Source organism: Odocoileus virginianus, chromosome 12, assembly GCF_023699985.2.
Source record: "Odocoileus virginianus isolate 20LAN1187 ecotype Illinois chromosome 12, Ovbor_1.2, whole genome shotgun sequence".
NCBI classification, from domain to species: domain Eukaryota; kingdom Metazoa; phylum Chordata; class Mammalia; order Artiodactyla; family Cervidae; genus Odocoileus; species Odocoileus virginianus.
In genome coordinates, this window is record NC_069685.1 from 49,344,951 (window position 1) to 49,489,129 (window position 144,179).

Consider the following 144,179-nt stretch of genomic DNA (forward strand, 5'->3'; position numbering starts at 1 on the left):
GAATATACATTGGGAGTACATATTCAAACGTTTTAACCGAAGGGCATGCCATAGAAAAGTTGGGGGATCACTAGCCTATTATATCTAGGGCACCAGCATTCAACAACTAAAAAGAACCCATTGGTTATCTTAAGCACATCTGTGTGCTTACTTGGCTACTCCCATCTGGACGGACGTGTTCACCCAAACTCTTTGGTCTTATTCTCTTATTTAAAGCTAACTCTGTCAAAAACTACCCAGGGGAGGGGGCCAATGTGCTTACATAAGCACAGCAAGTAGATTCCAAATCTCTGGGCCCCAAAAGAAACAGTACAAAGAAGACTGAATATCTTCCATCTTGTCAGACCAGCTTTTCCATCCTTAAGAAGGGCAAGCAGAGTGCCCCACTAATTAGATTCTTTACTGCAACTAGTCAAAGGAATGGCAATGAGCCACTTCATGCAAAGCTAGAGATAATGAAAGACTGTGCATGAGTCACGAAAATTAAAGTGTCTTTACTTATTTAGTTGTTGCTAAATTTCTCTTTTTGTTATGTGTAATGAGGTGCCTTCATGTGTGCATGTGACCATGAAACATTCAAGGAAGGAATTTTACCCTGAAAAATGGGCAGCCAAAATTTACTTATCTCATACAAACATATTAAAAGTCTCCTACATGAGGCACAGTTCTAAGGTTTGGGGACAAATTAATGAATAGTGAGATGATCAATAGAGAAAGCAACAAAGGTAACTTTTAATAGTTTTGGGAAGGAAGTAAATATGGTTATGGTCTAGCAAGTGACTGGGGAAGGGGAGAGGCTGGCCAGAGAAAAGGGGAGTGGGAACATCGAGGCTAGAAAGGCAGGTGGACTGGATCCATTTGTAAGTCATGGTGTATATGGGCAGGAAATACTGGGCTGCAACTGAGATCCAGTTTTTAAACACTGTGCTCTAAAAAATGTGACCCTGGACTTCCCTGGTGGTGCAGTGGCTAGGACTCTGGGGGGCCTGGGTTCCACCCCTGGTCAGGGAACTACATCGCTAAGAGTTCACATGCTGCAACTAAAGATGCTGCATGCCTCAACAAAGACCTGGTGCAGCCAAATTAAGAAAAAAGAATGTGACCCTCCACAGAGGAGTGCCTTTTCCTGGTAGATCTACTGAGAGAACTGTTTATTTTTTAAAAATTTTTGGCTGCATCAAGCAGCCTGCAGGATCTTAATTCCCTGACCAGGGATCAGACCCACACCCCCTGCAGTGGAAACACAGAGTCTTAACCATTGAACTGCCAGGGAAGTCTTAAAGGAGAACCTTTTTTTTTATAGAAAATCTTCCTAGAAAGTATTGATGAAAAAAATCAATAGTATAAGAAAGAAATGAAAACTTTTACCCCAACCATTCTAAGGATAGGTTGGGAGACGGTGACTCAGACAGCTCTGAGGGCTATTCCAAAGGGGTAAGGGGGAGGTTAGCATATATGTGATTTTCGTGAAGGGGGACATGAAATCTACCAGACATATTGGTAGAAGGTTGTGGTTTGTTACCAGGAACAGACACCATAGTGGGTTTAGTGCTTTTCCAAATACAGGAAGATGCAAGAAATTGGGTTTACAAAATTCTCTCCTGAAAATATCTAACAATCTGAGGGCCAGTTCTGCCAGTTTTCTCAGAGCACAAAGTGCCTCAGCTTGATCTTCGCCCTGAATTCCTTTCAGGGTGTATTATAGGTCAGTGATCACAGCAGTTAATGACTTGATTCTTGTAGAACTGGATGGTGGGCACCATTCTTTATTTTATAACTCCTTTCTTTCAGTCTTAATTGCAGTCAAGGTTTGGAGGTATTTTGTGACCAGTTTGTCCCACGACGCTAGGAATGTTCATTTCCAGGTCAGGTGCGGATTTCATTGATGGGCTTTTTTCTTTTTTAGGGAGTGGGGGGCTGTGTTATTACTGGACTTGGAAAAGGAAATGACAACCTGCTCCAATATTCTTGCCTGGAGAATTCCATGGACAGAGGAGCCTGGTGGGCTACAGTCCACGGGGTCACAAACAGTCAGACATGACTGAGCGTGCATACACACAAACACACACGTTACTGGACTAGGCCCTATTAACTATAACCAAAGGCTTCTGGACTACCTGTCTTACTGATCTGCTATGGTCTAGAAAATGGTTCTTTCCTGTTGCTTCTTTCCATATCTAAAGGTACACTATTACAATCATTGATCTTATAGAACAATATTATCCATCATCTCAAAGTCACCTAGTCGTCATTTAATTTATCTGAGAACCAGTCACACATTTGGCCATGCAAGAAACAATAATCTTGTGAATTAGGCAGAATACATGTAATATAGCTAGTAACATCAATAAGGTCATAAGTATTTAAGCTAAGAACTTCCATTAGGTGTGGCCCAGTATCTTCCCAGGTTGTCTGACCAGTCTGTACTGAACCAATCATTATTAAGGAAACCAATATTTTGGCATTTTACATAGCACTCACTAAAGGTACCTGCACAAACAATGTGAGTGATGGGTCATCACGCACTTTATAGGACTGAGAAGGGAATGGTATCTTCCAGTTACACGGCTAGTGCCAGAAGAAAAACTGGGTTTTATGGCTGAGCGGGTATTTCTGCCATAGGGGAGGTCTGGTTAATGCATAATGCAGACACACGGTGCATACTGCAGGGGAGGGAGGAGGCCAACACAAGCAGATAAAGTTTTGTTTCAATATTTTTTGTCTTAAAATGTAATTTTTGGGGTAGTACTACATGGGCATATGGGGATCTTAAGTCTCAGACCAGGGATCAAACCAGCACCCCCTACAGTGGAAGCATGCAGTCTTAATCACTGGACCACCAGGAAGTCCCAGAATATAAATTTTTAAAATTTCATCAAGATCTTTGTTGACATGCCTGGTGGTGCAGTGGATAAGTCTGCCTGCCAGTGTGGGGGACACGGGTTCGATCCTTGGTCTGGGAGAATCCACGTGCCTTGGAGCAATTAAGCCTGTATGCTACAACTACTGAGCCCATGAGCTCTCAGGCCCATGAGCCACACCTACTGAGCCTGAGTTTTTAGAATATGCTTAGGGAAGGGGATGGAGAATGGCTGTATGGAGACAAGTGGAAAATAAAAATGGTCATGGCTAATAAAAATACAATAAATATAATAACAAAAAAGATCCTAGCTAATTATGTATTTGAACTTAAATTCAAATATATTTATATAGCAAAAAACTACTTCATTGGTATATTAAAAGCTAACCTGTGGGCTCTGGTGGTCTAGTGGTTAAGAAACCGCCTGATGATTCAAGGGCCATGGGGGTTTGATACCTAGTCTTGGAAGATTCCACATGCAGAGGAGTAACTAAGCCCCTGCATCACAACTACTGAGCCTGTGTGCCTAGAGCCTGTGCTAGGCTAGGCTAGGTCTATTCTGCAAGAATAGACCCTGCTCGCCTCAACCAGAGAAAGCCCGACTGCAGCAACGAAGACCCACCACAGCTGAAAAAATAAAATAATCTTACCCCCCCAAAAAAGCTAACCTGCTACCTATCAGAACTTGTGTGCATGTCTATTCCATCTCCCACCAATTTATTTGATATGCTTCCTAATCTAAAATTATTTTATTGTATTGAGGGATAACTGACATGTAATACTAGTTTCAGGTGTACATAATTCAATATTTGTATATATGATGACATGATCACCACAATGAATCTAGCTAACATACAGAACTTTACTCTGAACAATGAAACCAGTGTTGAGATGGAGAAAGAAATCCTTTCTAGCCCAGCTTGAGTCCAGGAAGTGCAGGTGTCCCCAACCCCCTGGGCCATGGACCAGTACTGGTTGGTGCCCTGTTAAGAACTGGGCCACAGAGCAGGAGGTGAGCAGCAGGTGAGCAAGTGGAGCTTCATCTATATTTACTGCCACTCCCTATTGCTTGCATCACTGCTTGAGCTCAAGAAAACAAGCTCAGGGCTCCCACTGATTCTGCATTATAGTAAGCTATGTAATTATTTCATTATACATCACAATGTCATAATAATAAACTGCACAATAAATGTAATGTGCTTGAATCATCCCGAAACCACCCCCACCCCCTGACCCCCGTTTGTGGAAAAACTATCTTCCACAAAACCGGCCCCAAAAAGGTTGGGGACTGCTGATAAAGTGGAAACGGTCATTTCCATTTGCTACGTTCTAGTGCCACCACGTGACCCTTTTGTTCCTTGCACATTTATGCCCAAGAGTAAAAATCACAGGCTCTACTTGTGAGCTCAACCTTATAATTACAGTTTAAGGATTAATCACATAGATGCTAAATAAATACAAACGTAAATACCAAGAAACTATTTTCACTGATCAAATTAGCAAAAAGTTTTAAAAAGAAAAACTGCCCATCTTTTGGGAGGATGAAGTAAAGGTGACATTGTTTCTGGTAGGAATAGGGTTTCGTGAAGACTGTTGGAAATGCATGCAGTTTGGCAATTTGCATCTAGTCTTTACAATGTCCTGCGTTCCCTTTGATCTGGTAAATATGTTCCTGGGAATGTATAATAAGGAAGTAACTCCAAAAATATGAAAGAAGCTTTGTGAAACATACTGATGTAAAAAGTCCAGAAGATAGTAAGTGGTGGACCATCTAATAAACCTGCAGCCAAGAGGTACACAAATGAGGGGATTAAGGCTTTGGGACATTATATAACTCATCTAGGATCACACAGCTAGTAGGTGATGGAGCCAGGGGGGGTCAAACCCAGACTTGTTATTTATCCAAAACCCGTGTTTTTAATTATATTACATTGACTTTCCTATACAGAAATATTTTTCTCCACAAGCCAAACAAAGGCAAATGAATTCTAGTATTATCAGCTTCAGTTTATTCACAAGTAGAACCAAAAGAGGTGTGATTAACATTTCTGTGTGCTGGGTACTGCTGCAGGTTTTTAGCTTCACGCAGCCCTTCCAGCCAGCTTCCTTCCTGTCCTGCCAGGGGCTTACAGCCTGCAGCCTTCATCTCTCAGGCTCCTTGCCAGATGGCTTCTGTTTAGCTCTGTCATTTCTTGGCATAGGCACGGGAATTAGAAGGTTGCTGAAAGCAAAATGCTGCTTTTTTTGCCCCCCTATTGGAGGGGGCTTGGCAGTGAAGCACTAGTGGAGGATGACCAAGGGCTGCGTGGGCAGCAGTGCCAGGGGGAGGAGGCTCAGTCTCTGGAACAGCGGCACCCTGGCTCAGAGCCAAAGCAGCAGTTTTTTTTTTTTTTTTTTCCCCACTTTATGTGCTGCTGTGGGATCTTAGTTCCTGAACCAGGGATGGAAGCCAAGCCCCCTGCATGGGAAGCGTTGAGTCTTCACACTGGACTGCCAGGGAAGTCCCCAAAGGCACGTTCTGATATTAGGCTAATAGCCCATTCCCTTCGGCTTCTCCAGTGCCCCTTCTTCATCTCCCTTTTGCCTTCAGTCCACTTGACACCTCTGTAATCAGTTCCTGACACTCAATCCTTCTCTGCTTCAACTATCTAGAGTGGTTTCTGTACATCTGGCTGGCCACTGACGGATACACGCAGCAGCAAAGATTATAGACATATTTACTCGAATGACGTTAAAAAGACTGATATTCTGGGACTTCTCTGATGGTCCAGTGGTTAAGACTTCACCTTCCAATGCAGGCGACACAGGTTTGATCCCTGGTCGGGGAGCTAAGATCCCACATGCCTTGTGGCCAAGAAACCAAAACATAAAACAGAAACAATATTGTGACAAATTCAATAAAGACTTAAAAAAAAAAGAGAGAGACTGATATTCTTACCTACATAAGTGGAAGAGACAGGATGTAAGCAGCTGCTTTACTTATGGGGAGAGCAAAATACTTTTCTTCATACAGAGTACCAAAAAACTGATAGAGTCTCTACAAGTTATGCACGTAACTGGCAAGGAAAAGATTTATTAATTTGGGACATTTTGTTTATGAGGCAGTTCTGCTGTTATTAAGCATCTTAGTTATTACTTCTTGGGGAATATTTGACAATAGCTATTGCACACATATTGCACAATTTAAAAACTGTAATAAATAGTGTCAGTTATTAACAGATTCCAAACTTCTTGTTCTTCTTGAAAAAAGTTTGATCTATTAGGATCCATTAAACATCTAAATGGAAAGAAACACAAGCATTTTTATGAGTGTCAGTGTTTTAAATAGAAAATCATTTGACAAACTACAGGAAAGACTTAACTATACTGCTAAAAATCTATGTATGAGATTATTTTGCATTTTAGACAACTATGATCGGAGAAAAACAGATACATTTTAAGGGCCACAAACCTGTCTCCTGAATCAACACTCTCCCTTTTTGAAAAAAGTAATCTTATGCCATTGATCACAACAGACTGGAAATGAACAAAGGAAGTTACTAATGGATGTTAACAAGATGTAGGCTAAATATTTTAATATGCTTGATCTGGACTAAGGGAAGAAAAAACCACAATAACCTAATTATGTTTACCAAAACTAACAAAACACGATCAAAATGAAAAATTTTACTTTATACTTAAGTTCAGAACAAGAGTAAAAATTAGTTATGTGCTGTTTTCATACACAGAAGCATTTGGAAGAATGCATACCAACATGTTAACAAGGATCTTATCTCTGGTTACTGAAATTTCAAAGGATCAGTTTTTTTGTTATTATTATTTTTTCTCCTCCAGATTTTTGTTTTTCTATACTGGACATATGTATCTTAGCTAATTAAAGAAAAAGAAATAAAGGTGATGGAAACTCCAGCACAACATTAATCAATGTGCTTTGCAATTTAGTTTGGTGGTCCAGTGGTTAGGACTCTGCACTTGCACTGCCGTGGGCCCAGGTTCAGGCCCCTGGTGGGGAACTAAGATCCCACAAGCTTCAAGGTACAGCCAAATAAGTAAATACAATAAAACTTGGTTTGTCACCTGCCCCTGTATTAAAAACAAGACTCCACAAGGAGTTGTGATTCTTGAAAGCACCTGAGAGGCTGGGAGGGCCAGATCTGAAAACTGCACGCCACTCAGGTACAGCAACTGGCTTGAGGCCACACAGCTGCTGAGTCTGGGATTCTCTCATACACAAAGTGAAATGTAAAAACACATGCAGTTGCACATAAAAACTCATTTATCTCCAGAACCGGCTGGCTCAATATCAAGACCCTAGAAATAGAAATGGTGTCAGGTTAAAACCCAGTAACTTGGGCCAGATTTACCTTCAGAGTTTCACAGGGAGTGGTGCCTGGTGGTATGGGCTTCCCACAATGCTTGTAATATTCAGTTATAAAGACTGAAGCGTCATCTAAACTATGAAATAAGAAGAAGAAGGGCATGAGGAAAATGTGGGGGTGATGTGTAGGTCTGCCATCTCGACTGTGGCAATGGCTTCACAGGTGTACACAAGCTTTACCAAATGACATACCTAAAGTATGTGCAGCTTAGTATATGTATCAACGTTACCTCAAAAATATTACTGTTCATAAATGACAACCTGCAATTATGGCTGGATCACAAGTGGTAAACAAGCAGAAAGAAATCCATGGCATGGGACTTCCCTGGTGATCTAGTGGCTTAGACTCCATGCTCCCAATGCAGGGAACCAGGGTCTGATCCCTGGAAAGGGAATTAAGATCCCACAGGCTGATCCTGCATGCCACAGCTAAAGATCCCACATGCTGCAACTAAGACCTGGTGCAGCCAAATAAAAAAAAAAATAAAAATTTAAAAAAGAAAAGAAAAAGAAATCTATGGCGTGATACTGAGAAAGAGACACTTCCCAGGGATCAGCACAGTTAGACCAAACAAATGTAGGGATGGATCTGGAAATATTTCAGTCCCGATTGAGCTTTCTCTTTCTTCAGTGCCAACTCATTTTGCCCTTCGTTTTAATTTCCAAATCTGCACCCAACACCATCCCAAGGAATATTATTTCTAAACTTGTGGGTACTGGAAAATTAGATACGCTTAGAAAAAATGATGTTGTATACAGTTGTCGATGCCTCTAGTCAAACATCTAAGGAATAAAGTTGTAATGTGGGGTTTTAGAAGGACTGTGAGATGCCTATTTTGGGATTTCAGGCAGCTTGATTAATTGTCTGATTTCAAGTTCATGTTCCAAGAGAATGGGTTACAAAACAGCTGCTTCTGAGTATGTGTTAGCAGTATGGTATGCATAATGTAGTGATGCTACAGTTTAATATTCAGAGCCTTTAATTACAACCAAATAGCTTCACAATTATTTGGTATCTTCCTCCAAAGTAAAGATAAATTTTAGTATATTCTACATTAAGTTGTTTTTTTTACACTAAGTTGTTTTTTAAAAAAATTTATCAACTTACCTCAACTCATCTGCCAAATAGTTTACAAGTTCAGTGATGTTGTTGGTATTCATCATGTGTGATTTCAACACTGGGAAGTATTTTGTCTTTGCCAAAATCCCAAACTCTTTCTTATCTATGATATTTTTCAGCACCAGACTTCTAATCTATAGAATAACAGGTATCATAATCAAAATGTGTTAAATGCCACGTTGTCTCCTTCAATACCAAAGCATTTCTGACAATTAGATCTTAAATTATCACTGCATAGTGACTAAGCCTTCCTTGTGAGGGGGTGCGCTGGCGGGGGACTGCTTTGGCCCATTTCAGCATACAGTGAATAAATTAAAAGTTATTGTTGTTAAGCACTTCGGGATTTTTTTTGAGGAAAATCTGTTCATCATAGTGACAAGCATTGAAGGCTACAGATTTTCCACTGTGCACAGAAGTAAACAGGACACCCAGGGTTTTTGATTTTTAAAAATTTACTGAGGCTTTAATGAAAGCGACATTAATTGTATATATTAACAAACAGATGGAGATGGTGAGTTTTCAGCTTAATCTTGGTTTGGGGGAAATTGATTACCTCCTAATAACAAATTTTTCATAACAAAAGGGAGAGGAAACTGCCACTTACTTGATGTGAAAACGCTGCCAACTGGCCAGTATTCATATGCTCCTCTAACTGCTGTAAAATGATCTGAGGGTCACACGAGCCCAGAAAATTCTGGAGAAAAAAAAAAATCAAAACGTAATTAATAGAAAAGTATAATCACTACTAATTTCTGTCAAATCTGGAAGGTTTTCATATTTACATTTGAAATATCTTAAAGTGAATCTAGTACAGAAAAAAGACCGCCTCTATCAACAACAACAACAAAATTACTGAAGTAAGGAAAAAGCATTTTACAAATACCCATTTCAACAACAAAGAGCTGTTTAATAAACATTTTGTTATCCTAAGTGCCAGAAGGAATCTATTTAAATACTAAAACTCTGAAAAGCATCAACAGATGAGTTTAAGACTAGTCAAAAGAGAACAAAGTCAAGGACAGGCACATATGGCTTTGAAAAAAAAAATGAAACGAATAGAGCAAGTGATAAATAAAAAATACGTGTGTTCATTTATATAGATCTTTATGAACTGGCTTATCTGCCCATGGGGAAATCATTGTAAAACAGTTCAAAATGCTTTGTTCTATTTATTCTATAGTATAAAGGGGATGGGAGCTATTTTTAAAAGTTCTGTCCTCAGAATGCTCATGGTGCCTTTGTTAGACACCCACACACAACCTGACTTTTCTAGTTTCCACGACTAATCACCAAGTCAAGCTGCAAGCAAGCCATCTTCCTCTGGTTTGTTTTTGTTGCCACCACCCTCCTTTGGGCACTTACCCCCTCAAGCTTCCCTGGCCTAGTCACGAGGCTGTTGTACATGCATCGAGTGAGATGAATTTCTAACCAAATGCAAGAGCTTCCTAGAAGTTTTACTTCTTGCTCCCTCTCTCTCCTGATCAAGCCCAGGTGGATTACTTCCTTCTAAATACCGCCAGAGCATTTCACTTTGCACTTGCAGGAAAATTCACTGTTCTCTACTGATAGAGAATGAGGTCCAAACTCCTCTTAAGGCTTTCTAAGATGAGTCTTCATCTATCTCTCAGTCGTACCTCCCACTAGGCCCCGACACAAACTTTCTATCCTACCCATGCTTTACAGCTTTGATGAAAAGAAAGTGCAATCTTTGGCAGGGGACATGCAATGTGAGACCTTCCACCTCCTTGGCAGCCCCAGATGAGTAATTTGCCAGATACCTTTATTTCCTGGTGCCTTTTTTCTGAGTGGGGCATGAGCATTAGACACGCTAATGCAAAAGCCGGAAGCTCTAACTGGACATACTGTCTGGCCACTCTGATCATGTCGAGATCATCTGAAATTGGACATCTTCAAGAGAGCATGTTAATTAGTTAATAACCTGTCGGATTCAAGTCTATACATGTCAGGCGACAAATACTTAGAAGACTCAAAATCTATGACATAACTATATGGTTTACAGTAGTCACAAAAGGTACTCTATATTTACATTAAAACTAGGTACAAATTTTAGAGAATGTGTACTGAATATAAGTTCATTAGCTGCACTGCACAAAGAAAGTAGACACTGTAAAAATAATAGAGATATTTTATTTTCAATCTAGTGGTGTGCTTAACTTCTGAGGAAAAAGGCATTACTCATAAGGTACGTTTATTAGAAAGGAATTTTATAAGCAACGAATTTGATTTAGGGGGTAGGAAAAATATTTTACTTACTCTAGAACAGCAATGAGACTCTCACAACAATCTGACAGCTGACTGGGGCTTAAAGGACAAGAGGCTGAAAATAAAAAGCAACAATGTGTTTAGGAACTTCCCTGGTGGTCCACTGGTTAAGACTTTGCCTTCCAATGCAGGCGACACAGGTTTGAACCCTGGTTGGGGAGCTAAGATCCCACAGGCCTTGTGGCTAAAAAACCAAAATATAAAAAACAGAAGCAATATTGTAACAAATTCAAGAAAGACTTTAAAAATGGTCCACAATGAAAAAAAAAAAAAAACCACAAAAAAACACACAAAGAAACCAAAACAAACCCAATAACCTGTCTATATACAAAACTATAAAATGCAACTGTCAACATTTCAGGGCACAGAAAAATACCTGAAAGCAGCGGTATCTGAACCACACACTGCCAAGCTCTGCTGAAGTAGGGAACCTGTGGAAACACGAGTATTAAAGAACTCATGTCTTGGATCTTATGAACTCTGTTTTGCAGTCACAGAACTATATACATTTAGAGCTTATATTCTTGATGTTAAGACCAAAATCTTAAGTTGCTAGCTCCCTGTTCTAGATCATCAAGATTCCAGAATATTCCTCATACTATATATTTTAGGATATTAACACATAATCCTGGCTGATTTATTATTATTGTTTTTTGCTCTGCAAAATACCCTCATTTATATTTAAAAAAACTGAAATATAGTTGATTTACAATATTAGTTTTAGGTATGCAACATAGTGACTGAGTATTTTTACAGATTATTCTCCACTAAAGATTATAAGATAATGGTTATAATTCCCTATGCTATGTAATATGCCCATGCTGGTTATCTATTTTTATTTACTTATTTTGGCTGTACTGGGTCTTAGATGCATAATGAGAGATCTTTGATCTTCACTGTGCATGTGAACTCTTAGTTGTGGCATTTAGTTCCCTGACTGGGGATTGAACCAGGGCCCTCTGCATTGGAAGTGCAGTCTTAGCCACTAGATCACAAAGGAAGTCCTGCTTATCTGTTTTATACATAGTAGTTCTATCTCTTAATCCTATATCCTTAATTTGCCACTCCCCATTTCTCTCTGGTAATCACTTCTTTGTATTCTCTGTGAGTCTGTGAATATACTAAAAGCCACTTAATTGTATACTTTAAAAGGGTAAATTTTACGTGTGAATTATATCTCGATAAAAAAGATCTAAAAAAAAAAAAAAAAGAGAGATCTATATGTGTTGATAGGAAACAATCTCCAAGATACCATCGTTACATGGAAAAAAACATTTATATGTAATGTGATTTAATTTATATGTACAAAAATGAATACACACACAATATACACATGCATGTATACATACACCTGCTTATATGATAATAGGAAAACTCTAGAAGAGAACAAAGGAAACTGTCAACAGTAGTCACTCCTGGAGAGATTATGAAGGGAAGTGGTAAAGGAAAATTTTCATATTTTACTCAGCATATGTTCTAAGTTATTAAACTAAGAATAAAATATATATTTCTGGCGGGCTACAGTCCATAGTGTCACAAAGAGTCAGACATGACTGGACTGAAGTGACTCAGCACTCACATACTATATATGTATTACATATATGTATAGTGATTGTGCATGTGAACAACACGTGAAATTCAGAAAAGATGACTATGACAGGGTTTCTGACTTTAGGAATCTTCAAAGTCCAAGATGGGCAGTCACATGTGTGATTAAAATAATTTATACCAGGACTTCCCTGGTGTCTGGTAGTTAAGAATCCACTTTGCAATGCAAGGGACAGGGGTTCTATCTCTTATCAGGAAACTAAGATCCCACATGCTGAAGGGTAACTAAGCCCAAATGCCACAACTATTGAGCCCAAACGCCGCAATGAAGACCTGATGCAGTCAAATAAATAAGTAAATGAATGTTTTAAAAAAAATTATACCATGACAGGTGTTATAGCTGAGCCCATGTGTTTTAAGAGCATAAATGGAGATGTGATTCATGAGGCCTAGAGGGCTGGGGGAAGTGATGTCTTGGGGAAGGCAAAGTCCGAGCTGAGTATTCCGGGTCCAGGCACCATTTTAATGGAATAGCACCCTGCAGCTTCACTGAGGAACTGACTACTTAATCTAGGGTACCTGTGAGTCACAAGGTCAGTGAGTCTAAAGATTAAATTCTATAAAATTTATTTTAGAAAAAACTACATACCTGCCATAGAGGATAGATGCTAGAAATGGCTGTTAAAACCTTCCTTAGATAAGGAATCTGAAAAAATGAAACAGAAAATTTCTGAAGATTACCCAAATGGAAAATTTCAAAGTCCAATCTAGGAGTCTGAAACTTTCACAAAGAGTATCAGGAGACTGTATCTTCTCTGAGGATCACCAGAGAAGGTCACCTATAAATCCACAAACATCAAAAGACACCAGGGACTCTTCTGTTTGTTTCGAATGAAATTTATGTCAGTTTTGAGATTGCACTTTCTCTGGCCTCACGCCACATTCTTTAAGTTGGGCATGAACCCAATGAGAGTGAACATTTTCCACATACATCTGTTCAATAACAAGTATCAGTGCAAAATGTTTAGGAGATGCTGCACAAAATCTTTACAATACACTGCAGTCTAGGGCACTGAGTTTTACTTACCATATTGAAGCCAAGAAGCTTTTGCAAGAGTCCATTCCAAAGCTGCAGGTCATAGATTTTGTATTCTAAACAAAGTTCAGTCACCAACTTTACTGCCTGAAGCAGGGAAAAAAAAATCATACTGTTTCAAGACACCAGTAAATTCAACCATCTTTGGAAAAGGTAGGATAGCTGAAGACAAAATATGCTTTCAGCCAACCTGTGTCTACTGCCTAATTTCAATGAAGTCCCTCATCTGTCTAGGGAAAGAAAAAAAAATTATTTTTCTTTCTCGAAATTATGGACTCACAAACAGCATCTCAGGCTCCTCTTCCTCCTCCCCTCTTTGTTTCTTGTGTCCTAGAACAGTTTGCCTGTTGGCCCCATATCCTTCCTGCCCTGGGTTCCAGCTGCCTCAGAGACTGAACTCCCACTGGTAACTAGAAGGAAGAGGAACAAAACTTCCTGCACAAGGACAGTCTGTCTAGATGAGGACAGACAGGCTTGGGGAGGGATTAAAAAAGTGTTTCCCCCCCACCTTGCCCTGATAGGAAGGGATGGCTTCAGGCCTTAGGCTTTTGGGAGAGAGGTAAGGCGGCTTCCAAGTTGCCGTGTTACCTGCCAGGAGAGGAAAACAGGAAAGCTCTCAGAGCAGCAGACCTGTTCAGGAATCAAAGGTTTCTTTGGATCTGTCTTTCAGGGATCTGAGTGGTGGCAGGCAGCCAAGTGAGGGCAACAGCATCTGAGAGGATGGAGGCCGCCACCACAGCTAACTCAGTGTACATACCATGGATTCGTGGCTGTGGTTTTTCCAAAGACCCTTAATCATTCCTTCTTTAGGGCTGTTGCAAAATAATTCATACGTGATGGGGATATTCAGCGCCTCAAATGATGCCAGAAAAGTTATACATTTCAAGTAAGATCTGGAAAACAGAGGCAGGAAATAGGAATCTCCTCATTAGCCACATGTATGTTTAAAATGAAAAGCCAACACTTAGAAATACTGGACTGGTCTATTACATGTCTGTTTTAGGCTTCTAAGATATAGTCAAGAAATACTAGAAAGAAATCAACTGGAGGAAGATGAAAAAAACACTCAGTTTCTAAACGTCTCAAAGATTCGAGAGAAATAAGATGTTCTTCAGGGCCTGTCTCCTCTCTGCCAGAACAAGGACACTCAAGGCAAGAGCAACTTGTTGACACAGCCCTTCTAACGTAATCTTCCGAACTAAGAGGCTTAAAAGTTATGGTTCCAAAGAGTGACCTGTTTTCTATTAATATAATTTAAAAAACTCCACTTACTTCACTTCTTCGATGGATTTTTTGAAGAGAGATTCTATAGTTTCCTTGTCAGCCAAATAGAGGAGACACTGCAGGGCTCGAGTTCTGTGGGCGAACGTGAGCTGGTGCATCCTGAGCGTCTGTAAGACCAGAAGAGGTTTCAGAGCTGCACCCGTGGGTTTCAGTTGGGTAACTGAGTTTCAATCTAGGTGACATGAGCCATGTTGGTTTTTAAAAGATTAAAGCCAGGAATTCTCTGGAAGACTAGTGGTTAGGACTCTGTACTTTCACTGCCCAGGGCTCAGGTTTAATACTTTGTGGGGGAACTAAGATCCATCAAGCCATGTGCATGGCCAAATTAGAAAATAAAAAAAAAGAAAGATTTAAGTCTATGTTTGCCCTTGGGGGAGGGGGTTCAGTGGTTCTCAAACTGTGTTCCATGGGACCCTGCCTCGGGGCTGAAGGGTTCCTCAGTCTTTCAGAAAGAACAGGGTGAGAACCACTTTCATAATAACACCATGATGGACTCTACCATTTACACTTTGTTAATACTGGCTGACCAAAAAGTTCAGGTTAGGTTTTTCCATAAGATGTATGGGAAAACTCGAACAAACTTTTTGACCAACCCAAAATGTGCACTCATAGTGCAAAAGCAGTGGTGGGTAAACAGCAGGAACACCCAACTGCTGTGACAGCCACTGCATTCTTCACATTTTCAGCACTGAAAACAAGAGAGATGTTCACTTAAGAGGGTTCTTGATGAAGCAGTAAAAATTAATTTTATTAAACCTCAACCCCTGAATATATAACTGAGTTCACATTTGCATACACATTATTAATTAATCAAAATGTATTCATTAATGTCTACATGACACAACAGGAAGTACACATAAACACAAAGCGGTGCGATGATTTTCTCAGGGAAAAGCACTTGTATGACTGAGCTGGGAGCTGAACCTGGTCCGTTTCAAGGAACATAATTTTTATTTACTTGCTAGGATAACTATCAGATAAACTAAGATGCAAGAGAAAGAGGGATTTCCTTCCTGCTGCTTGTCATAAAGGACAAACAATCAGCATCTTAGCCTTTCCCTCTTTCTTCTTTCCATCCTTTGACCTACATCTTTCCTTTCCCTCAGCTCCAACTGCCTCAGAGAGCACTTTTTTTTTTTTTGGACCATGTCCTGTGGCTTGCGGGATCTCAACTCCCTGACCAGAGAGCAAACCTGAGCTTTCAGCACTGAGAGCGCAGAGCCCTAACCTCTGGGCTGCCAGGAAAGTTCCCCAGAGAGCATTTCTATATGGACAAGCCTGAAGGTCAGTCACATGCTTTGAGGGATGAGGGGAAGTTCTGACTAGTTAAGAGTTTAGTGGGGAGGGGTGCGACAGGTCAGGCAGGGCTTGGAGACCAGAGTGGAGCCTTCTCCCAGGCCTGCTGGTTGGGGGTCCCTGGTGTTAGGAATGTGACTGGGGGCCTCCCTGGTGGTTCAGACAGTAGAGAGTCTGCCTGCAATGCGGGAGACCCAGTTTCAATCCCTAGGTCAGGACGATCCCCTGGAAAATGAAATGGCAACCCATTCCAGTATTCTTCCCTGGGAAATCTCATGGACAGAGGAGCCTGGCGGGCTGTAGTCCATGGAATCACAAAGAATCGGACACTACTGAGTGACTTACACTGGGCCAGGGTGTTAGGACAGTAATCGTGGATAACCCATGGGAACTGTCAACAGTTGAACCACTCAGTTTGCAAAATAGGATGTTTCTGTAGGCAGCACTAAATGGAGCTCAGCAGATACTACAAACCTCATCTACAGAGTAAGACATAGTTCGAGTAAGTACAGAGAGAGCATTATCCTAGTCACCAGTCAACAGTAAATACGCAGAGGAAAAAATGTTAGGCTGAGATACAAAGATAAGTCTTGACCAAGTTTTTAGAGCTTACGGTTGTGGTTGATGTTGCAAAGATGAACAGCATTCTTGAACTATAATCAATTGGACGAGACAGAAGGAGATACAGGACTCTGAAAAAATATTTTTTTATTACCTTTAGATTTTAATTTAGTGACTGATTAGTAAAACAAGAGACTTGCTTTATTATCCATAAAAAAACAGCACCAGACAGCCCAAACAAAGGCCTGAAGGGCTATGGGTCAAGGCCACTGTTTACTTTCCCCTCTAAAGGATGCTTAATCTGTTCTTGGGTTCCTTCACAGCTAAAGAAGCTAATAAAGACACAAAAGACAGGCCTCACTCTTCTCATCTAGGAAATGGCTAAGCAACTGATCGTTTAAATCTCTCTGGTTAAGAAATCAATACAAACCATAGCTGCAAAGTACACTGAACACTACTATACATGGAAACTTGTGTTTTAATTCACAGGACCTTGTTAGTGGAACGTTTTAACCTTGGGACTCAGGGCAGACTGCCTGCCTTCCCCCCAGCCCCCAAGAGAAGGGCAAGATGGATCAGGCAAATTGGAGGAAGAAGGGATAGAGATTCCAGTGGGAAAAGGCAGGAAGTTATGAAATTGCCATGAATTACTCTCTGGGATTTCCATCTTGGGAGTTTTCTCTATTAACTATTCCCCCTAAGCCCTTCTGTGTTGGCTGCTTCAGTCAGATGCTCCAGGAGCTTCCTTTTGCTCAGACAAAGGTGTTCTTGCTCTTGAAGGACGAGCAAGGACGAGGGAGTGCCCAGAGGGAAGGAGAGCCTGGAGTGGGTACTAAACCAGTTCTGCCCAGATCAGGAGAAATTCTTTTCTGGGGTTTATCTTCCTATATCCTCTCTATCAGATCTCCAGGGCTGATGTAGGGTGGAGAGCTTCATGAGTAACCTGACCTATTGACACTTTTGGCCTACACCAAAATGGCAAGAAGCTGGCATGCATGCCACCATTCCCTCTCCCATGCCTAAGCCAAGCATCATTAATGGACTATTGTGTTTTCTGATTTGAGCACCGATAAGAGTCTGCTCAAGACAGCAAGCCATTACCAATCAGAGTTATAGTATGTGACACCGATGTGCCTTTCTGGGTCTCAGTCTTAGGTTAGAAGTGAAAAAGGAATCCTGGTGGCCCATATCTGAACCAGCCTAGCTTGACAGGGACAGAGAACACGTACAAGTCTGGGGTCAGAGTCCTCGCTACGTAAGAGTTTTCCTTTGCTCATGGTACATTCTCTGCTAAATGTACGAACTCACAGAGGATTCAGAAACTCTGGATCTTGGTTGTTTCTTATTCATTTGACTGGAGATACTTAAACACACTCATAGTCATGTGTCAATGAACTGATTCTTCTCAGAGGTTCTGATCCAAGTTATACTAAGAAAGCCTTTTTTAAAACCATTGGTTTTAAAATCATTAGTAAGATTCCTATTGGGCAACAGGGTCTAGACAAATGTAAGCAAAGGAAGAATACCTTCGTAGTGTTTCATCTTCTTGAAGTTCAAACAATTCTGATGGTGTCTTTGAAAAAGTGGATAAACAAGTTAAAAACAGAAGAAATTGACTGACTACATAAGCTTATAAAAGTCTATTAAATGAAAAAGTCCAACATGCAAAATTATATTTACAGGAGGGGGTACGGTGCAGTAGCAGAGTACATACTTAAGAGTGCACAAGGCCTGGGGTTCAACTCCTAGCACCTCCATGTTTGATGACAACAAAGGAAAAAAAGATTTATAAAAAAAGATTTGTAAAACAATTACATTTGCAGATAAGAAATTAGTGTAATTCATCACTTTATGAGAAGATTCTTGCTTTAAAAATGGGTTTACTCAAATTCATTCGGTCAACAAATACATACGGAGTGCTTACCATGCACCAGGTATAATTCTGAGCACATGGTTCCCTGAGTGAACAAAACAAATATTCCTGTCCTCCTGGAGTTTACATTCATTGTGTAATTTTTAAAAGGAAAGGACTCTGAATTGTATGAGTTGTCCATTAATTCAGTATGTATTTATGGGGAGTTACACAGAAATGCATTAGGTGCATTAGGTGTATAAACACAGTTTCTAGTCTCACAGGAATTTCAGTTTAGTGTTCCAGATTTATGCATGAGTTAAAACATGGGGCTTTGAGTGTCAACCATAGATTCTATGTGGCCTGGATATGCTTCTAACTCTTCTGTTTTCACTGATACATGGTCCTTGCTCTCGGTAAACACTTAAAAAATACTTGTTAAATTGAATTACAAGTGATATAAAAACCATGAGTTGAAAAGCTAATGTCACATCAGTTATACTATTTGTTTACAAATACATTTTTTTCCAAGGATACCTGCCTAGGTGAACAGAAGAATTACAGAATCTCCTTAATTAAGTACTGCCTGAAAACTCAAAAGAAACAATACAGAAAATTTTGCATTTGGATTGCTGAATCCCATCACAAATTTAGATGTTAATATTATTTCTAAAAAAACTGACATTATGTGTCTCCTTACATGATACACTGAAGAGAACATATCACCTATAGAATATTGTTGCTAAAAATCCATAACTTGAATCCAATCATGAGAAACCTCAGAAACATAAATCCAGAATGAGACATTTTGCAAACCAAAGAATCTGCACCCTCCAAAAAAGACAAAGTCTCAGCACAGATAAAAGAGTTAAGTAAGAATCATCAATAGAGACTAAGTCAGGGCTATGGGTGGTGCAGGCAGGAATTTAGAGAAGAGCAGGATATTACATTGTCTCAAAACACCTCCCTTAGTAATTACAAAAGGAAATATAGTAACTGTGTCTGAGAGATATAGACAACAGTGTAACCAAGTTATCTAAATTCACATCCTCTATTTGGGCAAAGAGGCATCATGTGCCTCTAAACCTCATACCCTGGGAAGGACACCCTATCACCCAGGTAACATACTGCCCAAAATGCAAAACTCCAGTATTATCATGAGGACACAGAAAAGCCCAAGAGGAGGGGCCACTGACAAAATAACGAGCCTGAACTGTTAAAAAATGCCAGTGTCATGAAAGACAGAAAAGTTATGGAACTGTTCTAGAGTGAAAGAAATTACAGACATGACAAATACAACACATAATCCCAGATTAGATCCTGGTCTCAGAGGAGAAAATTACTACAAAGAATATCATTGGCACAACTGGTTAAACTGTAACATGGACCATAAATTCAAGTATACAAACATAAACATATACGTATTTTATCAATACTGTATCAAAATTGTGTCTGATTTTTATAATTATACTGTGGTCCAATAAGAGAAAAATCTTTGTTCTTTGAATCACACACCTAATTATTAAGGGTAAAGGGGCATGACACATGGAATTTACTCTCAAAGGGTTTGGAAAAATGTTATGGGTAAACATATTACAGGGAGAATGATGAAGTAGATGTGGCAAAATGTTTAAAAACTGACAGATCTGGGTGGAGGATACACAGCTAATTCTTTTGTACTATTCTTGCAACTTTTCTGTACCTTTAAAATTATTTCGAAATAGAAAATAATCATATGAGCCTAAAGTCTAAGCATGGGCCACTTCTATTATATGACAGTTCATCTGAAATCATCAATTAAAAGGAAGACTGTATCAACTATATTTCAATAAAAAAAATACCAACAAGTGAAAAAAGAAAAGATAGACTAGCTGCAAAATAATATTTAAAGGAAAAGAAAAAGTAAACAACTTCATTAAAACTCATCAGATAACAGAAGGTATTAAAATGCTCAAATGTTCCTTCTTCTAAGATTCTGTGCTTCTAATGAGAAGTCATATCATGGCGAGACACATAACTACCCTCTTTTTTGAGAAGACGCCACTGGCTCATACTCAACAACAGACACCATCAAAGCAAGCACTTACTTCACCAGGTTTGGCGGACGGGCACAGCCATTTTTCCAACAACATGTCCCAGACTTTTTCCAAATTAATATCATTGACTTCAGCTATTTCTTTAGCAGCTGTGTGAATATCTAAGATATTCAAGATAAAGAATTAAAAAGAGAACCCCAAGTTTTCAACACAAGATACCAGGGAATCAAAAGGATAATTCTCCTTGGATGGAGAGATACAAAAAGAGTTTTGCCCTCACCAGGATAATCTTTCCCAGATGAATTCTGAATTCTTTGATTGATGCTGGGATGTTCGTACAGACTGACAATGAGATGTACTGGTTTTCCAATCACTCTTAAATACTCTGCAGTGTTCAGCTTGTGGGCTATGAGCACAGCTTCCGTGCCTGATCGCCGGTACTGAACATGAAGCTTCTTCAACAGAGCTTCAGCTTTTTCACGTGTCTCATCCTTTTAAAAAATTCCAAGCAAACAGAAAACTTGTTTTCTAAATCTTCAGGGAGACTAAAAATCCACCTTTATCGATCAAGGTCCCTTCCTGCCTTAGTTACAACCTTAGTACCTACACCAAGCCTCATCTTCTTTCTCCAGTTTAGGTCTCCAACCCTTGAAAACAATCTATCACCAGGGTGGGCTGAAAAGGGATGCTAGAGAGCACAACTTAAATTAAAAAGAAAGTGGACTCTGACAACCTAGAGAGGTGAGATGAGGGCAAGGGAGAGAGGTTCAAGGAGGGGATGTATGTACACTTATGGCTGACTCTCACTGTGGTACAGCAGAAACCAACACAATGTTGTAAAGCAAGTATCATCCAGTTAAAAATAAGTTTTAAACAATAAATAGAAATGTGAACCTTAAAAAAGCAGCAGAGCCTGCACCCTAATGCTTATAACAGCATTATTTATAATAGCAAAGATATAGAAGCAACCTAAGTGTCCACTGAGATAAATGGCTATAGAAGATATAGTGTGTGATGTGTGTGTATATATATATATAAAGGAATACTACTCAGCCATAAGAAAGAATGAAGCTTTGCCATTTGCAACAACATGGACAGACCTGTAGGGTATTATGCTTAGTGAAGTCAGTCAGACAGAGAAAGACAAATATTGTATGATATCATCACTTATCTGTGGAATCTAAAAAATACACGAGTACATATGCAAAACAGAAATAGACTCACAGATAGAGAAAACAAACTAGTGCTTACCAGTAGGGAGAGGAAAGCTGGAAGGGGTACAAGAATAAGAGGCATGAACTACTATGAATAAAGTAAATAAGCTGCAAGAATATACTGTACAGCACAGGGAATATAGCCCGATATTTTATAATAACTATAAACGGAGTATAACCTATGAAAATTTTGAATCCATATGTTGTACACCTGAAACTAATATAATCAGCTATACTTCAATTTAAGAAAGAGGAGCCTTCCATTTTACAGCTCAGACCCACCTGAGATGGGATATTCTGAAGCCACCTCTCGGCTAAATAGAGGCAGAATTTCAAACTGGACATCTTGAAGGAACCTAAACAGATAAAAAAAAGACTTAAAAGAAAATCACAATCCTTTCAAGAAAATGTATTTTAGCCAAATTAGCCAGTTTTAAAACGACAGAAAGGCATACTCATAGTAAAAAAAACAGTTTAAACAGGACAGAAGAAGACAAAGTAGGAAGCACAGTCCACAGATGGCCATCTCTTTAGCTTCTATTCCCATTCCCTAGACCTCTACATGCTGCCAGAAGTTCTCTGTGTGCAAGTGTGCACGCATGTGTACAAGCATTTTATTCCAAATGGGATAAGATCATATATGGAGCATAATCTGCTGTTCTCAGTTAATATATATCTCGGATATCTTTCCCAATCAGCTACACAGTACTCTATTCTATGAATATTCTTTATTTTTTTAAACTGGTTTTTGATAAATGAGCATTTAGAAAAATTACTTATTTTCAACTTTTGTTACAATCGAAAACATGGCAGTAAGTGTTTGTGTACCTGTCTGACCATGTGACAGTGTCTGAGGTTTCGTTACAGAAAGTACTTATGATTGGACATGAGAGGGTACGAGTTTATACTCAAGTTGGGTGGTGTCTCTGGCACTGAGCCCCAAGCAAGCAACACTGCATCTTGCTTAGTTCACTGGTGCCTCTTTTTTTTTTAATGTATTTATTTAGCTACTCCAAGTCTTAGCTGTGGCAGGCAGGATCTTTAGTCGTGGCGTTTGAACTCTTATTTGCAGCCTGTGGGCTCTTAGTTCCTTGACCAGGGATTGAACCCAGACCCCCTGCCACTGGGAACAGAGTCCTAGCCACTGGACCACCAGGGAAATCCCCTCACTGGTGCCTCTTTAACATATGACAGTGTTACAAGGGAGGACAGGGGGCAAGTATATTTCTTTACTTTTATAAAAAAAATTTTTAGCCATGCCACGCAACATGTGGGATCTTAACTCCCTGATCAGGGACCGAACTCCTCCCGCTGCATTGGAAGCATGGAGTCTTAACCACTGGACTGCCAGTGGAGTCCCATACATTTCTAAGCTATCATACTTCTTCTTAAAAGAAATGGAAGGAAATCAAAGGAGTATCATTTTTTTTTTTTTAACAAGTTACAAAAACCACATAGCCAACCATGTGAAGCCCAATTAATGAAAGAATCCATACCTTCTGGGACATCCTGGGCAAGACTGATGGCGATGGCTACGGCCCACTCTGGGTTAACTATGGACAACAGGTAGGATTCGATGGTTTGAGTGATCTTGGATATCTCCTTGTTAATCATTGTTGAGGATTTACCCTGTGTTAACTGCAGGAGCTTGGGCTTCAGCTTTTTTTCAAAAACGTGTTTGGCTGTAGACACATACAGAGTGTCCAGAGAGAACTTCAAAAAAGGGAAAAGTTATATGACTGACTTATATGCTCACTTTTACGGGCTTTACATAAATTTTTCTACAGAGCTGCTGAAAGAATTATAGAGCAAACATATGACTTTCATGAGTTTTAACCCATTACCTTCATTAATTTAGAAACTAAGAGCAAGGTTGGGAAGGATTCTTCACTGAGTTCTGTAGCTGGAAAGGAAACAAAGATAGCATGATTTACCTACGTAAAAGGTTTTGGCTATTCAGGACAATTCAAAAGAGGTTAATGAACATACAGAGAATTTTCCAGAAGCTCTGTGCTGTGCCAAAGAATATTAGGTGAAAAGGCAGTCTGGTTTGGGCAGCTGATGGCAAAGTTATGACGTGCTCCAACATATACTGATGTTCTAGGTCCACTGGGGGAGAAATTCTTCTGTATGACTTCAAGTGTTTCAGAAGACTTAGTGCCTGTATTAAAATTAAAAAGGTTTATTCCTGTGAGATTAAACTAATCGTTAAGCATTTTATGTCTAATTCTATACTATCACAGGATACCATTCCTGGGACAGTCTCTCCTCATGAAGATGATCAAAACCTTTCTGTAGTTTTACCTTTAAAACTATTACACTATTTTTCTAAACCATAACTTTTGTGATTACTAAAGAAATTACACTAATTTCCACTGGAAATTAAACCACCGCAACGCTGTTGCTGGTGGGATGTCATACTCCAGTGTTCGAAGTTCTCTATACTCTCTTCAAATAGTTTTAGATGTATCTTAAAAATACTCGATTTCACTTTAAGTACATGTGCAGTAGATCTAAAATGAATCCTCTATATCCTCTTTTAGGGCTTCCATAGCTTCCCAGGTGGCTCAGTGATAAGGAATATGCCTGGTAATGCAGGAGACATGGGTTTGATCCCTGGATCAGGAAAATTTGCTGGAGAAGGAAATGGTAAACCACTCTAGTATTCTTGCCTGAAAACTCCCACCAAGGACAGAGGAGCCTTGTGGGTTACGCTACATGGGGTCACAAAAAGTTGGACATGACTGAGTGTGCACACATGCATCCTCTTTTAAGTTTATATCTTATATTTTGGGGGCCTGTATAACTTTTTTTTTGGTTGTACCTAAAGGCTTGAAAGATCTTAGCTCCCCAACCAGGAATTGAACCCCAGCAGTGAAAGTGCTGCATCCTAACCACTGGAATGCCTGGGAAATCCTTGGGGCTTGTACTTTTTAAATCAACCCATTTTCTTTTGATTTTTAAAAGCTAATTTAAGAAAATATATAAGCTTCTATGACCAAAATTTGTAAAAGAATAGGAAGTTACTAAAAAAGTGTTAGTTGCTCAGTCGTGTCCCACTCTTTGAGACCCCATGAACTGTAGCTTTCGGACTCCTCTGTCCATGGGACTCTCCAGGCAAGAATACTGGAGTGGGTAGGCATTCCCTTCTCCGGGGAATCTTCCCGACTCAGGGACTGAACCGGGGTCTCCTGCATTGCGGGCAGATTCCTTACCATCTGAGCCACGAGGGAGGAAGCCCAGTAAGTTACCGCAAGTACTCAAACAGAACTGAGTCCAGGACCTACCTAATATAGAAAGCTAAGTCTGATTCTGGGTCTTACGTGCTTTGGGATTTTTTTGCCAGATGACAAATATTTTTGCCTTAATTCTTCTAAATCAGTCTTTTAGTGGCTTTGTACTTTTGGCAAGTTTTAAATTGCCCCAGTAGAGCAAAAACTGGATTAAGATAGAACATGAAGAGGGGACTTCTCTGGTGGTTAAGACTCTGTACTATACTCTGTACTTCCGATGCAACGGGTGCAGAGTCAATCCCTGGTTGGGGAACTAAGATCCTACATGCCACGAGGAGTGGCCAAAAAAGAAAATAAAATAAAATAAGATAAAACATGGAGAATAAAAAACTCTTTTTACTCTGTATCCCTTTAAAGAAAAAGAGTAAAAAAAAATGTACAGTTTCAAGGGAGCTCAGAGAACAGTTCAGAAAGACACCAAATGAAAGTAATTTAAAAAAATGATCCAAATTAAAAACATAATTTTAAAATCTATGATATATTTGTTATACCTGATTAATATTAATGTTGGTTATCTTCTCATCAGCTCTTTCTATGACTTTCAGGACGACTTCAATCATCTCATAGTCATAGGGATCCAACTGCATAAAAACAAAAATACATCAAAACTGAAGATGTTGCCAGGCTGGTTGATGTTACCGGTTATGTTCATCGGCACAGATTATAAATATAACACCTCAGTAAATTACCATATTAAATTAGATTATTCTTTTAAAAAATGAACTAACATTTTCTAATCTCTAAAGTCAACTCTTAGAATAAACACATGTGCTTTAAAACATTTTGAAAGCTCTTTTTTAAAAAAACCTGTATGAGGCAAAGTTGGTTGAATAAAGAAAAATGTTCTTAAGGGACTAAAAACCTAGAAAAACAAACATATCAAAATTTTACAATTTTATACGATTTTTAAATTAGAATTCTATTTCTGTCTTTTATGATGAGAAAATTAGAACAGGATAAAACTGACCTTTTCTTGGAAATGACATAATTAAGAGTATGGGCCCCCAAGTAAAACCTTTTCAAAGGACTTCATTCCAGCTATAATCACATACAAGCTACAAAATCTAGCTGGGTGGTATCTATATATGCTTAGAAAAAGAAAGGAAATATTTCCTTTGTTCTGTTTCTGCCCACATACCATTACTTTAAAAAAACAATTTAAATGCCAACTAAATTCACATGAATAATAACACTGAACAAAGTGAGAAGATGATTTCTATAGTACCTATAGATTTTGAGCTCGTCTATATTATTTTTGGTTGAATTACAGACAAAACTTTAACTGAAGTATTTCTTGTAGTCATATAATTTTATTTCCCCATTCATCCACCTTCATTCCCCCATCAAACTACCCCTTGATCTCAAAGTTCCAATTCTCAGATCTCCAAAAAAAAAAAAAAAAAAAAAAAACCAGACAAGAGCACAAATACACTTCACAAGTGTATGAAGATATTCCTTGAAATAACTTATAGGAATCAAAATTTGCAAACAATGTAAAAGTCCATTCATAAAAGCCTGGCTAAACACAGGATGTCTCATCCACCTAGTGGAATAATAAATACATATCTGCTAAAAATGGGAGAGATGTCTATTTACTGACATGTAAAATATGTTAAATGAAAAAAAGAGAGTAAAAGGATAGTCTATTTAGTCTTTAAGGGATTAGATCTGATAGAATGCCTGATGAACTATGGACAGAGGTTTGTGACATTGTACGTGAGACAGGGACCAAGACCATCCCCATGGAAAAGAAATGGGAAAAAGCAAAATGGCTGTCTGAGGAGGCCTTACAAATAGCTGTGAAAAGAAGAGAAGTGAAAAGCAAAGGAAAAAAGGAAAGATATTCCCATTTGAATGGAGAGTTCCAAAGAATAGCAAGGAGAGATAAGAAAGCCTTCCTCAGCGATCAATGCAAAGAAACACAGGAAAACAACAGAATGGGAAAGACTAGAGATGTCTTAAAGAAAATTAGAGATACCAAGGGAATATTTCATGCAAAGATGGGCTCCATAAAGGACAGAAATGGTAGGGATCTAACAGAAGCAGAAGATATTAAGAAGAGGTGGCAAGAATACACAAAACTGTACAAAAAAGACCTCCACGACCCAGATAATCACAATGGTGTGATCACTCACCTAGAGCCAGACACCCTAGAGTGTGAAGTCAAGTGGGCCTTAGAAAGCATCACTATGAACAAAGTTAGTGGAGGTGATGGAATTCCAGTTGAGCTATTTCAAATCCTGAAAGATAATGCTGTGAAAGTGCTGCACTCAATATGCCAGCAAATTTGGAAAACCCAGCAGTGGCCACAGGACTGGAAAAGGTCCATTTTCATTCCAATCCCAAAGAATGCTCAAACTACCGCACAACTGCACTCATCTCACACACCAGTAAAGTAATGCTCAAAATTCTCAAAGCCAGGCTTCAGCAATACGTGAACTGTGAACTTCCAGATATTCAAGTTGGTTTTAGAAAAGGCAGAGGAACCAGAGATCAAACTGCCAACATCTGCTGGATCATCGAAAAAGCAAGAGAGTTCCAAAAAAAACCATCTATTTCTGCTTTATTGACTATGCCAAAGCCTTTGACTGTGTGGATCACAATAAACTGTGGAAAATTCTGAAAGAGATGGGAATACCAGACCACATGACCTGCCTCCTGAGAAACCTATATGCAGGTCAGGAAGCAACAGTTAGAACTGAACATGGAACAACAGACTGGTTCCAAATAGAAAAAGGAGTATGTCAAGGCTGTATATTGTCACCCTGCTTATTAAACTTACATGCAGAGTACATCATGAGAAATGCTGGGCTGGAAGAAGCACAGGCTGGAATCAAGAATGCTGGGAGAAATATCAATAACTTCAGATATGCAGATGACACCACCCTTATGGCAGAAAGTGAAGAGGAACTAAAGAGCCTCTTGATGAAAGTGAAAGAGGAGAGTGAAAAAGTTGGCTTAAAGCTCAACATTCGGAAAACTATGATCATGGCATCTGGTCCCATCACTTCATGGGAAATAGATGAGGAAACATTGTAAACAGTGTCAGGCTTTATTTTTTTGGACTCCAAAATCACTGCAGATGGTGATTGCAGCCATGAAATTAAAAGACTCTTACTCCTTGGAAGGAAAGTTATGACCAACCTAGACAGCATATTAAAAAGCAGAGACATTACTTTGCCAACAAAGGTCCGTCTAGTCAAGGCTATGGTTTTTCCAGTGGTCATGTATGGATGTGAGAGTTGGACTGTAAAGAAAGCTGAGCGCCGAAGAATTGATGCTTTTGAACTATGGTGTTGGAAAAGACTCTTGAAGAGTCCAAACTGCAAGGAGATCCAACCAGTCCATCCTAAAGGAGATCAGTCCTGGGTGTTCATTGGAAGGACTGATGCTGAAGCTGAAACTCCAATACTTTGGCCATCTCATGTGAAGAGTTGACTCAATGGAAAAGACCCTGCTGCTGGGAGGGATTGGGGGCAGGAGGAGAAGGGAATGACAGAGGATGAGATGGTTGGATGGCATCACCGACTCAATGGACATGAGTTTGAGTAGACTCCGGGAGTTGGAGATGGACAGGGAGGCCTGGTGTGCTGCAATTCAGGGGGTCGCAAAGAGTCAGACACGACTGAGCGACTGAACTGAAGTGAACTGAACTGATATTTAGTCTAAGATCTACGTTATCTACCGAATTATTAACTTTTTATCTATAGGAGTAGGATTATAGGGAAATTTACTTTTTGATTTATACGTTTCTCTGTAGTTTGATCTTTTTCAAAGAATGTGTGCTATTTTTAAAAGTCTGGAAAAAAGGGCTATTTTTATTTTGGGGGGGAAAAAAAGACAGGAAAAGTGCTATATTAAACTATAATTAGGAATACAGAAATCTAAAATTTTCTGAAAATACTTTACAAAAAAATATAGGAGTTACTTTTCCAATTTGTTACCATATACCTGATCAGTTAAGGGTAGGAAGGATGTTAGAAATGACCCCGACGCATTCATTTCGCCATTCATCTACCTTATGCAGTATTCCACTAAGACTGATGACCAAATCTTTTGTGCTCGTCAGTAAAGGAACCATTTCGAGGGCTTTGGCCAGGAGTTTGGAACGCTGCTGCTTTGTGGGTCCTGTGCTCACGTCTCCCTGGCTCTGGCTGGAATTCGTGTTGTGGAGGAGTGTTTCAATGAACAGCTGAAGGGCCGCATCAGCATCCAGCTGAAACGTGCTGAAATGAGCATTCCGTTACACATGAATCTCCCAGAACGCGTGCCTTTCTAGACAGAGCTTCTCACAGAAAACTCAGGTTTACACATCACAATTTTAAAGTCATTTCCTGAAATTCTAAAGGTCATCTAAATTTATTCAGTGGGACTGCCTGAGGCAAAAGAGTCACTGACAACCAAAGAAAAATCACCAACACCATGTGAGCATAAAGATGGTGAAATGAGCCTGACAAAATTAGAGCTCTTTAAATTTCACAAAAGAGGTCAATACCAGAAAACAACAGGCAAAAATCTACCAGTTTAAATTAAAAAAGAAAAGGGAGTGTGTGTACCTCATTCTGGCTTTGCAGCAGTCCAAACTGAAGAATGGCAGAGTTTTGTTACATTGAAATACAGGTAAGTCAGAGCTACTTAGAGCTATGAGTAGCCTCCAGTTCCTGACTTGCAAGTCCAGGATGGTAACAGCCAGGGACAATACTCCCCACCATTCACAAAGACAACGAACTAGATCCCTGTCTGGTGAGGAAGGGCACTCAGCAGTCTCATTATCAAGAACTCAAGATTCTACTCATCTGTCACAAACTGGGTGAGGGTTACGGCATCCACGGTATTTTAGAAATGATCACTTATTATCTGATTTTGAGCAGGGCACCTGATGGGGTATGTTCACTCATATGTAAATTGGTGATAATATACAATAAAAATGAAATGAGGTGATGTGTGGAAAACCACTTTGAAACTAATAATGGACCAGCAGATTTAATACCTAAATTTATCAGGCAGATACAACTAAGATGTAAATTATAAATTGTTTGATTGTTCTCGCTACACTAAGCTGTATCTATAGATAACATTTAGTCTTAGATTTTTTTAAAAGTTATTTAAAAAAAAAATTCTCCCTAAATCATACTTTCCACCAATTTTAATTTAAGATTGCTTTGAGCCCCTAAGTTGATCTGATACAGAAGTTTACTTGTTTGGAAGAACATCCTGAGCTTCTCTGATCATGTAAATGGTCTGGATTCTGGAACAACCCAGATTCCTGGGCCTCAGCCCAGATCTGCCGAATCAGAACCAACAGTGGAAACCAGGAATCTGTATTTGTAACCAAGGGCCCTAGGTGATGCTTATCGTGAGGCAAGCTGGGAAAACACTTAACAGTGAGTTTAAAAGGTGATATAGAAGAGAATTTAATCTGGTTTGGATTTACTCAGTGTGGGGCTGAGCAAAAGAAAACACCAGAGGTCATGGGTCATATGTAATAATCATTGTTAATCACTGTGTTCTCTCATTAGGATTACCAGTTTGTTACGCTAACAGCAAAAATACTACTGAGATTTAAAGAATTACCTGCAATAATCCAGAATGACGCTTGTGTCCATATCTATATTCTTCACGAGAGCTTTGATGAGGTCTTTCTTGGTGAGAAAATGTTGCCTGAAAACTGGCTGGAAAGAAATCTAGAAATAAAAAGAGCAAAAGAAAAAACCTGCTAAACTGAAATGTATCAGAATAAGGGTACCATCATGTCATGCCCTTTCACTGTCCACTTTTATAGAGAAACATTTTTCTACAGCTCCTTCAACTTTTACATTACTCAAGCTGAACATCACTCTGAAATTTCAGGTCCAAAATCTCTCAGTCATACTAATCCCTGGCGCTTCATCACTAAAGTATGGCAGTTAGCAATGAATATTCTGGAATAGGAATGAGGCTTCAAAATACATATTCAAAATATATTCTACAGTGGTTCCATTCCTGATAAGTCAACTATTTGCAAATAAAATAAAATGCTTTCATTCACAGTAAAGAAAACAGGATTTTGCTCTCGTAAATTGAAAAACAAGGGCCACTTACTGCTCCCTGGGAGGAGTTGCTGAAGCTTAGTATACCTGTATTTACATTTACATATATTATCTTTAACCTACTAACACACAAAAAAGTATGAGGTTAAAGGGCAGGCCTGGAATAGCTTTAAATGTCAATTAATACTAGATACATTCCTAATGAGAAGGCTTAGTGGATGAAATATCAAGCTTCTAATTTACTTAAAAATAGAGCAAAACGAAAATGAGGCAAAAGGTCCTTATTTCTTTGAGATTGAAAATGTGGGTACTTCATATACCTAAAACTTCTGTGCCACAGTTTATATTTACATATAACTCTCCAAAGGGCTTCCCTGGTGGCTCACTGGTAAAAAATTTGCCTGCAAAGCAGGAGATCTGGGCTCAATCCCCTGGAGGAGGGCAGGGCAACCCACTCCAGTATTCTTGCTGGGAAAATCCCATGGACAGAGGAGAGGAGTCTGGTGGGCTACAGTCCATGGGGTTGCGAAAGATGTGGACACGACTGAAGTCACTGAGCATGAGCATGAGCAACCTCTCCAAAAGGAAAGGACAATGAGCCCTTTGTTTTACATTTTTCAACTGGGTAATTATCAGAATAGATGAAACTTCACAGCACTTGAAGAATACTCACACCAAGTTTACTAAGGCGAATACCCCACCAGGCATCAGTACTGAGTTCACAGAACTTAAACTTCGTTTCTATTTCCTGACAGAGACTGGCCAGCTGAGAGCCCACCAGAGATATTGCCTAAAAAGTTAAAATAGAATTAAAATTAGGTTGCAAATAGAGACTGTTTTAATACTTTTTATGCAAAACTCAACAATAAAAACCATAATTTTCAGTCTTTCCTTATGGTGACAGTTGGAATGTTTCATGTTGCTTTGTAAACCATCATTACTTACACTTAGGTAATAATTACTTTGGTAATTTGGCTTTTAGTGTGATGCCATAAATTTAGTCTGGGTTTCTTTCATAAGAAAAGGCCCAATTTGAGCTATCCTACAAGTAAAATCCCCACAAAGGGAAAATTTTAAAACAAACATTAAAGACAAGTTCTGCATCCATTAAACTTGTCCTATGAAAAAGAACTGGCCCGTGAATCTAAGGTTTCAAATACACTAGAGTAAGTATAGGCAGTGAGGTTCTGTGGCTGCATACAGATTTAAGAAATAAAAAAATACAGTTCCCTGGGTTGAGCAATGCTTAGAACCTGCATTTGCAATCTCTGGAGTGTCGCTCATTAAGGAAAAGCTGGGAGAAACCATGTGAGTTAGCTTGATGATGCTTCTGCTAAATCTTGAAAAACTGGTGGCAAGGCCAGTTTTATTTCTTTCGCTAAATCTTTAATTCTTCAGGAACCGAAGGTGTGCCTCCTTAGGTCATACCAATATTTTGTCGTAATTCTGCCATGCTTTATCTGTGAGTTTCCAGAGATTCTCAAAGACTTCTTTTTGTGGTAAGAGAGTGCAGTACCCCAATGCCAAGTCGAGATCCACCAGGCGACAATTAAATACCTGTAGGGAGAAAGCACCTGGAGAAGCAAGTTCCTCACAATTAAAACAGAACTCGGTCTCTAAAGGCTGATTTGCCACTAAATTTAATTTTAGACTCTAAGAAAGAACAAGCGTTGCACAAGAAGTTATTTATAGTAAAATAGTTCCAACTTGCTGCTTAGGTTTCATGTCTTTTATCACTATTACAAATTTAAGGAAAGCAACTCTAACAAGTTCTATGTGATAGAGCACCCTTACCTTCAAAAGCAACCAGGGTGAGGACAGTGGAGAGGGAGAAGAGCTCGGCACAAATACTCACTTTGTACAAGAGCGTGGTGGCATTTCCCCTGATAAACATAACAGCTTTCTCTTTCAATTCCATAACAACATGCCTGGATTTAACTAATGGGGCGTCTTCAAACAACTTCTAAAAAAAAGAAAAGAATCCTCAGGTCTATTTCTATGAGCACTTTGAAAACTCTTCTTAAATATTAAGGGAACTTCGAAAATTCACCATGATATGCAAACAGCACTGTCATTTAATCTATAATGACAGAAATTATAGATGTGAAGGGGATGTGAAGGGGAATTAACTGGGAAAGAACAAAAATAGAGCCTTTTAAAATACTCTGTACCTTGATTATAGTGTTGGCGGCAAGGTGAAAATACATTGGTTGACATACTTAAAATATGTGCATTTTAATTTTGAAAGCTATACTTCAATAAAGTTGTTTTTTCAAAAAAAGAAAAACTGGCATTTAGTAAATATCAATAGAGTAGTAGAAATAAATGCAGTTCCTTCTGAGACCAGCTTCATAAGCAAGATATCAATAGATAGCTTGTCTTCTAGAGTCTTTTCATAATGTTCTCAGGTAATAATTATAATAGTTTGGGCCACAGTAAAAACAAAGAGCAGATGGACAATTTCCGATAAAATGTAAGCATTTTTGTAGATGTTCAACAGATGTTTCCTAAACCTGGCAAATAATCCATTTCCTTACTACAAAGCCAAATGGGGAAACGTGGGCCCCCAATTCCTGTAACAGTGCTTTTGTATCTATATTCTTGCAAACTGAAAGTATTTGTTCTTAAAATAATACCTTTTCGCTCAAACTGGCATTCATGAAGCTTGACATAGAGTGCTGAAGGCAGGTACCAAAGGAACCAACCACAAATTTTAGGGCCAGTTCCCACTGGCTAGATTCCTGAAGGTTCTGAAGCAAGGCAGAGATGGAATCGATAACAGGTACCATCAAGCTGTCTCCTGTGAAATGATGAAAAACAATTTTACTTGAATAAAAATATTTTAATCTTTAGAATTTTTTTTAAATAAACAAAGATCATATTTGGAAACTGTTTTCAGGGGCAGTCTACTTCTTCAATGCACACAATAGTCATAGAATTGGTTCTCAAAGTTAGTAAATGAGAGTTAACAAGAGGCCTGATTGAAACCGGAAAATAGCTAAGTACATGGTGATGGACGTACTTTGATTTTAACTTGCTTATTCTGAGATGCGCTAAGTCATGAGTTGAAGAAAACCACTTCTCCACTTGGAAGACCAAAATGTAGAACAGATTCATAAAAGTTAACACTAGATAAGCCAAATGACCCACTCTCCTGACTGTTTGGAAGAGTAACAGTGTAACAGTAGTAACAAAGAAACTACACTAAGGACATTGTATCAGGTTCATATTCAGGATTTCAAGAACTTTCTGTACTGGCAAATTTACAAAATTGAAACACAGTGGTTATACGTGTCTGATGCCAAATACCTTCACTGGTGAAGCAGTATGGTAAGCTTGTAGAATCCAAGGGATATCTCTTGCTTTCTAGAAAAGAGAATAAACCCAATAACTCTTTTATAGAACACAAAGTCCCAAGGATACTTTAATATTGTGCCCTTATCCAATAACGTTCTAAAGCAATCTGCTACTTAAAAAACGCAAGTATACATACAGACAAATACACAGAAAACTGTACATCCAGACCAAGAAACAGAACACTATGAGCTCCCAGAAGTCACCCCCTTGTCTCCTTCTGGTCAACCCCCCAAGAGTAACCACTATCCTCATTTCCAACAGCATGGCCTCCTTATAGCTTGTTTTTTATGTAAATGAAATCATACAATATGTATTTTTATTCCTTGCTTCATTTGCTCAGCAGTATGCCTACAATATGGAGAAGGGCATGGCAACCCACTCCACCATTCTTGCTTGGAGAATCCCATGGACAGAGGAGGCTGGCAGGCTATTGTCCATAGAGTCACATAGAGTCGGATACAACTGAAACAACTTAGCATACATGCACTCATGCCTACAATTGATTCATCCATGTTACTGTGTGTAGCTCCAGTTCCAAACCCAGAAATACACAGGAAAAAGATATTACACAGATGAGATTTACCAGCCAGAGGTACAAGTGATGAAATCAATTCATAGATGACAGGGAGCACCATCTGTGACTCGAGAACTATTCCATCTTCACTGAAGAAGTCACAGTAAGACCACTCCTCATATGGATCCTTATGAGTTCCGAAAGAAGTCTAAATATCAAAGAGTACAGAAAACACATAGATAAGGACACTGTGGGACACAGATACCCTCTTCACTGAGTAGAATCCAGAATCAGATCTATTAGAGCCAAATGTAATTTCAGCCAGACTATAAAGTTTGTTTCTTCTGGTCAAGGGCTTAAAATAATGCTGCTTTAAGTTGAATTGTTGCTCAGGGAATTTCCTGGCAGTCCAGTGGTCAGGATTAGGTGTGTTCACTGTGGGGGGTCCGGGTACCATTCCTGGTCAGGGGTGATCCCACAAACTGTGAGGCCAAAAAAAAAAATTGTTACTCTGGACAATGTCCAGAGATGCCATGTTTGAGACCCCCTGTTTCAAAAGAGTGCAAATTAAAGCCAAAAAATGTGTGACTAGAAAAGAGAAGTGGTCTCATGATCTTAAGTAGTTCTGTGGTGCAGAGTAAGAAAATACAAGAGGTAGATTCAGTATTTTTCTAAACTATGCAAATAATTTAAGAGTGGTGTATAATGGATTGGGCTGGGGTTCTGTTTAAGGAAAAGATATTCAAAGTAATTTACTTTCATGAGAATTCCACAATCATCCATTTGACACTGTCTGGAAAGCTCTACTGCCATCAAAGTATATTTACAGAGTTCTAAGGCATCCAGCAAAAAATCTGAAAGTGGAGAAAAATCATTAAAAATTATTTCATGTGTTTAGAATAACAACAACAAATCTTTTTAATAATTACCATTCAAATTCTAAGACAGGCCACAAAGTAGAGAGAAAGGTTTTCACATAGCTCTGACTACCCTAAATAATACAGGTCACTATTTTCCTTAAGCCTGACTGGAAAGTAAGATCAGATCACCATCCCCTGAAAGTGAGTATTGCCAACAGTCAGAAATGATATTGTTGGGACTTCCCTGGTGGTCCAGAGGCTAAGCCTCTGCACTCCCAATTCAAGGGGCCTGGGTTCGATCCCTGGTCAGAGAACTAGATCTCACATGCTGCAACTAAAGACCCCGCATGCTACAACTAAGACCTGGCACAGCCAAATAGATAAATAAATATTAAAAAAAAAAAAAAAGACACTGCTAACTTTGGAAATATTTTAAAATAGTAATCCCCACAGAGATTCAATTATAAGTGTCCCTTTGTGAAAGGGGGTAATGATCTCTCCATATCTCCACATGTCCAATTGTAAGGGGATAGCATTAGCTAGATAAAAATGGAATGAAGCAGAGAACATAGAACTATGTAGATTATAAATCTTGTCACCTGGACTGCAGATGGTGGCAGCCTGGCATGCAAGGTTGTGTATCTCAGAGGGAAGATTCAGACCCACAGGTACTGTCATTGGAACGCCACTGGCCAACATGTGACACAGCTTCTGACACATCAGGAACAAGAATTGCCCAGTGTCAGCGTTGCAGTGATATTTAAACAAGTCCCTTTGGAAGAAAGCAAGTATCAGAAGTTAGAATACTCACATGGAAAGCAGATGTGTTTGCCTTACTTAGACTAATATATAATCACTAACAACATGTACAAGGTCTTTAAATGTTTTCACAGTATACAGTGAAAACTTGCTTGGGGTACTGCTGTAGTGCAAGAGGATCTACACTCAATGGCTCAGTTATCTGAACCATTCAGATACTTAGGGGACGGTCAGTTACTAGACCGTTCTATGCCCCCTTTTTCTGACCCAGGTAACCAAGACAGGCTCTCAGGGTAAGAAACCAAGAATCATTTCTGTGGAAGTGAAAGGGTCACCAGCCCTACCTATCTTTTTAAATTTTTTTATTGCTTGTTGAAAATAAGGCTTATAGTTTAAAAAAAAAATGCTGACTAAATTATAGCTGCTTTACAATGTTGTGTTACTTTGTTGTGCAGCAAAGTGAATCAACTACACGTATATACATACATATGTGTATATATATCCTCTTTTTGCTTTTTGGGATTTCCCTCCTATTTAGGTCACCACAGAGCAGAGTTCCCTGTGCTAGACAGTAGGTTCCCATTAGCTATCTAGTTCATACATAGCATCAATAGTATATATGTGTCATGTCAATCTCCCAATTCACTCCCTCTCCCCTAATCCCCTTGGTGTCCATATGTTTGTTCTCTACGTCTGTGTCTCTAGTTTTGCTTTGTAAATAAGATCACCTATAACAATTTTTTTCAGATTCCACATATATGTGTTAATATACGGTATTTGTTTTTCTCTTTCTGACTTACCACCAGCCCCATCCTTATCACCAAAGAAATAAAAGAAGTCGGTGTTCCTTTCTGATGAGCTGTGTGATCTGGGGACCAAGAACTCACCTGCATCTTCTCAATGCAGCTTCCACGTCCCCATCACTCAAGGCCCTCAAGGTCAGTTCGGCTTCCAGCTCTCGCCTGGACACCTGCAGGGTCAGAGCCTGTCGGTGCAGCTTGGACTCGGCGCTCGGTCTCTGCTCCTCGGCGGCCCGGGGCTCTGCTGGCCTCCGGGGTTTCTGTTTAGCCTGTGCAACTTGGTGAGCTTTAATGTGCTGCTCCCGGAGCTCTGCTACCAGGGAACTATTGCTGTAATCTTCAAATGAAAGAAAGACCTCAAAGTTCTCCTGCAGCAAGGCAAGCAAGACAAAGCCCCATGTCTATTCAGTTCATCCATGGTTGAACATCACTGGTGTGTCATGAACCTCTCTTTTCTCCCTTGTAAATTAAGAATTTAAGTATCTATATTTCAAAAGTAACTTATATAAAGGTTGAGACAGGGGAAAATATCACTTTAACCCAGGGTTTTTCTAACTTCAGCACTGCTGAGTGTATTTGGCTCAGTAATTCTGTTGCAATTCTAAACCTACTGTAATTCTAAACCTAACCCTGAACAGAAGGAGAAAGGGGTTAAGTTTGTGCAATTCCAACCTGGAGGCTTGAAGAAGCCAGCTTTGCTCTTTTCTGTAATAACTCTTGGTTGACTTCTAACTCCAGAACTAGGATTTATTTTCCGACCCAATAAAAATAGTCCTCCTGAAGCCCAAGGAAGGGCACCAAGAGGCAGTGGCAGTGAGGGAACGTTTTTCTTTGACACTACACTTTAGAGCAGGGTTTCTCTATCTGCCAGGTAATTGTTTCCTGCAGAGGCTGTCTGGGTACAAGAGGTCGTTTAGCAGCATCCCTGGCCTCTCCCCACTACACCTGGCACAAGGAATGTTCCACAAATAGTAGCATAACTAAACACGACTTTGCTTAGATCAAAACTGTTGCTTTAAAACATCTGCAATTTTCAAATTTAAGAAGAATGTGGAGAAGTTAAGTCCTGGGTTAACTCCTGGAGAAGCTGACTCCAGGGTGCTTTAAATGAAGACATCTATTGTTTAAAATGAAAGGTCTCAAACTTTAGGGGTGCAGCACCTCTATATACTCTTTTAAAAATTATTGAGGGGGGCTTCCCTGGTGTCTCAGTGGTAAAGAATTTGCCTGCCAGTGCAGGTGACAGGTTCGATCCCTGGTTTGGGAAGATCCCATAGGCCGAGGAGCTGCAACTACTGATGTCTGCATGCCCAAGAGCCCAACAATAGAAGCCACCACCATGAAAAGCCTGAGCACTGCAACTAGAGCGTACCCCCTGCTCTCTGAAACTAGAGAAAAGTCTGCACAGCAACAAAGACCCAGCATAACCAAAAAACAAAATAATTTTAAAAATTATTGAGGGCCCTCCCCCAAATTTTAATGAGATATCTATCAATATTTACTGTATTGGAAATTAAACAGAAAAATTTAAAATACATGAGCAAATAAAATGCACATTCTATCAGCCTTTAGAGTGATGATGTTATCACGGCATGAAGCCTCTGAAAACCCCACTACTCTCATGACAGAATATGGATGGAAAGAACAAATCACTTCTTATTGTTTCTATAAATATAGTTTTAATATCAAGGACTCCCTGAGAGGGTCTCAGAGACCCTTGGGATTCCATGGACTATTCTTTGAGAAACTGCGATACAATAAATTGTGATAAATTATTTCTTCTTCCCACACTTCAAGATAAAACAGTTGAGAGTTAAATTTGCCAGTGTATTTACTTTAAGTTTTCACAAAGAGATCCTTGTATGTACTCCATTTCCTACTTATCAGTGAGCCCTGATAGCCTTTCTATTTACAAAGTCTTTTCACATTAGAAAGGACCTGGTGCCAAAATAAAGTTAATTTCAAATGTCACATCTGAAGACACTTAATCTGTTTAAAGTGAACAGAAATTAATTTTCAAAAAAAAGCAAATTGCCTAGGATGAAACTATATAGAAAAAAAGTAAAGACATTATGAAGTAGATAGTCATCTTTCGGACCAGTTTCTACATAAAATGTGCTGTCTTTCACAATATCTTGAGATGCTGTGGTTTCTGTTTCCTCCTCTGTAAAGGAGAATGGTAATAGTAACCTCTAGGGGGAGCTACTGTGACAATTAGCACTTGAGAAGCCCCTGGAATGATGCTCTAGTACATGGTAAGAGCTGAATAAGTGATGGCTACTGTTAGCCATCATTCAGGGACTGGAATTAAATAATCTATACAAATACTTTAAATCAAAATGGTTTTTAAAAAGGCATAAACAATTGATAGAATATAGTTTAAAAAGAGAGTTGTTATTTAGTCACTAAGTAGTGTCCAACTCTGCAACCCCATGGACTGCAGCACACCAGGCCTCTCTGTCCTTCACTCTCTTGCAGTTTACTCAAGTTCGTGTCCATTAAGTCAGTGATGTTATCTCATCCTCTGCCCTCTTCTCCTTTTGCCTTCAATTTTTCCCAGCATCGGGGTCTTTTCCAATGAGTCAGCTCTTGATATCAGGTGGCCAAAGTAATGGAGCTTCAGCAATCAGTCCTTCCATTGAATATTCAGGGTTAATTTTGTTTAGGATTGACTGGTTTGATCTCCTTGCAGTCCAAGGGACTCTCAAGAGTCTTCTCTAGCATCACAATTTGAAAGCATCAATTCTTTGTCACTCAGCGTTCTTTATGGTCCAGCTCTCACATCTCTACACGACTACTGGAAAAACCTTAGCATTGACCATATGAAGCTTTGTCAGGAAAGTGATGTCTCTGCTTTTTAATATGCTGTCGAGGTTTCCAAGGAGCAACTGTCTTCTAATTTCATGGCCACAGTCACCATCCACAGTGATTTTGGAGCCCAAGAAAAGAAAATCTTTCACTGCTTCTGCTTTTTCCCCTTCTATCTACCATGAAGTGATGGGACCGGATGCCATGGTCTTAGTTTTTTTTAATGCTGAATTTTAAATCAGCTTTTTCACTGTCCTCTTTCACCTTCATCAAGAGACTCTTTAGTTCCTGTTTGCTTATATGCTGGTATTCGGGTCAAGAATCAACAGAACCTTACATGGAACAACTGACTAGTTCAAAAAAGAGAGAACATTTCTTAAAAAGTTAAAACAACACAGAATTGCCATATGACTCAGCAATTCCTCTCCTGAGTATATACCCAAAGGAACTGAAAACAGGAACTTAACGGATATTTGTACATCCATGTGCAATGCAGCATTATTCACAACAGCCCCAATGTGAAAACAAACTAAGTGGCCATCAAGAAATAAACAAAAATGTGATAGAGCTGTACAGTGGAATATTATTCAGAGGAAGGAAGGAAGTTCTATACATCCTACATAAATGAACCTTGAAAACATTATACTAAGCAAAAAATGTCAGGCACAAAAAGACAAATATTATATGATTCCACTTATGTGAAATTTCTAGAACAGGCAAATTCACAGAGATAAAAAGTTGATTAGAGGTTACCAGGCACTGCGGGAAGAGCAGAATGGGGAGTTATATTGCTGAACAGATGCAAAGCTTCTGCTTGAGGTGATAAAAAGCAGACACCAGTGACAGTTGTACAACACTGTGAATGGAGTCAACACCACTGAATTGTATATTGAAAAATGGTTAAAATGGCCAATTTTACATTGTAGTACTTTACCATGATTTAAACAATCAGTAATGCAGTACACTGAAAAAGTTACTGAATTATACATACACTTCAAATGGATGAGAAGTATGGTACATGAATTATATCGCATTAAAGTTGCTTCCAAAAAAAAGAGACAGTGGTAAAGAATCTACCTGCCCAATGCAGGAGACACAGGTTCAATCCCTGATTCGGGAAGATCCCACAAGTGGCGGAGCAACTAATCCTGGGCACCACAACTATTGAGCCTATAATTTATACGCCGGGAACCACAACTATTGAACCTTTGCACCACAATTACTGAAGCTTATGCGCCGCTAACAAGAGAAGGCCCCACAATGAGAAGCCCAAGCACTGCAACTGGAGAGTAGAGAACAACCCTGCACAGCAAGGAAGACTCAGCATAGCCATAAGCAAATGAATAAATAAAATTACTTTTTTCAAAAAGAGAGAAGGAAAACCAGTATATCCAAAGTTCCTGAAGGCTAGTGCAGAAAATTTTGAGGAACTGATCATTTATGTTAAATGCACTGATTAGTCAGGTAATAATGTTCAACATGGCTTAACTTACCTGTAAGCTAGCAACAGTTTTAAATTGTTTCAAGGTTTCTTCCCATTCATCCTTCTTCTGCAGATTGTCTGTAATTCAATTTTTTAAAGTTATAGAAGACATCCAAATACTGATACTATCAGAATTTTTAGAAGCTGAAATTTTAATTCACTTTGGTTTTCTCAAATCTTTAGTAGTTCTTTTCAAATTCTGATAGAAGACAATTTAAGTAAACACAAAAAGAAACCTAGGGAGGCAGGTTCAAGAGGGAGGGGACATAAGTTAACCTATGGCTGATTCATGGTGATGTATGGCAGAAACCATACAATATTGTAAAGCAATTGTCCTCCAATTAAAAAAAAAAAGAGAAATCTAAGTATTCTCTTTGAAAGTAGAAAAGAGAAGTTTTTTGGTTACATGAGAAATGGCAATTTTTCTGAAATAAATTCTAGATTTTTTTTCCCCCAAGAGAGTTACTTTGGTAATTATTTGTCTGTTCTAGCTTTTCTTGTTGGAAATAGTACATTTATTTTTTCAAAAACTTTGGCCACACCTCAAGGCATATAAAACCTTAGTTCCCTGACTGGAGATCAAACTCGAGCCGTCTCTTCACGGAAAGTAGAGTCTTAACCACTGGATTGCTGGGAAAGTCCCGTGCTAACTGTTTTAAGTTCAAGGTTAAATGGTTTTTTCCTCAGTCATAATCAAATGATAAGTGAGCAATGTGAGTAAACAGTGCAAGGCACCAGAGAAACCTAGCCTGGCATTAAACAGTCACTGAAGTATATACAAATGATGAGCTACTCTTAGATGCTTCTGCTCTTACACTGCTAACCAAAAGAATAAGGCAAGCAAGGCTTTCTCTGAAGAAAAATGTGTGGGATCAAACAAGACAATCAGGGGATTTCATTGGTGGTCCAGTGGCTAAGATTCCACACTCCCAATGCAGGGAGCCTGGATTCAGTCCCTAGTCAGGAAACTAGATCCCACATGCTGCAAAAAGAGCTGGTGCAGTCAAATAAATAAATATTACAAACAAACAAACAAACAAACAAAAACATACAGTCAGAGCCAAACAAACGAACAGACACAATCAGAGCCTGTGCATCAGTATGGCAAATGTCACTGATACCTGCTCCTGAAAAGGATTGGTTTTAGAACTAAACCAAAGTGAGGGAACAGAAATGGAAACTACCTTTCTGAATGTTGCAAAGTATTTTAAGAATGTCTACTGATGTCTTCGCTACAGACAGTCTCCAGGCCTTGTCCTAAAAAGAGAAATGCAAAATGAAGTCCATTTCTTGTATCTGCCATTGTACAGGTAGTGCATATATAGACAAATACATACAAAGCACAGAATCAGAATAAATAATAGAAATGGCTGAACAGTTGAAAGGTCAGTGTTATAGGGAGTTGGGCAGTCAAGGAAAGGATGATAAATGAATACTATATAAGCTAAATATGAAAAATAACAAATGGAGTCTTGGATGTATGGATACCACAGAATATGCAAATCTCCCACATCACCTTTCAGTCACACTATAATTAACAAGCATTTGGATTTTGTTTGTTTTAATAGCATATACTTATTATTTGAGAAAACATCTGGAAAAAGATCTCTGGAAAAGTTAAAAAGAACTGAACTTGTTTAGTATAGAAATCAGAAGTCTAAGAAATAAGACTCCTCAAGACCAAAAAAGAAAAAAAAACCTTTTTTTAAGACAAGAAAGACCACCAACAGGGAAAAGCTTTAATTTAAAGAGATGATATATGTTAAAGGCTTAGTAAGGGTCGGGTTCACATGAAATACTCAAACATTTCGATCATGAGTTGTAGTTAAAGCTGGTGATTGAGAATACAGACAGATGATGATCAGAGTTTGAAATGAGGCACTGCCACTTTTCAAATACCCTTGGGAAAGCCTCTAATTTTAAAATTTTAGTTTCTAAACTCAGCAAGGAGCTAACAACAGGGCCTCCTTCATAATTATGTTCACTGCTTTACTGTGAGGAAGAAATGGATAATCCATTTAAAGTACTTTAATACTTTGTGAACAATAAGAGGATAATAAATTTTAGGTGTTTAAAAAATTCATTTCTCTAAAGGTAAAAAATGACTGAAGTGGAGACTCCCTGGTGGTGGAGAGGCTAAGACGCTATGCTCCCAATGCAGGGGGCTTGGGTTTGATCCCTGGTCAGGGAACTAAATCCCACATACCGCAGCTAAGACTAAGAGCAGCCCTCACCTCTAAAGAAAAATGGCTGCAATGGGAGAAAAAAAAGAAAAAAACTCAAGTGAACCACTGAGAGAGACTGGGGAGTAAGTATCTCCAAAGGTTTAAAAAACTCAACTCCCCTGGATAAATTAGGTTTTCGGTCCATTATCTGTCTATCGCAAATTGGCTTTCTGGTAACTGCTTCTAAATTTCAAGGTTCTGTTCTCAGATTAGTTATACATTATTTCTGTGGCTGACATTACTTGAGAGTAATGACTATGCCCCATGTAATGTAAAACACTGTTTACACTTGAAGGTGTTAGGGAAAACTCTATGTCCAACAGGTGCTTCAATTACCCCTTCTGATCTGCAGATCCTAGATTACTTAGTGTGGGGGCAGAGGCACTGCTCCGAGGCAGCCATATTTGTTTTCTCTTTCTATATGATAAGTTTTCGACATAGTAAACAGGAATTTTCATATTATGCCACTGTAGCAGTGAGAAGGACAAACACGCTTACTGTGAGTCTGTCTTTTCTAGCCTATTGATAAATAGCCATAAAAACTAGATTTATCTTCATTTTATGTAGTAGAAATCTTACCTCATTAGAAGTATCTGGTTCTTCCTGTAATGCCAGTCGTGCCCATATGATTACTCTTTCTGCAGTTTTCTTAGCTTCAGCAGGAGGCAAAGACTTCAACAGAAGGACACAGTCTTCACCCTACAATCAGAGTTTGAAAGGAAGAAAAAGCAGCTGGTACTGGCAAGGAATGATTTGGATTTACCTATTAACTTTATTATTTAAAGATGAAATGACATCATTTTGAAAAACAGATTATGATTCCATGGTTTAAAAATCTGAAAATTCTGTTTCAGATGACAAAAACAAAAAGATTAAATTAAAATACTACCCTCTGTACTTTGTAATTCTTGGGTATACCTAATAGTTTTAGAATTATATAAAGACACTTAAAAATACAAAAATAAAACCTACGTCCTATTCTGGGAACAAAGGGTCCTATAGCATATATAAAAACATAAGCTAAATTTTGTTAACTACCAAAGACTATGAAAGCTCTTTAGGTACTCACAAAATACTTTAAAGAAAAAAAAAACCTATAGATAGAGGCCAATCTAATGCCTAATGCTAGTATAACTTTATTTTATGCTTGTCTATTTGTATAATTTGATAGTTAAATCTTTAAAAACTCAAAACAAAGAAACCATATAGGGATAAAAGTAAGAATGATATAAAACTTTTACCTGTTCTCTATCAATCAGGTCAATAATTCTTAGACTGTAGATTTCATCTTTAGGCAACATATATGCTTCAGCTACCTTCAAAGCATCTTCTAAAGAAGATGGGACATCTTGTTTGAGAATGTATCTGACCACCCTCTGAAATAGAGACGATTCATATTTCTTTGTTATGAAATCTCACAGAGAAGCCAGAAATCATGTTTATGCAATTAAAACAATGTAGCAAAAACTAAACTGTACGAAGAATTAAAACACAATTTATATTTTGAATTTAATGACAATCCTTTCACCTTTGTTCCCCTTAGCTTTATTGAGGTTTAATTGATAAGTAAAAATTATATATATTTAAGGTACACACTGGAGAAGGAAATGGCAACCCACTCCAGTACTCTTGCCTGGAGAATCCCATGGAGGGAAGAGCCTGGTAGGCTACAGTCCATGGGTAGTAGAGTCGGACACGACTGAGCGACTTCACAAGGTACACAACATTATGATGTAATTTGCTTCTTTAGTTCCTTAATTTATTATCTGTTGTCTTTACTATTTTAATAACCAATCAAACACTCTATTAACATACTATCTAACAAAAGTAAAGTAGTGAAGAACCTAGGTATATGAATCGTTAAGAATGTAAAACCCGGTCACATTTCCCATGTTGTTCTAGAAGTGGAACAAAGGTGTTAAAAGATTCAATTATTGGACTTACCATTATTTCCTTGTTTAAGAGATTCACCTCCCTTATTCCATAGCCTCGTAAAAGTTTTTTCATCTCCATTAGTTTGTAACTTTCCTGTAATAGCTTGACCCTAAAAGTAAATTTGTTGATATTAACACAGACTGTCTTTGTTATGAAATACTAAGAGACACAGTAAAGGATAGAAAAACATGTTAATTTCAACTCAAAACATAGTTTATCCAACACCAAAAACTGGATCCGGAGACTGTAATCTTACTTGGGATGGTCCATCTCTAAGTGCTGTTTCACCAGCTGCTCCACAGCTGCACTCCAGGGGACCACTGCGGCATACATTATCTTGAGCACAGCATCAAATATGAGCTACAAAGACACACACACACCAACAGTGAATAGCCCTCGGACTACGTCTCATGCAAATTAATGATGCTGCCCAATCTATAGCAGGGGCCTTGCCATCTACTGTATGGAAACAAGAATATTTCATCTTCTGACAGCAAAACCATGTATTTCTTCCAATATTCACACATATTAAGTCATATAGCTCTATTATTTTCTATAGTCTGTGTTTAAAAATGTTTTTATGATTTTATTCACATTTTACAATAATGACTAAAAACAGTGTGAAGTCAAAATAAAGGTATATGATAAATATGTTAAAAACTGTATGTTTGTAAGACCATAGAAACACTGGAAATACATGCATTCAAATGTCCATGTGGTATTTCTGCAGGTGGGAATGAGAAGACTTTTCATGAGAAAAAAGAATCATGGGTGATTGTGATTTTATTTTCTCTTTATTCTTTTTTCATATTATACAAATTCTTCCTAACAAATATGTATTGCTTTTTCTTGATTTTGCTTTTTAATATTTATTTTTTTCAAACTTTAAACTTTTTATTTTGTACTAGGGAATACAGCCAATTAACAGTGTTGTGGCAGTTTAAGGTGAACAGCAAAAAATATCTGCTGCTTTTGTGACCAGGAAAAAAATTTTTAAGAAAGGATGCAATACTCAAAAGAAAAACCTATATGATCACTATTTACTTACATCTGTGTCAGATAAACATCCTATTACTGCCATGGCTTTTGCTTCCCAGGCTGTATCAAAGAGTGAGGTGACCTTTGAACTACATCTCTTCAGTAAATCCTAAAAGGAGACAAACATTTTGTTTAAATTTAAAACTCACTAGAAAACAAAGAAACAAAAACCAACCCCCCCACACACAAATAAATACAAGTAAATAGCTTTTATGGGTATGTAAAAAACCAAAAACTTCTACTTAGCCATGAATGATGAACAATGGTCAACAGTGCAAAATTGCCAAAACCTTGGTCTTCGGTTTTACATGGCACAGAAAACTTTGTTCATACTTCTATTATTTCACAACAACCATTTGGAGAAAGTCCTAATATTATCCCATTGTGTCAAGGTTACCACTCAGTTAGCAGCAGAGTTAACTCACATTCTTTTTTTTTTTTCCATTTATTTTTATTAGTTGGAGGCTAATTACTTTACATCATTACAGTAGTTTTTGTTATACATTGAAATGAATTAGCCATGGATTTACATGTACTCCCCATCCCAGTCCCCCCTCCCACCTCCCTCTCCACCCGATCCCTCTGGGTCTTCCCAGTGCACCAGGCCCGAGCACTTGTTTAACTCACATTCTTAACAACACAATATGCTGCACAGATCCTAATGGTAGGTATCCACATTCCTCAGAGTTAAACATTCAATACGACGACACACTGCACAGATCCAGGAAAAAAAGAAGTTACCTCTATGTACAAAAGGAGAAGTTCCTCCTCCTGTAAGTCATGTTCATGCATGTAAACTCTTATAAATTTCTGGAAGATGGAAGGAATAAGCTCGGGGGCCAGCACTTTATCGAACATTCGGAATACAATGGTGGTTGTATCCTCCTGGATGTCAAAATAAAGATGGCATAAATGCAAACTCTAGCCATGTTGATTGTGGTAAAATAATTCTGGTAAATCTAGACTTTTACCTACCTTCTCAAAATCAGAGAGGGCCAATTTGCAGTTGTATTTCCTATGTAGTGTGATTAATTCTCGAAGGTTATTTACCAAAGTCCTTAACTGACATACTTCCTCCATGTTCTGATTATCCTTATAAAACGAAAGTGTTAAAAAAAAAAAAAAAAAAAAAAAAAAAAAAAACGAAAGTGTTGAAGTTGTTAATGGATATGAAACAAAAGCATGAGGGAAATACAAATAAGAGGAAACCTGTAACTTATGCCTTTAAATTTTGTATAAGTTTAACTAAAATTAACTAGTACAAATTAACAGACCAGAATCTAATAGAAATCTGAAATTTTTCTTTCCTAAAAAATAGAAAAAACTATTAATACAGTGTAAATTTTTTCAGAACCCCAAATATACTTAGGTACACAATCATCATTTAGATGGTCCTCAATGTTCCAACCATATAGATATAAAGCTATACATTAAAATCAGATATAAAGCTATGATATTTCCTAAAGCTATATGCAAGAAACAGAATTTTCAATTGGTAAAAGGCAATTAGGGAAAAGAGGAAGAGGAAAAGCTCTCTTGTGGAAAAACATATATAATAATCAATATACTTTATACATTATAACATATAAAGATTATGTGATGTCAATATACTGCTTGTAACCTATAGAAAAAATTCTTATTTTATTCTTAATAGTATATAATCACTAAATGTAAATAATAATAAGAAACTGTTATATCAGAAAGTAGGAGGAAATTTATTGATATTATCTATTTGGGGGCTCCAGAAACTTAAGGAATAAGTGTAATTTCATAATGCACATATGTTCCAAAAAGTCATACCTTCTGGTCCTTAAGTACTTTATATATTGAGATGTCTCAATGTTAGCTTATAAACTAAATTACGGTACCCCAACAAACATTTTTTAAAATATAGGAATGTACTTTTTTAAAAATATAATCAATGCTTTCTAGTTTTCAGAAATATGAAGGAGAAAATAAATAAACTTAAGAAATTTAGAAGCCAAATAATAAATTTAGTTCATTAACCTCAAACTAACACTATATGTGACATCAATATTCCTGCTCTTAGTTCTCTTTCTAGCATCACTATTTTTTTTTGGTCAGTCAGAAGTTCGAGACTTTTTTCAACTTGATCTTTTAAAAAAGTATTTGATTCTTAAGCCATTATGACTGTTGGAATGTCTAAGAAAGGCATTCAAAACTAGAAGCAGTTTACCAGTTTAAGTAAAAATAAACCTGATTGATAGCGCCTTTAAAAACTAATCCTAATGAATTATTAAGTTTTGCCCTTTTAGAGGGCTATGAAATGCTACTAATGCATAAAACCTCAATTAGACTACTTAGGAGTATGTTTATATATTGCTTCCCTTTGGTTCAATAAAAGAAAACAGTGCATTAGGACAGGCTGAAGTTGTGACAGAAACATCATGAAGAAATAAAGCTAATTTTCCTTTTAGTGGATTGTCAAAGTACACAACAAAGAACACACAGAAAGAAAACTTAAGAGGCAGATATGTCTAAATACAGAGACAAACTCTTTAATATAAATTAAATATTTTTAAATTGGGCTTCCCTGGTGGCTCAGACAGTAAAGAACCAAATGTTTTATTACTAAAAATTTTTTTCATATCATACCAAGGAACTCCAACTCCAAGAGGATGTCAATCCCAACTCATCTGGTTTTTCTGCTGTAAAAAATACCTCTGCCAGTTGAAGCCCATTTTCTGGCCAGTTTGCCTTTAAAAAAATATTAGAGACCGTTAAAAGTAATGTTTTTATTTTTAAAATAAAATGGGGAGTATTTGAAATGTCTCTTTAGTCCTAATTAAACTGGTATTACCTTATCAGTTAATTCAAGGTTCCTGGCTGCTTGCTCCAACCATTTTGCAAGAATTTTCTGAAATAGATACATCATATAAAGTACAAATAGATAATCACTGAAATCATTCAAAACCTGCATGATAATCTTTCAAAAGAGATACTAAAATGAACTACCTGGTGTTAGCATGACTTAATCTTTAACAATATAAAGTAAAAAATAAAACTGAATCATCCAGAGTGGAAACACTGACAGCAACTTACCTGTCCTTTAGGTACGGTCTTTCTCACAAATGGGACCACATCATTTTTAAGCCATGGACAAAGTTTTTGCAGACAGACTGGTGTAGAAATTGAGTTGAGCAAGTTCTCAAGCATTTTCACATCAAATTTGCTTTCAAAGTTTGCCTAAATCATACAGAGTGAGAAACTAAGATTTATCTGATAAATTTAAACAGAGCCTCCCAAGAGGGAAAGACATTAGGAAGTCATTTCAAGAAATATTCTACTGATTTAATAATGACCCTTAAAGCAAATGATTTGAGTTGGTAGCTAAATTCCATGAAACCTCATGGCAGCAAGAACAAGTTAATAAATCAAGGCAGAGGAACTGGCAGAGATGCCATTCTAACGAAAACTTAACTGAAGATGAGAGTATAAACCCTAACAACGTGTGTCTTTAACAGCGTCACACCCAGATCCTGCTCTTCGGACCTAATATCCTATATCACTATTCAGGTGATTCAGAACAGCAACTGTAAGAGACAATACTTTACCACCATCTGAGCTGCAATAGGACTACCCTCTCCACCATTAACACAGAAGGTGTGAATAAACTGTGTCAATAAACTGTTTAATAGAATGTTACCTCTTGAGCTAAGTTTAGGTGCTAACTAGGCTCTGAATTGGGCTCCCCTGGTGGCTCAGAAGTTAAAGCGTCTGCCTGCAATGTGGGAGACCTGGGTTCAATCCCTGGGTCGGGAAGATCCCCTGGAGAAGGAAATGGCAACCCACTCCAGTATTCTTGCCTGGAGAATCCCATGGACAGAAGAGCCTGGTGGGCTACAGTCCATGGGATCACAAAGAGTCGGACAAGACTGAGCAACTTCACTTCACTTCACTTCTTCAGGTTCTGAATGATGAAACAACATAAGTTCCTATTTTATCGTCATAATATTTCCTGAGTTAATATTAATATCATCAGAGGACAGTTCTCTCTATTTTATCAAACAGTCTGAAAATGCCCCATTGCCCAGTCACTCCTGCCACCTCATTTGTTCCCAACACTGATTAAATCACATCTCTGCTGCTGCTGCTAAGTCACTTCAGTTGTGTCCGACTCTGTGCAGCCCCATAGATGGTAGCCCACCAGGCTCCCCTGTCCCTGGGATTTTCCAGGCAAGAACACTGGAGTGGGTTGCCATTTCCTTCTCCAATGCATGAAAGTGAAAAATGAAAGTGAAGTCACTCAGTCGTGTCCGACTCTTTGCGACCCAATGGACTGCAGCCCACCAGGCTCCTACGTTCATGGGATTTTCCAGGCAAGAATACTGGAGTGGGGTGCCATTGCCTTCTTCGAATCACATCTCTAGGGATCTATAAAGCCATTCAGAAAAAAATGCAAAAGAAATTACCCGATGTCTCAGCCAGAGGTACTGTGCACAAAAAAGGTTTCCTTCTCTTAGCTGTAAAAAAATATCCTTAAGGTCATCTTCATTATTCAGAAATTCAATCCAAGAACTACCACTGCAAAGTCAAAGAGAGGAAGGAAGCTAATAGTTTAAAAATATATATTAAGGTTATACAAGTGAATATCATTATGCATTTTAACTAGTTTTTTTCTCAAAGAGTTAAAAAAAAATACCAAAGATTGTACAGTTAGTCTCCTTCTTATCCAGACCTATAAAACTCCTGTATTCCCCTCCTCCAGAAGGCATAGCTCTTCTTATAGGGCCTTTCTGAAATAATCACTACATATTCAAGCAACCATTTTTAATTTTAAATGAATGATTTCAATGAATTTTTACTACATACTGTTTATACTTGAAAATATTCACTTTATATTATCTTGGTACTTGTACCAAATGAGCACATATAGTTATTATTCTTTTTAAGGACTACATATGATTCCATGGCATGGATTTACTATAATCTAACTAGCACCCCCACAGGTGAACTTTAGGGTTATTTCCAGTCTTTTGCTATAATCAGTAATGCTGTAGTGACTACCCAGTCCCAACTAAAGCTCAGAAATACAAGATAAACACTTCCTTAAAATGACAAAAAGACAAAACTCTACAAGCCTGTGTTATGATTAAATAAGACAAAATAAGCATTTTCACTAACATCAGGAATAACACTAGGATGTCTGTTTACAACCATTATTTAACAATGTTCTACAAGTATCAGTCAATGAAACTGGGCAAGAAATGAGGAAAAAAATGAAGCAAAATTATCATTATTTGCATATATAATAATATACTTGGAAAAAGCAAGATTAACTGAAATATTACTATAAGCAAAAAAAAAGGAGTTCAATAAAGTAACTGATTAAAAAGTAATTTTAAAAAATCAATAGCTTCTATATTCTTTTGAAATATGATAAAGTTCCATTTATAATAGTAGGAAAAAAGAACAAAATTAACATAAAGTATACACAATCTGTATGAAGACAACTGAGTAGCTATCACTTAGGAATATAAGAAAGGAATAGAATGAGTAGGAAGACACCCGCGTGTGGGCTCAGTTGCTAAATTGTGTCTGACTCTGTGAGCCCATGGACTGTAGCCCACCAGGCTCCTCTGTCCCTGGGATTTCCCAGGGAAGAATACTGGAATGGGTTGCCATTTCCTCCTCCAAAGAAGACACATACTGTCATTAAATATGAAGATTTGATATTATAAAGATACTGGTTCTCCCCAAATTGATCTTAGGTTCAGCACAGTCCCATTTTTAAAAAATAATAATAAATCCAATAAAAATAAGATTTTAAAAAAACTGAACAAGCTGATTCTGACTCTTTCATACAGAAAAGAGTAATCCCCCAAATTCTGAAAATTAGCATAGTGGGACTAGTCTATCAGTTAATGAGACACTTGAAAGCTTCATTAATTAAAATTATTAGATACTGGTGAATGAATAGAGATGAGATCAAGTGAACACAATTATATTCCAGAAAATTAAATACACATGAGAATTTTAACATATAATTAAGGTAACATTTTCAATCAGCACTGAAAAGGTGGAATGCTTAATGATCGTATTGGGATAACTGAAGAGTCACAAGGGAAAAAATAAAGCTTCCTTTGTTGTTTATCACAGTATATAAAATTATCTTTGAAGTAGCTATAGTGCATATTTATAAATGCTATTCTTGGTGCACATGTTAGTAGATCTAATAGAATTAATTTCCAGAAGTGAATTGCTAAGGCCAAAGGTATGTGCCTTTAAATCTGCCTTCCAAAAAAAATCTGCCTTCCAAACGTTTCAATACCAATGGAAGATGTCAGTTCAGTCACTCAGTCATGTCCAACTCTTTGCGACCCCATGGACTGCAGCATGTCAGGCATCCCTGTCCATCACCAACTCGTGAAGCTTGCTCAAACTCATGTCCATCGAGTCAGTGATGCCATCCAACTGTCTCAACCTCAGTCATCCCCTTCTCCTGCCTTCAGTCTTTCCCAGCATCAGGGTCTTTTCCAATGAATCAGTTCTTCACATCAGGTGGCCAAAGTACTGGAGTTTCAGCTTCAGCATCAGTCCTTCCAATGAATATTCAGGACTGACTTCCTTCAGGATGGATTAGTTGGATCTCCTTGCAGTCCAAGGGACTCTCAAGAGTCTTCTCCATCACCACAGTTCAAAAGCATCAATTCCTCGGCGCTCAGCTTTCTTTACAGTCCAACTCTCCCATCCATACTGACTATTGGGAAAACCATAGCCTTGACTAAATGGAACTTTGTTGGCAAAGTAATGTCTCTGGTTTTTAATATGCTGTCTAGGTTGGTCATAACTTTTCTTCCAAGGAGCAAGCATCTTTTAATTTCATGGCTGCAGTCACAATCTGTAGTGATTTGGGAGCCCCCCAGTATAGTCTCTGTTACCATTGTTTCCCCATCTATTTGCCATGAAGTGATGGGACTGGATGCCATGATCTTAGTTTTCTGAATGTTGAGTTTTAGGCCAATTTTTTCACTCTCCTCTTTCACTTTCATCAAGAGGCTCTTTAGTTCTTCGCTTTCTACCATAAGGATGGTGTCATTTGCATATCTGAGGTAATTGATATTTCTCCCGGCAATTTTGATTCCAGCTTGTGCTTCATCCAGCCCAGCATTTCGCATGATGTACTCTGTATACAAATTAACCAGCCCAGCATTTCGCATGATGTACTCTGCATATAAATTAAATAAGCAGGGTAACAATATACAGCCTTGAGGACTCCTTTCCCAATTTGAAACCAGTCTGTTCCATGACTGGTTCTAACTGTTGCTTCTTGACCTGCATACAGATTTCTCAGGAGGCGGGTAAGGTGGTCTGCCTTACCTGGATGATGTAGGAAGTGCCTAAAGTTTATCAGGAAAGATAACGTTTTCCATCATTCACTCCCTAGAAATATAAATTCATTCAAAGCAATGCTGTATCTTTTATGACAGTCCAAACTTAAATTAAAAATGGGGAATGTACACACCTGAATTTTTCTGGTCCAAATGCTCCATAAAAAGTAGTCAATTTTGCATGAGCCCTTAGTACCTAAAGAGAAACAACCCGACAGTCTGAATATTGTGTGCAGTAACATTAAAATAAAAAACACCCAAAATTAGGCATTGTTTTAGAAATCTTGCACATATTCTCCTTTTATCCTGTATTATAGGTCAATACCCATAAATATGGCTGCCTTTATTCAGCACAAAACATAAAACTTGGACTGATGGAAACATTTCCAATCACAGTCATTGCATTGCAATAAAACAGCAAAGAAGAGGAAGGTATTTGTATATAAACTGCGACTTTAAATCTGTCTTCCAAATGTTTCAATCCCAATGGATGATGTAGGAAATGCCTAAAGCTTAGCAGGAAAAGTGTCTTTCAAAATCAATTAGTTTTCCCACTGATTTATAAATATGACCTTCTGGTAAAACCTAACTGGATTATACCAAACATTTACTTTGAGATAAGAGTTAAAAATTATAGATGGTCCCTGGCATGCAATGGTTCAACTTAAGATTTTCTGATGTTATGATGGTGGAAAATCAATATGCATTCAATAGAAATCACACTTTAAGTTTTGATCTCTTCCTGCGTTAATAATATACAAGACAATACTTTCTTGTGATGCTGGCAAGAATTAGGAAGCTGTAGCTCCCCTTAGCCACATAATCCCAAACAACTGATGCCCTTTCCACCATTATGTGTTTTCACTTTCAGTACAGTATTCAATAAATTATATGAGCTATTTGACACTTTATTATAAAGTAGGCCTTGAGTCACATGATTTTGCCCAACTCTCACTAATGTAAGTCTATGAGCACATTTAACATAAGCGAGGCCAAACTATGATGTTCAGTTGGTTGGGTGCATTATATGTACTTTTTATTATCTGCATGTAGCCTGCAGGATCTTAGTTCCCCCACCAGGGATGGAAGCTGTGCCCCCTGCATTGGGAGCATGGAGTCTTAACCACTGGACTGCCAGGAAAATCCGTTAAATGTATTTTTGACTTATGATATTTTCAGCTTAATAATGGGTTGGTCAGGACATACCCCATCATAAATCTAGGAAGATCTGTATGTACATGTACACACATATATATTTTTGACACTATCATAACTATCATCATAATTTATAATTATTTCAGGTAGCAATCACTATGCAAAAATACTTGGAGGAAATATTTCATTTGATTTCAAAATAACCCTTAAGTACTATTATTACTCCCATTTTGCAATAAGGAAAAATGTATTAAAGTAACTTGCTCTTGAAAAAGTACAGATCTATCTTGAATTCAAAAGCATATTCTATTAGTACACTCATCCCCGAATTAACCTATAAATCTAATGTAATTACCTCTTTTAAGCCATCAGAATAGACAAGAACAGTTTTATCTTCTTTCTTCAAAAGCTAAGATGAATAAGAAACATGGTTAGAATATTGGCTATATCAGGTTCTCCATTCTGTGAATTAAAGTAAAAAATCATTTTTAAAAAGTAAATTGCACTGAACTCTGAGATGAATAAAAAAATTATATATCTTGTAAAATGCATTGTTTTTAAGAAACAGCTCACATTTTGCCCATCTGTTATACCTTGATTTTAAGGAATATAACTAGCAACAGTATTCATTCAAAGATCAGTGAGAAAAACAATGTATAGCAAAAAATGCACTTTTTAAATGCACTTTAAAAAGATCACTGATGGAAAAACAATTCAGCTTTTTGGAAATTATTTCTTTTGCTTAAGACAAACTAACATGGACAAAAATTAGAAAAACTTACCCTGGTTTTGGCATAATTTAGCATTTCCTGGGTGGTTTCATAGGTTATCCACTGAGCCTCCAAGCAGTAATTCATCACAAACTCATCATCCTATTGCATAAATGCCAGACATGGTAAGGCGACGCAATGCTGATCATTCCATTATTCTGAATATTCTACTATACAACAGGGAAAACCTACCTGGATTTTATGTAGATTTTCCTTAGCTTCATTTACAAGTTTTTGCCATTCAGTTTGCTCACTGGTGTCCAGAGAACTCAAAGCTAGTTTCTCCAATATATCATTTGATTTTACTTTGTAAACAAGCTGTAATATAAACATGCCACATCAAGAAACCTGAAGCAAAGTAATACTTGTTGATGAAACCTTATGCTGTATGCTAAAAAAAGAAAAAAGTGAATATTCATGCAGTTCAAGAATAAGCACTGGGACTTTCCTGGTGGTCCAGTGGGTAAGACTCCATGCTCCTAATGCAGGGGGCCTGGGTTCAATCCCTGGTCAGGGAACTAGATCGCACAAACTGCAACTAAAGATCTCGAATGCCTAAACTAAGACCTGGTGTAGCCAAATAAATAAATAAAAATAAATATTAAAAAAAAAAAGCATTAAAGAAGGCAACACTTAGATAAGTGAAAGGTAATCCAGATTGCAAAGTTATGTAAATCATTTCTACTGCGTCCTCACTAGACGTGACCAGTAGTGTACTAAGAGCTTTATGTGAATTATCTCAGTTAATTCTCATAAAAACCTAAGTAAGCATTGGAACCTCATCATAACTCTATGGGTAAATACTAAGATCCCTATTCTATGGCTAAGAAAACTTAAACTTTGGACTTCCCAAGTGCTCTGGTGGCTAAGAATTCACCTTCCATTGCAGGGGACGCAAGTTCAATGCCTGGATAGGGAACTAAGATCCCTATGCCATGAGGCAACTAAGCCTGCATGGCACAACTAGAGAAGCCCATGAGCCACAACTACTGAGCCTGCATACTCTAGAGCCTGTGTTCTGCAAGAAGCCCCCATGTGCTGCAAGTAGAGAAAGCCAGCATGTTGCAATGAAGACCCAGCACACCCAAAAATAAATAAACAAATAAACAAAATAAAAATTTCAAAACTCCCTCCAAAAAACCTGAAACTCAAGAGAGGGTCTGAAATTATGTTGTTCAAAAATTAATAGAGGGACTTCCCTGGTGATCTAGCGGCTAAGATTCAGTGCTGACAATGAAGGGTGCCGAGGTTTGGTCCTGGTCAGAGATCTAGATCCCACATGCCACAACTAAGACTTCGCACACTGCAACCAAAGATCCCACATACTGCAACTAAAGACTGAAGACCCTGTGTGCTGTGACTACGATCCAGTGCAGTCAAATTGATTAACTTTAATTTTTTTTTTAAATAAATGGAGCTGGTTTTTAGAAGATGACCACACAATTATGTTTCATGTCTAGTTTTCCATCAAAGGTTCTTTAGCAGCTAGAAACAACTTGAATATAGATAAAGTCAGAATTTCAGGTTTCTTTTTCCTTTTAATTTTATTTAATTATCTTTTGGCCATGTGGCATGTGGTATCTCTTCCTGACCAGGGATCAAACTACAGCCTCCTGGCTTTGAAAGCATGGAGTCTTAATCACCGGACCGCCAGGGAAGTACTTCAGGTTCCTTTCTTATAAACAAAATACCAATTTTAACATGGGCTTTCTGGTTCCGAAAGCTAAAAAGGATATGTACACATGATGTACACATGAACACATGTACACCCATTTTTTTTAACTAAAAGAGAAAATTTTTTTTAAAATTATATGAAAGAGTAGTTTCTATAGTTCTGTGTCTCCAGTGCCTGAAAACACCTTTCACTGGTTTTGATTTTTTGCTCTATTCACCTTTTTAAAAATTAGAAACTCAGATGTTTAAAAAGATAATAATATAACAAATACTTGTATATTTATCACTCAAATTAAAAAAAAATAGAGCACATTACTTACAGGGGTTAACAGTCAGCCACCTGTTGCTCTGGCTAAGCCATGAGAAAATCGCCATGGGAAAAGAATAAAAGCAAAATATAGCAACACAACACAACCCAAATAAAAGTACATCGGGTTGATCAGTTGGGGTTGTCATGCCCTGCTAAGCTAAGGAAAAACAGTGTGGACCTTGGAGCGCCGGGTCAGTGCAAGTTCAGAACACTGCTTGTGCACACACTAAGATGTTTTCCCAAGGCATATGCGGGTCTATGACCTCCGGCTTGATGATAGCCCTTGTACAAGAAAATAACGAAGATAGTTTAAAGTAATCAATAAAATGGGAGACGTGACTGGGAACACAGGAGGCTGACTTCATCGTAACACAAGATACTTTCTGCTTGCCAAAACACTAAATAAAAGTGATGTGGCTCCAAGAAACAGGGCTCTTGACCCAAAAGGTCTTGAGTTCCCTGGTCCCATCTTTAAAACTTTAATTCTGTCTCTAGTTTCTTTTTCCCAAACTGCGTCGACCACTTTCAATCCCTACTTGCTGTGCTGGCCACAGAAATCACTAATATAGTTTAAGATCTCTCTCTTCTTCTAAATACATCATCCTCCTTCCCTAAACTAGAAATATCTGTTATCTTAATTTTGGTGGTTGTTATCCCACTAATTTACTTACTTCTTTACTCATAAACACTTTTAAACAATATATGGAATTCTTTTCTGTGTTTTAAAATGTTATGTTTAAAAACTTTTTATTTAATATTGGAGTATAGTTGATTAACAATGTGATAATTTCAGGTGTACGACAAAATGATTCAGTTATACATATGCACTGCATCTACTTTTTCAAGCTCTCTTTCCATTTAGGCTGTTACATAAAATGCTACATTTTTTCACTCCTTTTTTTTTTTTTTTAATTTGATTATGCCAGGTCTTTGTGGCACATAAGATCTTTAGCTACAGCATGCAAGCTCTCAGTTGCAGTATGTGGGGATTTAGTTCCCTAACCACAATCAAACCTGGGCCCCCTTCATTGGGATTACTGGAGTCTTAGTCACTGAATCAGTGGGGAAGTCCCCAAAATGCTACATATTTTAAACAACAAACAGGTGGATACTCACCATCCGCAAAGGAAATACTAGTTAGTTCTTCACTACCACTAGGCTTCCTCCTTCATTACTTACCACGACTTTTCAGGGGATATCAATGAATTCCTAATTACCAAATTCAACAACTTTCAGTTTTTATGCTTGATTTTATCAGTAATATTTGCAACTGCTGATCACTCCCCACTCAACTTTTTGTCTTTTGGCCACGTCTCATGGCTTATAGGACCACAATTCCCCCATCAAGGACTGAACCTAGGCCCTCAGCAGTGAAAGCAAAAAGCCCTAACCACTGGACTGCCAGGGATTCTCCTCCGTAAACTTCAGTTTCTTCTTCTTTGGCTTCTTCAATTGCACATTTGTGTAGGTTTCTTCCCAAATGTGTTCATCGCCTTTCTTCCTCTATGTCCCATGTGCTGGTGCCCTGTATCTCATACTCAGATCTCTTCTGACTCTCCACATTCTCCTTGAGAGGTCTGAGTCATTCCCCCGTGTTATCCACCTCCAGATTCAGCTCAGATCACTCTCTAGGTTCCTATCAGAGAGCCTCATTTTGTAAGATCCCTTACATGCAATGTTTTTTTTTAAACATATAATTTTATTTATTTAATTTCTGGGCTATGCTGGGTCTTTGTTGCTGTGAGGGCTTTTCTCTAGTTGCAGTGAGTGGGGGCTACTCTCTGCATGGACCTTTCATTGTAGTGGCTTCTCTTGTTGGGGAGTATGGGCCTTAGGGCACACAAGGCTTCAGCTCCCCAGTTCCAGAGCACAGGCTCCGTAGTTGCAGTGCACGGGCTTAGGTGCTCCCTGGCATGTGGGATCTTCCCGGATCAGGGATTGAACCTCTGTCTCCTGCACTGGCAGCAGATTCTTTACTGCTGAGCCACTAGGGAAGTCACACATGCAATGTTCATAAGGCAGAACCCCTTATATGCTATCCCTAACTCTTTCACGACACTCTTCATTTTTAAGTCATATCATCACATTCCAACGAGTGTGCTGAGCAGAGACCTGCAAGTCCCTTCCCGACATTATCACCCCCTGTTTGATCACTGAGCCCCACTGCTTCTACCTTCCACACACCTCTCTTGGCCTTCCTTCCTGTGTGTCTCTACCTTGCTGCACTGGTTCAGTCTTCCAACTGAGATACGGGTTCAATCCCATTATCAATTTCCCCTTTTTATACAGTGAAATTCTTAGGAGCTCCCCATCACCTGCAGAACAAAACCTAAATCCTCTGCAGTGCACACAAAGCCCTCCAGACTCTGACCTTCTTCTCCATCATCACCTTTTCTTTCAATGCACATTGAACCTACATGCTAGTCCTGACTAATTACTAGGAGTTCCTGGAAACCATAAGACTCCCTTACTTACTTTCTTTTTAACATCTATGTGAATTTCTTTTTAATAAGGGATGAATTTTTCTTTTTTAAGTTTTCACTGAATTTGTTACAGTGTTGTTTCTGTTCCATGCTTTGGTTTTACAGCCTCCAGGCAAGCGGGATCCTAGCTCCCTGACCAGCAATCAAACCTGCAACCCCATCCCTGTTTTGGTTGGCGAAGCCCCAACCACTGGTTTGCCAGGAAAGTTCCATCCCTCACTTTCTTCATGTGTCCTAATACTTAGAATTCCCTTCCTCTCCCAGGACTATCAGGAATATCTTCAAGATCTGACATAAAATTACCTCCTCCAGGAAGTCTTCCCACCCTACTTAAAAGTTCAGTACCTCCTTTGAATCCCTTACTCTACTTTGGTCATATCTTAATTACAGGTCTGATCACACTGAATTTCAATCATGTTTTACCTGTTTGTCTCCTCAGCCTCTAGTACATGAAGAAATGCTTTCAATGCATGAATCAATACATGAATAATTACCTCAACATCTAGTCCAAACTGAATGGCAAAGCTCTCAGCTTCAACAAATCTGTGTTTGTGAAGTAACCGACTCAATCTGAAAAATTGAAAAGAAATTTCAGTAAAATTTTTAATCAGGGAATTCAAGTCTTCCATTAAGGGGTAAGGCTCAGAAGAAAAGGAGAAGTTACCTGTTTTCTGGTAAAGCTTCTGTAAGACATCTGAGTGCTAAAACGGAGACTGAGTCTTCAGACAGACTGAAAAAAATGTTTTAATATTGACATTTGTCATTTAATATTAGTAAGTAAATTTTAACTGTGCGGTTATTTAATGATGTATCTGATAAACAAAATATGACCTACCTTGGATCATTTTTGCAAATTCCTTCCAGAAGGTAAATGGTATCCTACAAGAGCAAAAACATGCTTAAAATTGAGAAACAGAAAAAAAAAAAAAAAAACAGAAAAAAAAAAAAAAAATTGAGAAACAGAAATAATCCACTTTATAGTTACTAGAGTAACAGCTGGTTTAGGCAGAAATTATCCATCAATGGATTCTAAAATTACTGAGAAAAACTGTTGAGGAAAAGAATATATTCCCATAGTCTCTAAACAGTACCACAGAAATTACTTACTAATTACCAGGGGGAACGTGTACTTTTACAAGGAAGAAATCTGGCAGATCTGCTTTAACCAAGTGATCAAATTTAATAGCACCAATAACAAGATGAGTAAACTTGAGTCCCTTAACATGATTCAGTCAGGACACAATATCACCTATGCAGGATCCTGGCCAGAAAAGCTGAGCACAAATCTAATCACGATGAGGCTGACAGATCCAAATGGAGGAACATTCAACCATTCTACTAGTACTCAAGAAAATGTGTCAGAAAAGACCAAGATAAGACTAAGGAAGTTTAGAGATTAAAGTAAACCACCATGTGACCACAACAAAATTCAATTTCTGATGCTTGACTGAATCCTAGGTCAGGGGGAAAAAAAAGTTCTCAAGTAATTGGCACTATTGGTAAAATTTGAATTTGGATGGCATATTTCACAATAATATTGCATTACTGTTAAATGTTGTGAGTGTGATGACTATGTTTTAGAAGAATGGCTTGACTCTTTAGGAGATACCTGGTAAAACTAGAGATGAGAAGTTATGATGTCTGCAAGTAATTTCCAAATGGTTTGGAAAAAATGCAGGGCGTGTATATAAAAGAGATGAAACACAGTAAAAAAATTTTTTTAGGATAAAATCTTTAGTTAAAAAATAAATTATTTTTTGTTAAAATTATTTAAATTTATCTTATTTTATTATTAGTTAAATTTATTATTATTTAGTTAATATTTTTAGTTAGAAAGTTAAGTAAAAAGTGATAACCTCTCCCAAATTAACAATCATTTATATTCCCTGTGAACAGACAAGAAAATTGAATATGCAATTGACTGACGTCTTAGTCAATTAATTATCTTGTCTTTTTAAATGAAAACTGACCTCCTACAAATAAATGTATTTCAGGACCTCTGATAACAATAAATATGGTTAGAAACCTGAGATTTATCCAGGTATTCCACTAGGTTCCACTCATTCTTGACTCAGTTATTCTTAATTGTTTTTGTTGTTGTTGCTATAAAGTAGTTCAAAATACATGTCACCTTACCGTGCTAATTCCTGTTTGGACCAGAGAAGAAATACTAGATACTTCCAAAGAATACAGTATTTCCATTGCAGGTAATGAATAGACCACGAGGTTTTTCATCTAAAAAAAAATAGGACAGCAATGAATTTCTTAGGTCAATATAAACCTATAAGCACAAGATAGCACTTCACAATCCAGGACATAGATGAAAACATTTGATACAATGTTAAATGAAAAAAAAAATAAGTAAATTTGTTACTGTATCATTTAAAGGTTACATATAAAATTACATTCTATCCCATCTTCTAAATCTGCTACCTGGAGTCCATTTAATTCGGAAGGCAAATGTAAATGTAAGGCAAATGTAACTAAAGCAAATGTAATTCCTCAGTGTCAGAACCAAGAAGTATCACTATAATACGCATTTTCTTGTGGAAATGCTCCAATTAAAGTATGGAACAGAGATTTATACCATTTTCTCATTTAGATGAGAAAAAAGACCTCTCCACAGGGTTATTTCTGATCTGTCAAGTACATGTGTGAAATAAGAGCTAATATATTGTGAGCACTACTTAACAACCAGTTTTGTATTAATGCTATTTCTAACACATAATATGGACAAATGTGAAATAAATTCTCCCAAACCTTCTTATTAGTAGTAGTTGTCAGAGCCACTAATTTGAGATTTGTAATCCCTTGCCTGAAAGAGAAAAGAAGGTTTAAGTGAATCACATAAGCCAGTTGCTAGACATAAGCTAAGTCAAAGTGATATCCTTATATAAAAATTTATTCACACAGAAAATAATGAATTTGGCTTCTCAACGTTTATGGCCTAGACTGACACTCTTTCTAACACATTCACTTGGAGTTTTTTGTGTTACCTATTTGTTCTTAATGGCTAACAATGAAATGGTCTTTACCCTGTCAGTCTGTTCACAGTGTTATTTGGAATGTAATGGGGCTTCCCTGGTGGCTCATCTGGTAAAGAATCTGCCTGAAATGCAGGAGACCTAGGTTCGACCCCTGAGTTGAGTAGATTTCCTGGAGCAGGGAAGGCTACCCACTCCAGTATTCTTGTCTGGAGAATTCCATAGACTGTAGAGACCACGGGGTAGCAAAGATCTGATCAGAACCAGGCAAGAAACCTAATTCTAACAGAAGGGAAATCAATGTGAGTGTCATAATGTACCAGGTGACTGATGAAGGCGACTCCGCTTCTGTGGTGAGAAGAAACTCTTCTACATGAAGGACAGGCCAGTTCCATATGAGAGTTAGGGTGTAAGCATCCCATAAGCTCAACACGTTCTGCAAAAGAGACATTTCACTGATACATCCTCTTAATGACTAAAAATTTACACTTGGGAATCTATCTTTTGATATGTAACTGAAATAAAGTACAATACACAAGACAGTAATTCACCCCAGCTAAAGTCCTTGTCTTGGTTAAGTCTGACAACACTTCCACTGTTAAATATAATACCAAGTGAAAATACTTAAGGCAAAGTATCAGAAACATACCTCGGTATCAAGAACAAAAAGCAGGTTGTCTATAAGCTGGAACTTCTTTGCACCTACAAAAGAAAAAGCAAGGTGTGTAAGGACTATGTTTCTGGGTTACATATTGCCATATTTAAGACAGTAAATAACATACTTATGAAAAGGCAGAACTACACTTAAACAAGAAGTTTCCATTCCCATGTATTCCCTCCCCTCTACTTTTCTGGATGACTACTAAAACAAAAAACCTTCCAAAATGAAGAGTAACAAGTGCAACACTCCCATAAGTCAAATATGCAGACAATCATAGACTAATAAGCTGGCTTGTCTGCAAGAGTTATTTGGTAAAATGGCCCACATGCTAGACTTAGCATATTGACATGAAAATAACAACTCATTTTCAATTACCAAAAGTAGTTTCATTAACTTGTTTTTACCTTTGATAATCTCTGAATCAATAACACTCTTAACTGTCATCCCTTTCCTCGAAGAATCTGGCTCCCATTTTGAGAATGCACAACTGCCAGTTCCCTACAGAAGTGAAATGTCAATTACAAACTTGGTTTTAGACCCAAGTTCTCTTCCAAGTAGAAACATCAAAGTTGTACATGACTGATTTCAAAATATATTTATATATATTCAAGCTCAGCTAGCTGTATCATCCAGTTCCTCTCCTAGTTTTCAAGAAAACAGAATTGAAAGAACAGTGAACTCCTACCACATTTAACAAGGAGCAGGCATGTTCAGGCAACTTAGAGACACCAGATAAGCTTTAAGACGTCCTCTAGAATTATGAGATAAATACAGTGCTTGATGAAGTATTGTCATTAAAATAACTACTATTTAAAAAAAACTCATAAATATTCATTTCAAATTATTTGAAGCCCGATGAAATACTGAACAGGATACACTAGATGGGGAAAAATGCCCGCTTAATATATAAATTTGGCAAGCAAAAATGTTCTAAATGCTGTAATAATATAATTCAATATAGAATTTTTGCCTACTCCTTGAATATGACATTAGATATTTTGTTTGCTGCTGTTGTACTCATAGCTGAAGTGAAAAGTGAAAGTGTTGGTTGCTCAACTCTTTGCAACCCCATGGACTACAGCCCATCAGACTCCTCTCCATGGAATTCTCCAGGCAAGAATATTGGAAGTCATTTCCTTCTTCAGTGGATCTTCCGGACCCAGGGATCGAATCCAGGTCTCCTGTATTACAGGCAGATTCTTTACCATCTGAGCAACCAGGGAAGCCCTAACTGAAAGACTTGCTAAATGTCAGGTAGAGATTTGTGAAAATAAAGATGCAATAGTTTTTCCAATGTAGAAACTTAGTTAACTTATTGAGTTAATTTCATGACCTTTATTCTCTAATTTCCCTATTTCTGCTATACACTACAAATTCATAATTTTTTACCAAAACTATGTTTTAATGAAACATTTCAGAAAAATAAATTTGAAATTTTATAAAAAAAGAATTACCCCAATTATCACAGGGATTTCGCTTGCTAAATCACCAGCCACAAGATTGAGACAACCAAGAGTATGATAATTCTCAGTAGAAATAAAGCTGGACTGGATTTGTCCTTGTAACTGGAAGATTAAAAAAAATAAGAATGTTATATATATGCTCCATAGTCCAAACTCCTTGGAAAGATTGATAAAAATCAGTTAAATCAACAGTTACAAATGTACCTTGTTAATAGGAATGTCATTAAAATGTTTCATCATGCTAATTCCCCAAAGTCAACCATTAGACAATTATGCAGAAATACTTTCTTAAACTGGCATTGAAGTTTTAACAAGACAGTGTGGTTTTGTCTTACCTTCTTAGCTGTATTGACGTCTGCCTTTTCAATCGCTGCATGAAAAAGAGAAAGTAGGCTAAATTTATACTATGACATAAAATACATAGGAGTCTCCTGTGTCAAGATGAAATTATATACAATCTAGTGAGAAGAACAACTGGTCAGAAATTAATAAAGTGCTAGTGACTTTTCAATTTTGCCCTTGACCAAAGAAATAAACTGTGATGACATGTTGTACTCAGGGCACCCGCCAGCATGTTTTACAATCCTTACAGTGCCTCTCCACACGTTCGCTCACCAAGGTTCTTCCTACTCAGAGTCTTCTCCCTGCCCCAACTCTCCTAGTCAAGCTCTGAAGGGCTACCTGTGATGTCTTCATCACTTTGCACTCCCTTTTGGAAGAGTTGTTTCACTTGTCCAGCTCCTTCATCAACCTTTAGAGAACCATGTATCTTAAATCTCCTCGTATCCCCAGGATCTGGCACATTCTTAGCACATGTATGCATGTGTGCTAAATCGCTTCAGTTGGGTCCTACTCTTTATGACCTTTGTGATCCTATGGACTGTAGCCCACCAGGCTCCTCTGTCCATGGGATTCTCCAGGCTAACATACTGGAGTGGGTTGTCATGCCCTCCTCCAGGGGATCTTCCCAACCCAGGGATCAAACTATTATCTCCTACGTCTCCCGCACTGGCAGGCGGGTTCTTTATCACTAGCGTCACCTGAGAAGCCCTCTTAGCACACAGTAGATCTAAAAAAAAAATTGTTGAATACATACCTGGAATCAATTCCTCAATCTCGGCTAGTTCAGAGGGATATAAGATCCACACGATTCACTAACACACTCTAGATTACTGCTCTGTATTATTAACACACAACCATTTCAGTTTACAGGTTCATTCATTCCAGCAAAAAGCATTTATTACTATGCTAGCATATGCTCGCCCATCTCTCTGACTAAGTTGTAAAGTCGTCGAAGGCTATAAATAAATATTTCTTCAGATTCTGTTGCAGCCCTAACTTGGAGAATACGTACATTACAAATACTCAAAGTATACCCAGTATCAAAGAATGTAGGTACACTAAAATATTCTCAAAGAGAGTATATTAAAATTACTTGGAAAACTCATAAGAAATATTGCTGTGCGGCTTCCCTGGTGACGCAGTGGTAAAGAATATGCCTGCCAATCCAGGAGACGCAGGTTCAATCCCTGGTTTAGGAAGACCGCGCACACCGAGAAGCCACGAAGCCAGTGCACCGCAGCTGCTGAGCCTGCGCTCTACAGCTCGGGAACCGCGACTACTGAAGCCCATGCGCCCTTACAGCCCGTGTTCCACAGGAAAAGAAGCCACAACAATGAACAGCCTGCACATCACAACTGGAGAGCAGAACTCCTGAGCTCTGTACGTAGAGAAAGCACATGCTCAGCAATGAAGACACAATAAACCAACAGTGTAACAGTGCCAACAAAAAATAAATAAAATTATTGATTTACCATGGCTAATTCATTTCAATGTATAACAAAAACTACTGTAATGATGTAAAGTAATTAGCCTCCAACTAATAAAAATAAATGGGAAAAAATAAAATAAAATAAAGCCAGTGGCAGAGACCTCAACTCAAAAAAAAAAAAAAATTATTGATTTAAAAAAAGAGCCCTTTGCTCAAAAAAAATTTGCTTCAAATCAGTAATAAGAAAATATTACATTACTTACCTTGTTGAATTTTTACAAGCTGAAGGTTCGTAATACAAAAAAGTCCATTGTTTGTAAGAAGCAGCATATAATAGGTATCTATTAAAATAAAATCAAGCCAGCTTTTTTAAAAGGCACATCAATATAAAATTTAAACCAGAGTCTGGATCTAGCTTAAAAATATGTCCATTTGCTCACTTAAAGTCTAATAACCAAATAATATAGTAGCAATACAGATAAAAGTTATTTATAAAGAGTTGGTAAATTATCTGCAAAAACAAAACTACTTCTTTGAAACTTATAAACCAAACTTCATTTACCAGAAAATAATAATCTCAGCTACATCAAAATAAAGTCCAGTTAACATGTGTTAAAAAGAAGTATAATAAATACACTAAAATCCATAAGAACATTTTTAAAGAATATTATGTATCCTTTTATCTATAGAACTCTTAAAACTGTAAAAAGTTTAGGATATATTATTTAAGAAGAGTTAACATTTAAGCCTCTGAAAAGATCTAAAATAAACTTATTTTTTAAAACAATATTAATTGCACCCCAAAAGTTTAACTTCGTGTAAGTGTTAGTCACTCAGTCATGTCCGACTCTTTGTGACCTCATGGACTGTAGCCCGCAAGGCTCCTCTGTCCATGGGGATTCTCCAGGCAAGAATACTGCAGTGGGCTGCCATTTCCTCCTCCAGGGGATCTTCCCAACCCAGGGATCAAACCCAGGTCTCCTGCACTGCAGGTGGGTTCTTTACCAACTGAGCCACCTAGCACAAATTAATTTACCTAATATATTAAGTACAAATCTGATTTTTTGACTGAACATTATTAAGAAGATATTAAAAAAGAAATTTAAAAACTTACCCTCATTTGAACTATCTTTCTCAATAACAAGATTCCGGTAAGTACACTGATTTTCATCGTTAGCTTTCTGAACAAAAGCCTAATTACAAATTAATATCAAGTGATAAGATTAAACCCAGAAAAATACAATCAAAGATTATTTTCTTTAAACTTGAGGGTCATCAATTATCATTAGCAATAATTCTGCCTATATCCCAAACATTTTAGTCTTGAAATAGAAAACTATTATGGACAAGTATACAGTCTTCAAACTGTAATTTTTCAGCTTTGCACTTATGTCATATGTTTTGTGGATTAAAAAATGTTGCCTGCCATTTCAGCAAAGGATGCTGTGGCCACATCCAGCCATGAAGGAACTCAGGATGGATATGAACAGGCTGCCCACTGGCCAGCCCTCAGCCACGGCAGCTACTCCCAAGTGTACACCAAGGGGACTCTGGATGGGGAAGCACCTGACTCTGGCCCTGGATAGTAAAGGTGCATATATCAAAGGAATGATTTGAGTGAGCCCACTCGTGCATCTTCCCATACACAGAAAACATCAAATTCATTAACCTGAGATACCTGACTTTCTTTAGTTAACAGCACTCTTTTGATGTTCCGACTATATGGTCTGTCTTGCAAAACTCCTATATATCCTAGCTCCTCCCTTACTTCTTCAGAGCAGTCCCTCAGAGCTATCTTGAGAGACTGCCTCCCGGGCTTGAAGTTCTCAGAAAGTCCACCCAATAAAACATAATTCTCAACTTTTAGGTTATGCATTTTTTCAGTTTCTAAGCTATGATTCTTAAATTCAACGTTAAGAAACATTACTCTTTTAATTTAAAACACAAATCAAGCAATGCTTTGCTAGAGTTTTTAGCTAAGAGATAATTTAGAATTTAGATAATGGAGATGAAAAAGGTAACAAGGTAACAAGGTCTTACATTGGTGAGTAATGTTAGCTTTGATGTTACATGAATAAGATGTAAGTTGCCACTTCTCTCCCCAACCAAAAGAAACTTTCCTCCTTGACACAGGCCAACGACGTCCACTTCAGTATCTGAAAATTTCAAATCCAAGTTATGCCAAGCTTCCTCCAAAAATGTTTATTTTCAATACAAAGAATTGCAAATTTTGTTATTTAAAGTCAACTATTTGAGAAGCTTCTTTTAAATATTTCAGGAAAGTAGTGATTAATGTCAAAAGGAATGCTACTGACTCTTAGTCAATAAATATTTGCTGAGCACAGAATATAGGCTAAGCATTGTTCAAGGCCTTTTGTATATATCTGAGAATATTACCAAGAGTCCCAACTTCATGGAACTCAAATGCTAAGGCAGAAATAGATGATAAACAGTCAGCATAACATTCTAATTATATGACACAAACAAAGGTTATACAGAGGGAAACAGAGCTCGGAAGAGCCATGTGGTATTAATTGGCGTGCTCAGGACAGCTCCCTTTGTTAAGGTTAGATCTGAACAAAAATTTGAAGGAGGTGAGAAAGCTTTTGTCTGCACAACAGAAAGAAGGCCAGTGGGAAGTGAAGACTGCAAGGGGAAGACTAAGACAAAAGGCAGTAGAACATAAATCATTTATAACTAAAATTAGTCACTAGCAATATCTGTACACAGAGTACTATATGTAGACAGTCTCACTTTCCATCGGTGAAACTGAATCCTGTGGCCCCATCAGGGCAGATATGCTAAGATTCCACAAAATATGGATTTTCCTCCTACATGTTGAGATCAAGATTTTGTTCTCACGTGCATACCTTCTGATTCCTTTCCAGCTAAGTTCTGTTTTAAAATTAATCATTAATTTTCAGCTGTTCTCAAACACTTCAATTTCTCTCAAAATTTCAGAAAAAGTTTCACAATATTTTCACCTATTTTCCAACAAAACCACTGACTTGTTTGCCCCTTAGTTTACTGTTAAGTCCATATTTGCATATACATACTTAAAGCTCTTTAATGCAATAGGAATTCATTCATAAGCACTTTTTAAACATTTATAGTGCTAGAAGTATTCAAATATGTCCTGATGGTATTAAAATTATGCACAAGATCCAGGAACTTGAACATGTGTGTGTGCTAAGTTGCTTTAGTCGTGTCTGAGTCTGTGACCTCATGGACTGTAGCCCGCCAGGCTTCTCTGTCCATGGGATTCTCCAGGCAGTACTGGAGTGGGTTGCCATGCCCTACTCCAGGGGATCTTCCTGACCCAGGGATCAAAACCAAGTCTCCTGCATTACAGGCGGATTCTTTACTGCTAAGCCACCAGGGAAGCCCAGTTTTCTACTAACACAAAAACCATGCAAATCAACTGTTGCTCTCCTAGTATGCTTTTCCCTAGACTTATTGACAGAAAGGATCATCTCAGTATCCTTTCCACCTGATACTCAGCACACGGTACTCAAGATTCATTTCTTAAAATCAGTTTAATTTCAAGTCTTCTAAATAATGGAGTAAAGAAAAGGCAATGCTGTAGAAATTGGTAGCCAGATATAGTTGACTTCCAATTTGTTTACTGCATTACATTAGACTTACCAAATATAAGATGTAACTGAAGAGATCGACAAATACTGTCCAACAGTATCACCGATTGATCTGCCACAATAATAAACCCATCACTTAAGCTGAATGCTTGTATTTTTGGATTTAATGAGGCCTGGGGGAGGGAAAAATAAGACTAAAATAAAGCATTTTTATACACGTTTAACAATAGTTATCAACAATGTCATCACAGTCCTAAGCACCCAAATTTAACACTTCACTTGACAGGCCTCTTTTCTTGAGCCCATATAACTGCTTAGTCAAGCTTTCCTTTTTTTTTTTTTTTTAATGTTTATTTATTTATTTGGCTGCACCATGTCTTAGTTGTGGCACACAGGATCCTAGATCTTTTTGTGGCATGCAGGGTCTTTAGTTGTAGAATGCAAACTCTGAGTTGCAGCATATAGGATTTAGTTCCCTGACCAAGGATTGAACTGCATTGGGAACGTAGAGTCTCAGCCACTGGACCATCAGGGAAGCCCCAAGCTTTTCTTTCTATGATATCTTGAATCCCATCAGAACCTGAAACAGGGAAATAGTCCAGGGTTGCTTCTGTTGTTGTTGCTCAGTCTTAAAGTCATGTCCAGGTCTTTGTGACCCTGTGGGCTGCAGCACGCCAGGCTCCTCTGTCTTCCGTAGCACAGGGCAAACGATTCCCAAGTACAAGCCTTTGTTTCCTAAGGGTCGACCTTACACTTGGAGAAACCAACAGGTGTTAACACAAATGAATGAACCAATATTGGCATAAAGTCTCAGTGTCTGGGCTACAACAGGGAGGGGGGCTGTGGTGTATTGTGAAATGAAGGACACAAGGCCCTACAGAAACTAGAGTCAGCAAAATGAAAGCCCCATGGAAATGTGACCCTGGCATGGCCACAGCTTCCAATTTACCAAGAAAATCTGCATCTTTATGTGAAATATTCTAAATTTTAAATATTGGCAGCTCAGTCAACATTTTTTTTTCTTTTTTTTTTTCAGTCAACATTTTAAAAAACACTGCAAGCCAAATATGAGTCTCCAGGTTGCAGCTTCTGTTGATTAGAGGTTCCCACATATATGAACCTTAAAGCAGTTGGACAGCTCAGTGGTTGAGAATGCTGTCACTTACTAGCTAAGTCATCTCAGGCAAATGCCTCAACTCTCTAGTAAACCAGAAACAATAATAATAATGCCTACAACACTGGCTGGTTTGGAGAATCATGAATTAATTCATATAAAGGGCTTAGATCCTGATGCTGGGAAAGATCAAGGAGAGGAGAAGCAGGTGACAGAGGATGAAATGGTTGGATGGCATCACTGACTCAATGGACACGAGTTTGAGCAAACTCGGGGAGACAGTGAAGGACAGGGAAGCCTGGCATGCTGCAGTCCATGGGGCTGCAAAGTGTCGGAGACGAGTGAGCCGCTGCACAACAGCACAGGGCTTGGAAGGGAACCTAGCCTGTAGCATATGCTCGTTAAATCGGTTCATATTATATCTGTTTCAGTGGCCACCTCCTGCAGGTGTAATTCTTGAAAACTACATTCTGATTCCTCTTATACTCTTAACCTCTTCAAACTGAAAAGTTATACCAAAGAAGAAACTGTGCTACACCTCCCAGGGTTCTAACCCAGGCTGTTTTCTCTGTCTGGATTGCGAACCTTGAGACATTTTTTTTTTTTTTTGCCACACCATGCAACAGGATTTTAATTCCTCACCAGGGATCGAACCTGTGCCCACTGCATTGGGAGCGTTAAAGTCTTAACCACTGGACCACAAGGAAAGTCCATTTTCTTTTTGTAGTTTCCTAACTGAAAACTTAAGATTATTGACTTTAGATTTTTCTTCTTTTCTAATATATGCATGCAGTTTCCCTCTAAGAACTGATTTGGCTGCATTCCACATATTTTGGTTAAGTTGTGATTTCATTTCCCCTTCTTTTTCTGAAGGCCCAAATCAGATGCTAGTTTATGAAATGCTCCTTAGATTGTCCCAACCCACAGTGAGCTCTCCATTCTCTGAACTCCTACTACATGTCCTGTCTGTACCATTCATTTGGTATTTGGCACACACTGACTTGCACAGCTAGGTATCTTTTATTTCTGTGTCCTATCTGTCTAACTTTAAGGAAAAATCCTAAGAAGAGTTACCAAATGCAAGCACGGGTTGTGAACACAGCATTTGCTACAAGTAATGCCCCAAGCTAACAACTGATGAAATTTCAGTTCTTAACTGAACTCAAAGCTCAATACATACTATCCTTCTTCAACAGTAGCCCTCAAAGATCAAGAGGGGCCTGGGCCACTTCCATCTTTTAAGGCTGCTGGTAATAATAAAAAATAAAGAAATACCATTTTCTCATTATAGAACCTACAGTAATTTTTACACTCTTGCCTTTTAGAAATAAATACCAAGGACTAAAATTTATTTGTATTATTCATAATATTTATAAATTCCATATAAATTTGTGATTTACAAATGCCATAAAGCAGGACAGGCTGACAAGAGGACACAAGTTGCATAAAGAATGATTTTTTGAAAACCTCTATCAGTTTAATGCTCCTTTGAAGAAAAAGTCAAAAGCCTACATTTTGAAACCTTTGATGAACAATGTTGCCAAAGACTCAGGCCCTCCCTTTCTAGCTCTAAAAACTACAAATCTTGTCTGGTCTTTCCTCCTTTTAAAACTTTTTTCCTTAATCAGCTAATTAAAACATTACATTAACTTACTATGAGAAGCAGAGGAATCCTGGGCTATAATACTGGGACAGAAGATCATTTGTACTTTCTCTAAAAGAAACCTTTGTTTACCACGATCACCAAAATTTTATCAAAAGCAAATTACTGAGAAAGAAAATCAAAGATAAAAAACGAACAGCAATACTTTCCATAGAAGGCAGAGAATAAGGTTTCAAGCCTGGTGTGAGAATGGTGGAGTAGTCATTAAAAGAAGAAAGTTAAAATATAGAGAGAAATTCATGGAAAGGATTGGACAATCTCAACCTCAGTGGTAGGAGTATGAGAAGAGCTTGGGATCAGGGAGGGACGCCAGGGGCTTGCTTCAATTCTAGGTAATGTTTTACTTCCTAAGCTGGTGGTAGATATTCTTTGTATCATTTCTGCATACATCTGTATTTCTAAAATGCCAAGAGGAGCTATGAAAAGTTTAGGTTTGGAATATTGACCTTAAAATGACGTATGGGGAATTCAGATGGAAATTTCCAGTAATTTGACACTAAACTTGGAATCCCTGAGAAAGGACTATACTCATTTATAAAACAACCACCACATGGCTACTAGTCTTACTAAACACAGTAAAAATTTTGTGAATGAAAACAGCGACATAACCATTACCTTTTCAGAGGAGATCTTTGCTAGTAAATCTACTTGATATAAAGCAGTTCCGTGTTCTTTTCTTGAACCAACACTTAGGTACCCACTGCCTGTATCATCATTTGTTAGCAGTTCAATATCATTCCACATGTTTCTGAGATTGTTTTCCTGTTCAGGAATCACTGCCTTCCCTATGACAACTGTAAAATCAGACCAAATTACATTGTTGCATAGACTCCAGCTCCTTGGGAAATAAAAAGGCTTTATTAAATACATATATATATATATGTATATATATACACACACACATACACATCAATAAACAGAGACTTCTCTGTGTTATTTCTGCAGTCACTAGGCACTTTGGATCAATAAGATAAATGGAACTAGAACTATGACCATCACTAGAGAAGAACATACTGGTTTAGGGTCACAGGCAAACAATTTCAATCTTACCAACGTGTCCTAGAGTTTCTAGTATTTTGTATACCTAGGTGAAATTATAACAAGCTTTCATTTGGAAAAAAAAAAAAACTTTAACCAGAATAGCAAAAAACAGTGAAATTTCTGAATGCGTATCGTCTGGGATACCTTAGGTTGGTTAAGGTTCTGGACGAACCTAAAAAACCATGTCCATTCATGTTTCCAGGACTGTTACACCATAAATGAAAATGTTAAGGAGAGGTGGAAAAAAAACGATCAGGCTTCTGACTGGACCAAAGAGTGTGTCTGTAACCTTAGGAGTCACTTAACTATTTCATCAGCAATGACTTAAATAACTCATTTCACTGGGTCTCCTGGGCATAGAATACTAAAATGAAAAGCAATGCTTGAATCAATACTGGAGGGGAAAATAACCAAATAGTTTCAGTTCTTTTGCTAACTGCTCAGAGATATTTTTTTAAATCTTTGACGGTAATAGTACAGGAAAGAAATTATTTTTGACTTAGGGCTATTTTAAATTAACCTGTTGTGGTCAAGAAAGTAATTTAACCTTTCTGTTCCTCAATTCTCTTCTATAAAATAGGAATACAGTTGTACATAGCCAGAAACGTCACTACCAGTTTCAAAGGTTCATGAATCAATGCTTGGTTTCATGGCAAGCGCTCCCTTTTAAGTGCAGCTAATCCACTACTGCATTGGTGGAAGAAGGTAACATTTGAGCAAGTATTTAAGGTTACAGGTGCTTTTTAAATATTGGAAGAGCTCTTACTAGGAGTGTAAGCAAGGGCCCGAAAACAAGGCATGTTAGAATAGACAATAATTCTAGTGGCTGTGTTTGGGCAGGAATTGGGAGGAGATTAAGACAGGCTGAAGTAAATACTTTTATTGAGTTTCAGAGTCCCACATCTGTAAGAACAGAGAAATATTATCAGCCTCCCAGGTATGGCACATTCATTTGACAAACGTTTACTGAATGCCTACTATGTGTCAGGCACTGTTCTAGGAGCTGGGAATACATCTGTGAAGAGGACAGAAAAGGTCTTTGTCATTATGAAATTCATATCCCATAGGAAAGACAGACAAAAATAAATGCGGTATTGACTAGGCAAGATAGTTTGAATGTATTACTCATTTAATATGCACAACAGCCTATTTTACAGCTGAGAAGCATGAGTCAGGGACTAAGTAAATGGCCACGGTCACCTAAAATGAGTTAACGATGTCGCTAGACAAGATTCAAATTCATGCCAGTTATTAACTGTTATACTGCTTCCCTACGAAAAAATAAGTAAATGCACAACTACAAATAATGCTCAAGTGAATGGGGGGGGGGGGGGTTGGGGGTGGCGCCTAAGAAAAATCTGGGAGGGGAAAGAGATGACAACTGAACTGAGATCCAAATAACAAGACAAGGCAACTATACAAGGCTCAGGGGGGACAAAGATGCAGGCCGAATATCAAAGATGAAGAGGGTGGAATGAGTTTGGGGCTGCTGTGGGGCCATATGAAGAATGGGAAACTGCGGGGGCTAAACCAACCGGTGGAACCAATGAATCCTTGATTACAAGACTGGCTTTCATCCTCAGTGCTAGGGTGGAAAAAATACTAAGTAGGCCAATGACGTGATCTGATTAAGTTTGAGATTACTCTGGGTGCTAAGTGAACACATAAACGAATTAAACGAAAGTTTCAAATAGGCCTCCTTGCTTAAGTGCTCTCAGCTAGACACGGACCAGAAAGAAACAACTCCAACCACTCTCCCACCGGCGTCTCAAGGGGAAAACACCCCAAACTGAGCTAAGGTTTCTCCTGTTTCGACCTAAAGCCACCCTCCCCGCCCCCCCAGCTCCTACAGTAGCGTGGCTCCCCCTCCTCACCTGCAACTGAAGAAATTAAAGAACACTCAAATTTACCTCCCCCGAATCCGGGCTCCCACAACCGCTCCTAAGGTCTTTAGGGTCTTTGCCACAGGTTTAAATTGGCGGGAGAACACCAAGCCCAACCCCTTCTACGGCGACTAGGGGAGGCCAAGACTGCTCTAGAAGCGAAATAGGAAGTCGCCCCACCCTAAATTCCACCAGTTCTGATATCCATGCTGAGCATTCTGTGGTACGTCCTTGGCCCCGCCCTCTCCCAGCCTTACGCGCTCCTTCAAAAGAACAACCAATCACCATCTAACCGCGTTGCTACAGAAACTCTTATCCCCACCCCCTTTCCTCCCAGCAAGCTGTGCTGTGCGCCGGGCCTTTTCCCCTTTGTGCCATCCGGGTCTCTGGCGCGAGCTATTCAGTCTGTGGCGAAGCGTTGAAGCGGCCAGTACTGTGGGAAGCGGCAAGTGGAAGCGCCGCCGTTGCGGCCAAGACTCTGGACTATGGCGGTGGGTGCCAAATTTGAGTTTAAAATCATGGATATTTTTCTGTTACTCTCCAAAGAAGGGATGAGCGGCTTCCAGGGCTGTTGTCCGCGCTTGTGTGTGGACAAAATGGCGCCTTGGCCTTCTTCTGCGCCCGCCATCATGGCTGGCTGCTGTAGGGAGGGGGAAATAAGGCGCTGTTGTTGGGGGTGGGGAGCAGCAGGGAGTGTCTTTTTTTTTTTTTCCAGAACTTTCCTGTCTCTTTCCCAGTTTTTTGTTCCTTTTGGCCCACAGGACTGACTGCAGTTTAGCTTACTCACTAGTTAGTGGGTTATATTGAATTTTCGTTGAGGCTTGGGCATTTATGTTCGCAGTGGAGAGGGCTGGGGAAAAGAGAAAAGGGATCAGGGGTCGTCTCTGAAAAAGTATTGGGTCAGAAAGGCGGTGCCTGTAAGGGATCGAACGCGAAAAGAGGGCAGTCTAGGAGCGATCATTTTGCCTGCGCTCAATGAGACAATTCTAATCGCAAATTTTCAATTAGTGTTGCGTCTGCGCAAACCTTAGTTTATTCCTTAGTAAGCAGCTAGGGAACGAGTTTCTGGAAGGGAGTAGAAATTCGTTTTAATTAGGAGACTTTGAAACTGCGAATTCGGACTGATGATGCTCCGTTTTGAGGTCTTTGAGAAACATAATCAAGCACTATCATTGGCGTTATTTTAAATTTGAGTCCTTCATTGGCCCGTTTAATTTTAAATGAAAATGCAATTTTTCAATTAACCTCTAATGTAAAATAAGCCTACTTTGGATATAAGATACCCAATCCAGATGGATCGCATTATTGTGGGAATATTTCGTTTTGCTCTACCCGGTTAAAAGAAAAATGCAAACATTTTGTATCCTTTTCCACTGATTAAAAAGTTTTCTCGCTTTCGAAAATAAATAGGATTATTAAACATATTGAAAAACTGGTAGTTTACTCAGCCTAATCTTTGGAGTATCTGGCTTTAGAAATCGTTAATCTGCCCCTCCCTGTTGCCCCTTTCCTAGTCGATTTGATTTAGAACTGGATTTTTTGGTAATTGGTTTAGAACCACTTTCAAACAGTCAGCAGGCTATTTGGTATTTGTGCAAAGAATCGATTTAGTGTTTTGTTGAAATAGTGACTTGGAAGAATATTGTTTTACCTGAGCTCAGATATTTAAAAAACATTTGTTTCTTCAGTGCCTTGTTCCATAGAAAGACACGATCCCCTGGAGATGTAGCCTAGTATTAAGTCCAGTGTGTTTCTCTTGGCACTGGGAAAAGAGTCCTATATTGTGTCTTGAGCGTCATTGAGGTTTTAAAGATGTAAATTTTTAAAAACCATGATGTTTTTCTAAAAGAGCAAATGCTAGAGTCAAGGGCATTTTTGCAGTTAGCATATGGAGATTTACATACAGGTACTTACTAAATTGAAATCTTAACCACTGTAAAATATCCTAAAGGACATAAAAGCTTAGGGTGGTCTAAGTGGCCACTTATTATTCATCTGTTTAGTGATGGGATGGTTTTTGTTGGCGTCTTGTATATATTTTACAGATGAAAATGGCTGTTTGATATGTTATTACTCCATGTTACAGAGTGCCTTCCTTTAAGTCAAGGACATTTGGCTTCCCTATTGCTGGACTTCCTTAATATTAAGCATGTAGTTAAATAAACCATTGACTGAAAACTTAGGACCTGGGCTAGATGCTGGCATTTCCATGGAAAGATTTTTAACTAGTCATGATAACTGTAGAAGTGAGTGAGATGTGCCAGTGGTTTCAGGTATGCTGTCTCAGTTGGACAGAAAAGTGGTGTGCACTGAGAGAAGAGATAGCAGTGCCTTAAGTTTTTCTGTTGCTTTATTTTATATTCAGTGTAACTTGACCAGCACATCGCACATCATAAACCTGTTAGAAACAATCCTTAAGAATAGTGATGAGGACAAGAAGAAAAGAAAATAACCAGTGTTGGTGTGACTATCAGAATCCTCTTTTGTTTGATAAGAGTATCATATATTAATAGTAGACAGGAGATAGAGTACCTTCTTTGGTGAGTCAGCTAATATTGCTGAATCCCATCTGTGGATTGAAAGTTGAGTCTGATTCTAAGGGATGAGAGCCTTTCTGCACAAAAGTTTTCTGACTCCAGATACGACCCATACATAAAGAAACAAGTATGCTCGAATGAGCCTCCCCAGTAGTTATATGCTTCCACTTGTTTCTTGTTTTTTGATAATATTGTTAGACGCTTAAAACATAATATGTCTTTCATCCTAACCCAGTCTGTAAATCCCTCCCTTTAAATTTATTAGTTTATTCCCGAAGTGTCTGGCATTGAGTGAGTTGGGTGCATTTTTGACCCTCAGAAAATAGTTGGTGAAATAATGCAGCCTCTCAAACTTCACTTGTTAAATTACTGTCCATTTAGTTTACTTGCTGTTTGTTTTCTGGACTAATTTTCCTAAGAGAAGTAGTTCATTATCATGTGATTATTCCTTCTGCTAAAAATGTATAGTAATTCACCATTTATCCAATCCAAATTTGTTTCTGTAAAGAGCAAGTTGATAAATGTTTTAGGCATTGTGGATCAGATACAACATACAGTCTCTTGTCACATTTCTTGCTTGCTTGTTTTAACAGCCCTTTTAAAAATGTAAAAGTCATTCTTAGGGGCCATACTTTGCAGTTCATACCCTAAATAATTAGCTTCTCAGGCATATTAGCGTATTGACTCTTTCCTATTCCTTCTCTGGGCAGATGGGTCACCACCTTCCACATATACTGAAACTGTTTTCCCTGCCTTTTATCAGTATCTGACTTGAGAACATTAAGGTTCTAGTTTCTCCTGTGACTTACTTAATTTCTTACAGAAATACATTTTTTTAATGGAAAACTAGTAACTGGAATTCGTTTCTTCATTTATTGGTTGATTTCTGTGCTGAGGACTATGTCATGATCTAGGCACAGGAAGTTTCCTTTTTTTAAAAAAAAAAAGTTCCCTTTTGTAAACGGGAAAACAGAGCTGATAGGTAAATGAAGGACCCTACTCTCTCAGGTAAATCAGGCCTTTCAGAGACAGTGTACACTTGACTGTTCCTTTCAATTTTTAAAGTTTTTATTGTGTAACTTATAAAATGCTTTAAAGCAGAAACAATGTTTCCATAGCCCAGAGCATATGTGAGGAGAGGCAGACTTGGAGAAGCACTGTGCCAAGGTGCTTAGTGAAATTAAGATTGGGTTCTCAGATAGGTAAGTTAATTTTCTGTTTTTTTTTTTTTCTTGTATAATATTCTAGAAGCATCCTGCTTTTTGAGATTTCACAGTCCTCAGTCTTTCTAACCTTTCACAGCTCATTTAAAATGACTTTTTAAGGTATGCCCATGTAGTTAAGGCAACTAAATGAACTCAGAGATCTAAAATAGACTCTTTTCTCTGCTTAAATATTAATTGGAAATAGTTGGACCCTTCTTTTCCCCTTCCTCATTGTTTTGAAAGATGTAAAAATGATTTAAAAAATTCACCAAGTTACATACGTCTGTTTGGTATTGGGTTAGTCATTTCAGTTTACTCAGACTTACCAAGTACAAAACATATTTAGCCACTTGGACATCAGCTGTTCTGTTACTTGATTTTCTTTTTTCAGTTGTGTAAAACCCAAGGATAAGTGTCTTTCCTCCCCCTCTCTTTTAAGAAATTGAAAACATTTAAAAGCAATTAAGAATTTACGAAGATTTTTCTTTGAACTTGTAGGCTAGTGACGCAGAACGAGATGGACTAGCCCCAGAAAAAACATCCCCAGATACAGATAAGAAAAAAGAGCAGTCTGATGTATCTGTTTCTCCTAGAGCCTCAAAACATCATTATTCAAGATCACGGTCAAGGTCAAGAGAAAGAAAACGAAAGTCAGGTAAGAATTGCTAGAAACGATACCACTACCAGCATTTGTATAATCCATGTGAAAATGTAAAAGATTTTAGTTTACTGATACTGTTAATATGTGTTGTTCGAATTGAGAAATGAATAGTGAAAAGTGCATTGGTAATTTGGTAGAGAATTTTTCAGTTATGAGAACTACAAATGTCCTAATGCATACAGAAGTTTCATAATTTGTCAAACTATGCTTAAACTTGTGTCACAGAAATAATGGCCCTAGAGGTTTAAGTTTTGTCCTTTTAACACAGGCAAAACAATATTTTGAAAGATGTAGTCTGGGCAGTTGTGTATTCTGAATTTATTTAGCATCTTTGACACAAGTTACAAGAACACTTTTAACCTTGATTTTCTTTTTTAACTTAATGTTAGAATATTTCTGAAAGCAAGAGTTGTGTTTTGAAATGCTCTTTGTTAACTTTAAAAAAAAAAAAACGAGAGTGATGTGGCATAGAAAGCATCCTGTATTGCTAATGAGTGAATACTTAATGAGGTACTTAAATGAGAAGTAGAGTAGAAATGAGTTTAATGAAAGTTTTAATACCCAAGGTCTAGTTATTTATCTTTTGTACCCACAGATAATCATCTACAAAATGGTTTAAGTGTGATTTTTATCTATATATTAGAAACTGCAGTATCATCACTACTTTTTAAAGGAATTTTTCTGAACTGTAGCATCCTTTTGACTTCTTTATAAGTTTGCTGCGTAATAGGAAACAAGATGGACTGGACAGAATGTTTTGTAAAATACTAAGAATCTGTGGCCACCTAAAAGTTTGTTTGGTCGTGTGTCATAGAACATGGACTTTTTGTGGAACTTATTTTGCTTACTTACTTGATTATATTCTGGTTTACTCAGATTGCTTGATTTGTTTCAAATATATGATGTAGGATAATCCCACCCCTGTCATAAAAAATAGACTTCAGAGGCTTTACTTGACTAGTAAATATTTAATAAATTCTTGAGTTAGGCAAGTGGACAGAAACGCTCTTTGTGTGAGTTTTGGAATTTATGTTTGAGGTGTCTTTATATGTTTGTTTATAGTGACTTTTTGTGTGTTCACAGATAATGAAGGAAGAAAACACAGGAGCCGGAGCAGAAGCAAAGAGGTAATTAACACTTTGTAGTGAATAGGCACTTTAAAATACTTGTAAAGTATTTGGTAGAAATGTTTGTGTGAATATATGATATTGTCAAGGTAAGTACCAAAACTTGAAATTTAAAAGGTTTAATTGAGTTATAAAATAAGCATGATTTGGATTCATCATTTTTTCAAGAAGATAGTTGTTTATATGAAAAGTTCATTCAGAAACTATTAATATGTTATGTTGTGAAAATATTCACCATAAAAATTTCATATGAAGAATATAATTGGTTTTTTAGGCCTGTTGCACAGAGCTTCCATTAATCTGAGGTCCCGAGTCTCCTTATGCCTTATGACTGCTCAGGATTTTAAAATAGCAATCATTCTTAAGTAGCAGTGCTCTAAATATCTATGGGCTACTTTTTCTTTGTGGAAGGTAACAAGAGTCCTTTTCATTAGTAAACTAGTTCCCTAATAATACTGAATTTTGAAATAAAAGCTTCAGTGAGGGACAGCTGGAAAGGTGGCAGTGACAGCAAAACTTGAGGATTAAGACAGCAGCTGTATTGCAGAAGAGTTAACTTGCCCACCTGAGAAGACAAGGAATGAGCCAACAAAGGAAGAGCGGAAGTAGAAGCCAAAAGGGAGGCGAGTCTCATGGGGGCTGGGCAAGGGACTCCTTAAACAAACGTGGGCAGGGACTTCACCTCTTCCCCTAATGGAAGCTCTGTTAAATTTTTAATTTAGGAGAGTTTTTGTGAAAATGACTATTTTGTTTAGCTCACATGATAACATTTCTATAATAAATCATACTCAGCGTGCTAATGCGCGAAGAGACTGAACTGAAGACGCTGCAGACTCAGATAGCAAAATAATAAGCCTACTTCATGATAAGGTAACTATTAGTCATTCAAACTCCTATTTCCCTTAAGTATATCTTAAATCAGTTAAGGGTTTTAAATGGTTTTTTTCTTTTTAAAAATAATAGTAATGTTATGTTTGGAAAACTGGTTTAAAATAAACTCTAAAACTTTTGCAAGCTTAGCCACTTAAAGCTTTTCCACTTTGCTGCCATATGGCAAAATCAAGAAAATAGTGTTTTATAAGCTCATACAGAGAACTGGCATTGAAACTAAACTTTAGCTGTGTCTCCAGGTCTCTTTATTTTTCTGCAAAATAGTGAATTTTATGCTATCACCCTTTTCAGATGTATCATCATGCATGTTCCAAAATGTTTGACCAAGTTTTTTGTTTTTAAGAAAAGTTAATCTTGGAGGAACTATGCTAAGGTCTAGTTTGGAAACTATGAGCTAACTGTCCTCTTGTAGTCTGGGCATCAAATATGGGGTCTGGTTTCAACTCTCCTAATACGTAGCTTTGTGACTTCAGGTCTTAGTCGTATGTAATGGGAATTAGAGAATCTGAGTTTCCTTCTAGCTTTAAAATTGTGATTCTGAAATGTCCAGGATTGTAAGCTTTAGCTATAGGATGGATCTGACAAATCCTAATGTGGGGAAATCTAACATTTAACACTTTGTAATTCAGTGAGTGTAGGATGGAGACTTGATCATACAATTGAGTTAGCTCAGTCTCTGAATGCATATGTTGTGAAAGCAAAAGCCTCAGTTTTTACAATTCTTCAGAATATGGGGGAAGTCTGTATTATATAATGGTATAGGGATTGATTGTGTTATACCTAGTTTGATTTCATAAAAATTAAAAGATATGGTTGCCATTTTCTACCCTAGGTACATGAAATGTAATAGAACTCCAAGCCTGTTGGGATATTGCAAGATGAAAAGTGATTGCTTCACAGTGTAGACATTGGGAGAAAAATCAAGAGCCGTCTTTAAGAAAGGATGTGGCAGTATAGCTATATAAAAAGGACACTTAACTCTGCGTAAAGTAATTTGAAATTGCAGAAAATATTAATACTTAGATTAATTTAACTTAATTACCTAATTGGAAATGCATTTTCTGCTGCATTTCTGTGTCCTTATCTTCATTATTGTTAACTTATGTACTCTGGATTTAGAAGTTGTGTTGTGTGTATATATATATATGGTCTGTTTCTCTAAAAGGTTTGTTGGAAATTTGAAAAAATTTTGATACATGTGTACTTCCCTTTTAGATAAAAGAAACAACAGGGATTTCTGTTTTTCTGAAATAATGGTTTATATTATTTTAACATTGAAAGTCATTGTTTTAAATGTGATACTGAAAATATTTTGGGGTAGAAACTGCATTTGGGGGGTGTATAAGGAAAAGGTAAAATTAGTAGTATATATTTACAACATTTGGGTGATGTGAAACTAGATCTTTTTTAAAAATTTGCCACACACTCCTAAGGTTACTAATGTTGCATCACAACATTTTTGCTTCTGATACCCATACTAACTCTCTTTGTTGCACTATTTTCCTGAAAGAACCAACTTCTTCTTAAAACAGGCAAGAAGACATGAATCCAAAGATAAGTCATCTAAGAAACACAAGTCTGAGGAACATAATGACAAAGAACATTCTTCTGATAAAGGAAGAGAGCGGCTAAATTCATCTGAAAATGGTGAGGACAGACACAAACGCAAAGAAAGAAAATCATCAAGAGGCAGAAGTCACTCAAGGTCTAGGTCTCGTGAAAGGTAAGTAGTTTTTCCTAAGTTAATGCCTTCTACAAAATTTCTGAATTACAGAAAAAGTCTGCATTAACAGAGCAACACAACAAAAAATTGGTTAGAAAATTTGGAATTTTTAACTCTTTGATTTGTCTGTCTTTTACAGTGAAAAAAAAAAATATTGCTGAAAACTATATAGTTTGCCCATATAACAGTCCTCTTACATTGCTGGTGTAGGATTTGTTTGCTGCTAACTACTAAACTAAATTTTAAATTGGGGTAGGAAACATTCCATTTTTTACATTATCACGTTATTCTCTAGGAAGCATCATCAAATAAGAACAAAGGTCTGTTTTTTGTGTAATTCCTTTCATTAAAAAACTTCAGTTATACAACACAAGAGTATTGGCTGCATATGCTGCAGATAATTCATAATGTCTATAATTGAACACAGAACTCTTAAATAACTGAAATTTTGTGTGCTTTAATTTCAGGCGTCATCGTAGTAGAAGCAGAGAGCGGAAGAAGTCAAGGTCCAGGAGTAGGGACAGGAAGAAGTCGAGATCCAGAAGCAGGGAGAGGAAGAAATCACGGTCCAGAAGCAGGGAAAGAAAGCGTCGGATCCGATCTCGTTCCCGCTCAAGATCAAGACACAGGCATAGGAGTAGAAGCAGGAGTAGGACACGGAGTAGAAGTCGGTAGGTGCTCATTATCTTGAATAACTCAGATCCGAACAGGGTCTGATAGGTCAGGCTTAGAGAGGTTAAGTAGTTTGCCCAAGAAGTTCAGTATCATACTGTTCTTAAATGGTAAAGCTAGGACTGGTCCCAGATGTATCTGAAGGCAAACTCACTACATGGACTCAATCCACCATACTGTTTTCTTTTCTCAGATATTCAGAAGATGAGCTTATTAGTTCAAACTTGTCTTGATTGGAAGGAGGCTTTAATTTGTTGAAACTGGATGTTCAATAAAGATCATTTCATTATAAATATTCAAACAATAGGTTTATTCTCTACAAAGCAATTATTAATAGTGTTCAATTCAGCCACTCAGTTGTATTTGACTCTTTTCGATCCCATGAACTAATAGTGTATTATATCTATATTCACAGGTGCTGGTATAAAATTAGTGGGAAAGCTTCTTTACTGATTTATTGCTCCTTAAGTCAAACAGCCTATAAAAGGCTGAAATATGGGTATAAGTGCACTTAAACTTATTATAAAAATTTGGGTTTGTCATTTTTATGATCAGTTAACCTATTGATGCCACTACTAGAAATTTATTCTACATACTGACCTTGTTTAGTGGCTAAGTTGTGTCCCACTGTTTTGCTACCCCATGGACTATAGCCTGCCAAGATCTTCTGTCCATGGGATTTTGGCAGGCAAGAGTACTGGAGTGGGTTGCCGTTTCCTTCTCCAGGGGATCTTCCTGACGCAGGGCTCAAACCTGTGTCTCAGACATTGGCAGGCCGATTCTTGACTGCGGTGCCGCCAGGGAAGCACACATGTTGACCTACACAAGCGTAAAATTACTAACCTACATGTCTTTTAACTTTTGCAACATTGGGCATAATAGCAAGAAATTGGAAACAACCTAAACGTCATCTGAAAAAGGAGTGCTTACGTGAAATTATGGAAAACTAGTCTTTAATCACTATGTAACCATGATTTTGACTCAGTGAAGTATTACTTGGCCATACTGACATGTAAAATATGACTTGTTAAAGAGATAGGAAGAAGAGAATTGAAAAACCAAGAAGATTTAGCAGAAGTTTAAGCCGAACTCCTAGTCCACCTCCCTTTAGAGGCAGAAACACAGCAATGGATGCACAAGAAGCTTTAGCTCGGAGGTGTGTATATTTTTGTTTGATGCCTTTTTTTCCCCCTCCTTTTCATCTTGAAATGGATACTCAATTGTGTAGGGCAAATGAATGCTTTCAGTCAGAGAAGAATTCGAACAACTAAAGATAGCCATGACTACTTGTGGCACCTTTGTGATACAGAGCTCTGTAAGTGGTTTGTTAATTCTGGAAACGGTACTTCTGCAGCAGTTCCTCTTTTTCTCTTCCATGATTAATTCATTTTTCTCCAATCTAGACTTATAAATATTTTCAGTTTGCAATTGGAAACGTTTTTAAAAATCCTAAATCTGATCTAAGAACTCTCTTCATTTTGTCTCTAAAACTGCTTTGTCATTACTTTCTTTGTTCCTAAGAAAACATCTCTAAGAAAACAGTCTCTGAAACAATAAATAGAATTGTCAATAATTTTCTTATTTTGAAAGTGGCAACTAATAAACCAGTTTATTTGATCTTAAAATTTTTACTGCTAATATCATAGATCACTGTATTAAATTTTCTGATGTTTCAAAGATGGGTTACTGTGGGACCACACAACAACAGGGCTATCTAACTAAATCTGCAAAACCATTGACTGAACTACCTAATAGAGGCAAGAAGTAAAATACAAGCCCTTGTTTGCAGGTTTTCCCATATTCTGAAAACTAAAATCTTTTGATTTTGATTTTTTTTCTCTATGAAATTGAGTTTGTATTTTTTTTTTCCATTACAAAAATACAGTTATCTCAATGTAACCTGATGGGCTGCTGCCCTGCGAACCCAGCCTGGCAGAAACTCCAGCTGAACAGCAGCAGCAAAGGTGTGAGCTCACCCCTTCCTCATTCCATTCACCTTCGTGAATGGTGTTGATTCCAAACCTGCAATGGCCGTTTAAAATATGCAAACAAAAAGTTGTCAATCACTTTCTTCCTGAAACTAAAATCAACGGAGTTAGGAAATAATTTTCCACAATATCTGAACTAATTTATGAAGAATAGTCCAGTAACTTTGATCATGAATTTTTTTGTGTTTTATTTTTTTATTTTATTAAAGTTGAGTCTGTGAATAGCCTCTAAAACTGACTTAGTCTCCTGAGTGATTTTCAGATGACAGTACAAATTTCAGAATACCAAATTATTCTTTGGCTACCTTGAAATCCGAAGGATGGTCGTTTGTTGTTAAACTACAGTATGTAGACCTTTTTTGGTTCCTTTTTTGTTTTTAAATAACAATTTTAAAACTACGTTTGAAATATTTTTAAGTATTTATAAATCGACATTTTAACATTAATTCTAATCAGAAACTTTTGTTTCCAAGGACAAGTTCAAGGCTTTACTACATGCCTTTCTTTTATGTGTGCAAGATTACTATATTCCTTTTATGTAAATTTCAGCAATTGTTAAAGGGAATGCCAGTTTTCTACCACTGTATTTTACCCATAGTGCCCGCTGCTCCCCCCCTCAAAAAACTTTTCCCCAATCCTTGCCTCTTTGTACCATGTTAAAAGGAGGGAGGGGGCAGTGTTTAACTTACGATTGGTAAATCAAGGAGTCTTCAGAGAAGAAAAGGGATTTCTCTTTCAGGAACTCATTATGAAGATAACATTACTTAAGATTTGTGATATAGCAGGCACTGACTTGACAGCACATTTTGTTTAGTATGTGTATTCATTAGTAAATTTAGTGTGAACCAGAATTTGTTTTTATTTTGTTTGGTGATGAGTTTGTGTTTCATGTTTCCAATTCCTTTACTGATTTCTTCATCTCCTAAAAATAATTTTCTAATAGTTTTTCCCCTGCTTTATTAGATTATAGGTAGGGTCTGCTTGCCCTTTTAGAAATTTTTGGCTTTTTAATTTCCAGTAATTTAGAGACCAGTAAAGTCTGTTTAAATATAAATATCATCTGCATGTTTTGATTGGCCTTACTCCCAATCAGCCTCACTTAAGAAGCTTTTAGGTAATTCTATAAATTATTGAACATACCCTAAAATTTACTCAGGTATATTTTTTCAGTGTCTCACATTTACAAGGTTTAATTTTATCCTTCTCCTGTAACCAGCACTGATGAAGACTGAATGATTTTTATCTCTTAACCATTTTAACCATTCTCCGGGAACTGCATATAAAAGTAATTAGAGTTGTTGGCTATTCAGTGAATTTAAAAATGTTTAAAACCAGTATGAAATACCATTGGATTGTGACTGATGCCATCTTCAGTTTGGGGAAAATACTAAATTTATTTAAAATTCTGTGTAGTGTTTTGTGCCTACACATGTATACATATAGAGATAAATGTTGACTTTATGTTGTTATTTTTTATTAAATTGTCTTTGACAGGTTGGAAAGGGCAAAGAAATTACAAGAACAGAGAGAAAAGGAAATGGTTGAAAAACAAAAACAACAGGAAATAGCTGCAGGTAACTTTTCTTTATTATGGATGTATGGCATTTTAAAAATCATTATTGATGTGTGAACATGTTATTTTTGTTGTGTGTGTGTGTGTGTGTGTGTGTTGTTTTTTTTTTTTTAATCATTTTTGGTTGCTCTGGGTCTTCATTGCTGCACACAGGCTTTCTCTAGTTGCGGTGCTCAGGCTTCCTATTGTGGTGGCTTCTCTGGTTACAGAGTTCATGCTCCAGGTGCACAGTCTTTATTAGTTGCAGCACACAGGCTCACTAGTTGTGGTACATGAGCTTTAGTTGCTCCATGGCATGTGGAATCTCCTTAGACCAGAAATTGAACCCATTTCCCCTGCATTAGCAGGCAGGTTTCTATTCTCTGTAATACCAGGAAGTCCTGACCATGTTATTTATTTGGTGAAAATATTCTGCCTTTTTGCAGCTTAGTAGCTCTTGCTTATAAATAATATGTTACTGTAAATTAAGATGCTTGTTTTCATTAAAATCCATACTTACTTCCTCATCAGCAGCTGCCGCTACTGGAGGTTCTGTTCTCAATGTTGCTGCCCTCTTGGCGTCAGGAACACAAGTAACTCCTCAGATAGCTATGGCAGCTCAGATGGCAGCCTTGCAGGCAAAAGCTTTGGCAGAGACCGGAATAGCTGTACCTAGCTATTACAACCCAGCAGCTGTGAATCCAATGAAATTTGCTGAACAAGAGAAAAAAAGGAAAATGCTATGGCAAGGCAAGAAAGAAGGAGTAAGTTTTCTTATTCCACTCTTTTGTTGTTGATTTCTAAGTTAGAAAAATTCATTTGGATTGGAATAATTTAGTTTGGGTTTCTCTTTCTTGCTACAGTTATTAATGCTGGGAAAAAATGCATGATTTAAGTCAGACTTTCAGAGAAAACCAGTGTGCCCATACATTTATTAAAGGGGAAGAGTTCCTTAGTTTATATGTTTTCATATTAAGACAATTACCAACTCCACTGATAGAATGTCATAAATGGTTTTTTTTACTTAGGCAGTATTATGGAAAATTTTAGTATCCTAATAAAAGATATTTAAATTTTACATACCCTAAAAGTTCATTGTTTCTTAACAGGACAAATCCCAGTCTGCTGAAATATGGGAGAAATTGAATTTTGGAAACAAGGACCAAAACGTCAAATTTAGGAAATTAATGGGTATTAAGGTGAGTTACACACTGTATTAAAACTCATGTTAATTTATATCTTTAGGGTAACATTGGTTCTCAAATGTTATTTTAGTGATATGCCATCTCTGGATACTTTCTAGTACTTTTTTTTTTTTAAAACTTTATTTTATATTGTAGTATGGTTGAATGTTGTGATAGTTTCAGATGAGCAGCAAAGGAACTCAGCCATACATGCACATGTGTTCATTCTTCCCTTCCCACTAGACTGCCGCATAGCATTAAGCATAGTTCCCTTTGCTCTACATCTAGTGTGTTCTCATTTATGTTTTCTAGGTTAATTTTGAGAGTAGAGAGAACATAAATTAAAATGCACTAGACCAATACATTATCACTAACTGACAATAGAGATTGTTAAATTTGATTAAATATTTGTTGATAGAGTGTGTGTTAAGGTCTAACTGTCATCAGACCTCCTTTATTTTTTTCAAGAAAGATTTTTTTTTTTTTTTAATATTATTTTTGGCTGCATCATGTCTTAGTTGTGACATGCAGGGTCTTTTTTATGGACTTAATTGCCCATGGCATGTGGGATCTTAGTTTCCTGACAAGGAATGGAACCTGCGTCCACTGTTGGAAGGCAGCTTCCCAACCAGTGGACCGTCTCCTTTAAAGGAGATGTAGAAGGTTGTGTTTTTTTGTTGAATAATGTATATATAGACAAATACAGTATTAGGTTTTGTACAGTAACCTGATAATGTCCACAAATGTTCAAATATTGGTCATTACTAAGGGAGTTGGTTTTTCATTGAAAAAATATTTGACTTAAACTTTATCCCCATTTTCTACTTAACTTCTCTTCTAGACATTTATTCACATAGTTTGGCATGTTCTACATGTTCTTTCTCATTCCCACTGAATGAAGTTGATATTTGTTAACATCTTCTATCCCAGTACCAAGAATGAACATTGCCTTGAATGACGAATTGAAGCTAAGTGAAGTCAAATATATACTGCAAAAATATGATCTACCAGGACTTTGAAGTGAGAGAAGTACTTTCTAGTCTAGGTGAATTCATCTTAATAGTATATTTTTGAATCTGTTGTTTAGAGTGAAGATGAAGCTGGATGTAGCTCTGTTGATGAAGAAAGTTACAAGACACTGAAACAGCAGGAAGAAGTGTTTAGAAATCTAGATGCTCAGTATGAAATGGCAAGATCACAAACCCACACACAGAGAGGAATGGGTTTGGGTTTCACATCATCAATGCGAGGAATGGATGCAGTTTGAAGAAGATCACACTTTATATTTGGGACTTTTATAGACTTCTGGTTCTGATGTCAGGTCCTTGTTCACCGAACAGCTAGCATTCTAGCTTGCATGGGTGTTGCATTGACTTTAATTTATTGAAAAATATGATTTTTTTGTAAATATCAGATCAGTGATACTGGTGTTAGTGTTGTAATCAGGTTAAACCCACTTCCATTAAACTTGACAGGACTATAGAAGGACAATATTTTTTAGTTCATGAATTCTACTTTTCAAATATATAAAAACTGCAGGTGGGATAAATATCTCATACATGAATTTTTGGTGTCCGCTGTCTTGTGTACTTTTTGTACTTAACCTTGTACAGTTATTTTCATCTCTTGAAACATGAAAGAAATGTTATGTAGATGTTCTTTAGAAGATCTGGCCATTTGGTACATAATCCAGCACAAATAAGCTGGGTGGTAATGATAATAAAATTGGTTTTCTCAAGACTGGTGTTAATTTAAGTTACCTGGAATTCTTATTTGAATTTGTTTTGTGGTTTCTATGGCATTTTGCAATTTCTGTTAGAAGACACTGGCTGGAAATTCCTTTCTTTTTTTCTTTCTTTCTTTTTTTTTTTTTTTTTTGAGAACAACTATGCTATAGGCAATACCATGGTGAACAAAAATGTAAAAGGAAGTTGGGAGCAGTGAAAAAACTTACTAAAATACTGTTTTCCTACTATTAAAAGGGACAGAATTGGTGTACAGTATTTGTTAAATATTCCATATGTTATTCAGGAAATAGATTAATACATTAAAGGGATGTAAGCACTTTTATTTTAATAAAGTGCCTTATAACAAGTTCTTTGTATGCCCTTTCCTCATTATCCATTTAGAATTCTTCTCTAGCATAGACTAAAGTGCTAAAAGAGAAAACCACTTTGTCACTAAATTGAATAAATTTAGGGCATAGATTTGTGGAAGGAGGGGACTACAGAACTTGTACTTCATTTACTTCTATTAAAACAAATTCATAATTTTTAGCTTTCCCTGGAAAAGTCCTTTGAAAAACCTCTCCACAATGTAGCAGCACAGTAGAACGAGGGAAGACTACTTAATGTGTTCTGATAAATGTTTAGTTTTCCCAGAGCACAGTAATTTTAGGGAGAGATGCCTCAGTGACAAAGTTAAGTTTCTGAGAAAATAGCACCATGGATTTTCATTTTGGAAGTCATCCCAAATTCACATTTTGCTGTTGAGCTGTACCTTCTGAAATCAGTTTTGTTAATGTCTGAGGGCTTGTAATGCAATGTGGTTATGGAGAATGCACATTAAACTTCCTGTATTTTTCTGTGGTATTTTAGGTGCTAGACAAATTATGAATAACAGTCCACTCTTAAGAATTTTTGTAGCCAGTTTTAAACAGGGAACTGATTTTGATTCATTTAATGTCTAAATAATTGAATAGGTAACACGTACTTTTAATTGAGGTTTCAATTTGTTATTTTCATGTTTATTTTTGAAATCCAGTGGATATTTTGTATTTTAACCCAGTTGGGCCTAGCCACATTTAAAGAAGAGGGGCTTCCCTGGTGGTCTAGAGTTGAAGAACCCATCTTTGGGCTTCCCTTGTAGCCTAAATGGTAAAGAGCCTGCCTGCAATGTAGTTTTTATGTGCTTAAACTTTGTTTCCCCCTTTTCCTGGCTACTACTGTGCTTTCTTTTCCAAAGCCTGGTATTTTCTGATGGATGTTGGCTTTACTTTTGTATGCAACAGGAACGTAAGTTGTCCAATAGGTTCTGTAAAGACATGGTAGCTAGGCAGGCAGGAAGATAAGACCACACTATTTGAGGCAAGGTCTAATAAACTATGTAAAGGCAGTTGACTTGGAGAGTAAGTAAATTTAAAGATGAGGGTTCCAATTTGGGTGATTATTGTGATTTAAATTAGAAATAATGTAAATATTCCCAGGTTGTTTTTTTTTTTAATGTAAATTCCATTTTAAGTAGTAGGTTGGTAGAGGTAGAAACAAATTGTGTGATTTATCATTTCAGGTTACATTTCATAGGCCAAAAGATTTTTTTTTTTTTTCCAAAAGATGGTTTTAAGAGTAAGCACTTAATCTGGAGCCCTCTCCAAGTTCTCCCATTGGCCATTCATCAATTTCTGCAGTTGTCACATCCTTCTCAATCCCAGCCCTCTAGGACTCAGTCCCAGACTTCCCATTCTACATTATGCAGTCTCATTCTCCTATCCTTGTATTGACTTTGCATAAAAATTTGATCCAGTCAAATGCTAATCTTTAGTTCAGACCTCTTTCTGGAGTTTAGTCCCAAATACCTGACTAATACATACCTCTTCCCTGGGGCCTAAATTTCCACCTTCAATATACTAATACACCAGTGCTTCAAGAATTTCTTCCACTCATACTTATCTCTAAGGATAAAATTGCCTCAAGTTACCACGCAGTGAAAATGGAACTCGCCCTTTACTCCCAAACATAGTCAACATCAGTTTTTCTCAAGCAATCGTTCAGCCAGTTAAGTCAGAATCTGGGCAAATAATTCATTCTTCTCTCATTCCCCATTTACAACCCTTCAATTATCTCTGTTACTTTATCTTATAAATATCCTCTGCTGCTGCTGCTTAGTCATTTCAGCCTCTGTGACCCTAAGGACTGCAGTCTGCCAGTCTTCTCTGGCCATGGGATTCTCTAGGCAAGAGTACCAGAATGGGTTGCCATGCCCTCTTCCAGGGGATCTTCCTGACCCAGGGATTGAACCCGGTCTCCTGGCATTGCAGGCAGATTCTTTACCACTGAGCCACCAGGGAAGCCGCTTAAATATCCTCTATTTGAATATCAACTCTACGTTACTGTTGACACTACCCTAATCCAAGTGAACATTTGTTGATTTCATTACAAAATAGTGATCTGTCTGCTACAATCAGAATGTTACTCAGCTCCATGCCTATCCTTTTCCAAACATGGGATCAGGATCATCTTATCACAGTGAAAATTGGTGGGTCATGGACACACCACTTGTTTAAAATGTTGAAATGACTTCCCAATTCTAGGACTGGAAAGAATATCCCTAGTGTGATCTGTGAGCACTTGCCTAATGTTCCAGCCACATTTTGTTCCACTCTGCCTAAGACTCCACTTCTTCATTTATCTATTTATTTTTGGTTGCACTGTGCCTTCATTGCTGTGCAAGCTTCTCTAGTTGCAGAGTGGGGGCTACTCTCAATTGCGGTGCACGGGTTTCTCGTGGCGGCTTCTCATTGTGGAGACAAGCTCTAGGGTGAGCAGGCTTCAGTAGTTGTGGCTTAAGGACTCCAGAGCCAGCTCAGTAGTTGGGGCACACGGACTCAGTTGCTCTGAGGCATATGAAACCTTTCTAGACCAGGGCTCAAACCTGTGTCCCCTACACTGGCAGGCAGATTCTTTTCCACTGTACCACCAGGGAAGTCCCAGTCTAAGACTCTTAATACCATCCCCCATGCTCACCACCAACTTTGCTCTCTTTAACATTTCATAATTCAGCTCAAAACTCAACTCCTCAATTCAGACTCCCACCGAAATTTCAAATTTGTTATATATCAATAATTTCCTGTGTTTTTTATGCATATTTATCTTTTAATAAGATGAATTCCCATCAATATCCATTTTGACCCAAGATCAGAAACGTTTACGTTTATTTTTTTTGTTTCTTTTGGGCTTCCGAAAAGGAACCAGAGGAACAGATCAAATTGCCAACAACCACTGTATCATCGAAAAAGCAAGAGAGTTCCAGAAAAACATCTATTTCTGTTTTATTGACTACGCCAAAGCCTTTGACAGTGTGGATCACCACAAACTGTGGAAAATTCTTCAAGAGATGGGAATACCAGACCACCTGACCTGCCTCTTGAGAAATCTGAATGCAGGTCAGGAAGCAACAGTTAGAACTGGACATGGAACAGACTGGTTCCAAACAGGGAAAGGAGTAGGTCAAGGCTGTATATTGTCACCCTACTTATTTAACTTCTATGCAGAGTACATCATGTGAAATGCTAGGCTGGATGAAGCACAAGCTGGAATCAAGATTGACCAGGAGAAATATCAATAACCTCAGATATGCAGATGACACCACCCTTATGGCAGAAAGTGAAGAACTAAAAAGCCTTTTGATAAGATTGAAAGAGGAGAGTGAAAAAGTTGGCTTAAAACTCAACATTCAGAAAATGAAGATCATGGCATCTGGTCCCATCACTTCATGCCAAATAGATGGGGAAACAGTGGAAACAGTGACAGACTTTATTTTTGGGGCTCCAAAATCACTGCAGATGGTGACTGCAGCCATGAAATTAAAGATGCTTGCTCCTTGGAAGAAAAGTTATGACCAACCTAGACAGCATATTAAAAACCAGAGACATTACTTTGTCAACAAAGTTCCGTTTAGTCAAGGCTATGGTTTTTTCAGTAGTTATGTATGGATGTGAGAGTTGGACTATAAAGAAAGCTGAGCCCTGAAGAATAAATGCTCTTGAACTGTGGTGTTGGAGAAGACTCTTGAGAGTCCCCTGGTAAACAAGAAGTCCAACCAGTCCATCCTAAAGGGAATCAGTCCTGACTATTCATTGTAAGGACTGCTGTTAAAGCTGAAACTCCAATACTTTGGCCACCTGATGCGAAGAGCTGGCTCATTGGAAAAGACCCTAATGCTGGGAAAGATTGAAGGCAGGAGGAGAAGGGGACGACAGAGGATGAGATGGTTGGATGGCATCACCGACTCAATCAGCATGAGTTTGAGTAAACTCCGGAAGCTGGTGATGCACAGGGAGGCCTGGTGTGCTGCAGTCCATGGGGTTGCAAAGAGTCAGAAACGACTGAGCGACTGAACTGAACTGAACTGAACTGAACTTGGGCTTCCATGGTAGCTCAGCTGGTAAAGAATCCGCCTGCAATGCAGGAGACCCCAGTTCGATTCCTGGGTCCAGAGAATTCCCCTGGAGGAAGGACAGGCTACCCACTCTAGTATTCTTGGGCTTCCCTTGTGACTCAGTTGGTAAAGGCTTGGCTCGAAATGCGAGAGACCTGGGTTCAATCCCTGGGTTGGGAGATCCCCTGGAGAAGGGAATGCTACCCACTTCAGTATTCTGGCCCAGAGAATTCCATCGACAGAGGAGCCTGGCAGGCTATACAGTCCATAGGGTCCCAGAGTTGAACACTACTTGGTGACTTTCACTTTTCTTTTGTTTCTTTTGCTAGGCTGCACCCTCTATGAAAGCAGGACCAGGCCGTCTCTATTTCGCTCACTCTAGCATCCTCAGCTCCTAGAACAGTGCCTAGCACACAGAACTCGGTAAATAAATGTTGAATGAACGAGTGATTGAAGGAACTGCTGCTGCTGCTGCCGCTCGATTCAGTCGTGTCCGGCTCTGTGCGACCCCATAGACAGGAGCCCACCAAGCTCCCCCGTCCTTGGGATTCTCCAGGCAAGAACACTGTAGTTGGTTGCCATTTCCTTCTCCAATGCATGAAAGTGAAAAGGGAAAGTGAAGCCGCTCAGTCATGTCTGACTCTTGGTGACCCCATGGACTGCAGCCTACCAGGCTCCTCCGTCCATGGGATTTTCCAGGCAAGAGTACTGGAGTGGGTTGATTGAAGGAGAGATACCACCAGAAGCTTCTAGGGACAAATCTAAAATAATCTAAAATCAAGCTAGCTTTTTATGAAAAAGTGAAACAAGTCCAATCAACTGAAGTAGCTTCTCCAAGAACAAAAAAGGTAGTCTGTGGCAAAACTGGAGTTCCTTATTGCTGTTTGGCATGAACACCAGAATCTGTGACAAGCCATGCATCGTGCTTTGATTTTTTTTTTTTTTTTTTTCTACTTTTGAGGCAAAACGGGGACAACTCGCATTGTAACACTTTCTGATCTGGTTCGGCTTTCTTCACGTTAAAAACAACCAATCCCAGTATGCAATGCAAACAATGAGTTAACAGTCGCTTAGAAACCACATATCCCAGAATGCCATGATCCCGAGCAATCTCGGAAGTGGGTAGAGGAGACGCCACTGCATTCTGGGAGTTGTAGTCTCAGGACTGGCCCGCCCCTTGTGCTACTTCGGCGGCCTACGTTTGGAGGATACCCTACTTGGGTGGCTTAGCGCGGTGGGGGCCCTAGAGAGCGGTTCCGCCCAACAAAATCTTCGCCTCCGGCCCGGTGGCCAGCTCCGCCTCTTCTCGTATCTTTCCCACAGCCCAAAATGGCGGCGGAGGTGGATTTTGGCGATTTAGAGCTGTTCGAGGCGTTTGACCACCCAGAGGACTCGACTCCGAAGCCTGTTCACACCCGCTTCAAGGACGACGACGGCGACGAGGAGGACGAGAATGGGATTGGCGACGCGGAGCTGCGGGAACGGCTTCGGCAGTGCGAGGAAACCATCGAGCAGCTCCGCGCCGAGAATATCCTTCCCGCTCGCTGGGCCCTGTCACCGGGGCGTGTGGTGGGGCCCGTGCCGGTAGGGCGCGGGCGGAAATTCCACAAGGGCCAGAATTCAGCCTTAGAATCTAGGGTTCGGGTTGCATAAGCTGTGCTCGAGGCCTCGGCACAGACCTCTCCCCTTGTGGGATTCGTCTCGTAGACCTGATTCGCTTCTCCCGTCCGCGAGTCTGAGGCGGGATTTTAGCGGTATTACTGACTGTTTAAACTGTTCAGTTGTAGACTGTTCACTACGTCTCTTCCCGTCCTTTGAGTCATTATCCGGTCTCCTTTTTTGGAACCAGTGTAAAGTTGATGCAGTCACGCTCTGTGGTGTATTAGGAGATACCGGCTACTTTGACCTGGGCGCAGATGTGTCTTTAAGGCGGGGCCAGTTAGTGGTCCTATTCTGTGGAGTTGGGGTCCCTACGGAGTCGAGGCATGCACAGAGAAATGGTTCATTGACTGATGACCATTGGGGATTCATTTGAAAGTTCTTCCACTTTGAAACAGCTTCCGTGTGGAATGTGCATTGCAGAGCTCCAGGGAAAACGCTCCCAATAAGTTTCCGTTAGACTTTAGTTACATGTCCACGGCCTTTCTAGCAAAATGTGTTAATATGTTTATATGTTTTTAGAGGGTGTTTGCTGGTGGGGGTTAACTTATTTTTAAAATTTTTGTTTATTTTTACTGAGCTTACAATTTTGGTTCAGAAACTTTTTTCTAGTGTAAGGTTTTCGAAGCCTTTTTTTTCATAATGCCTTTTTCCTGGACATTTTATTGTGGAAAATTTCTAAAGACAGAAAAGTTGAAAGGATTTGGCGGTGAACATTCATAGATTCCGTCTTAGATTGTTCAGTTCTTAACGGTTTGTTATGCTGCATTTACCTTACTGAGTTATCATGATGCTTTTGACCTGGAACGTTTTAAGTGGCTGTTTAACTTCTGACTGTACACTCTTGTCCGAATAGCATTTTTGGTTTCAGTCTCTTAGTCTCTTTTGAATTACATGACCCTATCTTAGAAATACCGTGTTGGAAGGGTATGTACTTCAGCTTTTTAGATCCAGGTACTAGTCCTGCAACAGAAAAGGTCAGTAAGTGTGTCATCCTCAAAATATTTGTCTTTTAACTTTTGTAACATATTTATAACATGTTCATAACACTGACATCAAAAATGAGGTTAGTGGTTGAATTTTATGATCTTATTTCTGTTTAATGAGGGCTATACTCCTTAACAAGTAATAACATCAAGAACTTAAAAGAAAATTGAATATTTTGACTCGACCAAGGTATGAGATCTTGAATTTGCACTATAATGTACTTTTTATTTTGTCCTGATATTAATATTTAATCGAAGGTTTTGGGTTTTTTTTTTTTTTAAGTATTTGGGATTTTTGTATTGCTTGTATGTGTTCCGTATACTCTGAAGAAATCAGAGTAATGATCCTTTATTTTTAATTTATGAGGGTAAAATTTGAATTCTCATAACTGCATTAAACTTTGAAACTGACTGGGTGAAAATACGTGTGAAACACAAACCAGAAATTTTTTCTTAATCTTCAGAATAAGTTATCTTCAGGCAAGTTATCAACCTATTCACGTTTCTATTCAGTGAACATTTCTGGAAAGTTAGAATTCAAATTACAGTATTGATATAGCTGAAGATTTATTTACACAATTAAAGGGTGTCTGTAAATAGAAACAATGCAAGATATATTTTAGAAGAAGAGAAAGGAGTTGCTTTTGAAAAAAGTAAAGTGAGTAAATTTGCTTTCAGGCATCTAATTTTAATAGATAATTACATGTTGATATTTCCTTTTTTATGTAATTTTATTTGTTGGCTAGCTGGATCTTCATTGCTGCACAAGCTTTGGCTCTAGTTGCAGCTGCTGCTAAGTTGCTTCAGTCGTGTCCGACTCTGTGTGACCCCATAGACAGCAGCCCACCAGGCTCCCCCGTCCCTGGGATTCTCCAGGCAAGAACGCTGGAGTGGGTTGCCATTTCCTTCTCCAATGCAAGAAAGTGAAAAGTGAAAGCGAAGTCTCTCAGTCGTATCCGACTCTTAGCGACCCCATGGACCGCAGCCTACCAGGCTCGTCTGCCCATGGGATTTACCAGGCAAGAGTACCGGAGTGGGTTGCCATTGCCTTCTCCCTAGTTGCAGGGAGAAGGGACTACTCTCTAGTTGCAGTATGCAGGCTTCTCGTTGCCATGGCTTCTCTGGCAGAGCACAGCTCGGTAGCTGTGGCAGCTGGGCTCTGTAGTTAACAGTTCCCGGACTCTAGGGTGCAGGCTCAGTAGTTGTATCGCACAGGCTTAGTTGCTCCACAGCAAGTGGGATCTTCCCGAACGAGGGAGCGAACCCTGTCTCCTGCATTGGTAGGTGGATTCTTTACCATTGAGCCACCAAGAAGGCCCCAATTATTTCTTGGTTTGTGTTTATTTAGTAGCCACTAAATCTAAAATATTTATTAAAACATTTATTATACAGAGTGGTATGCTAAGGCTTTCAGACTTTGGGGTGCCATGATGCAGTTTCACATGGAATTTTTTATCCCTGGTACCAGCTGAAGTAACCTGCTGCATTGGTGACTAAAATTTTAGAATTTAGACATATTTCAGAATATGTCTAAAGAATAATTTCTCTATGCCCTACCTTCCTATCTATGTGAGCACACTCTGTGGATCTACACTTGTTTTTGGTTAGGTAGTAAATGTATTGAATGTGAGTAGGATTCCTAAAAAAATAAATCATAATTTTTATATGTGTAGAGATATTTTATTTAGACAAGCACATGCTTTGTAATAGAGTCAATCATTTGAACATTAAATATTTATAAGTGGGTTAACAGTCACCTGAGTTTAAACAATTATAGCATTATAGGCTTTGCCAATTTATAAGGAAGCATTAGTACCCTGAAAAAGGAATAAACTATATATTTATTTATTTAGAATTAAAGTTCTCCACATTGTGAGACTGACAGAACTTTCTATAGAAAACCAAGGAAGAAAAAAATTTAGATAAAATTTGTACCCCATTTGTCTTGATTTAACCCTCATTTTTGGAACTTACATATCACAGTGTCTCCCAGTAAACATTGTGAGTTGGTTTTTGTTGTTGTTTCTTTATATGATAAAAATTTTAAATGTACAGAAAATGGAAAGAATAGTATAATTAATACTCATTTTTATCACTTAGATTTCACAATATTTTGACATATTACCTTCCTTCTAATTCCATATACATACTTTACCCCAAATATTTCAGCATGTATTCTTTTTTCTAAAAACTTTCATGTATTACCACAATGCCATGATCGCACCTAATAACTGGCATGATTTCCTTAATAACATTCTCAACCATATTCAGATTTCCCCAGCTGAATGCCTTTATCACTGATTGCTCAAACTGAACGCCAGTCAAGAGTCACACAGTTGCATGTGGTTTTTAAAAGCATGGTGTTTTGTTTTGTTGGATCGTTGTATTTATTTATTTACTTTTGGCTGTGCTGGGTCTTCGTTGCTGTGTGGGCTGCTCTAGTTGTGGTGTGTGGGCTTCTCGTCGCGGTGGCTCCTCTTGTGGAGCACGGGTTCTCAGGCGCTCGGCCTTCAGTAGCTGTGGCACAAGGGCTCAGGAGTTGCAGTTCCTGTAGCGCGCAGGCTCAGTAGTTGTGGTGCGTGGGATTAGCTGCTCCATGGTATGTAGGATCTTCCTGGACCAGGGATTGAACCCGTGCCTCCCGCATTAGCAGGCGGATTCTTTACCACTGAGCCACCAGGGAAGCCCACAGTGTATTTTTTTTTTTTTAAACTGCAGTTTTTGCAGATTGAAACAAGTTTCTGGATGTCTTCATATTTTAATTTTATTTCTCTACTTGATGTGAGCAGTTCCACGTACAGATTGATTGATTTCACATGCTGTACAGGTACAAGGATTTGAGGAACGTGTGGAGAAATCAGATACAGCTGCTCCCAGGTTACCAAAGGAATATATAGCAGATTTCAAGGCTGCAGTCTAGTTCTATTTTTTCCAGTATTTGAAAGTCACATCCAGGAATAGTGTAATTTTACATCTTTACTTTAAAATTTTGGATCCGGGATGTTTAGTGCAGTGTTCTCTGCCCTCCAAAAAGTCTACCCATTTATTTATAAAGTGTTTCCATTTCCTACGTATTTCCAAGCCAAATTCACTATGATTCTTTCAGAATTATATTCTTTGTAACCTGCTGGTTTACTCAGTTCCTCCCTCTCCTCAATTTGTAAACAAACAGCCATTAGGTAAAGAAACTTTCTGGTTGAAAACTGAAAGATTGACTGCAGCTTTTAATTTTTTATGAAATATTTAAAATATATATGTAAAGTAAAAGATAATCTTTATAAAATTATTCAAGTATGTAAAATTGGTGAAAACTGGAGTTCCTGGTGGTTCTTGATCTTGTAAGGTTCAGTGTTTATATATACATATGCAAGTTTTATTTTAATGTCTTCTAAGAATATGTTTTAACTTCTGTTTTAGTGGAATATTGGTGAACAATACTAAGTTAGATGGACCTTTATTACAGATTCTATTTATGAACAATGTTATTTCAAAGTAAGTAATTTTTTCTTTCCTAAATATTATGAGCTAATGTGTTTATGATACAGTGTTTGTATAAATATGCTGTTTTCATCTGTATTTATACCATCTGTATTCTTTTACTAAAAATTTATGGAATCATGATAAGAGCCAGGACTTTGCAGTCATATCAACCTGAATTTGAATCTGGCTACCTCTGCTTTCTAGTAGATATGTGAACCTGGAGAGGTCACTGACCCTCTCTGCATATCAGTTTCCTTACTGGAAAACAGGACCCTAATAGTAACTACCTTTTAGGTAACTAAATGAGCACCTGTAAGAGCCCAGTGTTGTTATTGTTTAGTTTCTAAATGGTGTCTGACTCTTTGCAACCCCATTGACTGTAGCCCACTACATTCCTCAGTCCATGGGATTTCCCAGGCAAGAATACTGGAGTGGGTTGCCATTTCCTTCTCCAGGGGATCTTCCCTACCCAGGGATTGAACCTGCCTCTCCTGCAGCCTCTGCATTAGCAGGTGGATTCTTTATCACTGAGTCACCAGGGAAACCCAAATAGCCCAAATAGCTGTCTAGCTGCTAATAAAAGTCACTGCTACCACCATTTCGCTACCAGAACAGGGAGCTGAGTCTTCCCTGTTGGCTGTGTTCAAAACTTACCACGTGATTTTTTTTTTTTTTTTTAATAGCAAAACTAGACCTTGCTAGTTTTCAGTATTCTTGGGTCTAGGATGTCTCAGTGCTTTCCTACGATGCTTGCTAGAATGTTCTGAACTGGTTTGAGGCCTTGACCCATATCTTGCTTGAAGCATGGTCATAGACATTTCAGATGGTTGCTTGCCCCCTCCCGCGTCACATGTTGTCATGTCTTAGACACTGTGCAAGGTAAAGGGAGCATACTTAGGTGTTACCTGCGTGGCTGATCCATTGGCTACTTTATCTCACAGAAGTGGAACCTGAAGCTGTGTGGGGTGGTACAGCCAGTGGCACGGTGCTGGGCATGTGGGACTCCAGGGCCACTGTCACCATCAGAGGCAGCCTCTTACTCAAGCTCCTGGCAGACCTTTTTTTTTTTTCTCAATTCAAAAAAAATTTTTTTTGGCCACACTGCATGGCATGTATCTCAGTTCCCTGAACAGGAATCGAACGTACACCCCCTGCGTTGGGAGTGCTGAGTCTCAATCACTGGACCACCAGGAAATTCCCTCCTGACAGTCTTAATGTCTGCACCACTCACCTGAGGTTGTGCCTGCAGAAATCTTAGAATGTCAGGGCTAAAGAGACCTAACAGATCATCAAGTCCACGAAGAGGAATTTGGCTCTATGGCCCCTTCTAAACTGAGCACTGAAGAGTATTTGATGAACATGGTTCTTGACCTGGAGAGCTAGAGAGCATAGACCTCGGTCATTTTTCTTGCATTGCATTTTGGTCTTTTTTTTTTCCTCCAGTGTCATATTTACATAGGTGTTGCCTTGGGTGTGCAAAAAGAGTCTGTGGAAAGAGGCTGTGGAAGAGCTGAATGCATTGATTGTGTGTGTGTTGCAGAAATAAGTGGCTGTGAAACAGGGTAGGAAGGGGGCTTTTTGTTATGTAACTATTTTACTTCTTTTGAATTTTGAACCATTTCCATGTGTTATATATTTACAAATTAAATTTGTAAAATTTATAAATCCATGTAGTCTTTGTGTAAGTATCTGCCAGCTCTTACATGCTAGGCACTATGTTAGATTGTCATCATTGTATTGTTAACTTGGCAAAAATGGTTTGTTTTTTTTTCCCTAAAGAATAGATTAGACTGTTACATACAGTCAGTGATTTGATATAAACTCTGAAAAACAAAATAACAATATTTACACATGCCATCTTCTAAAAATGCATGACTTCAGTCAAGTCAGTGTTTTACTCTGTCTGGGTTCTGACCATTTTGTCCTCTTATGCAGGCAATATCATCAAGAAATAGAGGAATTTGTATCAAATTTAGTAAAAAGATTTGAGGAACAGCAGAAAAATGATGTGGAAAAGACTTCCTTTAATCTTTTGCCCCAGGTATTTCAAACTTAAGAGACTTTAAGATTAGTAGGTTATGCATTTTACTGCCAATTATTAGGCGACTCCGGGGATCCTCTTGAATCAAAACCAGAATGGTTGTTGAGGTTGTCTGTTCACCTTCCATCCTGCAACCTGGCTTCCTCTCCACAATCTGACCAATGCAGCCATGGGGCTTTCTTTCGGATTGTGATTGCTCTTCTTAGGGAATAATATTCACACCTGGCTACACTCAAAGCCTTTCCCCCTGCACCATTTCCTAACTTGGACCCATGGTTTGGGGCAGAAAATTAATTTTAGGCCAGGGAAAAACATCTCTTTTTCTGGGGACTATAAAAAAATGGATTTTCTTTCTTTCTTTTTCTTTTTTTTTTTTACTAAAATGAACAAGTTCATGTATCATCCTTTTTTCCCCTCTACTTGTTTTAAAAATCAGTAGCATGCCCAAAGAAATCTGAGAGATTACACTGTGTGAATATTAAGGCATAAATTTATCTCAAGAAAATCAAGATTATGATTTCTGGGCTTTTTTTTTTTAATTAAAAGTTAAGGTAAGTAGAGGCTCTCAAATAAGGATCTCTAGCTGTTTATCCTCAGAGGTTGGAGAATGGAATATACTAGTTTACTAAATTTTTGTCACCTTTAGTTTTCATCTATTATATATAATTTTTTTAAAGATTCAAGGAACAGAATACATTTAACAATAAAAACCATACTGAATGTTATTTAATTTTTGATTCAAGAAACACTTCAGAATTTTGTGCCTTGAGTATCAGCATTGACCAGCAATGACAAGTTTATATTTTTAATTTTTTTATTATCTGATTTGAAGATAAAGCCTGTCTTGTCAGTTTAAATGTTGAAAGTTCCATAATTAATATTTATTAACATAAAAGTCAGAGTGTAAGCTAATGTTTCAGAAGATACTATCTTTTATATCTTTTTTTAACTTTCCCACTTGGGAAATAGCTTTCATAAACTTTCCTATCTAGCTTAACTTCTCACTCCCCCTAATTATCACAGCAATGAATTCAAACTTTTATATACCTTAATGATATGTATTAGAAAATAAAGTGAATGTGTTCAGATTCAATTATGAAATTTAAAGTTGTTAAAAATTGTTTAGCTTTTGTAACTTGTGTTTTTCTTTGTGTTAGCCATCCAGTGTTATGCTAGAAGAGGACCATAAAGTAGAAGAATCCAGTTCCGTTAATAATAAGGAAGCTTTTAGTGTAAGTTTGGACACTTTAGTTTTGAATTCTGCAGATATATTTCCTATCCTCTGTCCATTGGGTAGCATTTAAATGGTAAACTGATGTAGTCGCGTGTCATCTAATGATCACACATTCTTTCATTAAATCTGTTGTAAACAACAGTGTAGGCTTCAGCCTTCTAAATATTATAGTTTGCTTTTTAATAACTATTTCATTGTGACCTAGGAGTAAAATAGATATACCTCAGAGGACTTTTTTTTTCTCCTGAGTATCCTCTCTGTTCATTCTTTCTTTTTTTTTTAAATAGATTTTATATTTTTTAGAGCAGTTTTTAGTAGATTTTATAATTTTAATAGATTTTATATTTTTTTCAAGTTCACAGAGAAATTGAGTGAAACATACAGATATTTGCCACGCCTCCCCTGCCCCCACACATTTATAACCTCCCCCTCTATCAACATCTCCCACCAGATGGTACATTTGTTACAATTGATAAATTTGCAGCGACACATCATCATCACCCAGAGTCCATGGTTTACATTAAGGTTCACTTTTCGTGCTGTATGGTCTATGGATTTGTACAGTAATACACATCTACCATTAGACCTTCATATAGAGTAGTTTCACTGCCCTAAAAATTCTCTTTACTCCACCTATTCATCATCCTCTCCCCACTCATCATCTTTAAGAACTTGGATGAAAATATAGAAAGCATGCTTGTGGAACTTATAGATGGGTGAATCTGAGAGGGATAAATAACTAGTATAACAAGTGGCAACTTGGAAATGTTAAATATTTGAAAGACTCATATAGTGAGTGAAAAACAGAAGATTTTTAACAGAGATGAGCCCATATGTAGGCCTTTTGATACCTATGCAAAATTCAGAGGTGTCAGTGCAATGTCATGTGTGATTTTGCAACTTAAAAGTTTTTAAAGAAGATGATATCATCCTGGATTCCATTAAAGGAAGACCAGTTTTCATGTTCATGGAGTGTGCCATTGACATACCACAGTTTAGACTGATAAGTGTGCAACATCCTAGTCAGGTGCCACCTTAAATCCCAGAACCTTATTGTTTAGAAGGGAGATGAAGTTATCTAGTTCAAGGTCAGGATCTTTCTTTAAAGCGCCCTGATAGCTAGCATCCTGGTCTTTTTTTTTTTTTTTTTTTTTTGACTCTTCTCAGTAACGTGGAATTCACTTTAAAAAAAATAAATGAGACATACTTCTTCATTTGTCACATCTCTGATAGAAATTTGTCCTCTCTAAAAGTTGAGCTGAAATGTGCTGCTTGTACTCACTGGTCCTAGTCTTGCCTCTTGGCACTCTATAGGGTGATCTCACATGATACCTTTGCAGATATTAGCCTTTATCACATATGCAGAGTTGTTTCCATGTCTTGTAAATCTTCTCAGTAAGATCTGTGGGCTCTTCATCCTCCCAGCACAGACAGGATGTAGATGATATAAAGTGTTATTAGTTTTCTCAAGTATGACGGTGGTATCATGATTTGTAGGAGAATGTTCTTATTCTTAGGAGGCTCATACTGAAGTATTTAGGGGTGCCATGTTGTGAATGGTGCAGTGTTGTAGCTGGTTATATGTGGAAGCTGGATCTCGGGTAGGAAGTTGTTAGTCCCCAGCAGGAGCAAATAATAGCTTAGACTAAGGTGAGAGTGGTGGCAGCTTACTTTTTAAAAATGGCTTAGTAAAAAGTATGTTTTTGTATGGAGAGAGCGATGTGCACACAGAAATGTCAGTTAACCATCGTTGAACCTAGATGGGGGCTCATGGATGTTCCAACTTTTTCTGTATGAAATTTTTCCAAATTTGTATGGAATTTTTCTCCTATTGGGAGACAAGGAAATGGAAACAATGAATATAGAAATAAAGACAGCTTTCTGAGGATCTTGCTACAAAAGGAAGCAAAGAAATGGGAAATAGAAGAATTGTTGACTAGTTTTTGCTTTTTAAGTCTGGAGGGAGTGCCCCTGACAGTAGTGATCCAACAGGAAAAGCTCCATGATCTAGGCAATGTCAGGGAATTCAGTGATGGAGATTTTACTGACACATCAGGATATGACTCCTTCACTAGGAAGTTGATTATTATTTCTAGTAATTTTATCATCCAGAAATAAGTTGGTAAAACAATTAATCATAGTCTTACAGTATCTAATGTCATCTTTTTTTTTTTTCCGCTTAAATAGCAATATTTTTTGACTTGTTTTCTGCAGGTTGTAGGAAGTGTCCTGTATTTTACTAATTTTTGCCTTGATAAATTGGGGCAACCGCTACTAAATGAAAACCCTCAGCTTACGGAAGGATGGGAAATACCCAAGTATCCTACATAGTGAATGAAGATCTTTATGCATCTTGCCATTAAGTTCACCTTTAAAAAAAAAAACCAAATTGTGCAGACTATGATAACTATTCCTTAATAAAACTCACTAAAGGTACCAGCAAGTCTTCAGCCACATTGTTTCTCTAGAAGGGCAAGAAATACAAGTAAAGGCAAAAAGGTTTGTGTGGGGAGTTGCTTTTGTTTTCTTTTTCTTCTTTATTAACCAAAATCATAAACTCTTATAGCTTGAAAAGTTAATATTACTGGCTTACTATGAATAAACAGATTAAACCAGAATTTCAGTACATAGACATAGAGTAAATCTCTAAGTCAATCATATTGCAACTCATTGGTTCAGGCCTGATGTGCCTGGGTGGGTGGAAAGGATTAATCATTGCTGTCTTTGATTGCTGTCTTATAACCATCTACCCCTTTCCAAGTTTCCTAATGGAAAATACAATAATCTGTTTGCCTCAAATCCTTCTGTTATCAGCCACTGACAAAATTCAGAGGTAACAGATCAGTCGAGAACATAAGGGCTCTTGGTTAAAAGACTTGATCAAAAGTAATATTTGTGTAACTCATTAGGACAGGAGGTGAAAGTGAGGTCATTTCTGCAGATATTAGTAATTGGTGATCTGCGTGCTTTCTTGTCTCTGATACACGTTGCTGTCACACAGAATTTTATTGATTTGCTTTGATATTTCTATTTACATTGTGAAAATCTTTGTTTTTTGACCAAATAGGCCAAAGCCTCACTGTTTCAATTGTGGTTCTGAAGAGCATCAAATGAAAGATTGCCCAATGGTAAATTTTTCTCATATAAAAAAAAAATCTTTGAACCAGAGCTTTCTAATATTTTCAGTGCATCTATAGCATTGTGCGATATGAAGAAACTTCCTGTCTTACTTTCCTGTAGTCCTTAATTTTTAAATCTTTCCAAATTTGTCCGTAAGTTTTAAGACATTATTTAAAAAAATAATTTATTACAGTGCTCTCTATTTAAGATGAATAAAACATGATGAGAATTCATGTTTAGACAATTTATTTTAAAAACTTTGTGATAGTGCCAAGGTAATAAGAAATTGAAGGACTGCCTCTCTTCCTTGCTTATTTTTCTAAACTATCCGGTCTCTTTTATACTTGCTCCTTATGCATTAAAACTGAAATAATCTGTGTGCTTGACCTAGGAAAAGTGCTTATGTTTATTTAATTTCTGAAATATTTCTACACTGCTTGATACCATTCTTTCCAAACACATTACGATTTAGCCTCGAAATGCTGCTCGAATAAGCGAAAAGAGAAAAGAGTATATGGATGCCTGTGGTGAGACAAACAATCAGAATTTTCAGCAGCGATATCATGCAGAAGAAGTAGAAGAGAGATTTGGAAGATTTAAGCCAGGAGTTATTAGGTACCTGTGTCATTTTACGTTAGAATGTCATTTCTGTGTCTCCACTATTTGGAACAAGTTCTGTGTATCTTCAGGGTAATAATCAGGATATAAGTGTTCTCCCACAAGTCTCTATATAAAAGATACATCGATTAATCCAAAAAATATCTACAGTAAGTCCCCTACACATAAAGGAGTTCTTTTTCAGAAGCATGTTCATAAGTCCAATTTGTTCGTTAGTCCAACAAAGTTAGCCTAGGTATCCAGCTAACACAGTTGGGTGTATATAGCATCATAAGTTTCTAATACTTTTCACACAAATAATACATAAAAAAACTAACACAAAAGATAAAGGAAACAATTTTAATCTTATAGTACAGTACCTTGAAAAGGACAGTAGTTAACACTACAATAGCTAGCATACAGAGGCACAGTCACATCTTTGAAAGTTCACAACTTGAAGGTTCGTATGTAGGGGACTTAACTGTATTGTGATTGATAGGCACTGCTGTGCCACATGCTGTGTAATATAAGACATGGAAGTGATTTGGGTTTTTTTAATTTATTTTTAATTGAAGGATAATTGCTTTATAATATTGTTTTTCTGCTATACATCAACATGAACCAGCCCTAGGTATACGTATGTCCCCTCTCTCTTGAGCCTCCCTCCCACCTCCCACCCCATCCCACCCCTCTAGGTTGTTACAGAGCCCGGGTTTGTGTTCCCTGAGTCATGCAGCAAATTCCCATTGTTTGTCTATTTTACATATGATGATGTATATATGTTTTCATGCTACTCTTTCCATTTGTCCCATCCTCTTCCCCACCACGGCCGTGTCCACAAGTCTGTTCTCTAAGGACATGGAAGTGTTTTAAAATAATAGAACAGTATGTGTTTTCATCCAAGCAAGAATACAGTATTTTTTTTCCTCCTCTTTTATTTTTACTCAGTGAGGAACTCCAGGACGCACTGGGTGTGACGGACAAGAGTCTTCCACCTTTTATATATCGAATGCGCCAGCTAGGCTACCCACCAGGGTGGCTCAAAGAGGCCGAACTGGAGAACTCAGGGCTTGCGCTCTATGATGGGAAAGGTATAGTATGTCCAGTTAGATAAGTCAACTTAAGGGTTCTATCTCTCTCTCTCTTTTTAAATTAAAGAGTCACAATAAAATAGAATGGGAATGGCTGTCTTGTTTAGTGTGTACTGAGTTAACTAAAAAATACCATGATTTTCCTTTGTTTTACAAGGAAGGAACTAAAACTTCATTGAGAGTTATCAAATAATTATCTGGACTTGCTCAGTGACTACCGAGCAAGGTATTAGCTCTCCAGCTAGACCTCATAAACTCTTGCCTTTCTCAGTAATAGTAAGAGAAATATGACCCATCTCTGCCAGGAGATCTATAAAAGTTTGAATAAATAAACCTTCTCATTAATACAATCTAAAACTTCTCTTAGGTATCTAGAAAAATATTCACACATGTGCCCAAGGAAATGTATGTATGTGAAGATACTTTTTAGCATTGAATATGATAGTGAAAAATTAAAAACATTAAGAGATCTTCCCTGGTGGTCCAGTGGCTAAGACTCTGTGCTCCCAGTGCAGGGGACCCGGGTTCGATCCCTGGTTGGGGAGCTAGATCCCACATGCCACAACTAAGACCCGGCGCAGCCAAAATAAATTAATTTTAAGAATATATATATATATTTTAAAGCAACATTAAGGCCGTAAGGGAGAACGGCTAAGTAAACCATGGTAGATCTAGGGGGTAGAATCCTTGTAGAATTTAATAAATGGAGTAAATCCATGGAGCTCCCATGGCAAGATTCTTACGAAATACTGAGTTTAAAAGATAAATTTTTGGATAGCTTATATATTATGATACTGTTGATCTTCCTGGTGGCTCAGATGGTAAAAAATCTGCCTTCAGTGAGAGAGACCCGGCTTTGGTCCCTGTCTTGAAAAGATCCCCTGGAGAAAGGAATGGCAACCCACTCTAGTATTCTTGCCTGGAGAATCCCATGAACAGAGCAGCCTGGCAGGCTACCGTCTGTGGGGTCTAGAAAAGTCAAATACGACTGAGCGCTAACACCACCACCACCACTACTACTACTACCGTTGATCTTAAAAAAAAAACAAAAAATCCCACATGGGTGAAACCATGCTGTATATTTTCTGTAAGGGGTTATGTTTGTAAAAGATACTTTTGAAAGGAACCATCTAGATTTTAGGGTTTAGACTCATAGAGGCCTTCCCTGACCACCTTATTTAAACATCTCTCTCCTATGTTCATCTGTGTGTCCTGCCAGACTTTATCACTGCACCCTGTTTGTATTCTTCATGCCCTGTCACAGTTCATATATGTTTATTATCATGTAGCACAGTGCCTGACATCTGGTAGATAGTAAATAAGTTTTTAAAAGTCTTAACCAATATACAGCAAACTCAACAGTGGTTATCCCTGAGAAGGAAAACAGGATTGCTCTTAAGATTTTAGTATTATCTCTAATGCTCTAAATTAAAAAAGAAAAGAAAGTGTTTCTAGATATTACTTAGGTCATTAAAATAAAAACAAAACATTTACCAAGCCCCCTTTCTCACGTAGTACCAAGAAGAGTATATTTAGCACAGTCCTTTTAATATTTTATATCCCCAGGTCATGCTGACATTCAAATTATCATTACTCATGCCACTTTCTGTAGGTGCTTGCAGGTCTGTTGTTCTCTCTTTAAAAAAGAAAATTTATCTGGCTGTATCTAGTCTTAGTTGCAGCACACAGGATCTTTGATATCCATTGTGGCATGTGGGTTGTTTTAGTTGTGGCATGTGGCATCTAGTTCCCTGACCAAGAATGAAACCTGGGCCCCCTGCATTGAAAATGCAGTGTCTTAGCCACTGGACCACCGATCTCTTCTTAAATTTCTTTGTTCACATAGGGATTCTTTGGACACATGGTTGTAGATAATTGAGGGTCTCTTAAATCTCTTTTAATCTGTAAGTTCTCTTTCTTGTTTTTAACAAAGCTCTGAATTTTGTCCTTTGGGGTTTTTTGAGATTTTCCTGATCATCCCGATGGTTTTCTTTTAGTGTATTTCTCTGTCCCTCTGTTTCCTGTGAATTGGTGGTAAAATCAGTCATCAGTGAACATTGCCAATATCTAGTTATTGGGGATGGCACAGTGGTTGTATTCTCATTCTTTCATTACTTCTTGGCTTATTATCCTGAAAACTTCTATAAAGAGAAACTTCTCATCAACCATTTAGTTACCTTAGGTATATAGACATGGGACTAATAACATAAATGTTCGCTTTACTTAATGTACTTTTCAAAAAGAATGAAGTAGTTCTCAACTGTCCTTCAAGGATTGCTGTCATCTGTAAAGTGGTATGAGTAGTTAAGTACCTCTTAGGGTTGTTGGGAAGATTAAGTGAGTGAATACTTATAAACTGTTTAAAGCACTATCTGAGAAGAAAACATTTTTCTTATATAGTAACCATTATATAAATGTCTCTTAAATAAAAGAACTAGAATAGAGCATTAGGAAAATCATAAAATCAGTGCAAAATAGACTTTTAAGCAACTCATGGAAGAACTAAACTTTCCAGGTTTTTCAGTATTTATATTTTTATCAAAATGGTATGTCCATGTTGTTTAAAAATTCTAATGGTTCAGACAAATTATAATGAAAGCCATTCTCAGAATAATTTTGTGGTCATAAATATAAGCACTTTCCAGGTCTGCTTTTGGTCCAGAGAGGGATTTATATGGGCACTTAGCAATGTTAACCTTTTTGATGATCCATAATAGATGGTGCTGATGGAGAGACAGAAGCTGGAGAAGTACAGCCAAGTAAAAGTGTCACTTACGACCTCTCGAAACTGGTAAACTATCCAGGTTTTAATATATCTACTCCCAGAGGAATTCCAGATGTAAGTATATTGGCTTTATATTCTTCTGGGATATAAAATTATTTGTGTAGATTGTTCAAAATGTTAGCTTATATAGCAGTTAGTGTCTCATAAAGAAGTAAAGGTTGAGAATTCCCTCGCTGTCCAGTGGTTAGGACTCTACACTTTGAGTGCTGAGGGTGGGAGCTCAATCCGGGGTTGGGAAACTAAGCTCCCATAAGCCATGCAGTGTGGCCAAAAAAAAATAGTAAATGTGACACGAATTTGAGCAAACTCCGGGAGATAGTGGAGACAAAGGAGCCTGGTGTGCTACAGTCCATGGGGTCACAAAGAGGGGGACATGACTTACCAACTGAACAACAGCAACAAAATGTGTTGCTTATGAGTTTAACTTTTTAATTTTCTTTGTGTTGACTAGAATGTTAAGTGAAATCTTGAATTCATCAAAAAGAAAACCCAGTTTTTTCTGATATTATGCCCTAAGGAACTAAAATAGAATGATTAGATTCTGTAAATCTGAAACTATTCTAAAATTTAAAAAAAAAAATTTTTTTTTAACAACATGGGGGGATTTAAAGCAGTATTGTAATTTTACAGAATTGCTTGGGAAATATTTTTCTACCTTTAATCAATCTACGTGTACTATAACTTTTTCCTACTTTTCCTCCTTTTCCCCCCACAAAGTAAAATTTCTCCAATCAAGAAAGGTTTGCTATACTTAATCTTTTCCAACTTTTATCTTATGTTTCAGGATTCAACAATTAACTGTAGTAGTGGTGATGGTGGTGGTGGTATTTTAATAAAAATGCATTCTAGGGACTTCCCTCATGGTCCAGAGGCAAAGACTCTGAGCTCCCAATGCAGGAGGCCTGGGTTCAATCCCTGCTCAGGGAACTAGATCCCACATGCTGCAACTAAGACCCAATGCAGCCAAATAAATGACTTTTAAAAAAAACACATTCTAGCTATTCTTAGGGACTGGGCAGTAGAGAAGCAGCCAAAGGTCTAAACTTAGAGTCTGGTGAACAGATCTGAAGATGTGTGTAATTAGTTAAGGGCTGGCAAAATTGCATATACAAACCATCGGTGCCTCTGGAAGTTGGGTCCAAATCCCAGCCTACATCAGAATCCCCTTGGGGTACGCATTAGAAGTGCACATTCCTAAGCACCCCCTCCCCCACTTAGACTTAACTTTGTCCCTAGAGTCTGCTGGCTTCACAGGAGCCCAAAGTGATTCCTGTTGAGAGCCGCTGTTGAATGTGTTACTGGCAATAAGAGAGAAAGGAGCGATTACTACTCAATTTTAAAAGACAGAAGGTAGAAAACAGCCTGAGTGAGCAAGTTAGGAGAAAGGGACAAGGAACAGTCTATGGGCAGTACTGGTTAGTGTCAGGAGGCAGTGGGAACCAGCCAGGCTGCTGAGAGTCTGTTGTCACCGCCTGTAACTTAATAGTAGGCAGAACCTTTATGGCCCAAGTGGTTTTGTCAAGTAGTCTTTTAGTATTCTGTCCTGACTGTTGTGCAAGCAGAGTTGGGTTTTTTTTCCCTTTCAGTGCACTATTAGTTTCTTTACCCTCCACCCCCTGCAAAAAGGAAAAGTCACATATGAAGCAGGAATGTGATTTGATATCTCCATTTTGCCTCCCATAAGCAGACTCTTCAGAGCACGACATTTTCCAAATACACACTTCTTTTTCCCTTCTCTTTTCATTGTTAGGAATGGAGGATATTTGGGTCAATACCAATGCAGGCGTGTCAGCAGAAGGATGTGTTTGCCAATTACCTAACTTCTAACTTCCAAGCGGTAAATAGATTTTCAGAGTGTGGTTTAGAAAAATGTATTGCTTTCATCCATGGGGTTTCGTAACTCATAGGCATCTCGTTGCCTTCTCTTGTTTTGTATATAAAGCACTCTTTGTTTTCTGATGAATCCAAAGGAAAAAGGTAACTACATTCACCAGTTACCTGGATTGGTTTTCTGTATCATCTTTAAATGGAGGGATGGAGTGTAATTCTTTGTCTCCCCCAACTCACTTGTGTTTGGTTTGGTTCTCCGTTAGCCAAGCATGAAGTCTAGCAGCAAAAGGTCTTCATCTCAGTCCAGCCCCAGTAGTCCAAAGAAGCAGAAGAAGGAAAACAGCGCAGCAGCCTCACCCGCCGACATGGAACTGGACTCGGGTAGGTTCCACCCCGTGGTTTTGCTTTCATTGAGAAAGTAGGACGAGTTGGTATGCTGCTGAGTTCCCTAAGAAAGAGGAAGCTCTTAATGATCAGTAACTCAAGAGTAAATCTTTGCTTTTATCCTTGGGTATCAGAGCACCTCCACTATTGCCAGTCAGAGCTGAGTTGGAAGGCTTATAGCTTGGCGTGAGAGACGGATGGGCCCGCCAACTGGGTTCCTCAGACAGACCTTCCCACCCAGTCCCAGGGGCCCTGGATCTGGACTGGCCCCTCTGATGGGCAGTGCTTTGAGACACACAGTGGAAAATACTCCCCTTTGGGAGCTCATTCCCAAGAGGAGGAAGGGCAGAACTGAGTCAAGCTTTCTCAGTTATTCTTCCCAGGTGTATAAATTCATGAAGTCCCGTCTCCCAGGAGAGAGAGACCATGAAGAAAGTCCATCCTTTCAGAAAGCCAGGGGAAGGGAACAAAGGCCTTGCTCTCTGTACTCCCCTGGTCTTTTGTTCTCTGAATCCTTTGGGTTTACCATGAAACCTGTGGTCAAGCAGGATTGTGATGGTCCTGAGGGATGTGACCAGGGCGAGATGAGTAGGGTTAGGGCATTCAAGACAGTGAGAAATGCAAATACAGAAGCATGAAGCATCACAACATGTTTGTCCACCAACAGTGTGATAGCTGGAGTTCAGACTGGGCTGTAAGAAATGATGTAGTCACAATAGGTAGGTTCTTGGTTGTGAGAGCCTCATATGGTACAGAGGAGATTGAACTTCTTCCTCTAGATCATGGCAAGGCACTAAAGGGTTTCTAATGAGATGGAAAGATTAGTAGGACCAGATTTGTGTTTTAGAAAGACTAATTGTTTGAGGATGAGTATAAGGAAGATGAGTCGAGAAGCAGGAATGACTCTGATACTCCTGACCAACAGTAATGGTCCCAAAATAATGTAGCAGCTATGACAGGCTGTGGGAAAGGGTGGACCCCAGAGAGCTAAGGACCGGGTGTGGGTGGAAGGAAAGGAGGAGGACTCTGGTGACTAGGTTTCGGTTTTGGAGACTTAAACCAGATACTACTGGTGGTGCCAGTGAACGAGTTAACAAACGGGGGAAGAGTCTGAGTTTTAGGAAAAGATTCCTTGTTTTGTACAGATCAGGTCTGTTGTGTCTGTGAGACACCCAGGTAGCGATGACCAGTGACCAGTTGACCACATGAACCCACAGTTCTGTCGAGCAATCTAGACTGGGGTACAGAACTGAGAACTAAGCCAGGGAGTTTCCCAGTTGCCGCCTCTGCTGCTTCTTCCACATCCGCCCACTCGAGAGTCCAGGCAGCCTCATTTCCAGCCAGATTTCCTACCGTGTTAAGGGTTACCCTCAGAGTTACTGGCACCAGAGAGCCTCACCTCTTCCCCTGCAGATGTTCTTTTCAGGTGGATTGAGGCCATTAAGCAATGATGATGATATGCTTACGGGGGGGCTCAGTGGTAAAGAATCCACCTGCCAGTGCAGGAGATGCAGGTTTGATTCCTGGGTCCAGAAGATCCCCTGGAGAAGGAAATGGCAACCCACTCCAGTATTCTTCCCTGGAGAATTCCATGGACAGAAGAGCCTGGTGGGTCACAGTCCATGGGATTGCAAAGAGTCAGACACCACTGAGCACAGCTTACACGTATGGTATCTGAAGATCCAGTTTTCCCCTCTTGAGCCTGTTATTTTGCCATCAAACCTCTGGATTCACCTGAGTTCAAATAATAAATGGTAGTAAAATCGAGTGCTGTATGACAACTCAGTATCTCAACATCCTCATTTCAGATGCCGAGGTCCCGCGTGGGTCCCCAAGCAGTGAAGCTTTTCAGTTTCAGCCCCCGCTGCCCCCTGGCACGCCTCCCCCACTCCCCCGGGGCACCCCTCCACCCATCTTCACTCCTCCGCTCCCCAAGGGCACCCCGCCGCTGACTCCCAGTGACTCACCCCAGACGAGAACGGCATCCGTGACTATGGATGAGGACTCGCTGACTCTGGAGGAGCTAGAAGAACAACAGAGGCAGATATGGGCGGCCCTGGAGCAGGCCGAGAGCATCAATAGTGATTCGGATATTCCTGTAGACACACCTTTAACCGGGAATTCGGTGGCCTCTTCACCTTGTCCGAACGAACCTGACCTCCCTGTCCCAGAGGGAAAAACACCCGAAAAGCAGGTGCCAGGGGAGGCTGAGGTACCAGACACTGCTGCACAGAAATCAGAAGAGGAACAAGCCTCGAGCCCAGATTCTGAGACTGCTTTGCTTGGCCAGAAGGAAAAGGAAGAGTCCACTCAGGTAGACCCAAAAGGTGCTCTTGACCACGGCAGGGTCGAGTCAAACAGTGAGGTCAGGAATGGAGGGAGCAGCCAGCAGCTCCTTCACGAGGACTGCAGTCCTGCAGCAGCCGCGAAGGCCCACAGTGCTATCCCCGACATGAGCAAGTTTGCAACTGGAATAACGCCGTTTGAATTTGAGAACATGGCAGAATCTACTGGAATGTACCTCAGGATAAGAAACTTGTTAAAGAATTCACCCCGAAACCAGCAAAAACACAAGAAGACTTCTGAATGACTGCTTGACATGCACCCAGTACTATTTAATTAGAACTCTGTGTTCTGGTAATTAGGACTAAGTGGACAGGTAAAATTGTTTTCCTATTTGTTCCTCCCATGTGAAAGAAAAAAAAATCTGTCTAAGGCTTAATTGTTGTCTAAAGTCAGGCCTCTTTTAAAGAACGGAAAGACTGAGCTTGCTGGTTTACTATATTTTATTTTCACTGATAAAAACTTGGGGGGAGGTAAGTAGGAGCCGGTTTAGATATGGTTTGTTAAGGTTTATACTATTTTTGGATTGTGAATGTCCATCAGGAGTGATGGTTTTTAATCTGTCTTTTGTACATCATTTTCCCTTTCTACATTTTGCTAATTATCCTGTATGTAAGTTTAATATATCACTTTTTAAAAAAAAAATTCTAACCATTTAAAATTCATATTTCAACTCTTAACAACCAAATGAGAAAAATCAGGGATGAGCAGCTTTATACCATTTGGGGTATTTTTGTAAATGATTTACATGCATCCGTTTTAATAACACTTTTACTTTTTTGTAACTTCATTCTTCATATAAGCTTGCTATACAGGTATGTTCATCTTTGTGTACAAAGGTTTAATAAATTAGTTTTCATATACATAATCTAAGACTTTGAATATAAAAAAATGATTCACAGTTAAATTAGTATATACAACCTTGTAAGTTTGGTAGTAAATTATGTGGTTGCAAAAATTAGTGGTAGCAAAGGAAATTCAGATGTTACAAGTTTGGGTATTTTCAGTGGGTTTCAGCCTTAAATATATCAATAGAAACAGCAGAATCTTTTAAAGGAATTATTTTGAAAAAATAAGTGGTGGGCAGCTAGCCTTTGTACAAAAATAATTTTCTAGATTTGAATCCTATGATAATTGTTACAAACAAAAAGTAGGCATAAACAAATTGTGTTTAATTGTCTGATACATAATACAGAGCTGAAACTATGTTTTTGTCTTTATGTGGAATGCCATGACATCTTTACAGTCGAGTCCATGAAAATAAACATTTAGATGATCTTGAATTAGTCTTAGGTAGTGTTATTCTCCTCCGAGGCCAGCAGAGGGTGCGAAATATAATCCTTCCAGGTTTAGCTTTCACTTTGGTAACTTGAGTATTCAAATTTAGTGTTCTATAAACACTAAAGAGAAGGGAAATTATATGATAAAGGAAAAATTATTTTCAAGGCCCTCATAAAACATGCTAGAAATTGAATAAAATGTTTAATCCTTTTGGCTTTTTTCTCTGAGTCAAAGTCCATAATAAAACTGATCTTTTACCATAGTTTACATAGTGTTTTTAGATACATTATCATACTCAACGTTTCTGTTAGGTAAATGTCTTCTTCACATTATGTATATAACCTGAGGAAACTTCAGCAGCATGGAGAAGTCAAGGGGGCTTGCCTGCATTCAAGAAGTTGTTGTTGGGATTTCCCTGGCGGTCCAGTGGTTAGCTTCCACTTCAGGACCACAAGTTCGAACCCTGGTTGGGGAACTAAGATCTCACATGCCACAAGGCACAGCCAAAAAAAAAAAGAAGTGGTTGTTGAGAGGCCAGTCCAACTAAAGACTTGACCATTCCCTAAATCACACACAACAGTTGTTTAAATACCCCTTAAACATTGCATTGCAGGCTCCTATGACCAGAGATAGCTAACAGTTATCTCTCTAGCATGTCCCACAGACAATTCGTGTTGAGGTTCTTTATGCATTACTATCCCATTGTCACAATCACCGTATTAAGTAGGGATTGTTAGCTTCATTTTTAGAGGAAATGCTTGAGACACAGCAGGTGAGTAATGTGGTGAACCTAAATCTTGATCACTCAGACCCCCAATATCCATATCCATTGAACTGCCTCTCTGTCAAAAGCTCTAGAAAAGCACTAATTTCTCAATTGATTGCTGTTTCTCGATTTATTCAGTTACGTATCGAGGGCACACTTGTGTTGAGTTGTTCTATGTGCTTTGGGTCATTAAAAGAGGAAAACTGTAAAATAGAATGTGTTTTAAGAAGAGCTTGGATACTAGTAAGAGAAAATGGATGGTTTCCTCTTAGGAGATTGATCACATGGCCATGTGAAGTGGGCAAGGTACCCCAGCTATTTTGGGGTGGTAGGAGAGGCAGCTAGGGAAGACTGCCTTTAAATACACAGAGCCAGGAGTTTCAATATTCATTTGGAGGGCATTTGAAAACTGGAAAAAAGAACCTTTGAGCTAATCCTTAGAAAAGGTAGGTAGAAAAAAAAAAGATAGGTAGAACTACAGATTTCCATAGACAGAATGAGCATTGGAATATACAAGAAATGGCATGAGGGAAACCAAGCAGCAACACTCAAGAAATGTAGGATGGTAGGGGCGGGGGGGGGGGGGGGGCCGGGAGACTTAAAAGCATTATTCATTGATGCTGAGGACTCTTGATTGCTTTACTATGGGGTTGGAATTTTATTAAGACAAAGGATCTGCTGAAGGTCTTGCAATGTGACCAGACCTCATCCAAGTGTTATTTGAGGAAGAGAATCCTAAAAGCAGAATTCAGAATAATTTGAGAGGAGACATTTTATGGAAGGGAACTCAAAAAGCAGGAAGTAGTTGCCTTAAGAAGGTGCCCCATTTTTCAAATGTATTCTGTCCCATGGAGTATTAGGAAGAGAGTGTTGGGTGGAGGAGCGAGTTATTGTTTGGACTTGGCCATGCTGTGACAAGTCTCCAGGTGTGGGGAGGTGATGTCATAACCAAACACTTGTACTTCAGGATGGACTTGGAGCCAGGGTGGGGACCCGTATCTAATCTTTGCCTTTTGGTGAAAAGGAATGTGAATTGTCTCACAGGCCGATAAAACAAGGCCAGCTGTTTGTCATCTCCTTGAGCAGCTAAGAAGGCACTTTCTAAAAATACCAAAGGACTGATTTCTTTTTTCAGAAGGTTGCATGTCCTTACGTGGGCAAAGTATAGTCTACTAGTGCCAACGAGAAGCTTCCTCCTGGTTGGTTCTGTTCTTCAGCTTCTCTGCTGGAGTCGTTTTGCCCTTCTATCTCATACTTGGTAGATTATCATTAGCACATAAAACCAACAAGGGTGTTGTAACAATTGTGAATTTATAAGGTAGGACTCAGTTCCTAAGAACTTGTGTTTTTAGCCTCTAGGAAAAAAAATTTTTTTTCAAGGTATTCATTGGACTTACTGGTACAAATTCACTTTTAAATGTTTAGGGTTAAATTATTTTGTTAAAGCATTTCTAAAGAGTTCCTAATTACAGAGCTCTTTCTATGAATAACATGGAGATCTCTGAATAAGCATGTTTTGAAAATCACCAACAATCTAGCTAGAATGTTTATATTGAAATATTGGAGTGGGGGGGGGACAGTGACAGCTGTCTTAAAGAAAATATCTTTTTTTATTTGTCTCCTAGAGAAATAACTTTTGTGGGAGGGAGATAGGAGAAATGGAGTGAGGCTCTGAAATAAGATTAAGCTGAAATACCTCTCTCGTATTGATAAAAAAAGTAATCCATAGTCAATCTGAGAAAGAAATGGAATATTTTATCCAAGCCAACCAGAGGATTATAGCCTGTGAGACAGTCTTGCAGAAATCTCAGGACTATTCCAAAGAGGTAAGAGTAGAGGTCAGGGTATATGTGATTTTGCAAGGGGGTATGTGCACATATCTTCGAAACTGACTGCTATTCGAAAGGAATAGACACCTCAGTTAATGGTTTGAGTGCTTTTCTAAGTATGGGAAACTGCAAGAAACTGAGTTCATAAAATTTTCTCCTGAAAATATCTATCCAAGAACCAGGTCTACCAGTTTTCCCAGAACACAAAATGCCTCATCTTGGTTTTTGCCCTGAATTCCTTTCAGGGTGTATTGTAGGACGCTGACTACAGTGGCTGATGACTTAGATTCCTGTAGAACTGGATGGTGGACAACATTCCTTATTTTACAATCCCCTCCCTTTTGATCTTAATTTTGACTGAGGTTTTGGGAGGCATTTTGTGATCAATTTGTCTCATGACACTAGGAATGCTCATTCTGAGGTCAGATGGGGATTTTGTTGATAGGCCTCTCAATGTGCCATTGCTGAATTAGGCCCCTGTTAATCTATTTTACTGGTCTGTTATTGTCCAGGAAATTGTTCCTTCTTATTGCTTCTTCCCATATCTAGAGCTATACTATTATAATCATAGATCTTATGGAACTATACATTTGATTAAGTCACCTAGTCATTTTTATTAGAGGCTCAGTCACACATTTGGTAATGCAAGAAAAAATAGGCAGAATGCGAATTGTAAAATAGGCAGAATACAAATAATATAGCTTGTGACATTAATAAGGTCATCAGTAAGTAAATTATCTTCTAAGGAGTTAATGTTTGGTGTCAGAAAGGAAAACTGACCTTTATGGTTAAGCAGTTATTTTTGCTGTAAATATCTGGTTAACACAATGTGGATGCACAGTACACATTAGAGGGGAGAGAAGAGACCCAAACCAGCAGAGAATATTTTGTGTTAACTGTTTTTTGTCATGCCTTTATTAAACTGTATTTCATCACTGTATGTCTAAGCCTGTCTCTGTCATCCACAAAATCTGTAAAATTTACCTCCCATACCCTTCTGTTAGCTGATGTTCAATGTCTATGAGTTAGATCCAACTTCTAAGACATTTTTATTTGCAATTAAGTTACACCCTTTCATAACCATTTAAAGAATAAATATGATGCTTGATTTCTCTTGGTTTAAAATGTTTACTTTTAAAATTATAAGCAGAAGGAATAACAAAGCCATAAATTTGAAGGAAAATAACCCATAGAGAAAGCCCACGTCCTTTTTTCTTCATAAGGTATAGAAATGTATTTTCTCACCAAATAATTTTCTAAACCCCAAACTTTTTTTTCTTTCACCAAATGGAAATTCTTGATTTTGTTGTGGCTTATAAATGTAATACACATTTGCTTTATAAATTGAGATATAGAATATTATAAACATCCTTTATAACCACAACTTTCAGAGAAAATTTTGTTCATAGTTTGGTATATTTTCTTCCTACAGCAAATACATGTAACTAAGAATTTTTTTATTAATGTGTTGTATGTATAACCAGTTTTTAACAAAAGCTAGGTTATACTATACTTTCCTTGTCGGTATTTGAAATCTAAATGGTTATTATTAATGCCTGCACAGTAGTGTACCATATTTTATTAAATATTGTTTATAATAATAATACAATGAAATCTTTGAATATTTGTGGAAATATGCACATGCAATGTATCATTTCCAGATTATAAGTCTAATTCAATATCTTATGTTTATGGGCAATTTTTATTCTTCTTTGCAATGTCTTTATATCCTTTGCTCATTCTTATACTAGTTTACTTAATGATATATAATCCTTTTGTTAAAAAACTTATCTGTTTGCAGGTGTACTGCAAAATTATGTTCTTAATTTGTCATGTATATTTTAACTTGTTTATTATATCCTTTGAAGTACAGAAGTTTCACATTCTTGTAGGATATTCACCAGCTGATATTCCAATAATGTAGCTAATGACTGAAGCTGTTATTGAAAAATTACTTCCCCTCTGGTATTTGTGTATTTATTTGTTAAATACCTATTTATTTTTGGCTGTGCTGGGTCTTCATTGCTGAGCACGGACCTTGTCTAGTCGTGGCAAGCGGGGGCTCCTTGTCTAGCTGCGGTGTGTGGACTTCTAGTGACGGCTTTTCTTGCTGAGGGGCACACGCTCCAGGCTGCTCGGGCTTCAGTGGTTGCAGTGCTCAGGCTTAGTTGCCCGAAGCATGTGGGAACCCTCGTCCCCCACACTGGTGGGTGGACCACCAGGGAAGTCCCTCCCTACTATTTAAATTGTATGATTAGCAAGACTATCCCTCTATGCAATTTTCCAGGTTTATTTTCATGTAGATTTGACTAATTGCTGTCTAGATTTGGCCTACTCTACCCTAATATATCACTCTCTTTTGGATTTTCTTTTGGAATAAACTGGAAAGACACTGACATTGTCTTTCATTTTATTGGATTATTTTTACATAGGATTAAAAAAAACACAAAACTACTCAAAATATCTTATAACCCAACCAACCAGAAAAACAGATCAGGCTGGCAGGAAAAAAAATGTTATGAACATAATTATTTTATTATATCTATGGTAATGGGGAGATTCTGTTTATCAGGAATGCATTTAAAAAATTTTTGTTTTGTTTATTTATTCCAGCATTGGGTCTTAGTTGCAGTGCTCAGGTTTCTCTCTAGTATGGTGCACGGGCTTTGCTGCCCTGTGGCATATGGGATCTTAGACCCCCAATCAGGGGTCAAACCTGCATCCCCTGCATTTCAAGGCGAGCTCTTAACCACTGGACCACCAGGGAATTTCCTGGAAATGCATTTTTTTGAATAAAATAAAATTGAACAATCTGGCCACATTTGGGATTTTTGTAACATGAAGAATTACTGAAAAAGCAAGGGTCTAACCCTGAGTCAGCTTTCTGTCACAGCAGACAGCTGAGATTGCTCCTCCAGAGGGGTGACATCATGCCAGAGTGAGTCTGTAAACTTTTCGGTGGAAGCTAGTTCATGAGTCATAAGCAAGAATGACAAATGAAACAGTATTAGGACAGGTTGTGGGATTAGACCTGGGGCAAATTTCTCACGGCCTTCTAACAAGTGTCCTTCTGTTCCTACCTCGTGTTTTCCATGCCTGTCCTGATCTTTGACTCTAGACAGTTACAGTTCTGCTTCTTGTATTGGTCCAGTTTACTTTAATGTTTGGTACTGGTGGTGGTGGTAATTTGGGGGGTTTCTTGGTTTCGTTTTTTGCTTTGGTTGTGGACTTTTGAATTTTCTGTTGATATTTTTTAACATTGGGAATTTAATTAATGACAGGCAATAACATCCAATGAGCAAAAGAAAGGGTTGGCACAGTTGCTTGTTGCAAACCTCTGTGATCTCATTCAACCCCATGGCTTTCAATACCATCTAGGTACAAATGATTTTCAAATCTACATGACTAGCTGCTAAAATCCTCTTGAATTCTAGAATATGTTTTTCAATTATCTAATAAGCAATGTCTTCATTCGTCTATTTCTGTTGATTCTTTAAAGAATATTAATGAAGCATAGTTGATTGACAGTGTTGTGTTTAATTGCTGCTATACAATAAAGTGACTCAGCTGTATGTATATAATTCTTTTTTCATCTTTTCTATTATGGTTTATCACAAGATATTGAATATAGTTCCCTGTGCTCTACAATACTAGTGTTTAGTCACTAAGTCGTATCTGACTCCTTGTGACCCCATGGACTTGTAGCCCACCAGGTTCCTTTGTCTATGGGATTCCCGAGGCAAAAATATGGAGTAGGTTGCCATTTCCTTCTCCAGGGGATCTTCCTGACCCAGGAATTGAACCCAAGTCTCCTGCATTGGCAGGCGGATTCTTAACAGCTGAGTCAGTTGGGAAACCTGTGCTATATAGTAGGACCTTGTTATTTATCCTGCTTTAATGCTTTTATATGAGAATATACAGTGGAATCCTGAGGCTCTGTTGTGTTAGAGTTGTTGAAACAATGTATTTTCATGACATAGTGTGGTTTCATAATTTAGAGAATCAAAGATTAGGACAGACACAGCAGGCATTAGTAGGAGCAGAAATGGTTGCCAACCTTCATAATTGAAAGAAACAGTTTCCCTGAATTCTATCCTGCACTTGTGGGGACTCACAGTTAAGAACCTCACATTAGAGCAATCAGAGGAGAGGCATCTAGGGCCTGTCTTAGGGCTTTTGTTCTGACGGTCTCCTCTTCCATGACTGCTTTTTTCCTGAAATCTAATTGTCTAAGTCCCTCAGCTCCTTCAACTCTGCTTAAATTTCATCTCACTGAGACCAGCCCGGCCACCAATTTAAAAGGCCACACACTTGGAACTTCCCTGGCAGTCCAGTGGCTAAGACACTGCAATCTCAATGCAAGGGACTCAGGTTTGATCCCTGGTCAGGGAATTAGATCTCACATATTGTAACTAAGAGTTTCATATGCCACAACTGAAAGATTCTACATGCTGCAATGAAGATTCCCACATGCCACAACTAAGACCCAGCGCAGCCAAATGAATATTATTTTAAATAAACCTCACACACATGCATACACCCAATTACTTCCAATATTGATTTAGTCTTATCTGTAAGGATTTTTCACTCTCTAACATATTATCAAATTAGTTGGGTTATTGTTTATTGACTTTTGTCCCCTATTAGAATTTAAGTTCCACAGGCTCAGAAATCTTTTTGTCCAGTGATATGTCCCAAACACCTAGAACAGTGCCTGGTGCATTAGTAAATGCTCAATAAATCCTTGCTGATTAAGTGACTAGATTTGAAAGTTGGAATATCCTACTTGTTTATTACCTTTTAAAGACAGGCTGGCATCTTGGCAGAGAAGTATATCCATGCACAAGGAAAGAGTGTAAACTCTGTGATCTCTAAGATCCCTTCCAACTTAATGTATCTGTGAGTTTTGTCCTCACTTAGGCTTCCTTCCCCATGAACCATATTTCATTTTTGAGGAACCAAAGCAATTTCCTAAGCTCATTCTTTATTCAGAGCAAAATTGCCCTCATGTTTAATATGCTTTGTGTGAATGATTCACTCTCAGGTGTATATAGGGTGTGTAGGCAAAGACAGACCATATTGTACTCTCAAGGAGAAGTTGTAGCCAAGTGTATTTCACAAAAGAATACGTGAAAAAACTGGAGGCACAAAACATGATCTACTGAAGAGTCCTCAGTTACGGTGGGGTGAGTCATGCTGATTTCCCGTTCATTGAGCCTTTTCTCATGAAGCAGTATTGAAGTTTGTCAAATACCTTATCTGCATGGGGATTATCATGTGTTGATTTTTTTAAAAACCTTTCTTTTTAAAAATTGTATTTATTATTTGCTTCTTGGCTGTGCTAGGTCTTCGTTGCTGTGCGGCCTTCTCTTTCGTGGCTGTGAGCGGGGGCTATTCAGTTGCGTGCGCCAGCTTCTCACTGTGGTGGTTTCTCTCGTGGAGCACAGGCTCTAGGGCGTGCGGGCTTCAGTAGTTGCGGCTCCTGGGCCCTGGAGCACAGGCTCAGTAGTCGTGGTGCGTGGGCTCATTTGCTCTGAGGCATGTGGGATCTTCCCAGACCAACGATCAAATCTGTGTCTCCTGCATTGACAGGAGGGTTCTTCACCACTGAGCATGATGAAGATGCATGATGCAAGCCCCTATCGTGTGGTTTTTGTCCTTCATTCTATTGATATAGGGCTTCCCTTGTGGCTCAGCTGGTAAAGAATCCGCCTGCAATACGGGAGACCTGGGTTCACTCCCTGGGTTGGGAAGATCCCCTGGAGAAGGGAAAGGCTACTACCCACTCAAGTGTCCTGGCCCAGAGAATTCCACGGACTGTATAGTTAACGGGATCTCAAAGAGTCGGACACGACTAAGTGACTTTCACTTTCACTATTATACAGTGTATCCCATGAACTGATTTTCAGGTGTTAAGCCAACTTTACATTCTTGGGATAAATCCCACTTGAACATAATGTATAACCCTTTTTATATATTGGTGGATTCAATTTGCTAGTGTTTTGTTGAGAATTTTACATCTATATTTATAAAAAATATTGGTGTGTAACTTTCTCTTTTTGTTGTGTTGATTTTTAAAATACAATGAAGATAAATTAGTCTGTGGATAGTAATCCAATCATCTAAGAACTTGCATCCTTGAAGAATTATTTTAAAAAAATACTTCATCTTTCACTTTTCTGAGTTACTAAAGAAGTTATTATTATTACTGAAGAGTTATTGAGAATGTTATCTCATTATAAACCTTAAGGGCAATGATATATTCCATTCTATGATCTCATATACATACATGTGCCAAAGGATATCTCAATCAGTTCAGTTCAGTTCAGTCACTCAGTCATGTCCAACTCTTTGCAACTGCATGGACTGCAGCATGCCTGTCCATCACCAACTCCTGGAGTCTACTCAAGCTCATGTCCATTTAGTCAGTGATGCCATCCAACCATTTCATCCTCTGTCATCCCCTTCTCCCCCTGCCTTCAATCTTTCCCAGCATCAGGGTCTTTTCCAATGAGTCAGTTCTTCAAATCAGGTGGCTAAAGTATTGGAGTTTCAGCCTCAGCATCAGTACTTCCAATGAATATTCAGGACTGACTTCCTTTAGGATGGACTGGTTGGATCTCCTTGCAGTCCAAGGGACTCTCAAGAGTCTTCTCCAACACCACAGTTCAAAAGCATCAGTTCTTTGGTGCTCAGCTTTCTTTATAGTCCAACTCTCACATCCATACATAACTACTGGAAAAACCATAGCTTTGACTAGACAGATCTTTGTTGGCAAAGTCATGTCTCTGCTTTTTAATATTCTCTTTAGATTGGTCATAACTTTTCTTCCAAGGAGCAAGCACCTTTTAATTTCATCTGCACTGATTTTGGAGCCCCCCCCAAAAATAAAATTTATTTATAAACGTTATGTACTTATTACCCAATTTAGTTGAATTTAAATTCTTAACTTTCAGGCGTTCTCTGGCAGTCCAATGGTTAGGACTTAGTGCTTTCACTGTGGTGGCCCAGGTTCAATCCCTGATTGGGGAACTAAGATCTCACAAGCTGTGCAGTGCAGCCAAAAATAAATAAATTAATTAATTAATAATAAACAAACAACACATTCTTTAACTTTTGCTGATTTTATCTCCAGCATCTGCTTTCTGGGCATTTCACATCTACCTCTGACTTTTGTTGATATGTAAAACTGAGACTTGGCTAATAATTTAGTAATGTTATATTAAAGATTGTGTATCAGTTACCTATTGCTGTGTAACATGGTCTCAAAACGTAGTGACTTAAAACATCAGCATTTCGTTGTTGCTCATGATTCTGTAGGTTGAGTGGGTGGGTCTGCTCATCTCAAAGCAGCTCATTGAGGTGCTGCATTCAGTTGGTTGCTTGACTGGAGACAGAGGGCCTGAGCTACTTCACTCCCATTGCTGGGCACTTGGTATGTGTTGTCAGCTAGACCCTTCTTTCCATTCAGTTGTCTGGAATGAGTGCATTTACTTATAGCAGAAGCATTCCAGGAAGGCAGAAGCAGATGCTGCAAAGTCTCTTGAGGCCTACACTGTGATGTTCACACACTGTCACTTTTACCAAATTCTATTGCAAGTTGGAAAGACCAGCTCAGCTTCAAAGGATGGGAAAAAAGATCCCCCCTCTTGGGACTTCCCTGGCAGGCCAGTGGTTAAGACTCTGCACTTCTACTGTAGGGGTTTGTGGGTTCAATCCCTGATCTAAGAACTAAGATTCCACATACCATGTGGCCAGAATATTTTTAAAAAGTAAAAAAAAATCCCACCTCTTGAGGAGATGATCCATAAAACATTGTGGCTATTTTAACAAATCTACTACCATATATATTTCAAGCAAAGTGTTGTAAGTCACTTCAGTTCTTTAGCTGAGAATTCTCATGTATCACATTAACACTTAGTGCAATCTGTTCAGTTTAGAAAGTATGAATGATAATACGCTTTAAAATGGTTTTGAAACTCATCTATTTTGGAAATTGAGATTAAAAACAAGTAACTTCCAGAATAGGAAAAAAATTAAATGGAATAAGATAGTGTTTAAAATCAGAAACCACTGGGATAACAATGTCAAATGGTAATATTAACAAGCCACCCTAATTTTAGTACACTAAATTTTGAAAACACTCTACCCTTATCCATTTGGCTAGCAAAAATAGATTACTCAAGGAATTGTTTGTCTTATGATTGGCCCAAAGTACCACATCCAAGTTTAAAGTCATATATTTTGCGTCACATGATTGACATGAGACATTAGTTTGATAAAATTTCAAGTTGACACAAATTGAATCCTATTCAAATGAAAAAGATAGTATATGTGGCATAAATATTTGTGTGGCACCTACCCTATGCATTATACTTTTCTGAGACCTCTTTTTTCCTTTTTAAAAATATTTTGTTGATGTGAACCATTTAAAAAGTCTTTATTGAATTTGTTACAATATTGCTTCTGTTTTATGTTTTGGCTGTGAGGCATGTGGGATGAAAGCTCCCTGATCAGGGATCAGACCCACATCCCCTGTATTGGAAGGCAAAGTCTTAACCTCTGGACCGCCAGGGTAGTCCCTTCTGAGACACCTTTATGCAGAGGGGGATAAGGCCTCTAGTCCTGGGAGAAAAGAGAAAGCACATGATTAACTAATAGATGCGGCAGAACACGATAAACATCAGATGCTGACCATGAAGTATGACTGAAAGTTCAGAGTGGCTGAGAATGCTGCCATCTAATCAGAATGCATTAGACTTTAGTCAAATAGAGATGAGAAATCCAAGAGTAACTTCGAGAAAAGATTATATTTCTTGAAGCCATAATACAGTGAAAGGGATGCTTGTTGAAATGACTTAAAAAAAAAAGAAATTAATGAGTTTAATGATTAGACTTGATTCTTAGATAACAGCTTAGAGGTGCTGGGCTATGTTCCTGGGGAAGACATACAGCTAGTACCAGAATTAGAGTCAGTTTAGCTTATATTTGAAGATGTTACCATTGGCATTACCTAGTTGAATGTGATCCAGGAGCTCAGAAGGTGACCTTATCTGGAAATAGGGTTGTTGCAGTTATATTTAGTTAAAATGAGGTCATTCTGGAGGAGGGTGAGCCTTTCATACAATATGACTGACATCCTTAAAGAGGAAAATTTGGACACAAAGAGACACATCTCCTAGGTGAAGATGGAGGTAGAGACTAGAAAGATGCATCTACAAGCCAAGTAATGCCAGCAAATACCAGAAGCAGGAGAGAGGCATAAGACAGGTTTTCCCTTGGAGGGCCCAGAAGGAATTAACCTCTCTGACTTCCTCCTCTAGAAATGTGAGACAATGACAGTTGTCTAAGCCATTCAGTTCCTAGTACTTTCTTAAGGTGATCACATGAGATTCATAATGCCCAGTTAGCTAATTAGCATGCTTCTGTACCTCCATTATCAGAGACACAGGACGCTCTTTTCTTGGTGCTCTGTCAATTACAACAAGTGGTTTTCCCCTTCAGTGTCAACATAACAGCACCAGCTCAAGCCATCACATCTGTATTCCAGTCAGCAGGAAGGAAAAAAGAAAAGGGAAGAGTTTGCCTTCTACCTTTAAGGACACTTCCCAGATGTTGCACATGTTACTTAAGCTTGGCCAGACTTAGTCTCAGGGCCACATTTAGAAACAGCCTTCATTCTGTATGTCCATGTGCTGGAAAATTCAGGTGCAGAAAAAAGGAAGTTTTTTTTTTTTCCAGTTGGCAGAGGCAGGCATCTAATAGTCTCCACCATAGCCTTTGAAAACCAAAGCAGTGTAGCACATGTGATGAATGCAATACTCAATTTACCCTGATTGTGGTATGTTCAGAATGGACAGATGTATGTTAGTCTGAGCCAAATTAGAGGCGAGGAGATGCAAGCCAGAGGATATGTGTGTGTGTGTTCTTAGAAAGCCACATGAAAACATGAATAAGGAAATGTATATTATCCATTGCTCTGGTAACCATCTTACTTAGGAAGAGACTCTGCCAAGGGCAGGGAAAAAGAAAAGTTTGTGGGTTCTTGAAAAAGTTGAGTTGCTGAATCAACCAGACCTGAAATTCAACCCTGCTCCACGCTTCCTATTTTGCAAACGAATAGATTTCCTTATTGTTTGAGCTAGGTTGAGTTACACTAGGTGCTGAAATCAACGCTGTTACAATGTAAGAGTTTTGAACAGAATAGGAACCTCTGCATCTGACTGGCCACTGCAGATTTAAGCACCCTTATCTTCTCTTAGCTTTGGGAATTTCACCAGGGACTCAAATAGCTTTATCTGACAGGAAGCTATGCATAGTGATTTCCAGGTAGTTTTGATGGCCTGTCTTTGATGGAGTAATATTGATTTTGCATTCAGAAAAGGCTCAAGTATGGGGCCACAGACATTCTCAGACATTGCTGGTGGAGCTGTAAATTGATTCATTCTTTTTTGGAGAGCAACCTAAAAATGAAATTTAAATGACATACTTTAGATTAAATAGTTATAATCTAAGAATTAATCCTGCAAATATGTGTCCATAATACAAAATATACAATGTACAAGATTGTTTAATGAAGCAGTGCATGTAGTGGCAAATACTAAAAATAACCTAAACATCTATTGATAGGAGTCTCATTAAATCATAGCACACTCATGATCCTATAATAATTGAAAAAAATGAGAAATTCTGCATCTTCTGACATGGAAAGAGAGTTGTCTCCCAAATATATGTGTTAACTAAAGAGTATGTGTGAATATATATGCATGTTAATATATATTTATATGTAAGTTAACATATATAACATGTATTATGTAATATAAGTTAACTTTTATATAGTACCCATAAACATTAACTAAGTTATATGTATATAATTTTATATTGTTAATAAGATTAAACAATTTTGATTTCCTGCCTCACATCATGCCCAAAAATCTATCCCAGGAAAATAAAAAGTCTTAGTGTGAAAAGCAAAACTTAAATTCATTTATTTATTTTTGGCTGTATGGGGTCTTAGTTGCTGTGCAAATTTTTTTCTCTAGTTGCAGCGCGTGGGGGCTACTCTCTAGTTCTGGCAAGCGCTTCTCCTTGCAGCGGTCTCTCCTTGCAGAGCATGGGCTTAGGGGCACGTGGCCTTGGTGCTTGTGGCGCCCAGGCTCTAGAGCACAGGTTCAGTAGCTGTGGCTCACAGGCTTAGTCGCTCCAAGGCATGTGGGATTCTCCTGGGTCCGGGATAAAACCCATGTCTCCTGCATTAGCAAGCAGATTCTTTACCACTGAACCATCAGGGAAGCCCTTAAAATTTTTTTTTTATAAGGAAATATAGCTTCCTGGCTCAGACAACAGAGAATCTGCCTGCAATGCAGGATACCCAGGTTCAACCCCTGGATCAGGAAGGTTCCCTGGAGATGACAGGCTATATCCATGGGGTCCCGACTGAGTGACTAAGCGTGAGCATAGCAGAGTACTTTGTGAACAAGAGTTTTAAAAACATTTGTTCATTGAAAAGCAGCATTACTTCACTGGTGGTCCCATGGCTAAGACTCCATGCTCCCAAAGTAGGGGTCCCGGGTTCTATCCCTGATCAGGGAACTAGATTTCACATGCTCCAGCTGTTAGGTTGGTGCAAAGGTAATTGCGGTTTTGCACTGTTGAATTTTGATGTTTGACATCAGAATACGTTCTTAAATAAATGTGGTTATGTTATACATCATTTTGATGTGCATTTCTCACTTTATTTTTTTGCTAATGACATTACTTGCTGTTTATTTTATATTTATTTTAGATTATATAAATGATGTTAGACAAAAAGCAAATTTGAACAATTTTTTTGAGTTCAAAATGGGTCATAAAGCAGTGGAGATAACTTGCAACATCAATGACACATTTGGCCCAGGAACTGCTAATGAATGAACAGTGCGGTGGTGGTTCAAGAAGTTTTGCAAAGGAGACGAGAGCCTTGAAGATGAGGAGGGTAGTGGCCAGCCATTGAAAGTTGAAAACAACCAATTGAAAGCAATCTTCAAAGCTGATCCTCTTACAACTACATGAGAAATTGCCAAATAACTCAACATTGACCGTTCTATGTAGGGTCATGTGGCATTTGAAGCAAATTGGAAAGGTGAAAAGGCTTGATAAGTGGGTGCCTCATGAGCTGACCGCAAATCAAAAAAATCGTCACTTTGAAGTGACATCTTCTCTTATTCTATGTAACAACGAACCATTTCTTGATTGGATTGTGATGTGTGACGAAAAGTGGATTTTATATGAAAACCAGCAAGGACCAGCTCAGAGGCTGGATTGAGAAGAAACTTTAAAACACTTCCCAAAGCCAAACTTGCACCAAAAAAAGGTCACAATCACTGATGGTCTCCTGCCTGTCTGATCCACTGCAGTGTTCTGAATCCCGGCAAAACCATTACATCTCAGAAGTATGCTCAGCAAATCAATGAGGTGCACCAGAAACTGCAATGCCTGCAGCCGGCACTGGTCAACAGAATAAGCCCAATTTTTCTCCACAGCAACGTTGAACTGCAAACCAACACTTCAAAAGTTGAACAAATTGTGCTACAACTTTTGCCTCATCTGCCGTACTCAGCGGACCTCTCGCCAAGAAACTACCACTTCTTCAAGCATCTTGACAACTTTTAGCAGGGAAAATAACTTCCACAACCAGCAGGATGCAGAAATTTGGTCTTGGAAAGCAGCTTTCCACGGGTTTGTCGAATCCTGAAGCATGGATTTTTATGCCACAGGAATAAACAAACTTATTTCTTGTTGGCAAAAATATGTTGATTGTAATGGTTCCTATTTTGATTAATAAAAATGTGTTTGAGCCTAGTTATAATAATTTAAAAGTTATGGCCTGAAACCGCAATTACTTTTTTATCAACTTAATAAGAACCCTCATGCTGTAACTAATATAAATAAATAAATATTAAATAAAAAAAGAAAAGCAGCATTTTCAAAAAGTGAAAAAAATAGACCAGAGATTGGGAAAAGAATACATGTATACATATATACAAACATATATATCCAGAATATATAAAGAACCTCTGTAATCAAGTTAAAAAATTAAAGACAATCCAATGGAATAATGGTAACAGATATAAAGCGGTAATCCACACAGGAAGATATACTGAATGGCTATAGGAAAAGATTTGGAGAAGGAATGGCAACCCATTACAGTATTCTTGCCTGGAGAATTCCAAGGACAGAGTCTGGCAGATCATGGGGTTGCAAAGAGTCAGACACGACTAAGGCTACTAACACACAGGAAAAGATTGCCAGCAATTTCACCTGGTTCAACCTGACAGTTGCCAAGAGTCTGCTGAAAAGCACAATCATCAATTTTAGAGAAAGGCCTATGAACTTTTTGAGTTTCAGCCTTCAGTTACTCCAGTAGCACTGAGCTTTTAACTTCCACGGTCTCAGTTCTTCAATCTGTGAAATGGGGATAATAATACTCTACCTCCTGTTCTCACAAGGACACAGTATTATAGCAAGTAATTAGCCTGTGCTATTCAGAGGCAGAGATCTAAAGCAGGGCGTTATTGTTTGTTCTTATGCTGCTTGTATTTATAGCTGGAAGACATGGAAAATATAACTGGCTGGCTTTCTTGGGAGGTAATGTTTTCTAATGCAGCCTTTTTTTTAAGTTTTTTTTTAAAATGTGGATCATTTTTAAAGTCTTTATTGAATTTGTTACAATATCATTTCTGTTTTATGTTTTGGATTTTTTGGTCTGGATGGGGATCTTAGCTCCCCATCTAGGGACCCAGCCCACACCCCCTGCATTGGTAGGAAATGTCTTAACCACTGGACTGCCGGGGAATCCCTCTAATGCAGCTTTTTACAGGCATGAGTAGCTGGAAAGTAAAAGGTGTCTGTCGGGAAGAGATTGTACCTTTTCCTCTTGAGCAATACAACTTGAACATCTTCCTCATTTGCTGTTTTCTTTTTTTTTTTTTGGCTCTGTTTTCTAAAGGAGATATCATATGTGAATAAATTCACTTAGATAAAATTGGCCTTATGACTGTGCATCTAGGTTTAAAGCCTCTGTGTGTGTGTGCTTGTGTGTGTGCGTTGTTGTTACTGCTGCTCATGTTTGTAATGTTACTGCCAGACCAGAAGCACTGTATACAGATTAAATAATGAAAAAAAAAACTAATTTTCTTTCACACTTAAGTTCCTTGAAATAAACATGGGGAGGAGAATTAACATTAGCAGCTTGAAGCCTTGCTCCATAATGACAAAAGGAACATTCTAAACTAAAATTAACTTTCTCACCAAAGACGCCAATTTTTGCTTTTATGGTTTTCACGTAGTTACAAAGGGAAAACTCACTGTGGTACAACACATAGGAAACTAACTTCAGATGCCAAAAAGATTCTATAAGCCTTAGGGCTTGGTGGACATGCGGGGAAAATGGATGTGAGGTGATAAGTTGTAACATCAGCTTATGGTTTTTGAGAGAGTAATGATAATTCAGCCCAAGCTTCCCAGATGGTTCTCGTGGTAAAGAACCCATCTATCATTATAGAAGATATAAGAGACACTGGTTCGGTCCCTGGGTTGGGAAGATCCCCTGGAGAAGGAAATGGCAACCGACTCCAGTATTCTTGTCTGGGAAATCCCGTGGACAGAGGAGCCTGGCATGTTATACAGTCTATGGGGCCACAAAGAGTTGGACATGACTGAAGCAACTTAGCATGCAATAATAAAGAAATGAAAAGAGGTTTTTAATAAGCTTGTTGAATTATGGAATCTTTTCTGGAGGATAACAACATGAGAATCACTGCCATGCAATTATCATCCTTAACATTTTGGGAAGGTTGATGAAATACTCTAACCATTTTGATTGATGAGATGATTATTCAAATACAGCAGTTGCTTTTACGATAGCTTTGAACTGGAACACTAAAGTCCTAGAAGGGGAAGTGAACGTTTATTACTTCTTGCTGCCTAGGATCCAAATGACATTCCAATTTGGGGAAACTGGGGGTAGTTTCTGAGTGATTATGAAGTGGGTACTTTGGGGGGTATAGGGCAATCTAGGGGTGGGGGAGTGGGAGGTAGAAACTATTGACTGAAACAGGCTCACAGGGAATATAGTCAGTATTTTGTAATAACTTTAAATGGAAAGTAACCTTTAAAATTGTATAAAAAGAAAAATATTATTTTAAAAGTGAATAATTTTTGGCTGAGTCATGTTGAGGTTTGATAGAAAACAACAAAATTCTGCAAAGCAATTATCCTTCAATTAAAAAATAAATAAATTTTTAAAAAATGATTAATTTATATGCTTGGCATTAGTGTTCAACCTGAGATCAATCTAGATTTGCAGGAAGTTAAATAAAAATATGATAAACTACTTTATCTGGCAAAGTCCAGAACAATGAGATGACTTGTACATGAAAATTCTACTTGTGCTTATATTCATATATGGAACATACATTACTTATATGGATTGCATACATAACTTGTATATGGACTATATACATTACAGAGCATGCAAGTGTCATCTGAGGACTCTTCACTAAGGAAAAACTCCTATAACTAACTTTTGGTTTCCCCTGAGCCCATGTCTACACTGCAGCCTGATTCAGGACTACAGGGCTTTCCCTTAAAAGCAAATTTAAAAAAAAAAGCAAATTCAAATTCATAAAAATATACATTTTCAAAAATATATATATATATATATACATTTTCTTTAAAAATTGGAGTAAAATACAGTTACACACAGCATATAGTAACAATAAAAATCCCCACCAGCTACTTCTGTTTTCTTCACAAAGTTCCTTTTCAAACAAGTTCGTTAGCCCTCAAATATTTATTTTCTTGTTCTAAGCAGCTCTATTTTTGTTCTTCTCAAATATTTGCCCCAGATAAAGAGTTCTCTTTCTAGGAGAGGAATTCTGTCCTTTTAATCTTCCTGCTCTGACACTTCGGCCTGCTGGCTTTTGTCTCCATGTTCACTACCTTGGGATGACAACATAGCTGCTTCTGCTCCAGATAGCACGTCTGTGTCTGTCTCCATCTATTGGAGAAGCAAAAACTGTCCCAGAAGCACCTCTAGCCTAATTTGCTAGGAAAAGTGTAACTGAACGTTAATTGTTGGGCACATTGCCATATCAGATATGACTGGGGGGGGGAGAGGATCTCGGGCGGGCAATCGACGACGTCAGCCATAGCTGAGCTCTTTGAGGGCAGCAGTCCTGGTTCTGTGTCCGAGCGTTTGCTTGGACCCCCCTGGAGTCTGTTCCTAACATATGCTCTTTCTTGGCTCGGTCAGGACTCTGCGCCTTCTCCTGCTGACTCAGCAGTCCCCTCCTGTTACTGGCACCACTAGCACCTCTGAGTCTCTGCCACAGTGGGTCCCAGAACAGGCACAGAAAGCTCCCAACCAGCCATTCATGCCTAAGGGAGGCCCAGAAGTGCAAACTGGATCTTGGCTATGCCTGACCTTGCTGCCCATCTTCTTAACAACGTTGGCATAGAACTACCACCGTGCCTAAGGGCTTTCTTCCAGACTCTCGAATGTGGAGTAGAGACAAACAGCCTTGTTCTGGGGGTCACCCCCCACTTCTCTTCCCCAGATCTCAGCCTGTGGATCTGCCTTCCTCACCTGTTCTTCTGATCTTTGCCCCCTTCAACTCCCAAGCATGGAAATACAGCATTCTCTATTTCTTTGATACTATATTCTCTTTCTTTCTGATCTCATCACATGTAATAAAAGTAATACTCAAAAAAAAAAAAGGTAATACTCAGAAAGACACACATACCCACACAGACGGTGAGGCATGAAATCAGTTAGTTTAGTTATTAATGAGTTAAATAAACTAGTTAATCTAGTACTTTTTGTTTGAAATCAATTTAAAACTAGTATTTCTGGGATGTAAGAATGAGGAGCATACTAAATCTGCCTATTTATTTATGTAGCTAACTTTAGCTGTACTGGGTCTTTGTTGCTCTGAGAGGGCTTTCTGTAGCTGAGGTGTAAGGGCTTCTCGTTGGAGTGGCTTCTCTTGTTGGGCAGCACGGGCTCTAGAGCACAGGCTCCCCAGTTCTGGCGCACAGGCTTAGAATCTTCCCTGACCAGGGATCAAACCCGTGCCCTCTGCATTGGCAGGCAGATTCCCAACCACTGAACCACCAGGGAAGCCCAAATCTGGCTGTTTGGTTTGAGCCTTTCCTTCTACAAGGTGACTAAACGAGATTTAGTCATTTTATTGGGATACGAGCACTGGCAGTGGCTGACAATTCCTGGTATTCATTTCCTTAATTTATAATTAAAATTTAATTTTAGTCTCTTTTGTACAGTTGGACTTTTTCGATCTAACACAGTTGTGATTGAATGCTAAGAAAGAGGCTCAATTTTTAAAATAACAGAATATTAAAGTTGGGAAAGACTTTAATCCTTCCAATGAAAAAATCTCTTTTTTCTAAAATCTCCCACCTACCTGGTTTTCACATACTCTCTACTTGTCTTTTTCTTTTTTTTTTTGAATCTTTATTACTTTCATTTATTTATCTATGTATTTTTATTGAGATACTATTCACATATGATAAAATTAACCATTAAAAATATTTATTTATTTGGCTGCACTGGATCTTAGTTTCAGCATGTGAGATCTAGTTCCCTGTCTAGGGATTGAACCCAGACCCCCTGCATTAGGAACTCAGAGTCTCAGCCCCTGGACCACCAGGGAAGTCCCCCAAATTAATAATTTTAAAGTATAAAATTCAGTAGCATTTAGTATGCCACAACTACTTCTATCTAGTTCCAGACCTTTATTTTCACCCCAAAGGAGACATAAACCCATTAAACAGTAGATTCCAACTTGCCTCTCTCCCACTAATCCCCCAGTAATCTATTTTCTGTTTCTATGGCTTTATATATTTCTGGCTATCTCATATAAATATCCTTTCTGGATATATCATATAAATGGAGTCAGACAATATGTGATCTCTTGTGTCTGGCTTCTTTCTCTCAGCATAATGTTTTCGATGTTCACCCAGCTTGTAGCATGTTGTTGTTCAGTTGCTAAGTCATGTCTGATTCTTTGCACACACCTGGCCTCTCTATCTCTCACTATCTCCCAGAGTTTGTCCAAGATCATGTCCATTGAGTTGGTGATGCTATCCAACCATCTCATCCTCAGCTGCCCTAGTCTCCTTTCCCTTCCATCTTTCATGTAGCATGTATCAGTACTTCATTTTTTTTGACTGAGTAATACTGCATTGTACATATATATCACAATTTGTTTATCCTTTCACCTACTGATGGACATTTGACTTGCTTCTGCCTTTTGGCTATTGTTAATAGTGTTTCTGTGAACCTGTGTGTACCTGTATTTGTCTGAGTCTGCTTGATTTTTTTTTTTTTTTTTGCTGCAGACAGAATCAACTTTTCATGTACTCAACAAATATTTGTTGCATTAGATTAAAACTGCTGCATCAACCACTGATTTCACAAATGTTTTGCTTCACTGGATAGAAATCACAGAATTTTTTAAATGTTTGTGATAAGAACTTTATAAGTCATCTTGTTCAACCTCCTCATGGTGAAAGTACACGCTCTCAAAGCAGTAGTCTATTTAAAAGCCCCTAAATACAGTTAACATCATGATATGTGGTGCCCTACTGATATTGTTCTTTGTTAACTGAATGGGTACAATACGGCTTTTGTAGTCACAGATGGTTCTCCTTGAGAAGTGATCTCTGAATTTAAATTTAGCAGCTTGTCATTCTTTCATTGTTTTTCTTTATAAAAAATTCCAAAAAACCACCACCATCAGCATTGTTTGTATAAAGTAGATATGGCAGATAGTTTAAATTGGTTTCAGTGATAAAATTTGGAAACATTTTCAGTCCAAAATAGTCCAAATGCTTCATTGTGTTGTGGCATTTATTTTTTGGTTTCTTTTCTGAGCTTTAAGACGCTGTCTTGCTCTGGATTAGTTGTTTTTATTTTTTTAAGATTTTTTTCTCTTTTTTTTGATGTGAACTATTTTTAAAGTTTTTATTGAATTTGTTACAATATTACTTCTGTTTTATGTTTTGGTTTTCTGACTACAAGGCATGTGGAATCTTAGCTCCCCAACCAAGGATCGAACTTGGCTGCCTTGGAAGCGAATGTCTTGACCACTGGACAGTCAAGGAAGTCCCTGGATTAGCTATTTTTGATTAAATGAACCAGCACCTTGGGCTTCTATGGAGGCTCAGATGGTAAAGAATCCACCTGCAATTCAGAAGACCTGGGATCAATCCTTAGGTCAGGAAGATCCCCTGGAGAAGGGAATGGCTACCCACTTCAGTATTCTTGCCTGCAGAATTCCATGGACAGAGGAGCCTGGTGGGCCACAGCCAACAGGGTAGCAAAAAGTAGGACATAACTGAGTGACTTTCACCTTGGGGCTTCCCAGGTGATGCTAGTGATAAAGAGCCCACCTGCCAATGCAGGAGAGGTAAGATCCACAGGTTTGATCCTGGGTCAGGAAGATCCCCTGGAGGAGGGAATGGCAACCCATTCCAGTATTTTTGCCTGGAAGATCCCATGGACAGAGGAGCCTGGAGGGCTACAGTCTATAGGGTCGCAAATAGTTGAACACGACTGAAGTTACTTAGCACGTAGTACTTTTGCAAGGAAATATTAATATTTCTTTAAACACCAAGCCTAAAAATAAATAAATAAATAAATAAACACCAAGCCTAAACATTTTTTTTGTATACGACATTGTAAATCTTTCAATTTTTAGCAACTGAATGAAATTGACAGGGAGTATGATCTGGTGCATTATATCCACTCTGAACATAAAACCAGTGAAATTCATGGAACAGTGATTATCCCACCTTGATTTAGTAAACCACAGAGCAGTAAAAGTCAAGGTTGAAGGGTAGGGACTTAATCTTCACTGCTGTGCTCCCCTAATACCTGGAACAGTGCCTGGACACAGTAGGAGGTCAGTGAATATTTGATGGATGAGTGAATGAAATTAATTTGACTCTGGTTTACGAAACAATGCTAATAAAAGTAGATGTGATTTAAAAAATACCATAGTGAAAATAAATTCCTGTGTCTTCTTTATAAATATTGTTTTAATTATGGACTATCTCTTAGGAGTTACACTTACAAATTTTTATTGAGGTATAAGTGACATATAATATTAATTTCAAGTATAAAAATGATTCAATATTTGTATATATTATGAAACGATCACCATAATAAGGCTAACCAGACACAGTTGCAAAAAAACCTTTTTTTCCTTGTGATGAGGACTTTCAAGATATACCCTCTTAGCAACTTTTAAATATGCAGTATAGTATTGCTAACTGTAGTCGCCATGTTGTATGTTATCCTCATGACTTATTTATTTTATAACTGAAGAATTTACATTTTTAATTGATATCTGTTACAGTTCAGGAACTTAAGAAAAAGGAAAAAAAAAGAAAAAAATTTACTTTTAATTAAAAGAGTATTCTTGTTTTGACAGCTTTTGTTTCATTTTCCATTTTAAAAGCTGTATAAATCCTCACATCTTTCAGAAATTTACAAAGTACTCTTCAACCACTATTTTATATTGAGTATTGTTTCTGAATGGCGATAAGAACTATTTGTGCCTTAGTGAAATGTTTAAAATAGACAGTAATGAATGAATTTAGAACCATTGTTTATAGTAATTTTCTCTGGATGTATGGGATTATAACTGCTTTGTTTTCTTCATTCGCTTGTTTTAATTTAAATAGTGAACACCTATTGTTCTTTAAAAAAATAAAGACAAAATACTGGAGAAATGTCCCTAGCTATGTAGCACCTAAAGTCTTACACTAAATCCTTTAAGAAACCAAACTACTATGAACCAAATATATTCTGGGGATGCAGCTAGAGCAATGAACCAACAATCCTTGCTCTCTTGAAAGTTACACGCTAGGAGGGGTGGAGTAGGACAGGTAATAAATAAACCGGCTCTACAGCAGAAAGCTGTCAGAGAAAGAGTGAATCTAAAGAGCTGTCTAGAAAGAAACTATGGACATGCATCACTTTGCAGAGAATATTCTCTATTCATTTGTTTGAAGACCTTACACTCTTAAATTCATTTGTTTGAGGACCTTAAATACTTTTTTTAAAAAAGAAGTTAAAGTAACGCATGCACATTAAAAAAAAATAAAGAACATCAGGGTTTTTAATGAAAGGTAACGTTGTTCTGCGAATCCCCCCAATCCTGTTCCACAGACACCATTAATTTTTTGTCTTCAGTTCTTCAGGCAGTAACATCCATGTATGTAAAAGTGTACTTATATTGCTATTTATTTAGCACCAGTAGACATTATCTATTGACTTTGTTATGATTGAAGTGCTACTACCTCTTTCCCTCCACACAGGTCTACTACTATTTGTGGTTATTCTTATGGGATAATTGAATGATATGTGCTTAGTCATTCAGTTGTGTCCTACTCTTTTCGACCCCATGGACAGTAGCCCGTCAGGCTCCTCTGTCCATGGGATTCTCCAGGCAGGAATACTGGAGTGGGTTGCCATGCCCTCCTCCAGGGGATCTTCCCAACCCAGGAATCGAACCCAGGCCTCCAGCATAGCAGGCGGAGGCCTGCTTCACCATCTGAGCCACCAGGGAAGCCCTAATGATATGAGTAAACCTTGATTTTTTTTTTACCAAAAAAAGTATTTAATGATTTCCCCACTTGGTAAAATGAAGATCTAGGAGCTCCTACTGGCTTTCAACTTCTGCCATTTCCCTCCATCTTCCAAACTTTTGTCAACTGAGTTGTAATAATTTTACAGCAGACATACATTAAAAAAACACTCAGTGGCTAAGCTCTGAAATCTCTGAAAATGGAATGTGAATGCTTTTTATGAAACAGAATTGAGAAACTTCTTTTGTCCTAACACCAGCCAAATCATGGGACTGAACACAGTCAATGCCTAGGTGGCAGGGCTGGGACTAGGCCTTGGTCACAAAATTTAAGGGGGCACCAAAAACTCAGAAGTCAAGACAGCTACTATTTTGATGTAATACTTTAAAAACAAAAATTAATGTAAAAGAAAAAAAACCAGTCCAGAATGAAGAAAATAAAGGCATTTAGAAATAAAGATAGGCTCAGAAAAATGAGTAGAGGAGAAAAGTGAAAAACATGTTTTTTCCTTTCACTGTGCCATGCGGCATGTGGGATCTAGTTTCCTGACCAGGGTTTGAACCTGCACCCCCTGAAAAGGATGGTGGGTGGCCAGGGAAGTCCTCCGAAATGTTTATATTTGCACCCCACAATTAACGGTGGTCTGTGCCTCTTTCTATAGCATCTATGATTACATAGGTTGTGTATTAGAGCTGAAAAAGGTTCAGATGAGAGAGGAAGGTGTGCCTTTCAGATTAGGAATGTGTGTGTGTGTGTGTGTGTGTGTGTGTGTGTGTGATTCAGTTGCGTCTGATTCTTTGTGACCCCATGGACTGTAGCCCACCAGGCTCCTTTGTCCATGGAATTTTCCAGACAAC

The 144,179-nt window shown here is 38.2% G+C and overlaps 3 protein-coding genes across 13 annotated transcripts; 2 read left to right on the forward strand and 1 right to left on the reverse strand.

The window, feature by feature from the left end:
* Nucleotides 1-4,846: 4,846 nt before the first annotated feature.
* On the reverse strand, nt 4,847-76,756 carry KNTC1 (kinetochore associated 1). Of its 4 annotated transcripts, XM_070475160.1 has the most exons (64): nt 76,574-76,754; nt 74,238-74,416; nt 70,898-71,018; nt 69,293-69,408; nt 68,367-68,445; nt 67,516-67,593; nt 65,817-65,851; nt 65,473-65,583; nt 64,423-64,516; nt 64,007-64,059; nt 63,678-63,793; nt 63,134-63,188; nt 62,510-62,608; nt 61,209-61,252; nt 61,038-61,103; nt 60,868-60,943; nt 56,099-56,224; nt 55,919-56,008; nt 55,492-55,545; nt 54,116-54,177; nt 51,063-51,174; nt 49,693-49,836; nt 49,451-49,507; nt 49,246-49,347; nt 47,605-47,721; nt 47,371-47,514; nt 46,640-46,738; nt 45,848-45,951; nt 45,601-45,700; nt 44,898-45,032; nt 44,236-44,355; nt 42,616-42,688; nt 41,442-41,509; nt 37,228-37,508; nt 36,181-36,353; nt 35,478-35,575; nt 34,791-34,929; nt 34,160-34,216; nt 33,487-33,650; nt 32,706-32,813; nt 32,279-32,407; nt 31,524-31,640; nt 30,396-30,505; nt 28,840-29,047; nt 25,313-25,402; nt 23,518-23,689; nt 23,373-23,431; nt 23,025-23,241; nt 21,811-21,884; nt 20,595-20,805; nt 20,366-20,475; nt 17,953-17,999; nt 16,479-16,557; nt 14,558-14,676; nt 14,043-14,178; nt 13,277-13,372; nt 12,839-12,895; nt 11,018-11,072; nt 10,633-10,696; nt 10,137-10,266; nt 8,963-9,052; nt 8,347-8,492; nt 7,225-7,315; nt 4,847-6,137 (listed from the first exon to the last, which is right to left on the reverse strand). In XM_070475160.1, the coding sequence occupies exons 2-64, from the start codon at nt 74,364-74,366 to the stop codon at nt 6,120-6,122; spliced, it is 6,624 nt and encodes a 2,207-aa protein (XP_070331261.1). In that variant the 5' UTR covers nt 74,367-74,416; nt 76,574-76,754; the 3' UTR covers nt 4,847-6,119. The 4 variants fall into 4 exon arrangements, with proteins under 4 accessions (XP_070331261.1, XP_070331264.1, XP_070331262.1 ...); XM_070475161.1 differs by lacking the exon at nt 4,847-6,137 and having other exon boundaries at nt 7,225-7,310; nt 76,574-76,755; XM_070475163.1 differs by lacking the exons at nt 20,366-20,475; nt 20,595-20,805.
* A 121-nt stretch (nt 76,757-76,877) lies between these two features.
* Nucleotides 76,878-91,841, forward strand: RSRC2 (arginine and serine rich coiled-coil 2). 5 transcript variants are annotated; one of them, XM_070475165.1, is made up of 10 exons: nt 76,878-77,037; nt 80,787-80,943; nt 82,033-82,076; nt 84,478-84,690; nt 85,158-85,361; nt 86,396-86,518; nt 88,845-88,924; nt 89,434-89,666; nt 90,012-90,101; nt 91,174-91,841. In XM_070475165.1, exons 2-10 carry the CDS (start codon nt 80,863-80,865, stop codon nt 91,351-91,353), a joined length of 1,248 nt encoding a protein of 415 aa, XP_070331266.1. In that variant the 5' UTR covers nt 76,878-77,037; nt 80,787-80,862; the 3' UTR covers nt 91,354-91,841. The 5 variants fall into 5 exon arrangements, with proteins under 5 accessions (XP_070331266.1, XP_070331267.1, XP_020745453.2 ...); XM_070475166.1 differs by having other exon boundaries at nt 89,437-89,666; XM_020889794.2 differs by having other exon boundaries at nt 84,500-84,690; nt 89,437-89,666.
* Nucleotides 91,842-97,359: 5,518 nt separating this feature from the next.
* On the forward strand, nt 97,360-119,075 carry ZCCHC8 (zinc finger CCHC-type containing 8). 4 transcript variants are annotated; one of them, XM_070475167.1, is made up of 14 exons: nt 97,360-97,770; nt 99,035-99,077; nt 102,305-102,379; nt 104,303-104,408; nt 105,566-105,640; nt 107,857-107,960; nt 108,076-108,141; nt 108,710-108,770; nt 109,235-109,377; nt 110,308-110,450; nt 113,168-113,289; nt 114,986-115,072; nt 115,329-115,446; nt 117,258-119,075. In XM_070475167.1, the coding sequence occupies exons 1-14, from the start codon at nt 97,572-97,574 to the stop codon at nt 118,037-118,039; spliced, it is 2,124 nt and encodes a 707-aa protein (XP_070331268.1). In that variant the 5' UTR covers nt 97,360-97,571; the 3' UTR covers nt 118,040-119,075. The 4 variants fall into 4 exon arrangements, with proteins under 4 accessions (XP_070331268.1, XP_020745449.1, XP_070331270.1 ...); XM_020889790.2 differs by lacking the exons at nt 97,360-97,770; nt 99,035-99,077 and adding an exon at nt 97,841-98,878; XM_070475169.1 differs by lacking the exons at nt 97,360-97,770; nt 99,035-99,077; nt 104,303-104,408 and having other exon boundaries at nt 102,306-102,379.
* Nucleotides 119,076-144,179: the final 25,104 nt, after the last annotated feature.

Bases quoted from the DNA above. Each gene is read 5' to 3' on its own strand.
- RSRC2 (XM_020889793.2), top strand. The intron at 82,077-84,499 runs GTAATTAACACT...TTCTTAAAACAG, and splicing joins GCCGGAGCAGAAGCAAAGAG to GCAAGAAGACATGAATCCAA. The intron at 85,362-86,395 runs GTAGGTGCTCAT...GACTTGTTAAAG, and splicing joins AGGACACGGAGTAGAAGTCG to AGATAGGAAGAAGAGAATTG.
- ZCCHC8 (XM_070475167.1), top strand. From the start codon at position 97,572: ATGGCGGCGGAGGTGGATTTTGGCGATTTAGAGCTGTTCGAGGCGTTT. The intron at 99,078-102,304 runs GTATGAGATCTT...CTTCTGTTTTAG, and splicing joins AATATTTTGACTCGACCAAG to TGGAATATTGGTGAACAATA. The intron at 108,142-108,709 runs GTTTGTGTGGGG...TTGACCAAATAG, and splicing joins ATACAAGTAAAGGCAAAAAG to GCCAAAGCCTCACTGTTTCA.
- KNTC1 (XM_070475160.1), bottom strand. From the start codon at position 74,366: ATGTGGAATGATATTGAACTGCTAACAAATGATGATACAGGCAGTGGG. The intron at 49,508-49,692 runs GTAAGTTGCTGT...TATCTATTTCAG, and splicing joins AGACCGTACCTAAAGGACAG to AAAATTCTTGCAAAATGGTT. The intron at 20,476-20,594 runs GTGAGGGCAAAA...TGAATATCTTAG, and splicing joins ATCTGGGAAAGATTATCCTG to ATATTCACACAGCTGCTAAA.